The sequence below is a fragment of the Callorhinchus milii genome, unplaced genomic scaffold, assembly GCF_018977255.1.
Source record: "Callorhinchus milii isolate IMCB2004 unplaced genomic scaffold, IMCB_Cmil_1.0 Scaffold2, whole genome shotgun sequence".
NCBI lineage: Eukaryota > Metazoa > Chordata > Chondrichthyes > Chimaeriformes > Callorhinchidae > Callorhinchus > Callorhinchus milii.
The window spans coordinates 18,712,616-18,856,794 of record NW_024704743.1 but is presented as its reverse complement, the minus strand read 5'-3'; the positions used below and the strand labels follow the sequence as shown (position 1 = coordinate 18,856,794).

Below are 144,179 nucleotides of genomic sequence, written 5' to 3'. Positions count from 1 at the left end.
CTTTGAATGACATTGCCTTTTATCACAACTTGTGTTGAATTCTTCGCAGTTTTATTCTGACTATTCCATTTGAATTAACAGCATCAGAAAGGGAATTTTTCATCCATCTGTCTGTGTTGGATTTAAATCTATAGTCTAGAATCAAAAACATTCTCTATCCCTTCTGGTTTAATGTTCAAATACTGTGTAATATTTAGTTTTCAGTAGCAAATAAAATATATCACTAATATAAATGTATAATGCGTCCTCTTCATGGAACAAACTACCATTATCGTATTCAATCTATGAACCAAATACTTACATCAGTGCATTAAACATTTATGAATGCAAATGAAATGTGCAGCAATGGAGTATAATAAATCTTGGTCCAAAATCACAAAAGCTGCATAAGAAACAGTTACACATATAAATATTTTTATAGGGGCTATTAATCTTATTGCAGCAATCACCCATCAATCTTTTTGTAGAATAAAGAATATAAGATGGTATCATCACAAACTGAGTATTTCAGGGCATTTCATGAGGTGGGGGGTATTTATTATTATTAGGGGAATTAAGGATCAGAGAGCTTGGGCTGCAAAGCCAAGATAGCAACGAATTTTCAATTCTAGTTGTGATATAGCCCCCTTTGTGGACATCAGAACTTTATGCACCTTACTAATGGCCCTTTAATGGGTTGCTCAACACATTATTGTTTCATTGGTGCATCAATGACTACAGAAATGGGGTGAAAAATGCAAAATTTCATAACAGCTTAGATGTGACAATTGTGGAACAGCTATTTTCGCGCCAATCTAACATTCTTTGGGGGAAAAAAACAATTTTTCCCCTTTCTCCAGGTTATGTTTGCAATATCTTAAGCCCCAGAAGGCAGAAGATACTCCACTTATTATTTGACCATCTTTACCAAGGGTGCTCAAAAGAGAGCACAATTTGGCTGCTAGTTTTCACTTTGTAGATTGAGGTACATTTTATGCCACATCCCTCTATTCAACCCCCACCCCCACACTCTGCATAATCCTGTCTCCCTAGCTTCAAAATAAGCAAAGTTTAATTTAGATTGACTAATTAATCCATTCCATGGATCTCCTACATTATGGCTAAAATAATTTCTCTAACCTAAAGTCTTGCTTGAGGCTTGCCAATTCTGTACTCAAGTTATCTAGTGCTGAGACCGCAATTTAAATTAAGCAGCCTGATGACACAGCGCATCTCTGGTGTCTATTTTTGTGTATGTCATCATTATATTAGGTCAAAAAAAATCCTGGCATAAAGAGCAACAAGGTTCAAATCCTAGTGCACTAGGGTTGCTGAAGCAAACTCTCTAATGGTCCAAGCTGGGCAGGAACAATACAATTTATTAGTGAAGTACTATTGAGATACAAAACTATCTTCTTTCATATCTTAATGCATTGTCATATTGTTTCATTTATGAATCCCGTAGCATAGTGGTTAGAGCGCTCGACTTGCAAGCGAGAGGATCTGGGCGGGGCGAAACTTTAGGCAAGTTTCCTTACCCGCAAATGCCTCCGTTTACCTAGCATTAAGTAGGAACTCGGTTGATAGTCGATTGGTGGATTGCTTTCCGGGGGTAATGGTTTGTGTGTCCGCAGGTACAGTGGTAGCACTCTCGCCTCTCAGTTGGAAGATTGTGAGTTCAAAGCCCACGTCAGAACATGGAATGTTCACGATGGGCCAAATGGCCTTCTTCTGTGCTATAAGTTACTATGGTTTTAGCTTTAGAAGAGGAGTGGGGAAGGAGAAAAGTGGCAGAGATCAAAAAGAACGAATCAATAACAGAGATTAAAGAACTGAATTAAATTTATGATATTTTACTTCCATATTCTCTTGAGAGTCGTGAAAGAAATTGGCAACATCTATCTGATAAAACTGATTTTAATGGGTTCACCATTTACTTTTCAAATAACTGCTGAATGGAATAAAGTGGTTACATTTACTGATCAGCAATAATTGTACTGAATTTTAACTAAATCCTAGTGCTTAGTAAAATAAAATCTGATTTATTCACTGCCATAAATTGTCGCTGACCTTGGGAAAACTTTGAAATCCTAAAAATGTTTACCTATCTTTACCTCTTTCAAGCTATGCCTTTTTGATTGTGAAGTCATCTTTCCCTTCCCCAACCCACTCAACTCCCACCCTCAGCTTTAATGGCGAACCAGTGTTGTCAAGTGCTTTGGAATGTGCCTCCCAATGTGAAAGGTGCTGTATAATAATCCTTGCATTTGATATAGCGCCTTATCACGTCGTTGATATGTTTTACAGAATATATTGTAAAGTGAATGGATTGTATTTTGTGGACTAAATGTGGCAGTCAATTGCGCACAGCAATGGATCGAGTGAACAGTCGTGGATTGAGTGACCAAATCTTTTTTTTTGAGGGTATTATTACCCCTTGAAAAGAGATCTACCAATCAGCTAATAATCGGGTTCCTCCTTACTGCTCAGTAAACAGGCATCTGGAGTAAGGAAATTTACCTAAGGATTTGCCCCACCCAGGAATTAAATCAATGAACAACAACAATGTGCACTTATATAGCACCCTCCAAGGCAGGATTTGAAAAAGATAGGGGGCAAGGCGGAGGAATTACATTAGAATACATTAGAATATATAGCACAGAAATAAGCCATTCGGCCTAACTGGTCTATGCCGGTGTTTATGCTCCACATGAGCCTCCTCCTGCCCTTCCTCAACTAAGCCTTCAAGCATAACCTTCTATTCCTTTCCCCCTCATGTAACTATTTAGCTTTCCCTTAAATACATCTATGCTATTTGCCTCAACAATTCCTTGTGGTAGCATGTTCCACATTCCCACTACTCTCTTCATGGAGAAATTTCTTCTAACTTCCCTATTTGATCTATTTGTGGCTATTTTATATATTCACGGCCTCTGGTTTTGGTCTCCCTCACAAGTGGAAACATCTTCCCTATGTCTACTCTATCAAAACCTGTCATCATTTTAAAGACCTCTATCAGGTCACCTCTTACCCTCCTCTTTTCAAGAGAAAAGAGTCCAAGTATGTTCAGCCTTTCCTGATGGGTTCTGGGATCATCCTTGTGAATCTCCTTTGCACCCTCTCCAGTACCTCTATACCCCTTCTGTAATGTGGGGACCAGAACTGCACACAGTATTCTAAGTGTGGTCTAACCACGGTTCTTTAGAAATTTACCATAACTTCCCTGCTTTTCAATTCTATCCCTCGAGAAATGATCCCCAATGCCTTGTTTGCTTTTTTATGGCCTTAGTAACCTGCGTTGCTACTTTTAGCGAATTGTGTATGTGTACCCCTAGATCTCTTTGCTCCTCTACCCCATTTAGGTTTTTATTTTCCAGGATGTATGTGACTTCCTTATTCCTTCTACCAAAATGTACCACCTCACACCTTTCTACATTGAAATGCATTTGCCATTTAAATACCCATTCAGCAAGTTTATTTGTGTCTTGCTGTAATTTGTTGCAGGCCTCCTCTAATAATAATAATAATCCTTGGATTTGATATAGCGCTTTTCACATCTTCTAGACATCTCAAAGCGCTTCACAGAATAGACTGTAAAGTGAATTGATTGTATATTTGTAGACAAAACGCCACAGCCAATTGCGCACAAACACATTGTGTCCCACAAACAGTTGTGAATTGAAAATGACCAATTTATTATTGTTTTTGTTTTGGAGGGATTATTATTATGCGTGTGGAGTAAGGAAACTTGCCCAAGGTTTCGCCCTGCCTGGAATTGAACCCAGGTGTCTCGCTTGCAAGGCGAGTGCTCTAACCACTGAATTATAGGACTTTGTATTAACTGTATTAACTATTCCCCCCAATTCGGTGTCATCTGCAAATTTTGAAATTGTACTGCTGATTCCCGAATCCAAATCATTAATGTATATTGTGAACAACAGTGGTCCCAATACCGATCCTTGTGGAACCCCACTGCCCACCCCCTGCCAGTCTGAGTAGCTACCCTGTACCCCTACTCTCTGCTTTCTGTTTTGTAGCCAGCTTGCTAGCCATTCTGCTATTTTTCCCGATTCCAAATGCTCTGACCTTGTTCATTAGTCTATTATGTGGTACCTTATCGAACGCCTTTTGGAAATCTAAATATATTAAATTTACCGCATTACCCTTGTCTACTCTTTCTGTTACCCCTTCAAAGAATTCAGTGATGTTGGTCAAGCATGACCTTCCTTTTTGAAATCTGTGCTGACTGTTCTTTATTATGTTTTCCGTTTCCAGATGTTTTTCTATTACCTCCTTCAATAAGGATTCCATTAGCTTTCCTACCACCGATGTTAAGATGACAGGTCTATAGTTCCCTGGGCTTGTTCTATGTCCCTTTTTTTAAAATATAGGTATAACATTAGCTATCCTCCAGGCCTCTGGCACTACTCCCTTTTCTAATGAGTTATTATATATGTGTAATAGTGCCTTTGCTGTCACTTCCCTCGATTCTTTTAAAATCCGCAGATGTAATCCATCTGGGCCAGGGGTTTTATCCTCTCTGAGTTTCATTAGTTTTCGATTATATCTCCCCTTTGTATCTTAAATGAATTTATATTATTTTCATTGTCTTCTGCTGTCATGACCACCTGATCCATCTCCCTGGTGAATACTGAGGCAAAGTAATTATTTCATATTTCTCTGCCATTTCGCTGTCGTGGACTGTGAGCTTATCTTGTCCATTCCTTCGTGGCCCTATTCCTATTTTGATTTTTCTTTTGTTATTTCTATGTCTGTAGAATATTTTACTATTTCTTTTTATATTCCTTGATAATTTCATAATTCCTCTTTGCCTTCCTAATTGTTTTTTTGACTAATTTCCTGACCTTTTTGTATTCTTTTTTGTTATGCTCTCCCTTGTTGGTTACATACTTAGTGAGCGCCTCTTTTCTGAGTCTCAACTTTGCCCTTATGTCTTTATTCATCCATGGCGTCTCATTATTATTTAGCTTTGTCTTACTTTTTAGCAGAATATATTTCTCCTGTACTCTATTGATCACTGTTTTAAATGTTTCCCACTGCTGCTCTATCTCTTTTTTTTGCCAATATTGTTTTCCAGTTTATTTTCCCAAGTTCCATTCCCATCCCCTCAAAATCACCTTTTTTCCAATCTATTGTCCTGCCCTTTATCATACTCATGTCCTTCTCAGTCTTTATCTTAAACCTTATTAAGTTATGATCGCTATTGCCTAGATGTTCCCCTACTCATACTTCTCTCATCTGCTCTGGTTCATTTCCCATTACTAAATCCAGCAGGGATTTCCCCTTTGTTGGGACGCTTACATACTGGGTAAGAAAGGAGTTATGTACACATTGAAGGAACTCCATTCCCTTATCCACCTTATCTACCTCTTCTAGCCAATTTATTTGGGGGGAGTTGAAATCTATGTCTTTTACTCATTTCCCTAATTTGCTTGCATATTTCTTCCTCTACCCCCCTTCCACTGTTAGGTGGTCTGTAGAGTACCCCTATTTGTGTGATTGATCCCTTCTTATCTTTTATCAATATCCACACAGATTCTGTTTCTATCTTACTGTTGGCTATGTCCCTTTTTTCGACTGCCGTGATGTTATCCTTAACAAGTACAGCTACTCCACCGCCCTGTTTCCCATCTCTATACTTTCTAAATACATCATACCCTACAATGTTTAATTTCCAGTCCTATTCTTTTTTGTAGCCATGTTTCAGTAATCCCAATTATATCTGGTTCCTCACTACGAATTATTGCCTCTGGTTATCCTTTTTTTCCCCAGAGGCTGTGCACATTGCTGTACAGACAGTTTACTTTATTATTATTAATTGTTCCTCTCATTTTATTTTTGACAGTCTTTTCACACTTCTATAATTGTATTAATTCCCTGACCATTTATATTCTCCTTATTTCTTACTTTTGTCTGGCTTGAGTCATTTCCTTCTGTTCCTTCCCACCCCCCTTTACTAGTTAAAGCCTTTGCCACAGCCCTATTTACCCTTTCCGCTAAGACATGGGTCCCCTTCCAGTTCACGTGGAATCCATCCCATTTATACAGCTGCTTCTTGTCCCAGTATTGGTGCCAGTGTCCCGTGAAGTGGAACCCTTCTTTCCAACACCAATCCTTTAACCACATGTTAACGTTCCTAATCTGTTTCTCCCTATTTCAATTTGCACGTGGTTTAGGTAACAATCCAGAGGTTATTACCCTTCAGGTCCTGTCATTTAATTTAGCTCCTGACTCCTGAAACTCCCTCTGCAGGACTTCCTCCTGTTTTTTTCCTATGTTGTTTGTCCCAACATGGACCACGACAACTGGATCTGCCTCCTCCCATTTGCAAATTTCTCTTCAGCTGCTTCGAGATGTCCTTTCCTTGGCACCAGGTAGGCAACACACCTTTCGGGACTCTTGTTCTTGGGTACAGAGGATGCCATCTATTCCCTTAAGAATTGAATCCCCTATCACAACTATATTTCTAACCTGCTCTTCCCTGCTTCGGACAGCCTTCTGCTCCACTGTGCCTTGGTTTGCATTGTGGCTCTCCTTCACACAGTCATTCTCCTTGTGCTCACAGGAATCAAATACAACAGTACCAGTGTCTGTGGGACCTCCTTCTCTTCCTCTCCAAGGTTCCACTACTCTGCTCACTGACAGTAGCACCCTCCCCTTCCTGTACCTGTGCTTTCCTATGGGGTGCGACCAAGTTCAGGATAAAACTATCCAGAAATTCCTCCCGCTTCCTTATTTCTCAGAGTGTGTCTAACTCACACTCCAGCTCAATGCTTCTGAGCCAGAGTGTGTCAAGCCAGAGACATTTCCTGCAGAAGTGAGAGTCCAGGACAGTCTCACAATCCACAAACTCCCACATATTGCATTCCCAACATACTGCCTGTGCTGGCATTTCAACTTATATTTTATTAATTAAATATGTAGTTCATTTCACACCTTCTTTCCCCTCTGCACCTAATTCCCACTCTCACCTTCTCACTCTGGTCTCGCCTCTCTGCTCAAGTGAGACTCTCACAGTTTTCCCCTTTATATACCCCTCAGACGCAACACATTCAGCCTGGTCAGCCAGCAATTAACACCTAATTAATACTCACCTAATTAATACCAGTAGACTGTTGATTGCTACTTGTTATTGTTAAGTCAAAATGCTAAATTGTAGTTAGTAAACCTGCTACATCTGCTACTTGTTCAGTTTAATCACAATTTTAATTTACAGTTAATATCAAGAGTTTAAAGTTAGTACTAACAAGTAATAAAACAGTAATTCTCACTCTCACCCAATTGAGGGATTTTTCCAGAGTTTTGGTGGGGGATGTAGTGGCTGAATGCGCGACATCCAAAGGTGGAGCGGAGGGCACAAGGGACAAGCAGGAGGCTGATGCCAGTCGAGAAGAGGCACCAGGTGGTGGATTGGGGAGTGAGGAGGTCGGAGAGGTAGGAAGGTGCTAGGGAGTGAAGGGATTTGAAAGCAAGTGTGAGGATCTTGAAGTCGATCCATTCAGTGGTGGGGAGCCAGTGGAGCCTGGCCAGAACCGGTGAGATGGGGTACGGAGTTTGGTCTGGGTAGGTATGCGTTACAGGACTATATAAGCATAACTTGTATTTAGTGCAATTGTACTGTATAATACAATCATTGCTTCTATACAATATAATTAAGCCTCTGCTCAATTCAAGGAATTTTACCACTATTGGGTCTCAATGCTATTAGGAAAGAAAGTCCAATGAAGTGTTAGTTCTGCTGGATCTGAGTCATGAAAATAGAGAAAAAAGAATAGCAGTCAAAAGTAAAGCACCAAATTCGAAAGAAAGCACATTTTATTGGAATGAAGGTAGACTTAGTCCAACAAGAACAACAACAACAAAATGACATTTGTATAGCGCCTTTCACATCGGGAGGACATCCTAAGGCACTGGAACGCATAATAATAATAATAATCCTTGCATTTGATATAGCGCTTTTCACGTCGGGAGGATGTCCCAAAGCGCTTCACAGAACACACTGTAAAGTGAATTGACTGTATATTTGTGGGCGAACGCGGCAGCCAATTGCGCACAGCAATGTCCCACAAACAGTCGTAGATTGAAAATGACCAATTTATTTATTGTTTTTGGTTTTGGAGGGATTATTATTAGGCTCTGTATGGAGTAAGGAAACTTGCCCAAGGTTTCGCCCTCTGCCTGGAATTGAACTCAGGTCTCTCGCTTGCAAAGCGAGTGCTCTAACCACTGAGCTACAGGACTCCACATCAATTTGTTTGGAGAAATTGCCAGATAAAGGAACACATTTTCAGTGGGAGATATTAAAAACATGAGATGGATAGGATACAAGTTTTACTACATATTGATTAGGAATAAAGGGATACTATCAAATAGTCCATTGTGATTCCATTTAGCTGGATATTAAATCCATTTAAGAAAAGAGATATTTACTTTAGTAAATGAATCAATATCTATGGATGTTGTGTTTTCTTTAAAGTAGAAATTTGAACCATTGGAAACTGCATTATAATGGGATCCAAAACAAGCTGCTTGCTAATGCTTGTGAAAAATTCACTTCTTGCTTGTAATAGGAGCCACATTTAGCTAACCTGAGAAAATCTGTATCCAGCACTTAATCAATAATTTAAAATATGTGGTGGTGTTTAATATGTAACAGGATTTATTTCAAACAGTAATAACAAGTTTGTCAAACTTGTCAATGACACTCAAATTAGCATCAGGCTTTGTTCAAATATATTTTTTATTGATGTGTATTCATATTGGCTTTAGGAACAGAACTAATTTGAACATATTCAGATTGGTTTGAGCACTTGGATCCACACCTACCCCGGCCCTTATTCAAAACTCTGCTTATGTCATAAACATTGACATCTGGCACTGAGAGTTATCAGCACATAGGGTCCACAAAGTTCTGAATGTTCCTGGAAGCTACCCAGACCAAGCTCTTCTGACTGAATAAAAGAATGATGAAGTGAAAATCAGAAGTCATTCAACATTTTATAGACAGAAATATGATCTTGGAATTCTACAAGTTCACTAATGCTACCCCTTCGTTCATGCTAATGAGTCCTCAGCTCTCCGAGACATTATCCTGCTATATAAATACAAGTTGTTGTTGTTGCCATATTCCAAGTTTGTAGGACTTTTTGTAATTAATCGTCTGATTTGAAAAGCACGTGTTGGAATGAGCCCAACAAATACTGTTGAAGCCTGAAAAATGTAAGTGAGTTAGCACGTGAGGGTTATTATTCAAGGAAAAGTGTTGAGGTGTGCGGGGAAAAATTTGGAATTTCACATAATTTCTGCCACTTTAAACATTCATCCCTTGGTAAACTGGGTGGATTCTACACAGTCTTGAAATCTGTCAATTTAGCTAGTTATTGGAGGTCGATTCAATCAAATTACAAGTCTGTAAGATCATCTTCTACAATATGACCAAATCCTTCCTTAAGTAATACGTACAATCACTCTCCAACTTGAGGAGCTGAACCCATGCCCAGTAATCCTATTACTGTGTTCCTAAGAGTTCCATAACAGGCTTCAAATTGGATGAGAATGCCTACAATGCAACTATCCAGCTTTTATGAATCTCCAAGATAAAATGTCTGTTGAAACAACAGCAAAATGTAAACGAGACACACATTCACTTTCAGAATATAATGCCCAGGGCTTGAGTAAACCCCTGACTATATTATATTCTGGAAATGAATATTGATCTAGCTTGTATCCTGCCTTTGCTTCAAAAAAAAATTTTCAGAACATGTTATATTATTAAAGCATCTAAGGCCCTTCCGCATGCATTTGGATTCTGTGACACCTCTCGCCTCATCAGCAGGACTTATAAGAGCAGCCCAGTCACTGGGGGCAAGGAATCATCCCACTCAGCTCCTCCCAAACCAGCAAGCCAAAGCTCTAATGGGTAGTTCTAGCTGGACGGGAAAGTGGAAAACTTGATCCAAATGGCGAGTTATGCGGTTTAGCCGGTTAGGCTCCAGCAGTACCCCAACACACACTCTGATGTCCCCAAGCCTTGGCATTTGCCAAACTGCAAATTGAATATCACTAATCATTTTCTTAGCCTGGCAAGAATGTAACAAACAATGTGGACAGACGTGTGTTGTTTTTGCTGCAGGATAGCTACCGGTTTTAATGAGGACCTTAATTCTGAATTGGGTATGATAGCTGATGGATGAGTAACCTTAGCTGAAGGTTAGTTGACACTTCTATAACGGTATATTTTTCAACCTATTTCACATTAACTTGCAACTCGGCAAGTATAATCACTTTATGTTGTCGGGGAACTGTAATTGCTTGTGGCAAAGTATTGCAAATAATCAAACAATGATATTATGTAGATATGGTATTATGTAAGTTTAGTAATGGGTTTCCACCCATAAATGAAAAAATACCGTTCAATGGGTTAGACGTGATGTTTTTTATGTGCAATTGTGTTTATTACAGCTATGCATCCTGTGTGAGGTCAAACAAATACATGACAGCAAAAACAGTGGCATCTCTCTGGGGTCAAGTAGGCTCTGCCTCTGCCAACCAACACCAATCCTGGGAGCTTAGACAAGCAGGGATGTGTATCTCTGGGGAGAGCTAGTGTACTCCACAAGTAGAAATCAGAAACTGTCATCTGTCACTTGTCAAAACAAAAGTACTAAGCTCAAGTCAACAACTTAATGTACATGAATCATCTAGAGCAGAATGGTCTGCTAAGTGAGAAGTTAATAATAATCATTGCATTTGATATAGTGCCTTATCACATCGTTGAGACTGAAAGTGCTTCATGGGATTTTAAAGTGGAGTATACTGACTGTATTTGTTGGCAGCAGCTAATTTGCACACAGCAATGTTCCACAAACAGCAATAACATGAATGACCAATTTTATTTTGAGGGAATGTTTGCCAGGACGCCAAGAGGAACTCTCTCACTTTTCAAATAATGCCGTAGGATCTCTAACATCTGTCTGAACAGGCAGCCAGGGACCTTGGTTTAATGTCCTCATCCAAAGAACAACACCTCCAACAATAAAAACACACCCACAGCATTGCACTGGAATCTTAGCCTAGTTGAGTTCAAGTGAGAGACCTGAGTTCAATTCCAGGCAGAGGGCCAAACCTTGGGCAAGTTTCCTTACTCCACACAGAGCCTAATAATAATCCCTCCAAAACCAAAAACAATAATAAATTGGTCATTTTCAATCTACGACTGTTTGTGGGACATTGCTGTGCGCAATTGGCTGCCGCGTTCACCCACAAATATACAGTCAATTCACTTTACAGTGTGTTCTGTGAAGCGCTTTGGGACGTCCTCCCGACGTGAAAAGCGCTATATCAAATGCAAGGATTATTATTATTATTATTATAAGTTCTTGACATAGGTCTTGAACTAACAACGTTTTGACTCAAAGGCAAGAGTGCTACCAACTGAGCGAAGCTGCCACACAAAAAATATTTCTTATTGCTAAATTTATGTTTCTATTTGCCAATGATTCCATGCAGTTCATATGGGAAAGGTATTGTTTACACCTTGCTATAATTTATTCTTTTTCCAGTCAAACACAATTAATAATAATAATAAATAATGCTTGCATTTGATATAGTGCCTTATTACATCATTGAGAGATCTCAAAGCGCTTCATAGAATTTAGATGTGTGTGTGTGCGTGTGGGAATGGAGGGTGGGCAGTGAAGCAGTCTGTGTTTCTCTACTTAGTTTGATTAGCCCTTGAATGATTGGAAAAAAACTGGAAGCCTGAAATTCCACTTCGTCCTAGCCTTTACATCAACAACTACAACTTGTATTTATATGTAGCTACTTACATAGGATATGCCTCAAAGCGCTGCTCAGTGGACACTGAGCAAGACAGACAAGGGAAGAGGAGCTGATCATCAGTGTGGGCAAAGAAGTAAGCTTTAAAATGAGACATAAAGAGGGGGAGAAGGGAGAGAGGCAGAACGTTTCAGTTGTTAGGAGTGTTATGACCCAAGGCTTGCCCAGCGATGGGAGCACAGAATGGGGCAGGGAACCCAGCAGGTCTGTATTAGCTGAGCCATTTTGTCTTAGAATTCAATATTGCTCAGAATTTTGGAAAACTTTTCATTTCTATCTTAATTTGGAAGACTTTTTATTAAAGAACTGCGTAAGAATGGAAAACGGCTTCCAAATCAAGACTGAAGTTAAGACCATTCCACAGTACTGCCAATGTTAAATTCCAATAAAAAATGGTTTTACAGGCAAAGACTAAATGGAAATAGGGGATACAGTTATTTACATCTAATGCTTTTGGAACATAGAACATATTTTGTACATATTGTACTGTTCCTGGGAAACACTGCTGCTTTCGATTAATTTTGTGTCCAGTGCCCTCACCGTTTCACACTAATTGGTTTGAAATATCAACATATTACTCTGATTTGTCCCTTGTGTTCCATAGACTTGTATGGAATAATGTTTCAAGAATCTGATGAATTGTTTGATAAAGGCTTCCCAGGCACAAGCAAGTGGGAAACTATTTTTTTGTTCCTTCTCCCAAGGAATTTTACTTTCTTATCCTAAATATTAAACTTCAACAGCTGCTTTTCATTTCTTCCTTGGACTGATTTGTCACTTTGTCATGTGATATCTGTCTGCTTTTGAATTGAAACAAGATATTGAATTAAAGGGAAATAAACTCTTAACCATACGCACAGAAAGCAGAGTGTTATGTAAGGTTTATCCTTTACTGGAGTCGTAATTCACTGGGAAGGGGAGACGAGCTATTCTTCCCCATTCAACAGCAACTTGCATTTATATAGCACCCTTCAGGCAGGATAGTATCTCAGAAAGCTGTACAGAGGTGGCAGAGCAAAGGAGGATGAAAGGATTACCATAAACATAATCAAAGAGATAGACTTCAGTTGGGAGATGAAGATAGATAAAATTAGACATAGTAAAGTTGCCCCTCTATTCCTAAGATCCACCTATTCTGGGAAAACTGTGTATCCTGCCATTCCCTGACATCTTTCATCTCTTAACTGCCCAACTCTGACCCTGATAACTATTTTACTACTATTGTGTCGATAATAATTATAATAATCCTTACATTTGACATAGTGCTTTATCCTGTTGTCAAAATGTCTCCAAGTGCTTGACATGATTTTACTGTGGAGTGAAGTGACTGCGTATTTGTAGGTGAAAGCAGCAGCCAATTTACACACCAAGTCCCATAAAAGATCAATGAGGAGAATAATCCTCAGGATCTTCCTCACTTAAATATTTAACAGGATTATTATTTATTCTCTTTAGATGTGATGTGAAAAAATTAGACAACTAAATAACTTGTATTTCACTGTTTTTTCAGTGCATTTGCATTTTACTGCATAGTAAAATCTGTGAAGGCTATAAGGCATCTCAACAACATGATAAGGCACAAAGTCATGTGCAAGGATTGTTATGAAGAGGTACTGAATGCAGTTATAGGATGGCTAGCAAACCCTCAGATAAATTCATAATTCACTTCATGTCTGTTTTGTGGGATGTTGTGCGCAAATTGGCTTCTTTGTTTGCCCACACATACACAGGCACTTCACCTTATAGCAATTACTTGTGTAGCGCTTTGAGATGTAGGCGCTATATTAAATCCAAGCATTATTATGATTAACATTACAGGATGAATGTTGGATTCTGAAAATTTCAGATGTATTCTGCCAACATATCGGAGACCTTTCACAACCTATTCCTATTACTGTAAAATAAATATTCTACTGAGGCAGTTCCTTCCCTTTGTTAATTACTAAAAAGCTGAAGCTGACAGCAGAGAAATTGTAAGTCCATCAATGAGCTTTGCTGCATAGGACTGATTGCATAAAAGAAGAGGCCAGAAACTCCAACTAGTCTTAGCCTGTAAAGCCACTTTGTCTTAACCTTTAAGATAACGTAAAACAGTTTTAAAATTCTTAATAACAGCCTCCAAATTAAGCCTGAATCTAAGAAGGTTGCACAATGCTGCACAATCCTAAAATATTTTTGCCCACAAAATATGTAGTCAATTCATGAGCGCTTTGAGACATCTCAAAGATCTTATAAGGCGCCATATCAAATCAAGGATTATTATTATTGTAAACCGCAGCTCTATCTATCTTCTATACAAATTGAAGCTGCAGCCTCTCACCCTCCAATATTACATTTCAAGAAGAAAAATGGTCTTATAGCCTAAGACCAGGTGGAATTTCAGGCCTTCAGTATTTTTATTGAGCTCTGCAAAGGTATTTTGAAAAAAATTATGATTAGAAAAATAAATAAACAATTTAAATTTGCCATTGAGCAGTAGAATACAATGAGGTAAGAATAAGTGGGAGGGTTAATTATGTTTGCACATATTTTAGAGAAGCTGCCTGATGTTGTATAATCCTTTACTAAATGAATATGGAACCATTAGGTTCCAGTCACTTATTAGAAGAGCATCTCAACTGGTTTGGAACCATATTAAGCAGAGTGTGTAGGAGTTATACATTTGCTTACAAAACACACACTTTACAGTAAATCCTATGAAGTGTTTTGAGACATCCTCCTCACGTAAAAATTTCTAATATAAAATCAAGGATTGTTATTATTTATATGATACACAACATAATAACTGACTTGTTCCGGATTGTGGTAGTCTTTTCAGTGTTATCTCATAGAAGGTTGCTATGGCTGAAATGTGGAACGTGTTTTTACTTTGCATCCATTTTATAATAATAATACGAAGAAAACTGTTGACCATTCATGGCCTACAAAAAGCTGATGTCCAATATATTTATATATTAAGAAAAGAAAGAAGAGACTTCATTGAAATTGAAGCATCTTATAAACCAACAATTGTAGGTTTAGGTGAATATGGTTGTGGAGTCCTGGAGTGTACTGTTTAGAGTACTTGCCTTGCAGGTGAGGGGACCCAGGTTTGATTCGTGCGCTGGGCGAAATCTTAGTCAAGTTTCCTTCTACCACATTCATTTGTTTACCTAGCAATAATTTGGAACCCGGTTCTTAGTTGATTGGCGGGTTGCTTTCCGGGAATAATAATCCCTTTTTAAAAACACAAATGTGGTCATTCAATCCATGACTGTTTGAGGGACACTGCTTTGTGCAATTGGCTGCCGCATTTCACCCAGAAATGTAGGGTCAATTCACTTTACAGTATATTCTGTGAAGCACTTTGAGATGTCTCAATGATGTGATAAAGCACTACATTGAATGCAAGGATTATTATTATATCTCTGAACAAACCCATTGACAGTATTAAAATGATAGAAAAGCATGAAAACCAGACAAAGAAATTTTCCATCATTAAAGAAGCAATCAAGATCAAACAAGAATATAATGTCATCAAAAAAAAATAGAAAGTAGCTTATTTGAACTAACAAAAATGGCACATGGAATGAAAATTTCCCTAAAAAAGAAAATGAATGGGAGAAGAAAATCATGCACGGTCAATTTCCAAGAGAAATGAAAGAATAAGGCTGAGTCGTGGAGTTCTGTAGCTCAGTGGTTAGAGCACTCTCCTTGCAAGCGAGACACCTGGGTTCAATTCCAGGCAGGGCGAAACCTTGGACAAGTTTTCTTACTCCACCCGCATAATAATAATCCCTCCAAAAACAAAACAGTAATAAATTGGTTATTTTCTATCCATGATTGTTTGTGGGACACTGTTGTGCGCTGGCTGCTGTGTTTCGCCCACAAATATGCGGTCAATTCATTTTACAGCATATTCTGTGAAGCGCTTTGATATGTCTAGAAGATGTCCAACAAGGATTATTATTATTAGATATGAATCAAAGCTGTAACTGGTTGACCTGAGAGCCCAAACTGAAGTTTTCATAATACCAGTGCAAGACTAAGGTATTACTGCCCTTTATTATGAAAATGGATCTTAAAGAGAAAAATTGATCCAAAATGTCAAATATGTCAACTAAATCAGAAACAGTAGACCACATTTTGTCATCATGTCCAGCCCTAGTACAATCAGAGTATCTGATTAGACATAATAATGTAGCTAAGTATATGTAATACAAATAAACATAATATTATATAAATATAATTTGCAAATCCTTTGATATTGATGTAAAAAACAACTGATGTGAATATCAACCAACAAAAGCGACATTGAAAAATAATGTTGCAATAACCTGGGACTCACAAGTACATACAGATGGAACAGTAATCTGTAACAGACCAGATATTTTTATAAAGAGCCTATGTGGCAGTATAAAACAAACATAGTTTGTATAGTCATTGGTGCAACTCGGACTGTTAATAAGACTATTCAAAAATAGCTTGACAAAATACCTGGGGAACAAAATATCAACCTCATGCAAAAAGTAGCTATTTTAGGAAGTGTATGTAAAGTGACAGTGTTATTGGTCTGACTGACCCATCACTGAAAACCATTAAGAAATTACCTCCACAGTGATTTTAAATTGTAATAACATAATAATAATATTTGCATTTGATATACCTTTCATGCCAGCACATAATGTTTTAAAGCACTTCACAGATTTGCTGTAAAGTGCAGTGACTACGTATCTTGCAGGTGAGAATAGGAGCTAATTTGCGTACAGCAATGTCCCACAAAAGGCTTGAGGTGAATGCGCAATTTTACCTAGGGGATTGCTGACCAGGAAATCGGGAGAAATTCTATTCTCTTTTCAAGTAGCATCATTGGATCTCTAATGAACCGTCAGACAAGTTTAACATCCCATCCGAAGGATGGCACGTCTAACAATGCTGAGCACTCCCAGCATTGCATTAGAGTCTCAACCTAGAAAATGTGAGTTCAATATCCTGACAATGTAATATCAAAAGGATATTTTTTTTAAACTTAAACATAGTAATCCTTGCATTTGTTATAGTGCCTATAATATAACAATGTCTCAACTTACTTCAAGATTATTACTGCCAAGTATAGTAACTGTGTATTTGAGGGTGAACACAACAATGACAACAAATTACAGTTGTATAGCACCTTTCACGTTGGGAGGACACGGCAGCTAATGTTCCAGTTGGAGGAGAATGAACAGTGTATTTAGTGTGGACATTGGGTGAAATTTCTTCTCTTTTTGAATAATTTCATGGGTTCTTTAACATCCATCTGAACAGACAGATGAAACTTTTGGTTAATGTCTCATCCAGAGTCTGGTACCTCTGACATGCAATGCTCCCCAACACTGCACTGGAGAATTGGCCTGGAGTCGAGAGGCTATGCCTAGACCGTGAGCACAACACTGCTTGTTGGCATGTTTACTGGTCTTTGTAGATGATATCGGTATTATTTGCTGGTTGGTAAAATTAGCAACATTGATGCTTACTACACTGATGCATATCAGTGTAGTAAACATCAATAATAAACCTTGGTTATTTTACCAGCAGAGGGTTACACTTTCTCCCCCCAACATCTCCAGGTCATGCATGGTTCAGAGGAAAACAAAACTGCTCAGTTTCTGAGGATCAAAATCAGAAGAAAAGCCCTAAAAACAAAAACAGAAGTCGTTGGGAACAATCAGCAGGTCAGGCATCACGTCAAAGAGAAGAACAAAACTTCTTCAAGGTAGGCATTCCTAGAAGAGAAGTGGCAGTGAATTAAATATAAACAAAACACAAAATACTGCAGATGCTGTAAATCTGAAAACAAAAACAGAAGTCGCTGGGAACACTCAGCAGGTCAGGCAAGCCCTAATATTGGTACCATGATAATTTACATTTTCTTTATTGTGGCTTTGTAAGTGCAGTGAACGAAGCTAATGGAAACAATGCCAGTTAGTGGTGAATATGAACGGCTTGTTTCTGTTCTGGATTTATTCCTTTGAGAAATGCGCTGAAATTGCCAGAACTCATTTTACTTTTACTCTTAATGGTCACTGAAGGAAAGGAAAGGGATATAGAAGAGATAATTGTTTGATGGCCTGTACTTTTAAGGATTTTCTCTTGTACTTTGTTCCCAACAGCCAGAGAAAATAGATCCAAGATTGTTAGCCATGTTGGCATGTATAGGAAATTAATGCAAATTAATGCAATGTAAATGAAAGTAGGAAATATATGGAAAATATCTCTGTATTTAGATTGGTTTAATTATAATTGGTGGTAATTAGATATGGTCAAAATAGCTGATAACACTTAGGCAGAATGNTTTTTTTACAGTGCCTTATCACGTTGAAACATCTCAAAGCACTTTACAGTAATTATTGCCAAATATAGTCATGGTTTCTGTAAGCAAACACGGCAGCCACTTTGCAGTCAGCAAGGTCTCACAAACCGCTGTAAGGTGAATGAACAATTGATTTGAAGGATTGTTAGCGAGGACCAAACAAAAACTCTTTTGAATTGTTATGGATTCCTAAATGTCCACCTGAAGAACAGATAGACGGCACCTCAGTTTACCATCTTATTCAAAGGACGACAACCCTGATAAATACAATACAAATTTCATGGTGTCTTTCATCTTGGTGGGGGAGAGGGGTAAAGAGCTGAGGAAGGCAGGGAAGGGAGAAGATGATCCAAAGCGCAGTGAAGCAAAATTTCATGTAAACAGGCATTTTTTGATTTGAAAGCCAGAAATTCATGACAACACTGTTCCTTCCAAGTAAATAATTTGTAATCCTTTAGGTTGGTTCTGTTAATAGTAGTCACTCAATGAAGTACAGTCCAGCTGCTTAATGTAACACGCAAGTATTATCGACTGTCAGGTTAAATTAATTTTGAATTCTGTAGTGCCATATCATGTTTATGAGATTGAATTGGGGATTCTAAAATAACTGCAGGCAACATTTCAAAAATGTCCTGCTCTTTGATTTCAAGTAAGAAGACTTGCAAGAAATATTATTTTTGGCAGAGCTGTACTGTGGCAAAATTGGTTCTTTAATATTATGCCATTGAGTTTAGATCTAATATAGGAGAACTTCAATTCCAATAGGAATAGGTTTTACAATTGTATTGCATTTCATGGAATCATAGAATCATATAATTTTACAGCACAGAGGGAAACCATTAGGCTTATTGTGCCTGTGCTGGCTCTTTGAAAGAGCCACCAAGTAGTCTCATTCCCCCGCTCTTACCCCATAGCCCTGCAAATGTTTCCTTTTTAAGTACCTATATTTAATTCCTATTTGAAAGATATTATTGAATCTGCCTCCACCACCCTTTCAAGGCAGTGCATTCCAGACCTTTGCAGACTGCTGCATAGGTTTGTCAAACAATTTGCTCTTTAAGTTGTTAGTTCTCTGCTCATTTTTATAAAATGTAAATTGTGATTAGAATTTAATGTAAACCCAAAGATTACTGAATGGTATGTGTTTATTTTTAGTGTTAAAATGTAGTACTCTTATGTGCGCATTCCAAAACACAGGAATTTCCACGTGTAGATGGGATGCACGGATCTTTGTTTGATTTGCATACTTTAAGCACGGTGATGGGTTTCTGCATGTGTCAGACATCCGGCTGAGCAAAAACATTATATGCAAATTATGTGTAGTTGTTTCAGTGCCTTAATGGGATTAAACCCAGAACAATACTTTCAGAAGCATTGAGGCAACAGAGCAAGACGACACAGGTTACCGGTTGCAAAGGACAATTTCAGGACATATACTGCAAAGTATTTATTTATCCTGAGGCTAATTAAAAAGTGAAATGTGGTTGAGACTCGATGCTGGACTCTTTTTAAGTGCTTGCTGCTGTGATGGGAGGACGCAGAGTGATTACTCTGGAAAGATGAGATCGGATGAGCTAAAGGTCCTGAACTGATCTTGTGTAATCTTTTGAGGTGTCTGTCAAAATGTGTTTCAAGAAACTGGACTAATTAGCATTTTTCTGGTTACCATTATGTTCAGTTCCCTTTGTGGTTGGTAGCACTGTACCATTAACAGTAGAGCCTACAAACAGGCCAGCCAGGTCACTCTGAAGTGAGGATGGGAGTAGTTTATCACAGGCACTTTTGCCAGAATTTTCATTGGTGTTAGGTGTTTGCTATAATGGACAATTCTTGCCCACAGTGACCTGTTTTCTGAAGAATTATATTTAACTGCACTTTTTTTAAAAAACAAGACACTGTTATGTATGCCAGCAGAAGCTTTGTATATCTGAACAGTGGAGTGGGGGGAGGGTGCGGAATGTAACATAATCTTTATATTACCCAGGATGTAACTTTATCCAACGTGCAGAGGGACACTATTAATAGCTTTCACATCTGCTCTTGGAGTGTGGCATTAACTTACTATTTAAACAATAACAATAATCTTGCTTGGAGTCCCTTGCAATGATAAAGCAAACTGTACTTCAGTCCAGTTTTAGTCTCCAGATGTCTAATCAGAATAGATATTTCCATATTTCTAATGGATAATGTCTAGCCACTACTCCCCTGGGCCGAGGGGGTAACCGAGGCCTCTTTGGACCAGAGTTGCCTCCAAGGTACAATTTCTGGCAATGGAATATCAAAATCAGATTAGTCAGCAATTCCTGATCCAGGAAAGTCTGTAGTACTCCAAGGAAATGTTGACAACATGCCAGCCAGCCTGGCTCACTAGCACGACAGAGAGGATCAGAGCAGGCACTTGGGACAGGGATTCTTCCAAATCAACTCCTATTAACCTTGCAAGCCAAAGTCCCAATAAATAAGGAAGTCCTAGTTATACAAGAAGCAGGCAATTGCAATGACAAATTCTATGCTGTTAGCTGGTTAAACTCCAGCAGGATCCCCAATGCTCCTTTTGCGATCTCCAAGCTTGGATTTTAGTGAAACTGTATCTAACATTTAGAGATTAGGTGAGCAGCTTGCTTTTCTGCAGGGAGAAAGTGTGCACTCCCATAGCAGACAAATGGAAACCATACAGATATGGAATGTTCCATAGATTGGTTTGGATGCTTTTAAGCATGGTGATTGGTTTACATGTGTGTCAAACACTTAGTTGACCAAATCTATCTCTGGTCCCTACAGTACAGCTAGAAAGGTGAATGATGGTGGGGAGATTTAGACTGAGAATTGGCTGGTCTATAAAGTAGGTTTAGTGATCACCTGCTATATCCTGCCTTTTCCTCAAGAATTTTATTTCTATTGAGCCTTATCTTACTGTCTACAATTTTTTAAAACCCAAGCTTGGCATTACTGCACCCCCCTTTTGTCCTCTCTCCAACCCTTCTCAGCGTCAATAGTGTCTGTCACTATAAATAAGGCCTTTGACACAGGTTACACAGGTTTTAAATCATACAATTATCATTATTTTATGATGTGGTAATTTATAATTATCTGTCGTCATACAATTGCCCATTTGAAACAGCTGCAGTTACACACAGTTTGGGTAAAGGGGCAGCAGGTCTTCATAAAATTTGGGGTTGCATTCCGGAAGGCCAGTGTAAGAGAAACACTGGAGTTTGGAAATCTGAAAAAGTAACAAGATCGTAAGATTATTCTGAATTAAAAAGGCTTTTCAACCCATCCAATCTCATCCTTCCAGAACACCCACCTACTATACTCACAGTACACCATCAACCTGTATTTGAAATGCGTGCAGTGTCCTGGCCTCTACCACCCTTCCTGGCAACCTATTTCAGTTGTTGTTTACGCTTTGGGTAAAAAAAAACTTCCCGGTTGTCTGTCCTGAAATTGCTCTTTGCAACTCTAAACCTATATACTCAGAGTCTATCACATTTGCAATTCACCGTTAACTGATAGCTTCTTATTCATTGATCCCCTGTTGTACTTCACTGACGTAATCCCTTTACAAAGTTACTTTACTGTTAAATTGTCTCAAATGATCATTTCCTGATTCAAAGCTGATTTTCCATTAATGGTCATCGAGTAACTGAACTGCTGAATGACTGGGTTGCTGAAGAAACGTAACACCTGAACTGATGACTTGTCATCTTATTTCACCCAATTGCAAACTGATCACTTTATTTCCCGAATGAATGAGTTGCTGACTGAAATATAACCTGCTGAAGTGTTACGTAAATGTACTTCTTGACAGATCAATTGCTAAATTAATCAAACACAGAACAAATTAATAATCAAAGTCACCTTTGAATGCGTTGCTGAATGTTAAATTACTGTCAAACTCATCTCTGTGTTTTATGCTGTCAAATTTGTTCTGCATATATTTGGCATTAAATAAATCATGAAATAAATGATTTGCTAAATAAATTAAGAATACAAGAAAAGGATGAGAAAAGTGGTCTGAGAATCAAGCACTTCACAGATCATGCACATTTTGTATGAATAAATAAGACTATTATAATAACAATCCTTGCTGAAATGATGTCTCAAACATTCACATTATTCACGGTAAAGTGTAATGACTTTAGATTTTGCAGACCAATGCAATAGTCTAATTGCATGTGTTACGTTCTCAACAAATGTATCTCAATGTATAGAACACTTCCTGTAGCTCAGTGGTTAGAGCACTCGCTTCGCAAGCGAGACACCTGGATTCAATTCCAGGCAGGGTGAAACCTTGGGCAAGTTTCCTTACTCCACACGTCTAATAATAATCCCTCCAAAACAATAATAAATTGGTCATTTTCAATCCACGACTGTTTGTGGGACACTGCTGTGCGCAATTGGCTGCTGCGTTTTGCCCACAAATATACGGTCAATTCACTTACAGTCTATTCTGTGAAGCTCTTTGAGACGTCGAAAAGACTTGAAAAGCGCTATATCAAATGCAAGGATTATTATTATTATAATTATTATTTTAGGTCTCCAGTTAGACAATCCAACACACCAAAAACCCTCTACTTAACTGTTAAACTGTGCTTCCTGCTTTCTCTCCCTCCTGATCTCCTTCCATTGGTCCTTAGTCAATTGGTGCTTTTTTATTAATTAGTATCCAACATTTTCCCCTTTTTGATTTCCTCTTTTTTTCTTTGTATCTCAGTCTTGTTCAATTATTCTCCTTGTTGGTTTTATTACTCTCCCTGATCTGGAGGTTCTCAATGTTTCCGGCAAACTTGGATCTTCCTTCTATTCTTCTTTTTCTTCCTCTGTCCTTCTTTGGCATATTTCCCGTGAACCTCTTCTGGTGCCTCTTTTCTGTTTTTAGACCACCCCTTTTTCAGCATTGTCTGAATTGCGGTACTTATCCTATCTCTTTTGTTTGCTTTTCTAATCTCTTTCTCCTGTCTTGTTGTCTTTGCCATTTCCCATACCTAGAATTCTTTTTCTAATTGCTCCTCATCTTCGTTCACCTTTTGATTGGTGGCTCGACTTAGTACGACTGCCACATATAGTGTTTCCCAGGTTTGTACTGAAATTCAATACTATATCTCTGTGGCCGTATTCTCATTCTTTGTAGTCTTGGTGGTGTTTCATTGAGCCCTTTTCTCAGAATGGCCTCTAATGATTGATGATCATTTACCATAATCACTTTTTTCCCCAAATGTATATTGCTATCTTTCACATCCAAACACCACAGCTAAACACTCTTTTTCCATCTGGGCATATCTTTAATCCCTCCAAAACCCAAAACAATAATAAATTGGTCATTTTCAATCTACGACTATTTGTGGGACATTGCTGTGCGCAATTGGCTGCCGTGTTTGCCCACAAATATACAGTCAATTCACTTTGCAGTGTACTCTGTGAAGCGCTTTGGGACGTCCTCCCGACGTGAAAAGCGCTATATCAAATGCAAGGATTATTATTATTATTATTATTATTTTCTCCCTTTCCGAGAGAGTCCTGGATGCATATGCTATGATTTTTCCTCTTTGTATTACTACTGCTCCTATTCTGGACTGACTTGCATCCACAGATATTGTCACTGGTGCACTTATATCATAAAATTTTAATACTGAAGCTTTTGATATGGTCTCTTTCATTTTATTAAGTGCTCGTTGCTGTTCCTTTTCCGATATTAATTCTGTTTTCTTTGACAAGCTCTCTATGATTTCAGTAACTTTCAGAATGAATCTCTCCACCCAATTCACCATTCCCATTAGTCTTTTTACTGCCTTCTTATCTGTAGGTGCAGGCATTTTTGTGATTATGGTTACTTTTTGTGGATCAATTTTCAACCCATCCTGGGTAATGATGTGTCCCAAATATTTTACTTTACTCCTATCCGGCATTTCTCTTTGTTCAATTTTACATTTTCCTGCAAACATTGTTTTAGTGCCTGCTTCAAACTTTCATCGTGTTCCTTTCTTGTCCATCCATACATTAGGATGTCATCAATATAGTATATGACTCCTGGTATTCCTTCTATTAGTTGTGACAGTTTTTTCTGAAATACCTGTTGAGTTGATGCCGAATGGCATTCTGTGAAAGCAATATCTCCCGTAAGGCGTCATAAATGTTGTCAAGTATGTACTTTCCTCCGACAATTTGACTTGCCAATATCTGGATGAACAGTCTAATGTCGAGCTCCATGCAACAATGCACGAATATCCTCTAAAGTAGATATCGCAGTGTTCCCTTTTTATTGATTTGTTCAATTATTGTGGGTCGAGACATATTCTTAACGATTTATCCGTTTTTTTTCTACAGCTACCACGGCACTTCCATAATCAGTGGGTTTCTCTACTTTTTTTTATTATCTGGTCCTTTTCCATTTTATATAATGTTTTTTTTAGTCTCTTTTTCAGTTCTTCTGACACTCTCCTAAGCTTTACTGTTTTTTTAATCTTATTGTGTATTCCCTTTTCATCAGTCTCCTTTTTCCAAAAACTTTATTTTTTTCAGTATTTCTTCTGCTCCAGAAGAGCTTTCTTCTGTTTGTAGTTTTTTGTCTCCACACTCTGAATTCTTTTTAGCAATCCCATTTCAATGATATCTTGCAGGAATCCCATCACTTGGACCAGGCTCTGTCGCTGTCGAAGTGCGGGATCCAGCACTCCTGCAGGAACAGAACATCGGTATTTACCCTGGACAGGTACTGGAGTGTTGCAACACAGTGTGTTTTATCATATACACTGGGCATGTTCAGGGTACCCATCCTCGGTGACATCTTACCCTATACTTACCACCTTTTCCTTGTCCCCTTCTTTTCCCCGTCTCCTGCTTGGATCTATTCCCAACCCCTTTGGGGGACCTGACAGGTCTTCTCTTCCCTCTGCTGCCCTCGGTGCTGGGGGTTTCCGCCCTCCACTCCAAAGGTCTCTCGTTCTCCGAGACGCTGCTCTCCTCTCCACCTCCCCGACTTCACCTTCCCCGCTCTCCTTGTGGCTTTCTGCCGAGCCTTTGGGTCCTGCCCGCTCTGCCTCACGGATTCCCAATGCGGCTTCCCTCCGCGGACTCACAACTTCCCACCTTGTCTTTTTTCCCTAACTCCTCCGGTCCACTACTTCCCGTCGTGGTTTTGGGCCCTATCTTCTCTGCCCCATGGCTTCCTACCGCTGCTTTGGGCCCTATCTTCTTTGCCCCATAGCTTCCCACTGAGATCTCACAGCTTCCCACCAGGTCTTCACCACCATCCACTTTTGGCTTCACTTCCATCTCAGTTCCTGCCATCTTATTTCCACTCCTCCCTCTATCCTTCTCTATTATTTCCCCACTTTGCTTCTCACTTTTCTCTTCCTCTCTTTTCCTCACCACTTTCTCAGTCCTACTTTTCTCTCCTTTCCCCTTCTCCTCCCTTCCGCTACTTTCACTTCTCTTTCCTCCCCCACCATTTCTCCTCACACCACTACCATTACTTTTCCCTCTCTCTCTCCTGTCAGCTTCCCTGCCATTTTCACTTCTACTTCTCGGTCTATACCCACTCTATCTTTCCTGCTTTCATATACCTTATCCTCAATTATTTCTCCTTCTTCCACACTACTACCCCTCTTCTCTTTGCTCTCCTTCCCATTCCTATTTTTTTCCCAATGACTATGACTAGGCAAAAAAAAAAATTTACCTGGGTTTCCCTAAACAGGGAAAAACCCAGACTTTTGCCTGTCCTTTTAGGCTTAGCCTGATATCAGATCCCTTTTCCTCTATAATTTTTTTCCCCTTACTTCAAAATCTTTTATCTCAGGTCTCCAGTTACGCAATCCAACAGCCACACCAAATACCCTCTGCTCAGTTCTTCCTGCTTTCTCTTCCTCCTGATCTCCTTCCATTGGTCCTAGTTAATTGATCTTTATTTATTAATTAGTATCCAATAGCATGCAGCAATGTTCCACAACAGCCATGAAGTACATGACCAATTTTATTTGGCAGAATGTCGGCCAAGTCTCATTTGAGAAGGAGAAACTCCTTTCTCTTTTTCAGTAGTGCATGGGATATTTAACTTCCATTATGTCTTCCAGATACTCTCACAATTTGCATCTGATACGCTGTGTCGCTTCACTCTTTTATAAACTATCACTCACTCTGCTCATTACCATTAATCAATTCCCAGTCCCTCACCATTTGAACAATTGCTTCCTTAAACTGTGATCGGTTGCCGTCGTTACTGTTTGTATTCAGAGACCTGTTTGTGCGGGCTGCAGTCGGTTTCCTCACTCACGCTTTCCTTTTGCGTTTGGGTTCAGTCATGATCTTCAGAAACACAATACAGTATTTCTCATGAATTTAGCTTTAAGGCTTGGATTATAAGATTATGCAAAGTTTTTGGAAATTTGTGAAATGCCACTGATATATTCAGGGTGGGGGGCTCATGCAAAGTATATACACTGGCACGCACTTGTTGGGCCGAATGGCCTGATTCTGTGCCATAGTACTCTATGTAACTCTATGTACTTGCAAACAACTTGCAAATATTGAATCCTGCCAGTAATCAGATGAACATCTGCCTAACCAGATGCCCCCACAGGTGAACTTCACTCTTCTTTCATGGGAAAAGACGATAAATGAGGTGATATTTGCACTCTGTGCATAAATGTAACAAGATTGATTAATCTACGCAGTGTGACAAAATAGGCAACCATTGCCTCCATGTAAATCATGACTATACATTTACAAAGTTCTGAGTTGTTTGAATGTATTTTTTTATTCAGGAACACGAGCTACGCTTTAAATAACATACATGTGAAGATCCAAACGATAATGTTAGAATTAGATGTTGATATAAAGAGATTTGCATATTATCCTCCCAGAAATTATACCCTTTGTTACAAATATATTTCATAGTATTTTAATATCAAGAGTAGAAATGAAGATTTTGATAACATTTCTTGGCATTATCATCAAGGAACTCTATGACCCAGTCAGTGATCTTTCTGACTGAGTCCAAATCCCTGACTGTCCAGTGCCCTAGGACATCCTCCCGATATGAAAGGTGCTATACAATTGTAATTTGTTGTTGATGGAGATGTTTCTGTGTTAGTGTCACTGTGTTAGTATTACATTGCATTGTTATTGAATTGGAATACGAATTTCAATCAAATAACACTTTTTTAAAAAAATCACAGGCAGCATTTCAAAACTATTATTTTTTGCAGCAAACTTGTTCTAAACATTATTATTTTAAATGATTTGGCTCAAGCTCAGTTTTGCTTCATAACTCCAATAGGTGAAATCTTCATTGCTAACAAATGTATCAAAAATACACTTGTTTTTTGTAAAAATGATTCCGATTTGGGTTGCTGTAAAGTTCACAAAACACAATCACCAAAAAAATGGGATGTTTCATTGACCATTCTGAATGACACTTCTTTCCTAATCACACTATGTATGTAAATTTAAACCCTGTTTCTGTCTAGGAAAATAATATAGTTTTCATTTCAAAAGGACAGTGCATCAATGATATAAATTGGATATTCTGTGGAACATTCATCCTCCCCTCTGGGAGAGTATTAAAATCATTCTATATTATAAGCCTATCTTCATACAAGGCAAGAAGCAGAAGACAAGTCCATCCCAATAGCAATCCAATATTCTGAAAAATGAACATCAACCAGGGCTTTGTTGATTGAACATGGGTCATGTCGGGCAACTGTTGAAGTGAAAATAAAAAATATAGTCAGCATTTTAATATTAACATGATGATGGAGTAGGAATAAATTTTCAACTATTCTATCTTCTTGTTTGACCTCTCTCTCTCTCTCTTCTGTGTTATCTTTCTCAATTGATACAGTATCAGAAGGGTCATTGCTCTTATAGATTTTCACCTCTTTCTTCTCCAAAACACTAAATGTGTTTCTGCCTCCCTCATCTTTCTCCCTGTATTCTCACAATGTTGAACCCCAAATTCCAACTCTTTGTTTGTTCTATTTCAACTGATTCTTTGCCAGGATGTGAATGCCTTACCTTTATCCTTATCTTCTTTGTGAACCAGTTTTGTGAAGCACTTTGAGACATTCTCAACATTATAGGCAATATACAAAATACAATGATTAAATATTAATTATTGTTATTATGGGATTTTTAACCTCCATCTGAACAGACCACCTGGATCTTTGTCTCATCGGAAAGATGGTTTCTCTTGACAATGCAGCACTTCTCCATTACTACACTGGAGTATCAGCTCCAGATTGTAATTATATAAACATTGCAGGGTAATAAGTGGGTATGTTATATCAGATCAGAAATACTGCAGTCATTTTCCAACAATTATCTTCAGAAATAAAAAATAATTGAAATGTTATTATTAATTTTAATAACTGAACAATACCACTAGATGGTGCTGAAACTGTGCTTCATGAGGATCTAAAATAGCCAGCTTCAGCTAGGAATATATTTTTTTCAGTACTGATATTAACCATGGTTGACTCCTATAAATGATATTCATCTGATGTATATTTTCTAACATGCATGTAGTTCAAAGGAATGGTAAATTATGCGTAAACTGTGTACATTAGGGTTGAAAAAAGTGATTGAACGGGAAAGCTGTTGTGTAAATTGCATTACTTCTGGGGGAAAAATATCTTCGAGGTTTAAAGTACAGGTCCTATAGGGAACCAAATGTAAGTTAATCTGACCTCGAGAACTTTGTTCCAAAAGCAATTACAGGTCGGAGCAGAGTTCTTGTGAGTCAGAGTGATGTATATGGGGGTTCTCTGCTTGAGACGCACCTTACCACTCAAGATGCTGTTCCTGGAGCTCACACCATTTATACTCCAGTTTTCCTATTCGAGTCCTTTATCCACTTGAATGACAGGTAATAAGAAAGGTCCGCATACTTCTACAACCCCAAAATTCAATTTTTGGGTACTCCTACAACCCGATTCACTCAATATTTGTATTACTAAAGATTTAATTCTGAAACCTACAAATAATTTCTTGTAAACTACAAGACATGCACAAATGTGAATTTCTTTAAGACAAAAAAAAATTGGCCTGGAAGCTGATTTTTATCCTTTGAAATTAGTTTCCTGATTAGTGTTAAAACTCCAGCACAAAGCACTTACTGCACTGTATGTTGTGCAAAGGGCTTATTCATTTGTTCAGACTTAATGGGAGTTAGGTGCTGCTATTGCCAGAAAACCACATGTCATGCCTGAGTTATGTCTTCATTTTCCAGGTCACAAAATGTGAATCATTTACAGGGACTTAATTTAAATTCTATTTCCCCTCTCGTTTGATTAAAAACAATCATTGCCACTTCCCGCAAACCACTGCAAGTACAAGATTAATATTTTTGTAATCCACAAGACCCATTCAAAAGTAGTAATTAAAATAAGATTTGTTGGGGCATGGGCATCATCAAAGAGCCTTGTCATGAATTGAAAATTCTAAATGCATATAAGTAGCCCATTTCAGATTTGTAAAAAAACACTAAGAAATAATCATCTGCCCCTCATCACATCTGTTCTCAATGCAATTCAAAGGATTTTACACTAATGTGACACTATTTATAGGTGAACCGAACTAGGCTGACACCAGGCTGATACTATTAAGCATTAAAGTGTGGTCTTATTTGCAATAATCAGAAATATACTCGGAACTAGTAGCTCCTGCAGGTATTTGGATATGTTGGAGATTTTTGGCAAATATTCTAGCAAATATGCCCTCTGCCATAATACCAAACAACTATTTACATTTATCGTCCTTCAAGAGCGTAGCATCACAGAGTGCTTAAAGCAATACAAGGGTAGACTCTGAGGAAATCCCAATTCAAAAGTCTATTAACTGGAAAACACTTGATTTTAGCCTTTAAGACCCTATTGTCTTAAAATTTAAGATGGCACTGAATTATGGAAATGTCTTAAATTTAGTCTTAAGCTGAAAGTTTTTTTTTAAAAAGGAATAGCAGAAAAGCAGCTATGTACATTAAGATGGAATTTAAGGATTTTGCACAATTCTGACAATCTGAAATTTCAAGACAAAATTGGTTGTATCGGTTAAGGCTAGGTGAAATTTTGTCTTATGCTATAACAAAGTTTTTCCTATAAAAGACATTCTTCTCCCCAAAAAACTTTATTGTTTTTGTATAATAATGAGCTTTTCACTTCCTGTTACTGTAAAGCGCTCTGAGAAGTTTTTGTTTCCACCCAGAAAATATAATACCGTGTTCACCTCTGTTTTTACCTGGATTTTAAATGTAATGGTGAATTGGAATTAACATCTGTTCATAAACACTGATAACAATTTTCATTTATATAATGCCCTTCATGCAGGATACATTCCAGCGCCTTGGGTCATCCTCCCGATGTGAAACGTGCTATACAAATTCAATTTTGTATTGTATAGTATTTTGTTACATCGATGAGCTCTGTTGATCATTTAGAATGATTTTAATATGTGGCCATTGCAATAATAAGAATAAGAATTTTTGTATTTAATATAGCACCCCAATCACGCCATTGAGACATCTCAAAGCATGTCACAGAATGTATTGTAAAGTAAATTGACTGTGTATTTTGTGGACAAAGGAGGTTATACCTTTTTTCCTGTTTGACATAAGGTTAAAGATCACAAAAAAATGGCAGGAGTGGAACCATCTTTGAAAAGCTTGTTTTAAGTTAACAGATTGAAGAAAGAAGAGCAGTAAAGTAGGCAGTGGGTATTAAACTCATTTAACTCACCATTTCTACCAATGACAGGTAGAGAAACATCCCTGCTGTGACAGTAAAAATCCACTGTTGAACAGAGGGGTCGGTTGACAGAGAGAGTCCAATGTAGAGTCCAACGAAGGCCGTTAATGCACTAATAAAGTTCATCAACATCGCAACCTTTACAGTTAAGCCGGAGTTCAGCAGTACAGCAAAATCCCCTGCATAAAAAAATAAAATATTACAGTGAGAAACGGCAAGAAATGCAACACAAAATCCATGCAAATCCAATGGAACCAGGGAAGTATTACACCATATTCTATGCCAAGCTTTTTTTTAAATTAGAATTTAGGGTTTTGCAAATACTATAACATTATTACTATTGCCAGTAGAGACTCTGAATTACTTTAATGCACCTGCGCTCAATTCAATTCATTAAAAAAATTACAACATGAATTGCTTAAAGTCCCAATTCAACACTTTTCTAACTGTGAAACAGGTAAAATATTCATCTGAGCTATAAAGGTATATTCCAACCAAAATGTTATAGACATAGAACCATAATCAGTTACATCTATGGTTCTATTTTCTGTACATATACAGTTTAAATTCTTGCTGGGCAGTGATTATGGGGTTGGGAGAGCTTTCTAATAACAGGGTTGAAAATTTCAACCTGTGAGAATCATCACATTAATACTAAATGTGGCCAAAGAAGACAATCCAGAACTGTAGACTGGCAATGGACTGGTCCCCCTGACTCTGTCACAATTGTTGGATCTGGATGCCCCTAACCCTAAGTAGCAGTTGAATATTCCAACATTGGACACTGGTTGACAGGTTTCCCACTTTACTTTGAGTATTTTGATTGAGTCTAGCCAGGATCTCATGAAATGGTATTGAATGTTATGATTGTCGGGCTGGCAGGTGCAATGGTCACTATGGGCAGCTTCAGACACAAGTTACTTCATGGAGTCATAGGCGAATCACAAGATTGGTTTGGATGAAGAAGATCTTTCAGCCCATCCAATTTCATCCTTTCCAAACACCCACCCTACTGTCCCCTCATTACTGCATCAAGTTTATTTTTAAATGCGTCTTATGTTCTGGTCTCGAATATGGTTCCTGGTAAACTATTGCAGTCACTGAGGAAAGTAAATCCTCTGTGTAAAGAAAAACTTTCTGGTATCTGTCCTGAAATGACCCTTTACAACTCTAAATCTAAGTCCTCTTGTTCTACATTTCTCAACAATCAACGGCAACAACAGCAACAAAATTACATTTGTATAGCGCATTTCACATCAGAAGGATGTCCCAAGGTGCTGGGCAATCAGAATTTTGGATTCAAGCTGGGGGTTGGGATCGGGGAGGGTGGAGGGGAAGCAGGGTGATCGAAAGCACAGTTGAAGAAGAAGGTCTTGAGATGGTTCTTGAAGAGGGCAAGGTAGGGGTCGAGGCGGAGGGACTGTGGGTTGGAGTTCCAGAAGGTGGGGCAGAGTGCAGAAGGCCCGATCTCCAATGAATCAAACAAGATCTCAAGGTTCTGGACTGGCTCAGTGAGGTGGAGTGTGCATCCATGGATGGTGATGCTGTCAGTGCCTGAGGTGTGGAGGTGCTGATGGGAGCCAATCAGGAGAGCCTCAGTCTTGTTTACGTTCAACTGTAGAAAGTAGCTCTCATCCAGGACTTGATGTCTGACAGACATTCAGTCAGGGCAGCAGTGGTCCTGGAGTTGAGGGTGGAGGCAGAGAGATAGAGTTGGAAGTTGACCCCTTGTCTGCGGATGATGTCACCAAGAGGATCATATAGATATTGAAAAGGAGGGGATCAAGGACAGAGCCCTAAGGAACGCTGCACAAGATGGTGCAGGGGCTGGAGGAGAAACCGTTTGTGGAGATTGAGCTAATCATTGATAACAATTAACAAGACACATATTGCAATTTCTAAACTAATGTTTAGCATGTTCTAAAATAGTACCAGTTGCATAATGAATGGAATTGGTCCAATTTAACCTGAACTTAAAGCAGCTTTTGATAAGTATCACATTAAATCTTCACCCCAGAGTTGCTAAATGTAGCTCAAAGGAATTTTAGCACAGAATATAGTTATCCTATCATAGATTTCAACACGGCAACGGTAAATGTTAAAAATTGGACAGTTACTGTGAACCTACCCATTTCATGAGGAATCTCGTGGAACAAAATAGCAATGGTGGTAGCAATACCAGTCTCAACTGTAGATGAAAAAGCTGCACCAATAGCCAGGCCATCAGCAAAGTTGTGCAGCCCGTCTCCAACCAAGATCATGATAGCCAGCATGTTCAACCCGTTCTCTGTGGAAGAATACGTTGTTACTCTGTCAGAAGAGAAGCTTTGACTGAAAGTGCATCTGTTTTGCCTTTTTCTCAGTTACTTCAAAAATGTTGGATGTAATGTTTACTTCGGTTGGAGTTTGTTAACAGCCTTTCCTTCAAATGACAAGAAACTTTAATGTAAAATACAATACTGGAGGTCAAACTATTTGAATAATTACTTTCGCTCAGTCTGTACATCTTGCCTCGAGTCTTTGATGCAATATATAGACTGATATTGTCATAAGCAAACCCTGCAGGCCAAAGCCCTAACGGGTAGGATAGTCTTAACTGAACATGCAGCGGTAAAGCTTGCCAGACAGCGATATCAATGGCAAGCGATGCGATTTTAGCTAGTTAGACTCCAGCAGTACCCCAAATCACACTCTGGAGTCCCCAAGGCTTGGCACTTGCCAACCTGCAGTAATACTTTCTGCAATTAGGTAAACAGGAAGTGTCCCTCCAGGGCGAGAGTGCGCATTTCATTCCAACAATCTATCTCTGGGATTTTCATGTGTAGGTGGGATGCATGGAAATCTCAGCTTGGTTTGGATACTCTTAAGCATGGTGATGGGTTTCCACATGTGTCAAACACCCGGCTGACCCCAAAAAATGATGAGTCTGTTAAGTCAACATCCTATCTGACTCAGTTGGTAGCATCCTCGCTTCTGGGCAGAAGGTAGTGGTCTAAAAACCAATGTGAGGTCATCGTCTAGCCTGACACTGCAGGTGTTGCGTTATTGGAGGTGAGAGGTTAAAACAAGGTACTGTTCGTGTAAAGAATCCACGGCACTATTTGAAAAGAGACAGGGGTTTCTCACAATATGCTACCCAATAATTGGAACAATAATTAATCTGGCTCAGTTAGTAACACTCTGGCATCTGAGCCAGATGTTTGTCGGTTTAAGTTCAGATGCATGTGGAAACCACTCACCATGCTTAAGAGTATCCAAACCAAGCTGAGATTTCCATGCATCCCACCTACACATACTGGGAGAGCAATGCATTGTCAGAGATACTGTTCCACGGATTAAATGCACAGATTATTTCTTTCTTGTCATCTACTTCATAGCAATTTGTGGAACCTTGTCCTGCTACACCTGACAGTAATTATAGTGAAACACTTTGATATGTTTTGTCAGGGTTATACAAATTTTTCAGGCAGATGAGACCAATTTTTAGTTTGGAGTTGTTAAAATTAAGAACACACAGATCACAAGAGAGATCCATTATTGCTCCTTTATTCCCTTTCCCCTCGTGTGTGTATATGAAATAAACTCTGCCACAATTAGTGGATAAAATGGAATCGACAATTAGTGAATAATGCAACTATTTCACTTAACATATGTTCCCTGGACTATATCAAATACTCCTAAGAGGGTGCAAAGCCTGCTTAGACCTCCTTAATTATATTACAACTGAGATCAGGTACTCAGTGGTATAGGACAATCAAGGAGGAAACTGTAAGTGAGAGCAAGGAATAGAATGTTTTATGGTCAGTCAGGTGTCTGAAACATGTGGAAACCTATTACTGGTGTATCCAAACCACACCACAAACATGTGCCACCTACACATGGAAATTTCCTGGATCTGGAATGGAATGTGCACTCTCTCCCTGGAGGGCTGGACCCTACTTATCTACTTTCAGAGAGTATTAGGCTCAGGTTAGTGAGAGCCATGACTTGGGGATCCCAGAATTTTTGCATAAGATACTGATGGGGTTCAACCAGCTGAAAACTCATAACTGACCATTGCGAGCACTGCGTGGCAAACTTCCAGCTGCTTGTCCAGCTTGGGCCACCCTACCCATTAGGGCTTGTAACAACAACAACTTGCATTTATATATCGCCCTTCACACAGGTCAGCATCCCGGAGTGCTTGACAGTGGTGGAGTCTGACCCCGAGCCAGGGGGAGAGGGAGGGGGGAGGTGACCGTAAGCACGATCAAAAAGGAAGATCTTTAGTTGGGTTTTGATGGTGGGGAGGGAGGGAGCAAAGCAAAACAGATTGAGGGTGATAGTTCCAGAGATTTGGGGCCCAGTGGCTGAAGGCATGGGCACCGATGGTGGAGTGAAGGGCACGAGGGACAAACAGGAGGTTGGAGCCAGCCAACTGGAGGCAGCAAATGGTGGAGTAGGGGGTAAGCAACTCGGATAGGTTGGGAGGTGCGAGGGCATGAAGGGATTTGAAAACGAGTGAGAGGATCTTGAAATCGATCCGTTCGGTAATTGGGTCCCAGTGGAGCCTGGCAAGGACTGGTGTGATAGGGGTACAGAGTTTTGTGTGGGTGAGTATCCAGGCGTCGGAGTTTTGAATTAATTGAATTTTGTGTATGGGAGACCAGCGAGGAGGACATTGGAATAGACCAGCCGGTAAGTGACGAAGGCGTGGACAAGGGTTTCAGCTGTGTCGGTTGCGAGGTACCGATGGAGGCAGGCATTGTGACAGAGGTGGAAAAAAAAGCAGTCCTGGTCAGCGAACGGATGTGGGGTAAAAAGGAAAGCTGGGGATCGAACCTGATGCCTAAGTTGCGCACAGTTTCGGTGAATCTGAGGGACAGCCTGGGGGGTTGAGGAGTTCAGAACTGCAGGAGAGAAGACATTGACGGGAGCCAAAGAATATGGCTTCTGTCTTGTTGACATATTAATAATAAGAATAATTTAGTCACTCAATCCACTGCTGTGCACAATTGACTGCCGCAATTTGTCCACAAAATATACAGTCAATTCACTTTACAGTATATTCTGTGAAGCGTTTTGAGATGTCTCGAAGATGTGATAATATACCAAATGCAAGGATTATTGTTATTATTCAGCTGCAGGAAAGTTGCGCTCATCCAGACCTTGATGTCCATCAGACAAGCTGACAGGATATCAGTGGACTGGGAGTTGCAGCTGGAGGAGAAATAGGGTGTCAAACACATATATGTGGAAGTTGACCCCATGTCTGTGAATGACATCACCAAGAGGGAGCATGTAGACCAGGAAAAGAAGGGGGTCAGGGATGGAGCCTTGGGGTACCCCGCAGGTGACTGGGCAGAGATGAGAGGAAAAACCATTTGCCGAGATGTATTGTTGGCGGTTTGTTAACTAGAAGGGTTAATAGGAACTGAACGGGAAGAATCTCTGTCCCAGTGAAGCATAGAGAAGGCTGTGGGCAAAAGCAGGCACCAAATCATGAAACCAGATACCTTTAAGTTTGTTAGTGTTCCCTGTCCCTGCTAGGCAATCCTCCAACTCTACTAGCTCAGCATTCATTCTTCAGCCAACTTTGTCTTGGTGCATTCTGTTTACGTGTGATTCTAGTGGGTTATCAGTTTACAATACATTAATACAATAATCCAATAACTATCTTCTGTAACGCATTGACTTATTCAACTATCAAGAATATGCCTGTTGTTTGGTACAGTCTATGTCAAACCTATAGGATGGATTTTCTGTTTAGATTGAAATGAAATACTCAGTAAGAGTTGTTGTTTGTTGTCTTTGTGAAATCCACTTACTTTTGTCATTCTCAAACTCAATGTTTGCTGCCTCATTGGTGGCCACTTCAGTATTTTCTGAATCTTCTGGATTTCCCTGTTTATAGAAAATTTGACAAGAATATTTTAATGCTTTCCCAAAACTGAATAATGGTCACTTGAAGAAGATCTTGAAGCGTGATCAGCACCAGTGGAGCCATACCCAATTAGATGGAAAAGGAGTCAAATGTCTTTGGGAGGAGGATGGAGGAGAAAAGTTGGAGGAAAATTGGTGGAATGAATAATATGTGCAACAAAAGCATGAGATCTTAGAAAGAGTCAAAGTATATATTAGATACTATTAGAAATCATGGGACTAGTCTAGCCTGGGTATGTTGATATTTAAAGTCCACCCCATTAAATGACATTAAATACCTGTATATGAAATCAATTCATAATCATTTTTTCTTGTTCTGCTTTATCATCTTACTGGATGTATGTTTGAGGAGTAAGCAGCACAAATTTGAGTACTTACCAATTGCATGGTGGAAATAGATTTATTCCTCTCTGTTTGACTGTTCAAGTTTGATACCAATGGAAGATCATGGGAATGCCCCAAGTGTCCAGTTGCAAAGGAATGAGTCTAGTTTGGAGAAGGAGGGAAAAATATTTTGTTTTAGTGAGACAAATGGAGACGTTCTACCAATTTTTAATAAAAACATAAGATATGAACAGCATACACCATTTAGCCTAGAAGCATAGGAGACCAGGGATGGAGAGGTCAGAGTGCGAGTGGGAGGGAGAGTTGAAGTGGCAAGAAATCGGAAGCTCAGTGTTGTGCTTGTGGACAGAACAAAGCAAATCAGTCACCCAATCTGCGTTTGATCTCCCCACTGTAGAGGAGACCACATCGTGAGCAGCGAATGCAGTAAACTACATCAGCGCCTTGGGACGTCCTCCCAACACGAAAGGCACTATACAAATGTAATTTTGTTGTTGTTGTTGTAGAACACGTAAATCGCTGTCTCACTTGAAAACTGTATTTGGGGCCCTGGACAGTGGCATGGGAGGCGGTGAAAGGGCAGGTATTGTATCTCCTCTCTGTTAGTCCTTAAAAGCCTCTCATTCCCAACATGCCCCAGTTCTGATGGAGGGTTGTGGACCCAAAAAGTTGACTCACTTTCCTTTCTCCATAGATGCTGCCTGACTTGCTGAGTGTTCCCAGCGACTTCTGTTTTTGTTTCAGATTTCCAGCATCTGAAGTATTTACCCCTAGTAATTTGTCTGTTCCTCTTGGCTGTTCAAATAGGTAGCTGGAAACTGTACAAAGTAAGTTGTATAATTTGAGCTCTGTAAAGAAAACTTGGCTCTTGCAGAGGGACCCCCTGCTTCGACAATCTGAAGGAAAGATAATTCTTTGTGGCACTTCCTTTGAATTTAGAGAAGCTATTTTCATAAAATATGTCAGTAAGCTTCATGAAGGCAAATGCCTTGGCTCTATCAAACAGTAAGCTCACAAAAATCGTACCCCAGTTTCCTCATGGTTTTTAACTTGTTCCTAAACTCCACTGGTATTTTGATTCAAAAGATAAACCTGCAATCTTGAGAGTTGGTGGAAAAGCCCTTGAATTGCTTTAACATGCAAGTTGTCTGTGAATAATACATTGACATGTCATTCACCTCAACATATTTACAAACACAAATCTAGGTTTAATCTGTCAATCGGACAGACCTATTGTAAATGTATCTTGACTATATAAGAAACAAAAAGGGTAAAAGGGTAAATCTCTGACCGTGGATCCGTAACTGCCCAGCGCCTTGGGATATCCTCTTCACGTGAAAAGTGCTATACAAACATAATTTGTTGTTGTTGTAATAAAATGGCAGTGTTTCATAATGTGTTTGATGTGCTTCACAGGATTTTAACATGAAGACTAGTGACTGTGTATTTTGTAATTGACTATTTCGTTTCTTACCTGACCCCTCAACGTCACGATGAGAATGAATAGTTTCTCAATTAGAAAAAAGCCATAGATTCCTCCAATTACACCAAGCATTTTCCAGAGGTACTCTTTGCCTTCAGCAAAATGGTCAGACTCCCCTGGCCCATGCTCATGTTCATGCCCAGGTTCGTGTCCATGTAGGTCAAGAATCTTGTGCCCAAGAGAAGGAAAATGAAACTTCATTAAATTATTGATTTATGTCTTTTGGAAAATTAACTGAGAAATGTTATGCCTTCCAGCTCAATGCAAATTTTTTGTAGTACAATTTATTCCAGATATGGACTCCATCCAAACCCAGACCCCAAATTGTGTGTAAATCAGCTAAAGAATGACTAGAAAGCAAAACAAGAACTTGCATTCCTTGTCAAGTCGAAACAACTCAAAGCACATTGTATGTAATTAATATCAAGATTTTTGTGGAAGAACATAGTAGTTAATTGAGTTGGCAAGGTCTCAAATGAACCATGTGATGAATGACGAATTAATCAGGATAGTGTAACTCCCTTCTCTTTTTGAATAGCATCATGGGATCTTTAACTACATTTTAATGTCTCATCCTAGGGATGGCACCTCTGACATTACAGCACTCCCCCAACAGTGCATAGGAGTGTCTGCCTAGACCATGAGGTCAAAGTGCCGTGCTTGGTCTGGATTTTAGATTGCAGTTTAACTCAATTTAGCTTGCCTGCCCTCAATAGGTAAGATATGACCATTTACCATAATGAAAAATGCTTTTTGGAAGGAGGAAAAACTACCAGGAACAAAATGTATCCCTCTTTGTTCTTGATCTTTCCTGAAATTTTATGCAATTAAATTTTAACACTGGAATACATTTTCACTAATAAAGAATTATTTTACCACAAGTTATTGTGACCTATTCATTTCGGTGGTTTATGTACGTATGTGCATAATAAGTTTGGAGGAATCCTTAAAAGCATCTGGAACCCACGTGACATTATCATTTCCTGGCCCCTATGTTTGGAGGTTTCCTAGCGCAGACAATCTCTCTAAGGCTGTATTGTAATATATATAATTCCTCACTCACCTGTGGTAAAAGATGCAACAGTGCATCACCTGAGAGTGTACCAACAGCGGTGCCTACAAACAGCTGCAGAATGAGTTTGTATAGCTCATTGCAAGAGTTGAAAGCAATTAGTGTGATGCCGCACATTGAACCCACAGTGATGATAGCGACAGCCACTGTACTATATCCATATTCTAGAAAAACAGAGAGTCCAGTTAACCACTTTGAATAATCATGCTAATATGTACAAATACACAGCAAGAAGTTATCAGGTATGATCCCTAATCTTTCCCAAGTTTATGGTGTGTTTGTGTGTGTTTGTTTGTGTCTCTGCAATGTGTCTTCGGCTCTGATGGCTCCAGTGATTGAATCATACACTAAGAGTGGTCAGTTGATTGGGGTACTAGAATAGTTGCTACCCATGGAACTATACAGCAGTTTGAATCTCTGCCTCCAGGGAAAGAAAAGGAAAAGGAAACATGTTCTGTTCTTTTTTTCTGCAGTGTGAAGTGCGATCTGAAGATGCGTAAAGAGGGGCAAAGTGGAGCGATTGAGGCAAAGAGTTCAAGAGGTCAGGCCATAGTGGCTGAAAGCACGGCTGCTGATGGTACGAGCAGAGGATACTAAGGACAGAAGACCCGACCAGGCTGAACAATATAATAATAATCATTACCATTTGTATAGCGCCTTTCACATCAGGAGCACTCGCCAAAGGGTTTCACCAGATAGATTGCAAAGTGTAGTGGCTGTGTGTTTCATTACCAGGGCACAGATCTGTAAATTTCCCCCCAATCATCACGGCAGGGCCAATTTTTCTGCGTCACCAAAGTCCAAACACCCCTCATAACTCATTTCAGAGCACTGATCACTGTCACCTTTGCCCATGTCGTTGTCCATATCTGCCTTATCACAGTCACACGTAATGGCCAACTGCTTAAATCAGAATATTCCAGGTTACGAGGGACTCAAAGAGAACTTGAGAAATTTAGCACTCAATTGTTGGTAAGGTATTATGTAATACTGAAATAAATTCTGTATGAAAATGTATTCAAAATATTTTTAATAAATTAAAATTTTTCCATTAAAATGGCTATGCAGAATTTGTGGTGATTTGTTTTTTTGATTTCTTTTATTTTCAATCTCAATATTTATTTTATTTTAGACTTTGCCATATATTGACTTTGTAATTCCTCTTGACATGCATTGTACGTACAATATTAAACTGTGTGTTGGAGCCAACGGCCAGCGTGAAACCATGCTGAGACTTAACAGTATACATTTACCGTCTCTTTGTCTCTCTAACGACATATTGATACAGGAATTTTTCAGGCAGTTGCTGTGGTCTGAAACATTGATTGTCCAGCGCTTTGGGACTTCCTCTCAATGTGAAAAGCATTATACAAAAGTAATGCTGTGGTTGTTGGTTTGGAGCAGTAATTCACTGCCAATGAGCAGTATAAACAGGGCTCAGGGAGCATGAGGCTAGAGACTTATCCTGGCACCACCTACAGGAGTTCTGACTGTGTTATTACACAAATCCATAGCAAAAAAAATCATGTTATTCAGTACAACTTACTCTCGGCAATAGTTGGTGGAACCCTGGATTGCATATGTTCCTCTTCACTGTGTTGACAAGCTCCACTGAGCAGCTGCTGAATAATAGCTGGACTGATGTGGCTGAAGTGTTCTTTTGAAATTGCAGATTCATTGCCATTTAGGAAAATTTCCACTAGCTTCTCACCAGAAAAGCAAACCTAGCCAGGAACCACACGACAGTCAACTTAACCTAGATGGATGCTTGTTTAAAAACAACAAAGAGCCATTCCAGTGATTAATTTGATAAATATAGAGGTAGGGCAAAAATTTGTGTTCGAGTACGTAAACTTTACAAAGCCACCAACGTGCGTGACTTTAATAGAAGTACACAAATATTCACTTGAGCAGCAACATCTTTAGCATGCAGAGGACTGAAGAACTGCATGATTTTAACCTTAAGAACGTTGCCTTAAAATTTAAGTCGATGCAGAAATTTTAGAAATTTCTCAAATTCTGTTTTAATTTGGACGATAATTTTCTGGAATATTTCTTAAAAAAACGCCAATAATTATTGCAATTTCTAAAACATCGAATACACAGTACATTTCTTATGAAGACATATATTAAGAAATATTGCAAATTACATCACCTTTAATAAGTTAGTGAAGTTTTAAAAATAATTAAATACAATAGTTCAAAAACAGACTATTGGGTCAATAATAACACCAATAAGCTATCTGCCAAAGGAGAATTTCATAGAATGATATGGCACATTTAGCCCAACTAGTCCATGTCTGTTTTTATACTCCAACCTCAACCTTTCCTATTTTTATCTGCTACACCCATCTAATCCCTTGTCTTTAACGTACCCATCAAGTTTCCTGTTAAAAATGCTAAAGCTTTTTGCTTCAAACTCAACTTTGGCAGTGAGTTCCGCATTATTACCACCATATGCATAAATAAGTTTCTCCTAAACTGCCTATTAGATCTCGCTATCTTAGATTTATGCCCTCTAGTTCTGGTCTCACAAACAAGTGGAAACAGATTATCAAACAACACCTTATTGAATCCTTTCTTAATTTTAAACACTCTAACAGATCTCCTCTCAATCATCTCATCTCTAGGGAGAAAAGCTCCATCCTTTCTTGGTAGATGTATCCACTCATCCATGGTAGCATCCTTGAAAAACTGCTTTGTACTCTCCAATTCTACAACTTCAGAGCAATGAGGATGATCTTTAGAGCAATGAGGAATGACCCCCAGTGTTAGAGGAATGAACAACGATTAGACAAGCTATGGCTCTTCAGTTTTGAGATATGAATGAATCAGAAGGGACCTCATAGAGATGCACAACATTTTAATTGGGATGAAAAATTATCCAAGATCAATACTTTAGGATTCACCAAGACACTGGAACAAGATCACATAAGTTTAGAGTTGTAAACACGAGTTTCAGGAGTTTTTTTATTCAGATGATAATCAACTACTGTAACAGGCTGCTAGGAAAAGTAGCAGAGGCCAGATCACTAGACTCATTTAAAAAGCAGCTTCATGGAGGGATGAGGTATGGTAAGATTGGTGTTCTGGAGGGATGAGATCAAATGGGTTGAAGGACTTTCTTCATCGAGAACAATCACGTGATCTTGTGATTTTGTGTAATATCTAATATGAGACACTAATATCAGGTTAATTATTTTACCATTTTACCTTTGTCCACGTGAATTTACCATTAACATGTGCATGGTCATTATGGTCTTCATGTCTTAGTTTTCGGTGTAGACCGTTGGAGTTTCTGCGGTGTGTATTCATGCTTCTCAGGTCTGCCTGGTTGTGATGTGAGTGTGATTCAAGGTGCTTTCCCAAACCCAGTTGCTTCAGGAGATGATTCAAGTCTGAATATAAGGACATAAATGACAGAATCGCAATGAGTCATCATGTTCATTTTCTTTAAGACTGGTGTATAGTTTGTCCTACCATGAACTTCAAATTCTGAGAGAGGTGACAAATGCATTTAAAAATCTCTGTAAACATAACATTCTCTGTCATTTCTCCCTTGTCCCTGGTAGTAATTGAGTGACACTATCAGATATGAATATAACATTTTTAACTACATTGGTTTAAATTGTGATATTGCACAGTACAGTGATTGCAAGATCAATGAGGTGATTCATATTTGAAGAATCAAATTTGATTTGTTTCACAAATCACTAACTTGATCAACTCACAGATAATAGTAATAATAATAATAGATGAATTTAATATTGTGCTTCTCAAGTCCCAAAGCACTTCACAGGGTAAAGTGAAGTAACTGTGTGTTTTGCAGGTGAACACGGCACCCAATTTGTGCATAACAATATTCTACAAACAGCCATGAATTGATTGATCAATTTTATTTGGGGGATTGTTAGCCAGGACACCTAGAGTTGTGGTCACAGGTGGTCAACTAATGGGTCAGCTGCTTCTACTCCCTGAATAGTGTCTGGCAACAGTAACTGCAGTAGATTTTCAGTTTGGCCTCAGAAGCTTTAACATACCTGCGGTACTCATACTGTTCGTGCTGTTTAAGAAATCGAAAATAAAGTCGACGAAGAAGTCTGGACTGGGTAAGTGTGAGTTATCAATGCACAGTCCTTGCAGGATGTAGGTAATGAGAGCAGCAGCCAGAGGAGGGGTGCTGTGCTCATCAGCCTCTTGGGTATCTATGATTCCAGTCTCCTTCTCTAACCATTCTGCATCAACGCACTGCAAAAGAAAAAGTCTACAGTTTTTTCTTCACGTGAAATTCTTGCAAATACACAGCCATTGCACTTATAGGTATCCTGTGAAGTGCTTTCAGAAGTTTCGATGGCATGATAAGGCGCTATATAAAATACATGTATTATTATTATAAATGAGGTCTCATTTTGTAGATTCGTAGATGGTACAGCTTGGAAATTGGATATTCAGTCCATTATATTCCACACAAGTGCCTTTTCTCAATCCTATATCCAGGCTTTTCCTAAACTTTATTCTTCCTTGACCATGTGTACAGTCTTTTTTGAATGTGCATAATTGCCGCACCAAACAATTAATTGTGGCAGAAAATTTCACATTCCCACCCCTCTCTGTGAAAAAGTTCCTCTTAATCTCCATTCTGGATTCCCAGTTCTGATTCTAGAACTGTGCACTCTAGCCTTGATCTATTGACCCTTGGAAATAATCTTTCCCTGTCCACCCTAAGCCTGCCTTCATCTTATATATCTCCCTTCATCTCTATCATATCCCCTCTCAGCCTTCTGAGCTCCAATGAGAAAGTGTCCCAGTTTATCAAGCCTTTTCATATAGTTTACATTTCCTTTTTTCATTTTTGGTAAATCTTTCTGTGATTCCTTCACAAAGAGTCCCCATAGAATCTCATCGACTGCAGGAATTTGGCTCTGGAGGTAGATCAGTTGTGCCAGAATAGGCTTAGTGTATAGTTGGAGTTGAGATACAGATCAGCCATGATCTAATAGAATGGCAAAACAGGCTGAAGGGACTGACTGGCCTATTCCTAAGTTCCTTCCAAATTTTTTGAAGAGGTCACTAAAATGGTAGGTAAGAGAGGTTCTATGAATGTTATTTATTTATTATATGGACTTTCACAAGGCATTTGATAAGGTCTCACACAAAAGACTATTAGCAAAAATGGAAGTGCACGGAGTGGAGGTAATCTTGTGACATAGCTTTGTTAATTGGTTGGGAGGCAGGAATCAGAGAGTAGGGATAATAATAATAATAATCCTTGCATTTGATATAGTGCTTTTCACGTCTTCTAGACGTCTCAAAGCAATTCACAGAATATACTGTAAAGTGAATTGACTATTTTTGTGGGCGAAACACGGCAGCCAATTGCACACAGCAGTGTCCCACAAAACAGTCATGGGTTGAAGTGACCAATTTATTATTGTTTTCTTCTCTTGAGGGATTATTATCAGGGATTTGGAGTAAAGAAACTTGCCCAAGGTTTCACCCTGCCGGGAATCGAACCCAGGTCTTTCGCTCGCGAGGTGAGTGCTCTAACCACTGAGCGACAGGACTCCATGAAGGGAACATTCTCTGATTGGTGGGATGTGACAAGTGGTGTCCCCCCGGGGGTTTGTACTGGTACTTCAGCTATTCATCATTTATATAAATGACTTGGATAAAGGAATAGAAAGTTTTATATCCAAGTTTGCAGACGCTAAGCTAGGAGGCTCAGTAAGTTGTGTAATGGGAGTACGAAGTTTACAAAGGGACTTAGACAAAATAAGTGAGTGGGCAAAGCTGTGGCACATGGAGTTCAATGTGGGAACTGTGAGATCATCAATTATGGACTGAATAAACAGATAAAGCAGAATATTTTCTTAATGCGGAGAAATTAAGAACAGTGGAGGTGCAAAGAAATTTGTCCGTATCCACCAATCACTAGAAACTAGTTCCCAGGTTCAAAAAGTAATCAAAAAGCTGAATGGAATGTTGGCAAGGGGACTGGAATACAAAGAGGAAGAAATTATGCTTCAGCTGTATAGAGGTTAGTCAGACCCCATCAAGAGTACTGCATTCAGTTCTGAGCAACACATTTCACGAAAGATATATTGGCCCTGGAGGGGGTGCAGGGCAGGTTCACCAGAATGTTTCCTGGCCTAAAAGGGTTAAGTTATGAGGAAAGGCTGCATAAACTTGGATTGTACTGCCTTGAGTTTAGAAGATTGAGGGGTGATTTGATTGAAGTATTTAAGATGATAAAGGGATTCGATAGGGTAGATACAGAGAAGGTATTTCCTCTGGTGGGGAATCTAAAACAACAAAGGGGCATAGTCTTAAAATTAGAACCAGGCCATTTAAGAGAAAAATCAGGAAACATTTTTTCACTCAAAGGTTGGTAGAAATCTGGAAATCTCTCCCCCAAAAGATCGTGGATGTATCAACAATGAGGTTGATAGATTTTTGGTAGGTCAGGTTATTACAGGAAATGGGCAGTAGTGGGAATTGGAATTGAAATTATTAGTTGAGGTGCAGATCACCCATGATCTAATTAAATGGTGGCAAAGGCTCGAAGGGCTGAATGGCCCTTTCCTGTTCCTGTGTCTGCATGATTTAGTTCTGGTAACCAGAAAGAGTCTCCATTTACACAACTTGGATTCCATAATGGGGAATACATTTAAGAAATGCCACAAATTGACTCCATTGTTTAGGTTTAAAAGAACAACAACTTAGATTGATATAGCGCTCTTCACGGGATAAAGTTTCGGAGGGCTTCAGAGTGAAGGGATCGTACACAGAGTAGGGGAAGGGGGAGAGGGCAAGGTCAAAGAAGTAGTTTTCATAGTGGAGGGGTAGAGGAAGGGAGGACCTTAGATGCATAAAATCTGCAAACTTGGCCACCATGTTGGTACCAAAAGGGTNGGGGGCATGAGGCAATGGCAAATTAGCCAAGCGGAGGGATTGAGCAGAGGAGTGGGTAGAAGGAGGTAAGAGAGATAGAGGTACTACGGCATGAAGGGATTTGTAAGTGACAAAGCTCACTGTCAAGTATCAGATGTAAATAATGGGCAGCTTGACCATTACGACAAGGTGGAAGGTACCAAGCAGACAGAGGAACAGACCCAGGAAAAATGAGCACAGAAGATTGTCTTGAAGAGGGGTACAGAATTTTTTGTGGGGGCGGGAGGGAATAATCTACAGTTTAAAATATTAAAATATCAAGGTGTTCCACCGTCTAGAGACACAATCAACTTTACCTGACTCCATGAGGAAACTGTATAATGCTCCTGAATGATTTCCAAAAGTTTGCTAACTTCATTGTGGGAAAGATATTGTGAATTTTCTTCCGGTATTAAACTTAAAATGCCTTTGAGGTAGAATTTGTAATTCTTGGTGGTCGGAAGAGTTTTTGAAGAGCAGACGTCTTTCATGTTAATTATATAATAAAGAAGGATAACAGATATTCTGTGAAAGGCATCTTCATTAAGTTCGTCCTCTGCCGTTCCTTCCACAAATGACAAGAGATACTCCGGTGAAAGACACTGCAATTAAAATGCAATGAAATGTGAATACTTTGAAATAGTAGTGCAGTGAATCTAACATAACTCAATACATAATAATACAATATACAATAATAATTCTTGCATTTGAATTAGTGTATTTTACTTCAGGAGGACATCTCAAGCCAGAGGCAAATGCACATAGCAACGTCGCACAAACAACAATGCAATGAATGACCAATTTTTTCAGGGTGATTGTTGCCCAGGACACCGGGAGAAATTCCTTCTCTTTTTGAACAGTGTCATGGAATCTTTAATGTCTATGTGAATAGGCACCAAGGTGGCATGCCTGACAACGGAATGTCAGACTCTATTCAGCTCTCTGTGGCGGTGGCGGTAGTCTGGTCCTGAGCCAAGTAGGTCCTCAGTATTCCAGGGCACTGTTCATGACAGCACATGGATCATCGGCAGGACCTGGAAGGGCAGACCAGTCACAGGGGGCAACGAGCCAACCCACTCAGCTCCTGCTAACCTTGCAAGCCAAAGCACTATGGATAGGGTGGTCCTAGCTGGGCAAGCAGTGGGAAAGCTTTCCAGACAACAATATCCATGGCAAGCTATGCATTTTTAGCTGTTTAGACTCCAGCACACGCACTTTTGGTGTCCCCAAGCCTTGGCTCTTGCAACCTGCACTTAATACTTTCCGAAGCAGGAAGCATCCCGACAGGGAGAGAGTGCACATTCCATTCCAACAATCTATCTATGGGATTTCCATGTGTAATAATAATAATGTAAGTGTGATGCATGGAAATCTCAGCTTAGTTTGGATACTCTTACACCTGGTGGTCGGTTTCTGCACGTATCAGACACCTGGCTGACCAAAAAAAAAAAAAAAATTTGAACAGACAGACAGAACCTTAGTTTATCATCTCATCTGAAGGACAGCATCTCCAATAATTCAGCGCATCCTAATAATGTGTTAGCCTTGGTTGTGAGTTCACATTATCAATGTGGGGCTCACAACCACAAATTTTTGGCTCGCAGATGAGAGGGCAACCAATTGAGCCGGCTGACATCTAAATATATATATATATATGCAGGGTGCTATATCAATATAAACTGTATTGTACATATATACACAATACAAAAGCTTCCAAATAATTAGCTAAAGGAGCTTTTGGGAATGGAAAAGAAAACTAATCAGTAGCTAGAAAAATTGAATAGCATGAATAGCTGATGACAAACCAGCCAGGCTGGCTGATCGGCAAGGAGTTGAAAAGCATACCATTCACTGGGAACAGTAATTCTTCCCACTCAGCGCTTGTTACCCCTGCAAGCCAAAGCCCCACCTTAGCAGAATGCTTCTACTTGGAGAAGCAGATGGAAATTTACTCTCAGTAGCAAGTTTATGAGGTTTTAGCTGGTTAAACTCTGGTAGTACCTAAGTATTACAATACAATACAAATTTGTATTTCACATTTTGAGGACTTCCCAAAATGCTGAACAGTCCAGCATTTGTTGGTGGGGGTGGGGTCAAGGGGATGCAGAAGTAAGGATGATGAAAGGGGAAAGATAGTCAAAAGCATGGTCAAAAAGGAAGGTCTTGATGAGGACCTTGAAGTAGGCGAGGGAAGGGGCAAGTTGAAGGGATTTGGAGGGTCTTCCAGAGAATGGAGGCAGACGTGATGGAAGCCCAACCACTGACGGTGCGGCAGGTGGAGCAGGAGATGCGATGGAGGCCAGTCCCTGCTGCGTAGAGGGAGTGGCTTGGTTGATAGGGTTTGAGGAGGTTGCAGAAGGAGGATGGGCCAAGACCACATAAGGCTTTAAAGGTTAGGATGAGCATCTTGATCTCTGGGGGTTGTGGAGCCAGTGGAGCTGGGCGAGGATGGGAATGATAAGTTTGCGGAGCCTAGTGCAGAAAAGAACACAGGTTGTAGAGTTTGAATAGTCTACAACTTGTGGAGAAAAGAAGCAAGTATTCTGACGAGCAAAGAATTGGCATAATCAAGCCTAGACATGATGAATGCACGGCTTAGGATCTTGGTGGCCCAAGAAAAGAGCAAGTGGCAGAGGCGGGCAATATTACAAAGGTGGGGGAAAGCTAAACATGAATGTGTGGTCTTTTTAAGGACAGTTGAGAATTGAACAAGACACCTTGGCTCCATGAGGTGGAGTGAGCCACCATGTGGATTGATGCTACAGCGAAAGGTGAGAAAGCCCTGACGACTGCCAAACAGGAGGGCCTCCATCTTGTCAACATTCAACTGGAAAAAGTTAGCTCTCATCCAGGACTTGATGTCCAACAGGCAAATGGTCAGAACAGAGTGGTCCTGGAATCGAAGGTGGAGGCAGTTAGGTGTTTCCCACATGCATGTGGAAATTAACCCCCATGTATGCGGATGACATCGCTAAATGGAAGCTTTTTTAAGAAGGGAGGGGGTGATGACACCTTTTGAAAGAAGTGGGACCTATGTCAGTGGACAAGAAGAGGTTTATATTGGGGCAAGGAGGTGGAGCTGGGAGGTCGGTAGAGGGGTGGGAATTTGGTCAAGGGAGCACATGGTGGGTTTCATGTATACAGGAGATGAGGGAGAAGAGGGATAAATGAGACACTGGGTCGAAAGTGTAGAGTGAAGGTTGAGAGGAAGGCAGAGGAAGAGGGGATAGTAGAAGTAATGGCAGAGACAGCAGAGTGAATCCTTTCAATTTTGGACCCAAGAATAACCATCATCTCCTCGCATTTTGAATTGGATCAGAGGATGGGCAAGGCAAGTGATAGTGGATTCCAGGATCATCCTCTTCTTGAAGGACGATTTGGGTGCGGTGAAGGTGAAGGTGGAAGCAATAGGTTTTGGTGCAGCTTAAATTCCAAATCTTCTATTGCCACTTGACAAATATTTTACACTTAAATCCAACAAATGTTTGAGGTGTTCAACAAGGCACTATATAAGATACAAAGATCAATATTATCATTTAATAAAATGTAATAATTAGAGTAAATTATGAATAATAACAGTAATTGTTAGTTCATTAATAATTATTCATGATCATTTAATAATAATTAAATTTTAACCGTTGACCAAGATCTTTTGTTTAATATTCAACTCAGAGGGGGATGTAGTGGGGAAGCTGCTTTAAACTTAATTTGGGTTATGAGCTTTAAAGAATGCCTGGCAGTTTTTTTTTAGTTCTGCATTAAGTATGTACATAATCACACTTAATTACTTAAGGATGCTTCAAGTATTGCAAGGCTCAAAGACTGCAGTAAACCTCTTTGAGCTGACTAGTGATTATTTACTATGGAGAATATTTTCATTCAGTCATTTTATATATCTCATTTATAAGTCTAGCTGAAGGCTGTGTATGCCCATGGAATTTATTAAGGCATCAATTCTTAATGAGATTTCTGAATACCAAATGCAAATGAGGCAAATTGGTCTCTTTCCAAGTAACTGAAAGTGCGTCACCTCCAATGTGTGGGAACAGCTCTGGTTGGACGTCTTCCCGATGTGAAAGGTGCTACACAAATGTAATTTTGTTGTTGTTGTTGTTGCAATTCACATTCGGGGTGGAGTTTCTGCTGGTTGATGGAAATTCTATAGGATTCCTTATTCCTCGTAGGTTATTTAACCAGAAATACACAAAAAAAGTCACTATCTGATTTAATAAGTGGGATTCTGGGATGCTAATCCTGAATGAGGGGCGCTGTATAAATGCAAGTTATAAAAAGAATAATTATAATAATAATCCTTGCATTTGATACAGCGCATTTCACATCTTCTAGACGTCTCAAAGCGCTTCACAGAATATACTGTAAAGTGAATTGACTGTATATTTGTGGGCGAAATGTGGCAGCCAATTGCGCACAGCAGTATCCCACAAACAGTCATGGATTGAAGTGACCAATTTTGTTATTATTGTTTTTTCTTGAGGGATTATTAGTAGGCGTGTGGAGTAAGGAAACTTGCCCAAGGTTTCACTCTGCTGGGAATTGAACCTGGGTCTCTCACTTTCAAGGTGAGTACTCTAACCATGGAGCTGCAGGACTTCACACAAGTTGTTATTCTAATAAATCTCCTTCACTGGCCTTTTGACTGGAATTGTCAACATAGTTTCACATTTCAGAGCTGTACCTACATATATCAGCCTGGCTCTCATCTCTGGGTTCATGACTTTGAGTTCATGATCTTTGTGACAGTCCAACAGAGTGCTGGGAGAGCACTGTCTTGTCGGAGCTACCGTCCTTTAGATGAGATAATAAACTAACTTTGCCAGTCCTGGTGGAAGTCAAAGATTCAACAACACTATTCAAGAAGAGAAGGAAGATTCTACCGGTGTTTTGGTCTACAATTCCCCTAACAACATTGGTCATTCACTTCATGGCTGTGGGTGAGACATTGCTGTTTACACATTGGAATGCTATGTTTGCCTTCAAATACACAGTCATTACACTTTACAGAATGTTCTCTGTAGTGTGTGAGTCATTTCACCTTGAAAAAGGATAATATCAAATGTAAGGATTATTATTATTACAGTTCTCTTATGTCACCATAACACTGGCACACAGAAACTACATTAAAACGAACAAATTGCACTAAATCTAAGGAATTTTGCAATATTTAACATACAATAATGAACATGGTGATACCCAGCACATAATAGCAACTTGCGTGTTTTCGAAGGAAAACTATTGCAATCTTGGTAATGAAAGCTAACTCTTGTTTTTTGAATATAACAATTTTGATCCATCATTTCAATAAATCTCAATTACTAAAGGAAGTTGTTTCCTTATTACTCCCTTATAATTCTGGTTATAATAATTTTATATTTTTTATACTCTAAACCAAAGTACAGTATATTGCTTGTTGATATTGTAAAATATTTTTCTAGATAAGCATAGTTTAGTGAAGAATCAATTTTTGGTCTCGTACCTTGTACTTTGCATTCATAACTAAAACAATGCAGCATGTTTGATCAATAGACTCCTAGTGTGGAAACCACAAGCCCCACTTGCAATCAACAAAGAATTTAGTCTATCCATTCTCTTGCTGTTCTATGGCAAACCTTTTCTTTCGTGTGAAGTGCTCGTAAACCTGACAAATGTTTACTGTTTACGGTTGCTCTGTGTTTTTCTCTGATATTTGGAAAGGTATAAGTAAACCCACCTGGTCACACTGCCTGACTGTGTTCCCCGTTCTTTCTGTGCATTGTACTCGATCCCAGAGCATGTGAATCAACAAGCCAGTGGCATTCCTGGGAAATGCAACATGGTCACCGAGAGTCAAGTTGTGTAGAACTTCTTTCAGATAGCCATAGTTGTGCCAATCTGCCTCTCTGTTCTCGTTGGCCTCTACTTTGATAAGAGTACCCACTGTACTGACGCATATCACCAAACGAACCCAAGGCAGCAGCATGTTTCTCTTTTGCCCAACAAATGTCCTACTTCACTTAGCTTATTCTCTTCCTCCTTGTGCAGCTTTGAAACCTGTGGTAAGAGGGGAAAATGTTCACATGAGCTGCCTTCTTGTGAACTAAAATGAAGTGGAGTAAAGCCAGTACTCAACTTGCTGTGAATCACATAGCCATTAAATATTAACAGGAAGAATCCTGAAGTCTACCACACATTAGCCCCACCTCATCCTTTTGTTAATCTGAAGTTTAAAAGCAATCTGTTGCTCAACAATCAATGATTCACAATAATGGAAGTTTTAGCTGTATTGAATATTGAAATAATATAAGAGCATAAGGACATAAGAAATAGAAGTAGGAGTAGGCCATTCGGTCTCTCGAGACTGCCCCACTATTTAATAAGATCATGGCTGATCTTGTAACCTAATTTCATTTACCCGCCCTATCCCCATATCCCCATATCGCTTAATCCCTTTAGTTTTTAAAAATCTATTTAACGTGATTTTTCAAGAAAATATCTTGTGTTCCAAGAAAGTAATACTTCAGAATCGGACATTAGATCTGTCCCCACTCTCTGGAACTCCATCCTGGAGTCCCTCTGACCTGTCTGGAGTCCTGTAGCTCAGTGGTTAGAGAACTCGCCTTGCAAGCGAGACATCTGGGTTCAATTCCAGGCAGGGCGAAACCTTGGGCAAGTTTCCTTACTCCACACGCCTAATAATAATCCCTCCAAAACAAAACAATAATAAATTGGTCATTTTCAATCCATGACTGTTTGTGGGACACTGCAGTGCGCATTTGGCTGCCGCGTTTCGCCCACAAATATACGGTCAATTCACTTTACAGCATAATCTGTGAAGCACTTTGAGACGTCTAGAAGACATGAAAAGCGCTATATCAAAATGCAAGGATTATTATTACTATTCCCTCCCTCGCCTTCTTCAAGGCATGTCTGAAAACAAACCTCTTTGACCGTCATCTTTCCCCTTCCCCGCTCCCCTTAGCTCCCACCCCCGAGCTCGAGTGACCATCCAGTCGTGTCTGATGGTCGAGGGGTCTCCAAACTCACCTGAATGGAGACTTACTGTCCATTGTTTCCGCACCCACAAGTGGTAAAAACTTTCTCTGACTTAATTTAAGGCTTTGGGGTGTTGCCAAATTGTATGCTTGTGACCAGTGAATATTTTAAATGTATTTTGAGCAGGGCGTTAGTAACTGACTGATAGCAAAGCCCTAATATTAGGAAAACAACCCAGCAAACTGACATTCTGAACACTTCTGCATTCTGTTCAGAGCCAAATTCCCAGATTATTGTAGAAAAACTTAAGTGTAGTGCCTGTTTTTGCAGGCAAACACAAAGCCATTTGTGTTAGTGAGGTCCTACAACTACAGCAGTCATAAAGTTAATTGCCAATTAGTTTGAAGGACTAAAAGACTGGGAGAAACTCCCTTCTCTTTTCAAACAGTTCCATAGGATCTTCAATATCTGCTTGAAAACAGGCAGAACAGACTGTAATTTTACGTCTTCAAAGATTTACAAAGAATGTACAGCATAGAAACAGGCCATTCAGCCCAACCAGTACATACCAGTGTTTTTACTCCACATGGGTCAAGGTGACTTTGTTTTCCGCATGTCATTACCCCCCACATTCCTCTTCCATATTACATTGTGTTTCTTTTTACTCCCCTGTCATATTAGCCTAAATCTTCCACTGCAGCCCTAATTATTTTCCCAGTGAGGAGATTAGTGCAAACCTTGTTCAGGTAAAGCCGATGCCTTCCATTCAGCTCCTTCCTGCCCCCAAACTGCTCCCAATGCCCTAAGAATGTAATCCCTTCCTTCCTATATTATCTCTCCAGTCATATGTTTGCTTGTCATATCTCCCTATTAATATATTGACTGGCATATGCAACGTGAAGTAATCCTGGGATTACAATGCTAAAGGTCCTATGCCTTAATCCATCTCCTCATTCCTGGAACTCACTCTGCAGGATCTGAAATCTACTGTTGCTTACGTTATTGGTTCCTACATGAACCATGAATGCTCACTGGTCTCTCTCCCTCCCTCTCTAAAATCTTATCCACCCACTTTGTTACTTTCCTTACCATTGGAATTTCAGCTACTGAATGACTTGTCTATTTCCCTGATTATGGAGCCTTCTGTCTCCACTGCATTCCTGACCTTCACTTTCATCTCCTGGGCAGCCACTTGCTCCATGGTGATATTACTCATGGTTGCCTTCTGTTGAGGCATTGTCTTTATAAACGGTACTCATTGCCTGATATATGTTTGCCAGAATAGTATCCCCACTGGATTTCTGCACTCCTGTCTCCTGTCTGTTCTTCTGAACCCTGAGGACAGTCATCCTTGTCCCTTCCTTGTTCTCCATACCTGCTGGTGTGGTGGTCACTTCCAGGAGCACATGATTCAGAAATTCAAGTTCACCAGCTTTGAGCTTGAGCGCACACACTTGGACACATTTCATATATGTATAGTTGTCCTCGGCACTAAAAGAGGTCAGAATCTCCAATAATCATGCATTTTCCATACAAAACAGGGATAAGCTCTCTTTCCATTACTCTAATAAATTGTTGTCTTGCATCTCCTCTGACTTAACTCTCAGCAGACACAACTCATCAATTTGCCTCAAGTCTACTCCACTTCAGTCTCGCTTTGCTCAAATCTCTCTGCTTTTATTTTGCTAAAAGATAGCACACAATTTACACTCAGCTAAATTGATTTGGATATTTGAATATTCAAAATTCAAATCTGTCTTACTGCCAAAATAGGCTTAACCCAACTGCCAAATTTAGCTCACACCTTTTGCAATTTAACTTATCTTACTTAACTTTCTTATTTACCTACAAACTTCTCTTATCAATAGATTTACAATCTCAGGCGACCCACCTCTCCACTCTCTGCTTCACGTTCACTCCACTTCTCATCTGAAAACAAGCACAGAACCTCCAACAATACATTGCCCTTCCCACCTTCTGGAATGGGTGTGGCAACTTAACCTAGGAGCTCAAGTTCCATGGCCTTTTTGGCCCAGAGATGAGAGTGTTTCTAACTGAGCCAAGCTGGCAGTTAAATATGTCAAGGCAAACTACTGACAATAGTCAAGAGAGCTGTGTTACCAACCAAAGCAACAGCAAATGGCACAGAATCGAAGCCTGAAAATGTAATGGGTAGTGAGGAGACCAAGTTGTATGGAGTTTGCAGCAGATGACATTGAAAATTATACCTGAGAGCTGAAATAAACTCAGCTCCACACAGTTAAAAATCGCAATTAGCAAATTTCCAGCTCCCTCAAAGCCTAGAAGCAGAAAAGTATTTGAAAGTCACGTTTCACCAGTCCAGTTGCAATTGGATATTGAGCAGTTCTGAACTCCAGACATACAGCAACGGTTGTTACAAGTTAAGAGTCAGATACCAACCCTCAGGTTGTAAGGATAAAATATCATTGGAACAATAAACAGTGGTGTATAATCTGTTTTAGGACAAACACATAAATTATTACTTGCTGCAGGACTGGAAGAGAGGAGAGAGAGAGAGAGAGAACGAGAGAGAAGGAAAGCAAAACAGAATCAAAGATTGAAAGGAATAAATATCAAGAGACGTCCAACAGAATAAACAAGTAGCAGCCTGAATGAGGGATAGAGACATCAATGCGTAGAAAGTAAAAAGGAAAAGAAAAAAGACTGGAGGAACAGATGGAAAGAAACTGATTTGCTGCCCCTTCGAGTCTTGACCTTAGTACACCATTTCTAACTTTGTTATAAGTGCATCAACGGCTCATTGCTCATGCATCAGAAAATCTCTTTACCTTTCAGCTTAATGTATGGGTTTCCTCTTCCAACCTAAAAAAAACTTCTAATGTCTTCTTTAACCTTCGTTCGTATTAGTGGGAATTGTAATACACTGAGAGATTAGCAAGCACTACTCGGTGTTCTTGTTGCTATGGAGATCCTTGGATTTATTTCTGTAATGAGAGCACTTCAGTGTGTGCGTGTATGTATGTGTGGGAGAGGAGGGAGTGTGGTAAGGATGGGGTTTAGTTGGCCAGGTCGGCTCACCACACCAATATGTTCTGAGATCGCATTGAGAATGTTTTGTGTGAGGTATATGGAAAGCAAGGACGACTTTATCGTTTCGTTCAATTCTTCATCCTGACTGCGTTTTTTTCAGAGCACAATGCTACTCAGGCGAAAGTAGAAGTCTCCTCTCTCTACTCATTGAGTATTAGCATTGAAGCCTATGAAGAGGTTCAAACCTGTTATTTTAAGTTGTTCTTCCATGCTATTCGGAGTATAGGGAGAGTGGGTATTTTCAAGAGAGACATAAGTAAGGGACAATAATCCTCTGATAACCCCTTGAGAATCAGGTACGAGAGCAAGGAGCCTTGGTGGATTTAATCTGCATGGCAGGAGTCCTGAAAATATGCAATGTTTGTTTCACCCACGCTTGATATTGAAAGTCTGTGAGGAATTGTGCCCAAACTGTCACGATCTTTGCAGCTGAAACAAAATCATTTCTTTGGATGTTCCGATCTTCGCTCAACAGATTTGACGAAGTAGGATGAAGCCGTCAGTGATATTCTGTGATCTTCAGATGAATTTTTAAACAAAATATTTGGATGGCATGTTTTTGGTGTCAGTTATAATACTGAATTCATGAATACTACAATTATTTCTTTTTTTTTTGAAATTGTCCTTTTTTAATGCTCTCCCATTGGCATGCACCTCTCAGGGACATATATACCTCTCTGCTCCTGGTCTGGTCTTCTTTTGCAGGGACACAGTTCCTCAAGCACTGGATGCCTTCTGGTGCCCTGCACAAAAGCTTTAACTACCGGTAAGTAGGAACCCAGATGGGCATGGATTGGTGGATCACTTTCCAGGGGTAATAATTGCTCCAAAAAAAGATGATTCAGTTAATCGATTCACAACTGTTTGTAGGACACTGCTATATGCTATTGGCTTCTCCCTCTGAACCCCCTTGTTTTCACATCCATGCTCCAGGACATGATTACTCAAATCTCAGATGGGCGGGTGACTAGGACCCAGGCACCAAACAAGGGAATGTTATCAGAACCCTGACCTCAGCCAGGATGAAGCCAATATATCTTTACCTTTGCTAACGCAAATTGGCACATGTTACCTCTCAGGGGCCCTAAGCTAGTCATTAAAACAAATATCCTTATCCATGCCTTCGTAACTAAGCAATACTGTACTAAAAAGATTATAAATGTTTGGTTACATTCTAAAAGTATATGAAGACTAATTAAAAACCTTAAAAAGGTTCACAAATATAATCTTACAGCGGCAGAGTTTTGAGTTAGTTGAATTTTGTGTAGGGTGGAGCTGGAGAGACCAACGAGAAAGGCATTGGAATAGTCCAACAGGGAAGTGACGAAGGCATGGACAACAGTTGGGTTGCTTTGGTTGTGAGTTACAGATGGAGGCAGGTAAGGTATGAAGCCAGATTAATCCACAACAATTTGTGGGACACTGCTGTGTGCAATTGGCTGCCACGTTTCGGCCTCAAGATACACAGTCAATTCACGTTGCAGTATATTCTGTGAAGCACTTTGAAACTTCTCGAAAACATGATAAGGCACTGTATCAAATGCAAGGATTATTATTATTATCGTATTATTATTATTAAGCTTCTGCAGCTGTTTGTATGACCTTGTTCCACATCAGTGTATCCGATCTAAGAATAATATTTATCAACAAAATTTAGTAAATAGTTATGCAAGCTCAGAAAACTCATGTTTTATACCATTATAACACATGCCATAAAAACACTGGTGTATAAGACCTCTGAAGAGGCTATATAAGAACTACCAGCTTGATAATGCATATCTTTCATGCAGAAATTAAATGCAGGTTGGCTTTAGCCTGTATTACTATCAGCAGTGAATTCTTCCCCAAACCCTGCTTCAAACAGTATCACTGAGATACAACGTTTTTTAAAAAACACAAAAGCTACATGTTTGCTGTCCCTCAATCAGTCATTTGAAAATCTGTGTGGAAAATCTGGAAGACATTATAAAGCTTGTAAGTGAAGGGAAAAGTATCATGTTGTTAGTTACATCCCACTTTAATAATTGGCAGCAGCACAGATTTCCACACCACAGTGATCAGACAGGCAAGTCCCCAAATCATACAGCGTGGCAAACAGTGCTATTTGACATTTCCTTTTAAGCAACATTGGCCAAAACCTATTGATAAGGCTCTTGGATCTGACAATTCCCATTTCAGTGTTAGCTAAGCAACAACAACAAGTTACATTTAGAGAGCACCTTTCACGTCGGGAGGACGTCCCAAAGTGCTGAACAGTCAGGGGTCGGGACCCGAGCATGGGGAAGGGGTAGGGTAGGGGTGAGGGAAGGCGGAGAGGAGGGAGGGCGACCAAAGACACGATTGAAGAGAAGGGTCTTGAGACCGGCCTTCAACGAGGCAAGGGAGGAAGCGAGGTGAAGGCACTGTGAGATGGATTTCCAGAGTGTGGGGGCAGAAAGGCTGAAAGGGCGGGATGGGCGGGAGACATGGAGCAGGCCGGAGCCCGCTGAACAGAGGGAGTGGGCAGGTTGGTAGGGAGTCAGCAGGTCAGAGAGGTAGGAGGAGGCAAGGCCATGGATGGCCTTGAAAGTGAGGATGAGGATCTTGAATTCAATCCTCTGAGGGATGGGGAGCCAGTGGAGTTGGGCGAGGGTGGGAGTGATGGGGTCACAGAGCCTGGTGCACAGGAGTACACAAGCTGCAGAGTTTTGGATGATCTGCAACTTGTGAAGGGAAGAGTTGGGAAGGCCGATGAGGAGGGAATTCCCGTAGTCGAGCCTTGATGTGACAAATGCGTGTGTTAGGGCTTCGATAACCTGAGGGGTGAGACAGTGGCGGAGTCTGGCAATGTTGCGGAGATGTTGGTAGGCAGTGCCGGTCATGGCGCGGAATTGGGGGAGAAAGAACAGATCAGGGTCAAACAAGGCACCCAGGTTCCTGCCTGGCTTAGTGAGGTTGAGTGTGCAGCCGTGGAGGCTGATGCTGCCAGCGCCCGAGGTGCGGAGGCGCTGGCACAAGCCAATCAGGAGGGGCTTAGTCTTGCTGACATTGAGTTGGAGAAAATTGCCCTCGTCCAGGACTTGATGTCGGACAGACAGTAGTCCTGGAGTTCAGGGTGTGGAGGCAGAGAGATAGAGTTGGGTGTCATCCGCATACATGTGGAAATTTACCCCACATCTGTGGATGATGTCACTAAGGGGGAGCATGTAGAGGGTGAAGAGGAGGGGACCGAGGACAGAGCCCTGAGGAACACCGGAGGAGACAGTGTGAGGGCTGGAGAAGAAGCCGTTTTCTGTGACAACGTGGAGGCTGTGTGAAAGGTATAACCTGAACCAGTCAAGGACAGAACCTTGAAGGTTGAGGTGGGAGGAGAGGCAGTGGAGGAGGATTGATTGGTCCACAGTGTCAAAGGCAGCGGAGAGGTCGAGGAGGATGAGGAAGCAGAGGGAGCCCTGGTCACACATGATCAGGATGTTGTTTGTGACCTTGACCAGAACAGTTTTCATGCTGTGGGCAGCACGGAAACCCGATTGAAGGGGTTCATGGAGGGAGTGGGAGGAGAGGAAAGAGCGAAGCTGGGAGGCAATGGCTATCTCAAGGACCTTGGATAGGAAAGGGAGGTTTGAGATGGGCCAGTAGCTGGATAGCTGTGATGGGTCAAGGGAAGGTTTCTTCAAGGTGGGGGTGATAGTGACTCTTTTGAGGGGGGAAGGAACAGTGCCAGATGACAGGGAGAGGTTGATGATGTCAGCGAGTAGTGGGGCAAGGAGGTGGAGCTGGGATTTAAGGAGAGCGGTGGGGATGGGGTCCAGGGAGCAGGTGGTGGTCTTCATGGAGGATATGGTGGTGAAGACAGAGGAGGGGGTGACAGGTTCAAAGGTGTGGAAGGAGGGATGGGTGATAGTCGGAATGTGGGCAGGGTTTAGGGAAGAGGTGGAAGTTGGGAGGGCAGTGGCAGCTGAGCGGATTCCCTCGATTTTGGACTTGAGGCATTTCCTCGCCATAGGAGTCGGAGGAAAGAATCTGCGAGATGTGGCGGGGAGGGTGGTGGAGAACAGAAACCTGTGGTTGCTCTTTGCCTCCAGGATTAACCTGGAGTACAGGATTAACCTGGAGTAGAAAGATGATTTAGCCAAGGCCAAGCAGCATTGCCGGTGGACCGTTAGGCCAGATTTGAGCCAAGTGCATTCGGAAACCCGCACCTGGTCCTTAAGCGAGCGGAGGTGAGGATCAGGAATAGGAGGCAGTTCGTGAGGTGAGGGGGGCAAGGGCATCGAGTGTGGTGGAGAGGGTGCTGTGGAGAAGAATAAGTGCAGCTAGTTGGTTGGTGCGAGAGGTGGGTCAGAGGACTCCAGGGCAGTGGAGAGGGATTGCAGGGAGATCTTTTTCCATGGGCAGTAGAAGATGGTGGTAGGTTTGGAGGCAGTGGGGAGAGGGATATGGGAGTTGAGGGAGATGAAAAGGTGGTCAGAGATGACCTTGTCAGTGATGGTGACATCCAAGATGCTGAGGCCCCAGGTGATCACCAGGTCGAGCAGGTGGTCGTGGTTGTGGGTAGCAGAGTGGATGTGGAAGGAGAGGTTGAGCGAGGAGAGAGGAGAAGTCTGAAGAGGTAAAACAGGAGGGGGTGAAGTGGAGGTTGAAGTCGCCTAGGATGATGAGGCGGTCGGAGCAAAGGCAGAGGAATAGTCTTAAGCAAAGCAAACAGGAATAGCCTCTCAGCTCCTATCCCATACCAGGCAGGAATTCAAACACCTATGACAGTGCATTTCTTGCAGTAAAATTGACACATCTCTATAGCATTGGGAGGAAAATTGGAATTTAAGTAGTACAAACATTTTTCTCATTAAAATAAGAAGCTGTACCTGTCATTTTGAGAGCCACAAGGTGGCAAATAGTGGTTAACGCAAATATGATTGAAAATGGCAATGAACACACTTGCTAGATGTTAGAAGTAAATTAAGATGGAAAAAAGCCTCAATTCTTTCTGAAACTTTCCAAGTATATAGATAGTGAATCTGTGGAGCCTGTAGCGTAGTGATTGGCAAGCTCGCCTCGTATGTGAGAGGACCGGGGTTTGATTCCGGGAGAGGTAAAGGCAAGTTTCCTTACTCCTTTGTTTACCGAGCAGCAAGTAGGAACCCGGCTGTTAATCGAGAGGCAAATCGCCTTGCAGTGGTAGTCATCACTCCACCTAAAACATGTGGTTACTCAATCCACAACTGTTTGTGGGACATTGCTGTGTGCAATTGGGTTCCACGTTTTGCCCACAGAATACCCAATCAGTCCATTTTACAATATATTCTGTGAAGCGCTTTGAGGTGTCTCAACAATGTGATAAGATGTTATATCAAATGCAAGGATTATTATTATTATTATTGTTATTATTATTATAAATTAAGATCTATTTGTAGATTGCTGCAGTTCTCCCAATCTGTATTACCCAAAGAGAAGGTTGATAGGGCTGTAAGAGATAACAGATGTAAGACAATGCATTAGACTAGTCATCCATAAGGCATGATGTATATGTTTAGACTTCTCTTAACCTTACTAAGTGAGAAGTTACAGACCGTAAAATAAAGGTCCTGGGGCATGACAGGACATGACTGGTGCATTACATGATGCAATCTTTTACCTTGTGAAACAACTCAAAACAATGAGAGAAATGCCAGTCTTTCTCAATCATTTGACTAAATTACCAGTATAGATGTTAGGAAGGCATTCCTAGGCATTGTCAACTCACATTGACTCGAGAATTTCCTCAGTGGATTAGTTAACTCTTTCTATGGCTGCAAAGGACAAGAGTTCCCTACGTGAAGGGCGCTATATAAATTCAAGTTGCTGTTATTGCAGTTATATGTTCATTCTAAAAAAAATTTGGTTCGGACGGTTAAATTATGTCAGGTTTTGAACAATGCTGATGAATAATAATGTTCTATTAATCAGGATTGATAGGAAATACCATTCTGTGTGCAGCTGTGTTAGGTTGAACACAACGTGTGTTTAGAACCAAGGCAAGAGCAATGCTAATTAAACTGGGATCTAATTCCTCCAGTTATTGTTTGAGTTTAGCCAAATTGTGCTTTTCAATCTGTGGTGTGCAGCATTGCATGTCTAATTGTACTTACTGTACGTACTTTAACTGATCTATCCAGCACAATGAGAAGTTATTTTGTCAGTTGATAGTGTAATCTGAATTATTAACCCCTAATGCGTGTTTAGTGCCATAGAATGTTGTTTTAACAAAGGACCAACTGTTTTCAGTCTCAGAAAGCTGCCCCAGATTTCATTGCACAGTGTAAAAAAAACTTTGCTGCCTAGGAGTGCCCTCCTGACATCTATACTGCATTTAGTCAAATGATTGAGAAAGACTGGCATTTCTCTTATTACTTTGAGTTGTTTCACACGGTAAAGGATTGCAATCATGTAATGCACCTGTCATGTGCTGTCATACCCCAGCACCTCCGTACCTGCCTGACCTGCTCGTACCCAACTCCTCTGCCCGGCCTCTTTGTTCAGCTAACACAGGTCTGCTGACCACTTCCATGCCACCATCAGTCACTGGGCCACAACACAATTAATTTCTGGAACTCCCTGCCTCAATCACTCAACCTTGATCCCTCTTTTTCTACCTTTAAATCCCATTTTAAGACCTACCTCTTTGCCCGTCCCTTCACCCTTGCTTAACATCCAAACTGGGCAGTTTTCCATCTACGACACTATTCTGCCTGAAGGGCAATAACAGCAGCAACTCACATTTGTATAGTGCCTTAACTCCCACCAGCGTCCTGGAGCACTTAACAGTGGGGGAGTCTGACCCGGAGCCAGGGGGAGAGGGAGGGTGGAGGTGACCGTACGCACTATATTTATGCAAGTTGTTATTGGGAAGTAGTGGCTTCTGATAGGGGGAGGGGGCTAAAAGACACTGTACAATATCCAAAACCCATCTGGGATTCCTGCACAATGGCCAGTAGAAACAAAATCAAACATAAACAGACACTGTTTGTATTGGCTATGGTGATGGATTCCCAAGTTCTTTAGAAACTAGCGTCTGATGCATTCTTTCTCTGTGCCTCTGAATCTCTCTAACATTCTCTCTCTTTCTTTCTATAATAATACTAAGATTCCTTACATTTGGCTTTGCGCTTTTAACTTCAGGAGGACATACCAAAGTGTTTCATAGGATATACTTAAAGTGTAGCAACTGTGAGTTTTGTCTTGGTAAATGTGGCAGTCAGTTTTGCACACAGCACTGTCCCACAAATAACCATGGGTGAATGAACAATTTGTTGGCCATGATAATAGAAGCAACAAAGATATCTTTAACATCCACTTAGACTTTGTCTATTTCTGTTTATTCTGTCTCTAACTAACCCTGCACTTCATATACTGCATGCTAAAAATGATGTGGGTGCATTTGTGTGAAATTGCATACAAGGATATTGATCTTACTAAATATGTGATGTACTTGCACATTTGCAAAATTACTAGGTTTGTTCTTGTCCCTGGAAAACTAGAGACTTCACACGTAAAAAGACATGCAATTCGCTATTGTAAGGGGATTGGGATCCATCATGACATCCAATAAATACAGAGGCTTAATCTCCCTAGCTTCTAACAACAGGCCAACAATTACGCTGATTCTATTTGTGGGAAATAACCGGTTAAAGGTAGGGGTAGACTTCCTTCACTAAAAAGAAAAGACTTAATGGCATTTATTCAAGGAATGATTTTTAAGTTTAGAACTGTTCTTTGGTTCTATATATCGCACTTGAACACAAGACGATTCACTAATAGTGACTCAAGATAAAACTAATAATCTATTATTAACACAAAATATACACTCAATTCACTTTATAGTATATTCTGTGAAGCATTTTGAGACGTCTCAAAAACATGATAAGACACTATATCAAAAGCAAGGATTATTATTATTACTAGATCCTCATCCTCCTATTATTATTACTAGATCCTCATCCTCACCTACAAGGCTATCCACGGCCTTGCTCCCTCTTACCTCTCCGACCTACTATCCTCCTACTTACCTGCCCGTACCCTCCGTTCCTCTGGCTCCGGTCTGCTCCACATCCCCCGCCCCAACTGCCCTACCATCGGTGGCCGGGCCTTCAGCATCTCAGCCCCTAGGCTTTGGAATCCATCCCCCAGTGCCTTCGCCGACTCCTCCCTTTCCTCCATCAAGGCCGGTCCAAGAGCTTTCTCTTCTACCGTGCCTTCAGCTCCCCTCTCGACTCTCTACCCCCTCCTCACTCCCTCCTTTCCCTCCCCTTACCCTGACCATTTCCCCCTGCTCGGGTCCCAACCCAACTGTCCAGCGCCTTGAGATGTCTTCCCGATGTGAAAGGCGCTCTATAAATGAAATCTTGTTGTTGTTGTACTATTGTATAGTGCCTTGCGGGAAAAGATCTCAAAGTGCTTCACAGGCTTTACTGCAATGTGTAGTGACTGTGTATTTGGTAGGGTTCTAATGGGCAAACTTGATGGTAATCCTGATGGTATAAATAAATCACACCTTATTTATAGAATTCCTGCATTGAAGCTTCAATCAATCTCAGGATTATCACAAGAAAGTTGTGAAGTGCTGCTGGTTATCAGTCCGGATTATCCATCCAGTTCATGAATCCTGTTAGTGAACTAGCACTTTTTGTTCCCATTGTTATAATTCTGCTTTGTAGGATTTTTTATTGTAAGGAAGGTTTAGTTTGAAAACTAAAATCATCGTGATTACTCAGGACACTGCAGGATTTCAGTTGTAAAAACGTGCTGCCGATATTTCAGCAATTACAAGTCAGAGTCCAGGAATGTTTAGTTCTGTCGGCCACACTTACAGTAATTTGCATCTCTGCATATGTACTGAGTGGAATAGTTTTTAATAATAAGTCCCGCGGTCCCTCCACTTCGCCACCTCCCTTGCCTCCTTCAAGATCCGTCTCAAGACCTTCCTCTTCGACCATGCCTTCGGTCACCCTCCTTCACCTCCTGCCCTCCACCCTCCCCGATCCTGGCCCCCAGCTCAAGTCCGAAACACTGATTGTCCAGCACCTTGGGACATCCTCCTGACGTGAAAGGTGCTACACAAATGTAATTTTGTACCTGTTGTTCTTGTTATAATCAAGTGTTGTGTGTTAAGGAGCATAAAGATGGCAAACAAACATTGGCCAGGAACCTGGAAGAAACTTCCTTTGCTTTTTGAATAGTAACCGAGGTTCTCCTGATTGGCTCCTGTCAGCGCCTCCACAACTCTGGCGCTGACAGTATCACCATCTATGGCTGCACATTTCACCCCACTAAGCTAGTCCAGAATCTTGGGGTCCTGTTTGACCCTCAACTATCCTTTCTACCCTACATCTGCGCCATGACACGCTCTGTCTTCCCCCACCTCCGCAACGTCGCCCGGCTTCACCACTGTCTCACATTGCAGGCCGCCAAAACCCTCATATTTGCTTTCATTACATCGAGGCTCGACTATGCAAACTCACTGCTTATCGGCCTCCCCAACTCCTCCCTCCACAGGCTGCAGATCATCCAGAACTCTGCAGCCTGTGTCCTCTCCCACACCAGGCTCCATGACTCTGTCACCCCCATTCTCACCCGACTCCACTGGCTTCCCATCACGTAGAGGATACAGTTCAAGATCCTGGTCCTCACCTTCAAAGCCTTCTGCGGACTTGCTCCCTCCTATTTCTGCAACCTCCTAACCTCCTACGATCCTGTTCGCTCCCTCCTCTCAGCAGGCTCCGGCCTGCTTAACGTCCTCCGCCTCGCTCGCCCCACTATTGGTGGGCGGGCTTTCCACCACTCTGCCCCCACCAGCTGGAACTCCACCCCTCAGTCCCTCCTCCTTGCCCCCTCGCTTACCTCCTTCAAGAACTATCTCAAGACGCTCCTCTTCGACTGTGCTTTTGATCTCCCTGCCTTCCCCTGCCCTCCACTCTTCCCCACCCCGACCCCCAGCTCGTAACTCTGTATGTCCAGTGCCTTAGGATGTCCTCCCGACATGAAACAACAACAAGATTCCATTTATAAAGCGCCTTTCACGTCAGGAGGACGTCCCAAGGCGCTGTACAGTTGGGTCATGACCCGAGCAGGGGGGAAATGGTCAGGGTGAGGGGAGGGAAGGGAGGGAGCGAGGAGTGGGTAGAGAGTCGAGAGGGGAGCTGAAGGCTCGGTCAAAGAGAAAGGTCTTGAGACCGGCCTTGAAGGAGGAAAGGGAGGAGGCGGCGAAGGCACTGGGGGATAGAGTTCCAAAGCCTAGGGGCTAAGAGGCTGAAGGCCCGGCCACCGATGGTAGGGCGGTTGGGGCGGGGGATGTGGAGCAGACCGGAGGCACTTTACAAATATAATTTTGTTATTGTTGTTGTAATACCATATAATTATTATTATTATCATTATTATCATTATCATCATGGGATCTTTATTTCCACCTAAACAGGAAAACAGGACCTCGATTTAACCTCAACTGAGGAATAGCATCTTTAACAATTCAGTGCTCCCCAGCAATGCATTGGAGTGTCGGTCTAAAATTTGAGTTCAAAATCCAATGTGGGGCTTGAACCTACAATCTTGTATGCCCATAGATAGGCTCATCTGGAGGAAACTAGAGGACAAAGTAAAAACAACATTGTTCAATTTGTTTCAATAGAATATTTAGCATTCAACAAGCAATAAAAATTGTTGGGAAATAATAATAATAATCCTTTCATTTGATATAGCTCCTTATCATGTTGGTGAGAAGTCTCAAAGTGCTTCACAGAATATATTGTGAAACGCGACAGCAAACAGTGCACAGCAGTGTCCCACAAACAGTCATGAAATGAGTGTCCAAATTATTTATAGTTAAACACTTTTAAAAATTGAGAATGAATACCCCGCAAAGCAATTCGCCAATCAACTAACAACCGGGTTCCTACTCACTGCTAGGTAAACAAAGCTGTGAGCAATAAAGAAACTAACATATGAGGTAAGTATACATAAATCTCATTTGTTGGAACAAGCTTGTTGTTTGTATGGAACACTAATACTCCCCCATCAGAGTTGACAACTGAATAAGTATGCAAATATCACTCTAAATAATGGCATTGAGGTTGTGTTTGTTTGCATTGTGAACAACTCCCATCTAAAACAATGGCAGGTAAATATTTCCCAACTTAGGTGCAAAGAGAGACAGAGTTAAAGCCATTATTGTAAAACCAGTCTAATACAATAGATTTTTTTTAGTCTCACTGTAGTCTCCTTGGAAAATAATATGTCAGGCTCTTTACTCAAATGAGAATGAAGTTCATCCGGGTGTCCTGGCCAACAACTACGACCAGCAGTGCATGTAAGGTTTCCTCCAGTATCATTTGTTAACATGTTTACCACCTGCAACACTTTATTAGCCAGTTTTCATGCATAGTTGGGCATTGACACCAAAACAGCTTTAACACAGCTATACACTCCATCAAATAAAAGTTACAAAGCTCCATTATGCAGATGTCACTTCATTATTTAAGAAGAAAGGGACAGAGAAACCAGGTCAGCTTAACTTCAGTTGTGGGGAAGTTACTCGATTCTCTCTTGGAAAAAGTATGAGCTAATCAAAGAGAGTCGGCATGGGTTTGTGAAGGACAAAGGTGATAGGTCATGTCTGACGAATCTAATCACATTTTTTGAGAGGTTGCTAACAACAACAACTTGGATTTATTTAGCGCCCTCCATACAGTGTAGCATCTCAGAGCGCTTAACAGTGGTGGAGCTTGACTCCGAGCATGGGGGAGGGGTTTGGCAGAGGTGGCTGTAAGCACGGTTGAAGAGGAAGGTTTCCAGGTGGGAGAGAGCGGGCAAGGTGGAGGGATTGAGGGAGAGTGTTCCAGAGCTTCGGGGTGTTCTGGCTGAAAGCACGACTTCCGATGGTGGGGAATCCAAGTGGCAGATGACAAACGCATGCATGAGGGTTTCGGCTGCATTTGGTGTAAGGTACGGTCAGAGCCGGATAATGTGGCCAAGGTGGAAGAAGGCGGTCCTGGTCAGGGGATGTTGGGGAGGAAGGACAGCTGGGTTGAACCGGATGCCTATATTGCACACTGGTTTGGTGAGTCTGAAGGAGAGCCCAGGGAGGTTGAGGAGTTCAGATCCACAGGAGTGAAGACGTTGACTGGAGCCAAAGAGCATGGCTTCCGTCTTGTCCACATTCAGCTGCAGGAAGTTTGTGTGTCATCCACAAACATGTGGAAGTTAGAACAAATTATTGTCTTTAGATGGATTATTATTAGGTGTGTGGAGCAAGGAGCAAGGAAAATTGCCCAAGGTTACACCCTGCTGGGTATCGAACCCAGGTCTCTCACTTGCGAGGCGAATGCTCTAACCACAGAGCTACAGAAGTCCAATGTGCTCATCCAGGATGAGGTCATGGAATAATATGGGCTTTATTGAAGAGCGAGCGGACATTTTGGAAGGAAATGCAGATAGGTTTGCTGGTGGGAGGCGGTGATGGGGAGCATGGTATAGAAAGGATTTGAGGTTCTGGGGGAGAAATGACTATGGAGTTTGAGGAGCAGGGAGAGGTGGTTAGAGTATGGATGAGGAAGGGGTGAGGGGTGTTTGCCTTTTGGAGCCAGTTGGTGCAGAGAGAGTGAGCGATGGGACAGTTGGGGTGGTTGCTCTGGGACAAACAACCCTGGGAGCCACGATGGGCCTGGCGGAGAATGCCCAGGTTGGAGCAGAGGAAGGTAATGGTAATGGTGGGGTCCAGGTGAGAGAGAAGGACAGAGTGGGAATAGCGGAGTGTGGGGGGTGGGAGCCGGAACATTTTCAGGGGGAACAGATTGGGTAGGTGTGGCAGCCAAAAATCGCACGCTGAGACCAAGAGCGAGAGATCAGCGGGGCAGCATCAGCCCACGGGCTACGGGAGACAGCACAGGGGGTGGGGGTGGGGAGGGGGGGCATGGCGGTCATGGCTTAGGTGCCAGAGATCGGGAGGGAAGAGAGGACAAGGTAGCAGAAGGATAGTAAAATATACACTATACTTACCCTACCCTGGCGGATTTGAAAAGGCGCCAGGAAGTGATGTCACACTATACTTACCCGGACGGATTTGAAGATGGCACCCAGAAGTAACATCCCGCAGTGAGATTCGGACATTTTTCAGGCAGGGTATTTTGAAATGGCATCTACGCGCCTGTAGCAGCCGAACCTTTGCCTCGCCGGTCTCTCACCACCTCTCGTTCGTCCACCTCTGGCCTCGGTGGACTCTCGCACCCATTGTACAGGTGGGAGATTTGCAATTTCTTGCCCCGCCGGTGCCTGCCCACAGCCTACCTCACCCAGCTTTTGTTGACCGAACCTTCGACCCTCGCTGCTCACATCTCCCGTTCAGTTTACCGTGGTTTCCCGAGGACCCGCCACTCGCTGAATCGCAACTCCACCATCCACTAACATGCCGTGTCCATGGATGTCATCTATATGGACTTTCAGAAGGCTTTCGATAAGATTCCGCACAAGAGGTCATTAGCAACAATGAAAGAGCATGGAATCTGAGATAACTTTGCGACATGGCTTAGTAATTGTTTGCGAGGCAGGAAACAGAGTGGGGATAAAAGGAATGTTCTTTGATTGGTTGGATGTGACAAGTGATGTTCCCCAGGAGTCTTGTCCTGGGGCCTCAGCTTTTTAGCGTATGTATATAAATGAGTTGGATGAAGGAAGAGAGAGTTTTATATTCAAATTTCCAGACGACACACAGTTAGGAGGCATAGTAAATTGTGTAAGATGGGAACAGGAAGTTACAAAGGGATTTAGATAGATTAAGTGAGTGGGCAAAACTGTGGCAGATGGAGTTCAATGTGAGGAAGTGTGAGGTCATCCACTATGGATACNAAAAACACCAATATTTTCTTGGTGTTGAGAAACTAAAAACTTTGGAGGAATAAAGGTATTTGGATGTCCATGTACACAAATCACTAAAAATTAGTTCACAAGTACAAAAAGTAGTCATGCTTTCATTACATCGAGGTTTGACTATGCAAACTCATTGCTTGTCGGCCTCCCCAACTCCTCCCTCCATATGCTACCGATCATCCAGAACCCTGCAGCCTGCATCCTCTCCTGCCCCAGGCTCCGTGACTTATCAACCCCATCCTCGCCTGAATCCACTGGCTTCCCATCACACAGAGGATCCAGTTCAAGATCCTGATCCTCACTTTTAAAGCCTTCCATGATCTTGCTCCCCCCTACCTCTGTGACCTCGTAACCCTCCACCATCCTGCTTGTTCCCTCCGCTCAGCGGGCTCCGGTCTGCTTCACGTCCCCTGCCTCGCTTGCCCCACTATTGACAGGCAGGCCTTCTGCCACTCTGCCCCCACCCTCTGGAACGCCATTCCTCAGTCCCTCCAACTCACCGTCTCTCTTGCCAACTTCAAGACCCATCTCAAGACCCTCTTCTTCGACCGTGCTTTCGACCTCCCTGCTTCCCCTCCCGCCCTCCACCCTCCCCGACCCCCAGCTTGGGTACGAAACTCTGTCTGTCCAGCACCTTGGGACATCCTCCTGATATGAAAGGCACTTTACAAATGTAATTCTGTATTCCGTTGTCGTCCAAAAGGCTAACAGAATGTTGGCCTTTATCTCAAGGGGACTGGAATACAAAGGTGAAGAAATCATGCTCCTGCTGTATGCCTTGGTCAGACCCTATCTAGAGTACTGCATTCAGTTTTGGGCATCGCACCTCAGGAAGGATAATAATAATAATAATCCTTGCAGTTGATATAGCGTCTTCTAGATGTCTCAAAGCGCTTCACAGAATATACTGTAAAGTGAATTGATTGTATATTTACGGGTGAAATGTGGCAGCCAATTGCCCACAGCAGTGTCTCACAAACAGTCGTGGTTTGAAGTGACCAATTTATTATTGTTTTTTTTTCTTGAGGAATTATTATCAGGCGTGTGGAGTAAGGAAACTTGCCCAAGGTTTCACCCTGTTGGGAATCAAACCCAGGTCTCTCGTTTGCGAGGTGAATACTGTAACCACTGAGCTACAGGACTCCACAGCTCGGGTATTGGCTCTGGAGGGGGTGCAGCGCAGATTCACCAGAGTGATGCCGGGGTTAATAATAACAATAATAATAATACTTTTACTCATCTTTCTCCTTCCCACCAGCTTCAGCTAACAGCCCCAGCCTGGATGCCCAGTGTCAATGCTTCAAACGTTCTCTTGACGTGAAAAGTGCTAAATAACTATAAAGTGTGTGTGTGCGTCTGTCTGTGTCTGTGATGTGTGGTATGTGTGTTTGTGTTTTTTTAGGAAGATAGACTAGATAACTAGATATTTGGTACGGTCTCATTTCTGAAATGTTAGTTTGTTCCAAGACCTTTGCTAACTAATAAATTGACCATGTAATGTTTATTCATTTGCAGTAATGGCTTACAGTTGTCAAGGTCACAAGAGGCAAAAAATTTCAGTGGATTTGAAATTGGATTGGATAAAGAGATTGCTTATAATTATGTCTTTTTATCCCACTGATTCCTTCATTTCAGGAAGGTCAGAAAAGAAATGGCCGAGATAATCCTAATAACTCTTCAATGGCTTTGAAATTGGCTGCTGTTACTTACTGCTGTAGCTTGTTGGCAGAAAGTTATGTTTATCTGGAGAAAAACATCTAGATAATTGGTTGCCCAAGTGCCACACAATAGCAGAGAGGTTTGCACTGCTGCCAAAACTAAGTGGAAAATCCCTTTGTTTATAACATCCAAAGGCCCTGTCGTACAATTAAAATTTAGCGAATTAACTAAAACATAGATCAGTCAGAGTTCATTCAGCAGTTTTCTAGGTTTTAAATTCTCCAGAAGGCAGCACCTCAGCAGTTGCACTCTGTATATTCAGCGCCTTGGGACGTCCTCCCGACATGAAAGGCGCTCAATAAATGGAATCTTGTTGTTGTATATGGCATATTTGGCATCAGCACCAAAAAGCCTAAATAATATTACTAGTGTGGTTCAACATCAATGCAAACAATATAATTTCATTGTGGTGGTCTTATGTTTTGCAATCCATCATATCCTTTCCTTGTCTATTTTGTCAGTCTTACTGTGGTCATTAATAATAATAATCCTTGCATTTGATATAGCGCCTGATCACCTATTTGAGGTGTCTGAAAGTGCTTCACAGAATATACTTGTAGTGAATTGACTGTATATTTTGTGAGCAAAATGCAGCAGCCAATTGCGCATGGCAGTGTCCCACAAACAGTCGTGGATGAATTGACGCAATTTTTTTTAAAAAAAGGGGTTATTACCCCTGGAAAAGTGATCGGGCAATCGACTAAAAAACAGATTCCTACTTACTGCTAGGTAAACAGAGGCTTGTGGAGTAAGACCATTTGTCTAACATTTTGCCATGCCCAGGAATCAAACCCAGGTCCTCTCGTTCGCGAGGCAGGTGCTCTAACCAATATGTGACAGGACTCTTATTGCTCTGAACTTTGTACCCTTATTCACCCTATCTCTAAATATGTCATCTTACACTCTCCAATTTCTCCAATCTGCCATTTCTATCCAAAGACTTGGATGCATTGCCACCACTTTTTTCTCCATTCCTTGCTCAAGCCCCTCCAACTTGGATTCATCCACCCATTGCACTGGATGAATGAATCCAGACAGCCCTTGTCAAATACACCTTGCTTTTGATAAAGTGCATTTCACGTTGTAGGATATCTCAAAGTGCCTCCCATGTTTTACTATAAAGTGTCTTGACTATCATATGTAGGTGAACACACCAGCCAAACGGAACACAGCAATGGCCCACAAGCAGCCGTAACGTGAATGACCATTTTTTTTCCAGGGGAATTGTTGACCAGGACAATAAGAGACACCAACTTCTCTTTTTGAATAATGCCATGAGATCTTTAACATTCACCTGGACAGGCACAGAGGGGACCTCAGTTGGAATGTCATCTTAATCTGAGTTCACAGTCCCATTGTGGGACTTAATCCCAGAACCTTCTCATGCTGAGGTAAGAGTGCTATCAGGAGCCAGGATAAATCAGAAATCTATACTTCAGAGTTGGATCTTATCTAGTGGATTCCAAACATCATAAGCCGTTCATCAGCATTCAATTTGTACAGATATTGTAGAGGTTGTAAAATAACCACAATGTGCAAACACGGAAAAGGTAATGAATAATAACGAATGAATTTCATTAGATACTATCTTCATAGAATATTACAGCACAGAAGGAGGCCATTCAGCTCATTGTGCCTGTTCCAGTTCATTGGAAGAGCTACCCAATCTTATAACTGATACGTTAAGTATTCCAGATACAAATCAATTCAGTATTTTGATATACAGGACACAGAGAAAGTGAAATAATTAGATTGGTATTTATTTAATTCATGGCTGTCAAAATACTGTATGTATATTTTAATGGCAGAATTTCTATACATCTGTGCACATTGAAACAAAATATTACTTCAATCCATTCAGTAATGTAAAAAGCGTAGTATTTCATATATATTGTAGAATACACCTTATCTCCATTTAATTGATTAATTATTTTCACAAGATCAGATACAGGGCAAATGGTCATAGTGCAGGGTTGTAAAGAGCAATTGTAAGGCAACCGTGGAAAGTATTTCTTCACGTATGTAATAAGTGGAACAGTTTTATCAGGAAGGTTGACGAGAGCCAGATACTTGAATAATTTAGAAAACAACTGGATATTATAATGGGAAGATAATATGGTTGGTATTCTAGATGGATGACATCAAATGAGGTGAAAGGTTTTCTCCATCTGAACCTCTCTTGTGGTATAGTTTTAGGTAACGAAAGCCCTTTAGTCCATTTGATCTCATCTTGAAAGCATTAAGCGATTGGCCTCTTATGGAGTCCTGTAGCTCAGTGGTTAGAGCACTCGTTTTGCAAGTGAGAAACCTGAGTTCAATTCCAGGCAGGGCGAAACCTTGGGCAAGTTTCCTTACTCCACACGCCTAATAATCCCTCCCAAACCAAAAAAAAATAATAAATTGGTCATTTTCAATCTACGACTGTTTGTGGAACATTGCTGTGCGCAATTGGCTGCCACATTCGCCCACAAATATACAGTCAATTCACTTTACAGTGTGTTCTGTGAAGCGCTTTGGGACGTCCTCCCGACGTGAAAAGCGCTATATCAAATGCAAGGATTATTATTATTATTATTGTAGAAATTCATTGTCCTAGCTCAAACCCCCCTTCCTTTAAGTGCTCTGGGATACTATACAAATACAAGTTGTTGTTGGTAATATAATCTATTCTGTAGCTGTGACCCCCACCTAATCTGTCTGGTATCACAGTCTGCCATAGGTATATTGTTAGAGGATTATATACAAACTAAATGTATGTTTGCTGTTGTTGATTTAAAAAAAGGACCATATTTGCTTCTAAAACTAAAATAACAGACTATTGAAGAATTGAATAGATCTTTGTTTCAATTTCATTCTCTTTACTCATGGGTTGGGCTTTTAATAGCACTATATTGCATATCATAGGACTTTGATCAATCATTCAGCAGTTAATGAAAGTAAAGCCCACTCCTCTTATTTCGTAAATATGATCCTATCTGGTATCATATGTTTCCTATTTACAACTTTTTGAATATATTGATTGCAATAGTAGTAATACTGAAGAATCGGTGATATTGATACTAAAACCTTGAATTGGCATAATAGTAGTCATAACATTTAGTTATTTGTGGGCTCCAGTGCAAAATCTTGCAGGGAAATAGTGCTTTAGCTGAATACACCTGCAGCTAAAAATTAATTCCAGTCCAACTGCATATAAATTTTATAACTTTACTCCAGTATATTTTTAAAACATTTTTGCAAACTACATAGAACCTTGCTCATTTTGTTCTATATTTGTCACGAGAGATTTCATATCACCGGGTCCAACAGCGCTCTCCGTGTTGAAGTAAAGAGTATTGTCAAAGTTTGTGTCCGCTTGTGGAGCCTTCTGCTTCTGTTTCCGGATAAAGTAGACAGTGAGTAGAAAACCGATGATGCAGACAATAGTCAGCACCACCACAATCCCTGCAACACTGTGCTTCGGCAGCTGCTTCTGCTCTAGAACTGAAAAAGGAGCATATTGAAATTCAAAAATAATATCGCCTTAAATCCAACACTCCCTAAATATTTAAAACAAATCAAGGGTGCTGGGGTAACGCTTGAGATATTTCATAAGATGGTCCCTGTGTTAATTAGCACAATAAATGCTTTAAGGAACACCACAAACATGATCCTAAATAACTTGTTGCTGGAAGTAACAAGTTCATCTGTCAGGTGTTTCTCATTGTGCTTCTCCTGATGCTGTGACTTCCTTGAGTCGCCATCATTGGATGTTGACATCTGCCAGTATTGAGGTAGATCATCGGGAAACTCTCAAACTCAACCACTGAGCGAGACACTGGATTCCCTATTTTAAACTCTATTTCGGAGACCGAGAACAGCATTTCAATGTTACACATCAGGAAAATGATGAAAAATGTCAGTGCTCTATAACTCTTGCAGTAGTGTTACAGGCAAAAGATGACTGAACTTCATTTGGAGAATTGCCAGCAAGACCATTGGGGGAAAGAAATCCTTCCTCTTTTAGAGTAAGATCATAGAATTTTTAAAAATCCACCTGACACTAGGCAGACAGGCCCTTTAATATTTCATCCGACAAGAAACATGTCCTTGGGACTGGGGGAGAAGGCAAAATACTTTCCCATACTTGCCCTGTTGTAATAGCAACCTTCCAATTGTCAAAATCAGCATATTATTCATGTGTCAGCCTGTGTCAGATGGTAGCACTCGCACCTCAGAGTCATAAAGTTGTGGGTTCAAGTTCCACATCAGGATTTTGAACTCATATAGCCTAAGTTGACACTTCAGTGTAGTACTGAGGGGTGTGCTGAATTGTTAGAGGTGGTATCCTTTAGATGAGATGTTAAACTGAGGACCCATCTTCCCGTTTAGGTAGGTATTAAAGATCCCATGGCACTTTCAATAAAGAGAAGGGAGTTTCACCCATGTCCTCACCAATTCATTTTAAGGTTGTTTGTGCGACATTGCTATGTCCAAATTGGCTGCTGTGTTCATCTACAAGGACACAGTCATACTTTGCAGATTTCTTGTGATGCGCTTGGAGACATCCTCCTGATGTGAACAGCGCTATATCAAAAGTTATGGTCAAACTGAAGTGATTCTTTCCTGGGGTAATGTTATCAGTTTATAGTCTTAAATATAGTCGTTTTGCCAACAAAATATCCAGACAATTCACTTTACAGTATATTCTGTGAAGCGCTTTGAGACGTCTAAAGATGTGATAAGGCCCTATATCAAATGCAAGGATTATTATGTAATAGGTAAATAAAAGTCAGTAAATCAGGATAAAAATAAAATTTCTCTTAATGCAGTGAGCTCTTACCTTCTGTCTGTGAAGGTGCTTCTGTTAGTTCAATTACTGCAAAAATATATACAGATTATTATTAAGTAAACAGACATACATAGAACATCACAGTATAGAAATAACAACAATAAATTACATTTGTATACCATCTTTCATGTCAGGAGGACGTCCCAAGTCTTTGGACAGGGATCCACACACAAGCTGGTGGTTGAGATCAGGATGTTTGGAGGGCGGGGAGGGTAGGGGTATGAGGGTGACCAAAGGCACAGTCAAAAACAGGTCTTGAAGGAGTTAAGAGAGGGGGCGAGGCGGAAGGACTGTGGGATGAAGTTCCAGAGAGTGGGGGCAGAGGCTGAAGGCCCGCCCACCAATGGTGGGGTGGGCAAGGCGGGGGATGTGAAGCAGGCCAGAGCCCACTCAACTAGTAGGCCATTCAGCTCAACTAGTCCGTGCCAGTGTTTATGCTTCACAGAAGCCTTCCCCTCCTTATACCTTCTCCCTCACGTATGTGACATTTCAATATAAATTCACTTTATATTGTGGACATACCAACATGTGGAATAAGTCAATTAACATCCACTTTATTGTTTCAAACATTACCAAAAGCAAACATTTTTTTTGGAAACAAACTAAAAAGCCAAATTACTTACTTTTTGGCCTTTTGCAAATGTAGCCTTTGAACATAGTGCAAGGGATATTGTTCCAATAACCTGTGTTTGAGTATATTTCAACACAGACCTCATTTTTATGGTTTGAAGGTTCTCCACGGTTCCAGTTCACAAAATCCACCACACTGTTGTCCAACCACAACCATTCGCCTAAATTGACAAATGTAGATGGATTTTTTTTCATGTAGATGCATAAAAACATTTGTTTCATAAAATTCTTACTTTGCAAATCCAGTGCTCTACATGTAACCAATAGTTATCAGACTGTTATATTTTATGTTCAGAACACAGAGCGAGCACAATACAATAAGCAATCTCTTGATAATCTTTTGGTGGGGTTTTGCTAGCCAGTACTCATTTGGCTTCTGAACACAAACAACTGCTTCTGATAAGTGTGTAACTATGTAGTTTTGCTAAGTTTTTTTAGGGGATAATAATAATAATCCTTGCATTTTATTTTATATAGCACCTTATCAGATTGTTGAAAAGTCTCAAAGCACTTCATAGAATATACTGTAAAGTGGATTGATATTTTTGGGGGAGTGAAACATAGCAGCCAATTATTCAAAACAGTCATGGATTGTTACCCCGGGAAAGCGATCTGCCAATTGACTAACAATTGGGTTTCCGCTTACTGCTAGATAAACAGAGGTGTGTGGAATAAGGAAACTTGCCTAAGGTTTCTCCCCACACGGGAATCGAACCCAGATCCTCTCACTTGTGAGGCGAGCGCACTAGCCACTGTGCTAAATAAGATGATGATTTGAAACAGGAAATGTATTCAATTTCACATTAAATCATATAATGTTACTGTACTAGCTCATTAAAATTTAACACAGTGAAAAACATTCATTACATTTATTGGTTTTATCTCAACCTGTTATTTTTTTTCATTAATATTCTATGTAATTATTTTTCATTCATGGAACTAAGTTCTAATTAAAAAAGTATGAAGCCCATTTACCTTTAATATTCAAATACATTCCTATCCAGAGCTGGCTCGTCCTGTCAGACATGATTTCTAGTGTATGTTCTATAAAGGTATTTTCCACAGGATCCGTAATACTGATTAATGAAGAACCTGCATGTACGTAATATTAAAATACTGGATATAAACAACAACAACTTGCATTTATACAGTGCCCTTCTTGCTTTGCCATCTTGAAATGCTTAAAAGCATTTTTAATATTTTTGATACAAAAAATAACAAATCATAAATCAAAGATGTTTAGTATATATATCGTATTCCATATACAAAATCAAAATACTGTAGATGCTGGAAATCTGAAATAAAAACAGAAGTCACTGGAAACACACAGCAGGTCAGGCAACATCTATGGAGAGAGGAAAATGAGTTAATGACCTTCCATCAGAACTCTGACAGTTTTAATGAAAGGTCATTGACCTGAAACGTTAACTCATTTTCCTCTCTTCATAGATGCTCGCTGACCTGCTGCGTGTTCCCAGCGACTTCTGTTTTTATTCCAAGGAGATATGTTTGGCAATGGAGTAATGGAATTGAGTCAACCTTCTGTGGTAGTCTCAGTAGTCCAGTTCCTGGCCAAGTGGGTCTATAGGATTCCAGGGCACCACTGATGATAGACAAATCAGTCTCACTCATCGCCAAGACTTGGAAAGGTAGAACCTGCAAGCCAAAGCCCTAGGTGGTAGGGTAGTACTCGATGTCCAAGAGTTAAATCAAACACCCTGGCTAAACTCCTCCCCTCCCTCCCACCCAAGGAAAATATCATCAATGACAGGTTCTATTTACTAAATCAAGTGACTTGAATTGAGGTGACATGCATTCAACTGCTCATTGATAATGTGTCCAATTAGAAATGGTGGCTAGGACAATGTTGTAAATGATAAGTGTATTCAGTCCCTTGACTTAAAGTCTAACTTCACACCATGGGATACATACTGTTAGAATGCTCAGCACATTGGGGCAGGGAAGGTAAGATGTTGGACTTCACGTGGTACGAACCCAATCTTTGATGAAGCCATATGGAGGGATGCAAACTGTATCAATGTTATATAGAGGACATTGCTGATACCATAACAAGCTTCAATCAAGTCTTGTTCAAACCTTTTACCTTGACGGATGCATTCGAGGCTGGCAGATGCCCAGTTTTTTGAAAACATTGTTTCGAACAAATAGCAGTGGCCACGGAATGGAATCCACATTTTAGTATTCGTTGATTCAGGGCACTTTCCTGGGAGTTGAGGGGCATCAGTTGGTGGCAGCTCTGTGAAATGTACAAATTCCAACCATTAAGATATTGATGCTCTATGTCCCCCGACCCACCCGCCCCACCATTGGCGGGAGAGCCTGCAGCCACTCTGCCCCCAACCTCTGGAATTCTATTCCCCATTCACTCCGCCTCAAGTCCCGCCTCAAGACCCTCCTCTTCGACCATGCCATCGGCCACCCCCCCTTCCCCTCTCCTCCCTTCTCCCCCCCTGACTCCAGCTCGGGTCTGAAATGCTGTACACTGTCCAGCGCCTTGGGACACCCTCCCGACGTGAAAGGCGCTAAACAAATGTAATCTTGTTGTTGTGTTGGTGCCACCTTGACTTAACGTCAACATTCCCTAGGGGCAAGGACTGCAGTTATAACACAGAGATTCAAACAAATTCCTGTTTCCAAATAATCCATTGCTGTGCTTATCCTTAAAAGAGAGGAATAGAAGAATTTTTTTTATTATTATTGTCACATGTCACTCCCCTGAGGAAAAGGGGCACATGCTACCAAGGCTTCAGCCTTTGTCATTGTTCAAATGCATGAGGGAATGATTCATGCACCTCCTAGCATTTGAACAGTGACAAAGTCATGACACACATGACTCGAACTCCAATTCTTCCACCATTTGAACATGTACCTCTTGCTAAAACTCTGAGATTGGTAATGACAGGCCCAATGGTACAGTTTAACACTCACTATATATTAAATATATTATTGTCTAAAAATTGTGCCCAATACTATTAACGAGGCCGAGTGGGTTGCTTTAGGAAGAGAGTGTGCATTCCGTTCCAGAAAGGGAAATTTCCGCATGTAAGTGGCATATGAATGCGGGACTCCATCCAGTTTGGATACTCTTAAGCACAATGATGGGCATATGTCAGACACCCATCTGACTAAAATATCTCTCCTTCACACCTTATCATTTTCTGTCTGCTTGCTTACAGAAAGATTGCAAGGCTCTGTACCAGTTGTGTGGTGGAAAGTCAATCCAATGAATCCAATGAAATGGCCAGGCATTCATCTTATCCTTTCCCACTCAGAGTTTTCAGAAATTTCCACTATTTTCCAAAGCAATTTGCATTATTTTTAGGATTCAACTGGCACAGGTGGAACTTTTATATGGTCCCTTAACAAAAGAGCCAAATATATCAACAATTCTCCTAAGTTTTAAGTTCAAATGCTAGTTTGAATTGTAGCCCATTGACTATCATCTCTGTTAGCATATTTAGAGCACTCAACTCACAAGCAAGAAGACTTGGGTTGGATTCCTGAGTAGGGCGAAACCTTAGGCAAGTTTGCTTACTCCACAAGCCTCGGTTTACCTAGCAGTAAGTAGACATTCAGGTGCTAGTTGATTGGTGGATCGCTTTCTGGAGGGTAATAAGCCCTTCAAAAATTTTTTAAAAATAATAATTCGGTCATTCAATCCACGACTGTTTGTGGGACACTGCTCTGCTCAATTGGCTACCACATTTCACCCACAAAATACACAGTCAATTCACTTTACAATATATTCTGTGAAGCGTTTCAACGACATGATAAGGCGCTCTATCAAATGCAAATATTATTATTATGTTATGTGCATCTGTGACCACAAGGGGGCATCACAACCAAACTCAATCTTGCCCTTCAAGATGTAAAATCTCTTACAATCTTAACCTTAAAATGTAACATTTGGCAGTATTTTGGATGGCACCTTGGAAGATGTAGTGCTCTCAAAGATGTGTTTCGCCCACAAAATATAGTCAATTCACTTTACAATATATCCTTGTGAAGCGTTTTGAGATGGCTCCACTACATCAAATGCAAGGGTTATATTATTATTATGTTAAGTCTGCACTAACTTGTCAGCCAAAACAATGAGCTTCAAGTCCTCGATACAGGACTTGAACCCACAACCTCCTGCCCCAGAAGCAAGTGTGCTAACAAATGAGTCAGGTTGTCCCATAGATTCTATGACTGAGATTGGGAGGATTTTGATCATTCTATGGCCACGGGTACATATATACCTTTAGACAGAGTCTTTGGCAGTAATTAGGGGAACTGGTTTTCCCTGCAACAGCTGATTAGATTTCTTCCACTACCTCACCTTTGGTACAATGATAGTGCATGAAGCTGCTGATGGTTACCAATGACCTTCTGGTCAATGGGCAGAGAATTTAATTGCAGCTCACTGGAACTGCTGTAAGTTTTTTTTTGTAAATTTCAATGATGTGATCATACCTCACAATGTTATCTCTCTGGTTTCCTATTTACAAACTAAAATATTCTCAATTGAATATTCAATAAAATATTCTCAAGTTCATCGCAAACAAAAAAAAACTTGAATTTATATAGTGCCCTTCATGTGGGGCCACGGCTCAGAGTACTTAAATGGTTTAAACAAACAGTTCTTACCTGAAGATCTTTTGCAAATAGCCCAATATTCATCATCACACTCTGCAGTTTCCCAGAATCCGTTCTGATTGATGATGATACAATCGTAATTATTTTTGGGTTCTCCAACAGCCCACTTTGAAAAGCGCAGTTTCCACCCATCAATCCACCTGAACTCTCTTGCCGTCTAAAGAAGATTTCATGATTCAGAAACGTTGCTTTGATATTCAGAAACATTCAAATTTATGAGATTATACACAAACTTATTTAAGTGGTTACATTTGGGTAAAGATTTTCAGTAATGCAGTGCATTTAATACTCTTTTTTTGCTCAGGCAGTATATAACACTTGGGGAAACTCATCAGTATGCTTAAGACTATCCAAACCAGACAGAGTTCCAAATATTTATGCCATTTACACATGAAATTTCCCTGCATCTAGAATGCATACTCTCACCCAAGAGAGACCACTTTGCTTATCTAATTCTGGAGAGCATTAGATATAAGAGGCATGACTTGAGGACCCCAGAAGATGTGTTGGGGTACTGCTGGAATTCAAACAGCTATACCATATAACTTGCCATTGAGAGTACTGCCCGGCAAGCTTCTTGCTGTTTGTCCAGGTCGGAGCAGCCTATCCATTAGGGCTTTGGCATGCAGGATTCATAAATGGACGAATCCCTGTCTGCTCTCCAAATCCTGCCAACAACCCAGGCTGCCTGCTGTGTCATCAGCAGTGTCTTGGGGTACCTCACCTGCCTGGCTCAGCAATTGGATTACTGTGACCTCCACAGAGGATTGACTCAATTCCAATATTCTGTTGCCAAGCACATCACCTTCGAGCCAACTCAGCTCCAAGGAGACCCTGCGCACCTCCTCCCAAACCCCCACCACACACACACTCCAAAGGAGGATAATTATAATAATAATAATAATAATAATAATCCTTGCATTTGATATAGCGCTTTTCACGTCAGGAGGACGTCCCAAAGCGCTTCACAGAACACACTGTAAAGTGAATTGACTGTATATTTGTGGGCGAACGCGGCAGCCAATTGCGCACAGCAATGTCCCACAAACAGTCGTAGATTGAAAATGACCAATTTATTATTGTTTTTGGTTTTGGAGGGATTATTATTAGGCGTGTGGAGTAAGGAAACTTGCCCAAGGTTTCGCCCTCTGCCTGGAATTGAACTCAGGTCTCTCACTTGCAAAGCGAGTGCTCTAACCACTGAGCTACAGGACTCCACTGTCCAAAATTAGCACTTTTCTTCAGTTTTCAATTCATTGTATCAGTCCACTTTTACTCTTTGCTCCTTACCTCATTACCATTTAATCCGATCCACAATTTTGTGTCGAGTTTTCTGGCTTGCAACATTAGGAAGGCATTTGCGAAACCATTCCTGATACTAACAAGCTGGGCTTGCTCTGCCTCACAAACCTTCCGGGCATCTTGCCATTTAAGCTTCACTTGGATTATTTTGTAGGTACTATTGTCATACTCAATATATGTTGGCTCTGGCACAGTTGTTGGCCCCAAAGTCAACGCACGATCTGTGGAGAATATTGCATTTGGTTATTATTTGGATATGTCAATTAACATTTTTATTATATAAAAGAATGTCTGTCAATAACTCCAACCAGAAAAGATTTTATTATATTTGGTAAAAGATTTTGATCCACCAATTTATCGCTCCACCATCCATCAATTCATTCAAAACTCCATCGTCCATATCCTCACCTGCACCAATCTCCACAAGTCCATCATTCTCGTCCTTGCCAGGCTCAACTGGCTCCCTGTCTCTAAGTACATCAGTTTCAAGGTTCCCATCCTCACCTATAAATCCTTTTGTGCTCTAGAACCTGCCTATCTCTCTGATCACCTACTCCACTTCTGCTCGCCCCTCCAGTCAGCTAATTCTTGCTTGCTGTGAAACCCAGGCCCTACTTATGCAAAGACCGGGGAATGAAATATCTAATTCTATGCCTCTAACCTTTGGAATTTCTTTCCCCCGACCCCTCCGACTTAACCCCTTTCTATCTACCTTCAAGTCTCGCTTTAAAATTTATCTCTTCAACCCTGCCTATGGTCACCTCCCCATCGCATCGTCCCTTGCTCCCTTGTAAAGCACTCCAAGACTTTATTCCATATGAAAAGCACTGTATGAATACAAGTTGCTGTTGCTGAGTTAGTTGGCTGAGATAATACATCCTTCAACAACTGTGGAGTGAAAATTGTAACCTGTAATAGATTCATTAACACATGATTTGATCAGAAGACAGACACTGGGACTGAAATGCAGAAGGTTTAGTTGAATCCAATGGCTTTTTCTGTTCCTTATGAATTCTCCTGTGACATAAAGGTCTAATATTTACCTTTGTCCTTCTGGCATACAAAGCCCCGTTTTAAACTACAGTCGTTATCTACCCAGCATCCTTCTTCATTTTTTTTGTTTATACTCAGCCAGACACAGTCAGCATTCTATATATACGAAAAAAAAGTTATCATAAGTTAAGAGTTACCACCAAAGGCAGCCAACACCAGCAGAAAGTTACCAGCAGTATTCAACAAATCGATAGAAAGCAATATCTAATTGTTAAAGCGCTCTACAGATACTACACATGGACTGTTTGGTAAAATGTCAAAGAACTGTTAAAGATAACAATTACCAACATTATTTGCTGGTGTAACCATTTTTATCAACAGCCACTATCACAGTAAATAATTAGACTGGCCACAGGCAATTTCGCCCCCCCCCCCCGACATACTAAGCAATGAATCACCTAAGATCCATAGATTTCTTTTAATTTCCCCTTTGGCAAATTCAATCCCATACATGGAATACATGTGTTTCCTATTCTTATTTCCTTTATGCAGCATCTTGCATTTATCTGTATTAAACTTCATGTGCCAGTTATTAACTCATGTGGATATCTTATCAAGCACTCTTTGTAAGACTAATGTTTGGTATTTAAAGAATATGAATCTAAAGATATGAAACAGAATAAATTGGAATTGCTGTGTGTTTTGAAAAAAACAGTGTTAGTAACTGTTGATTATCTCTGTGGGGCATCAGATTTATTGAACAGCAATAAATCTGCCCTCTGGAGGCTACAATATTCATGCACAAGTAAAGCAGAATTTATTGGGGGAACGAGACAACCCCAGAACCGAGAACTGCTGTGGTGAGGTTGGTACTCACCTGGCTGCGAAATGTGAAACTGCTTCCTGACGGAAAACCCTTGGCCCAATTGGTGTAGATCATCGGTTTTCCATTGGTCCAAGTAAATTTGTTCTCACTGTTAATATCATTTAATCCAATCCACACATTTGTAGGAAAGCCATTCAGGGACATGGTAGCAAATGCTGCAAAGGAAAAAGAAAGGTAAAACAACAAGATAGATTACGGTTATATTCAGCACAGACAGATATGTATATGGAATGGAGTAATTCAAGTGTTGGGAATAAAGTGGTCTAGTCTTAGCTTCTGAGACCATTATGTCTTAAAGGTTATGCAGAACTGGAAAATTCTTAAATTCAATCTTAATTTGGAAGCCAGTTATTTTTACAAACTGCCGAAACCTAACTTCCAAACTAAGACTAAATTTAAGAATGTTCTATAATTCTGCATGGTACACAGTGTTAACACAAAATGGGCTAAAGGATAAGATTAGGTGGAATTTGGGGCCTGAAGTGTCTGGAGGTATGACAAGCCTGGGATTCACTACATTTCATACCATATACTGGCATTGCTGGAAACTTTCTGATATTACTGGAAAGGGTTAGGGAGATAAAAAGACCTGTGATCTGACATTCCTCCAAGTTACTGGTGCCAAAATGTTGGAAAATGCTTTGTGGCCTAAGCACTGCTTTGAACAGCAACAAGCTCTCAAGTTACAAGTTAGAATGACGTTCAAGAGGTACCCTGTGCAAATGGAGTTCATAACAGGAAGCAGTTTTTCCAGGCATCAATAATGTTACGACGTTTGTCAGCAGATCTTTTTCAACCCAAACATGCTAAACGTGGTCAATTACAGAGTCAAGCTCAGATGAGTGATGATAAATAGATAATTTGGATTGCTTGCTTTGCACAGAGAATGGGGAATATATGAAATAGTCCACCCAGAGGGCAGTGTAGCCAGATTGTATCAACAAATTCAAAAGGAATTAGTTTTTCGCAAATAAACTGGTTTTAGGGATAGGAGAGAAATAGTCAAGAATTATATTTGGTTTGCTTTTGGACCAGCAAAATGGACTGCAAACAACAAAATTACATTTATAGAGCGCCTTTCACATCGGAAGGACCTCCCAAAGCGCTGAACAGTCAGATATCGGGGCCCGAGCATGGGGGAGGGGTGGAGTAGGGTTGAGGGAGGGCACATAGGTGGGAGGGAGACCAAAGGCAGGAACAACAACAAATTACATTTGTTGGTCTTTTCATTCTGTATATTCCTATGCTTTTATCTGTGTCTTTATCTGTAGCCTCAATGCTTTTCAGAGGTAAAATCCCACCTGCTTTCTGGGACAGAAGATCTCACCTTATACCTAAGGACATGAAAATGAATCTCCCTTTGATGTGCATCATCTGAATACACATCTACAGGTGATCGTCACATTGTAGCCTACTCTATGTCACTGTATAAACTACATACCTTGTTCATAATCACTTTCAATTGTTGCCAGATTCCCTCCTTTAAGTATACAAATATCTCTCGCACCATGCCAAGGCAATTTGTGTACTTTATCTTCACCGTAAAATATGAAACACTGAGAGATTATAAAGAAAATAGTAAATTATTGGATTATACCACATAAAGCCATGTTTTTATAAGTCTTCAGACATTAGAAAATCACAAGATCGATCAAAATTTATTCAAGGGAGTTTCTCCGAGTGTCCTGGCCAACAATTCCCTGAATAAAATTGGTCATTTACCTCATCGTTGTCTGTGGAACACTGTGGATGTCCTCCCAATGTGAAAAATGCTACACTAAATGCAAGGATTATTACTTATTATTATTACACTGCCACCAGTGGTTATAAAGGGTATTACAGAAGCTTTTAATATGAAACTAGGAATGCTAAGTTCACACTAAAAACATTTTAACTACAGCAGGAATTAACACCAGTGCAATTTTAAGGAATATTTAAGAAATATCGCAAATGTTATTCTGTAGTTTCATTCAAGAAACCTTAATTCTAGAATGAGCATGTACGTTCAAGGTGAATGTACTTGTAAGGTGAATGTACTTTCAGAAGGAGTTTAATAAGGTTCCATACAATAGGTTATTAGCAAAAATAAAATACCTTCTTTCCAAAAGGAACCCAGCCAATAGGACATCCCCCTGGTCCAGGCGGTAATGTGGAAACATATGTTGGTCTTGTTGAACTGTTACTTCTTTCACATATAAAAGGGAATTGATTACCACAATTCATATCATTCCAGAATCCTTACAAAGTGAAACAAAACAAAGGTAGAAATTATTCTTAGAACTAAAGTAATTCTTTCATTAACCAGATCAAACATTAACTCTCCACATCCAATCTCCATTTTCTCTGCTAAAATTTAATGGTAGTCTCTTCCCAATGGAGGATAAATATCATTAATTAAGCTTCACTGTATAAAGACACAGAAAAGGATCACGGTCTATCAGAATAAGATCAATAGGTTACCAGCCTGTCTCAGTCGGTAGCATTCTCATCTCTGATTCAGGAGTTGGGGGTTCAAGCCCAATGTTGGGACTTTAAGCTTGTATAGTCTATGTTGATAGTACAATGCTACTGTTGGGGTATCCTACATTGCTGGAGGTGTCAGTCTTTTGATGAAATGTTAAACTGGGATATATCTGTCCGTTCAAATGATGTAAAAGATCCCATAGTACAAATATATAAAGTAAATACAAATTTACATAGCATGTTTCATGTTGGGAGTATGTCCCAAGGTTCTTCACAATAATGGTTTCGCACCTCAAAGGTGAAAGGTGTGGTAGGGAGGGGAAAATGACCAAAAATACAGTCAAAGAGGTAGGTTTTGAGACTTCTTATTTATCTGGATTGAACTTCATTTGCCAATATTCAGCTCAGATGCACACCCTGTCGAGCTCTTTCTGTAAGTTCTTAGCTTGTCTTCAGATTCCTAACTTGCAGTGATCTACAATTAAAACTGTTTTGCATTAAGTCTGCAAATCCAGATGATTTCTGTATACCTGTAACCGGGTGACTGTATCTTAAGGTGCTTTAACAATTCAGGAAAATTTCAATTAAAATCACACACTGCAAAGTCCTATAATTCCTGAACTCCTTGTGTTTTAAAGGTCCAAAAAATAATAATAATCCTTGAATTTAATAGAAGTCCTTATCGTGTCATTGAAACATCTCAAAGCTCTTCAAAGGATTTGATTATAAGGTGTATTGACTACCTGTATGCAAATGCAGACATTAGTAAGAACTAATTAGTAGAAATTTATAGCACAGAAGGCCATTTGGCCCATCGTGTCTATACTGGTCCTTTTAAGAACAATCCTTTCAGTCCATAGTCCTATGTAACTGTCCTTTCCTCATACTCCTGTAGCTTACTCCTTTGGTTCATATCTTCTTACCAAGATTTGTGTACATGGTTACACAGTTTTCATCATTATTTGCAAAATTAGGTTCGTGGTGCGCCCAGGCTACATAATCCATTGGAGAGCCATCAATCCACCTGCAAAAATTACAAAAACAATTCTGTTCAACACCAAGAAGCCACTGAGTGACAGCAGCCCCTTCCCTCACCTGAAGTGGCTTCTCCTATCTCCTCTCAGCTCTGGATCAGCGGCATCTTGCATTTGAAGACAGAACCTTGCTTTAATGTCTCATCAAGGGATGGCACTTCTGACAATGCAGCTCTACTGCCCCCCAGCACTCCCCCCAACTTTCTGACTCAGAAGCAAAACTGAGCCAGATAACTTGCATTTTTATAGGGTCATTGAAATGTCTGCATAATAAATTACTGTCAAGTGTAGTGACTGTGAACACAGCAGCTATTGATGGAGGATTGTTGGCCAAGACACTGAGAGAAAGTCTGCTCTTTTCATTCTCTACAGATCAGACCTTAAGCTTCAGACTAGCCCCAAAACAAGGGGAAATGATTCCTGGATTAGAGAGAGTGCGGAATTTTGTGCTCCTCAGCAGATCCATCGGGAAAACAGATATGCAAAAAAAACAAAATAGGTTAGATGCCTCTTCTCCCCTGTGCACTAAAATTTACAATTATACCTCACCTCAAAGACTAATAAAACTTGCGGTGATCCATTTCTGAAAGGAAGAAAGGACTTCCCAAGAGGGATGCATTGCAATCTAGTGGCCTTTTTGCTGGAGTAATTTTGCACAACATGGGACAACAAAATTTCTCGGATGTGGCACCTTACCCATTGCAAATGCTTCAAGTAATGCTCCAAAACTTTACCGTGTAATTTCAGCCTTAATAGCCACTTGAGACAAAGTATCCCGTGTTCTAATTCATGAATGGTCGTTATACTAGTCAGTGATTACCCTTAAAGGTTTTTTGATCTGTTTGTGCGTCACTTCTTCCCCTATTATACTATTTGAAGGGTGCAATATAAATGCAAGCTGTTGCTGCTGTAAAGTGCTTTGAAACATCTGACCATTAAATACACATTATCAAATGTAAAGATTATCATTATAATCTTTTCATGAAAAGGTTCAAGGACCACCTAACTCTTCCTTGATGCAATATCTTAAATGGAAAATCCACCCTCAGAGGATTAAAACTGATCCTTTGTAACAAAAAGATACAAAGAAAGTAATAAGAGGTGCAACAAGGGAATATGAGAAAAAAATTGATATCAAGGACAACAGTACAAGTTTTATAAATATATTAAGAGAAAGAGATTGGTAAAGGGGAATGTGGGACTATTAAAGACAGATGTAGGTGAGACTATAAATGGTAATAAGGGTAATAAGGAAATGGCAGGCTTGTTGAATGAATACTTTGCTTCCATTTTCAAGTAGAGGAAGAGGACAAAATACCAGTGGTACAAGGGAACCTAAAAACAAGCCAAAGAGAAGTACTAAATTGATATAATAGCAATAAAAATTGTAATGGAGAAACTAATGGGACTAAAGATAGACAAATCTCCAGGACCTGATGGATTCCACCCCAGGTATTAAAAGAAGTAGGAGAGGAAATTGAAGATGCATTAGTCATAATTTTCCAAAGATCACTATGTTTGGGAATTGTGCCCTTGGATTGGAGAATTGCAAATGTCACTCCATTATTTAAGAAGGGAGAGAGGGAGGAATCAGGTAACTGCAGACCTGTCAGCTTAACTTCAGTTGTGGGGCAATTACTGGAATCTCTCATCAAGGATAGAGTGACTGAGCATTTCGATAAATATGAGCTAATCAAACAAAGTTAGCATGAATTTGTGAGGGGTAGGTTATGTCTGGCGAATCTAATTGGAATCTTTTTAGGAGGTCATTGACCTGGTAGATAAGAGAGTGTCTATGGATTTTGTCTATATGGACGTCGCAAGGTTACCTCCGATTCCATGCACTTTTATTTTTGCTTATAACCTCTTGTGTGAAAGCTTATCACACAAAAGGATTTAAGCAAAAATAAAAATGCATGGAATCAGAGGTAACCTTGCAACGTGGCTTTGTAATTGGATAGGAGGCTAAAAAAAGAGTAAGGATAAAAGGAACAGTCTCTAATTGGCAAGATGTGATAAGTGGTGTTCCCCAGGGGTCTGTACTGGGGTTTCAGCTTTTCACCATACATATAAATGACTTGGATGAAGGAATAGAGAGTTTTATATCCAAATTTCCAGGTGACACAAAATAGGAGGCACAGTAAATAGTGTAGATGGGATCAGGAAGTTACAAAGGGACTTAGATTGATTAAGTGAGTGGGCAAAACTGTGGCAGATGGAATTCAATGCGGGAACGTGTGAGGTCCTCCACTATGAGTCCGAAAACAGCAAAACAGAATACTTTCTAAATGGTGAGAAACTAAGAACTGTGGAAGAACAAAGGGATCTGGGAGGCCACATACACAAATCACTAAAAACAATGATACCAGAGCTAAAAGAGTTAAGTTAAGAGGACAGGTTGCATAAACATGGACTCTGTTCCATTGAGTTTAGAAGACTGAGGGGTAATCTGATTGGAGGTTTTTATAATAAAGGGATTTAATAGAGTAGATATAGAGAAACAATTTCTAGAACAAGGGGGATTCCAGAACAAGGGGGTATAATCTTAAAATTAAAGCTTGGCCAATTCGGAGTGAAATTAGGAAGCAGTTTTTCACCCAAAGGGTAGTGGAAATCTGGAACTCTCTCCCCCAAAAGGCTGTGGATTCTGGATCCCTCACATCTTTAAGACTGAGGTGGGTAGATATTTCAGCAGCCTCCGTTGTCTCCCACCCGACCCGTCCTACCATCGGTGGCCGGGCTTTCAGCCTCTCTGCCCACATACCCTGGAACTCCATCCCACGGTCCCTTCACCTCGCTTCCTCCCTTGCCTCCTTCAAGGCCGGTCTCAAGACCCTTCTCTTCAACCGTGCCTTTTGGTCTCCCTCCCACCTCTCTGCCTTCCCTCATCCCTACACCACCCCTCCCCCATGCTCAGGCCCCGACACCTGACTGTTCAGCACTTCGGGACATCCTCCCGACGTGAAAGGCACTCTATAAATGTAATTTATTTGTTGTTGTTGTTGTTAGGTAAGGGTATTAAGGAATATGGGGCAAGGGGCGGGTAATTGGACTTGAGGTACAGATCAGCCATGATCTTATACAATGGCAGAACAGGCTCGAGTGACTGAAAGGCCTAATCCTGTTATGTTTCAAAGATGCTTTTTTTTTTAACATTACACCCACAAATAGTGTCGATCTTTCAACGGAACAAGAGAGAGAGGTAGCGTTAGATTCTGTTGTGGTATCAATTGCCAAGTATTTGCTATCAATTATGAAAGAATGCTCGGAGACAGACTATAAAATCAAGAGTACAAAAGGCATCAGCAATATAATAATGATAATCCTTGCATTTGATACAGTGCCTTATCTTGTTGAGACATCTCAAAGCACTTCACAGAATATATTGTAAAGTGAATTGACTGTATATTTTGTGGACGAAACGTGGCAGTCAATTGCACACAGCAATGTCCCACAAACAGTCATAGATTGAGTGACTAACGCTGGAAAATCCACCAATCAACTAATACTGGGTTCCTATTTATTCCTAGGTAAACAGAGGCATGTGGAGTAAGGTAAAACTTGCCTAACTTACCCTGACGGGAATCGAACCTGGGTCTTCTCGGTTACAAGGCAAGTGCTCTAACCAATACTCTACAGGACTCGATAATATTTACTTACTGAAAACTTTTATCAAGATCCACAACCAAGCCAATGAAATATTGATTGTTGGCATTCTTGGCAATCTGCAAAGACATTCCTGGTTAAGTTCACAACATCTTCAGAGAGACTAAAAAAAAGTTTCATTAACCCAAAGAAACCAATAATTTCAAAGATGATTTTGTTTTTTTTAAATTACAGAACCTCCCTTACCTGTTTCCACAAAAAATTTCTTTCGGAAGCACTACTGATGATCACAAGATCTCCTTGTTGCTTCTTGCAGTATGTCCTGGCTTCATCCCACGACATTGAATAGTGGTTAATGTAATACTGAGAATCATGAAACACAATCCAGCCATCTTCTGTTGTTTCAATCTCTGTTCATTATCCAAAGAAAGTATTGTATTAAATGTCAAGAAAAGATTGAGGGTGATATGATTACGGTCTTTAAGATTCTGAAGGGAATAGATAATGTCGACCATAATAAGTTGTTTTATCTTGTACTGAAAACCAGAGGACACGGCCTGCAATTGAAGGAGTGTTAATTTAGAATAAATCTGTGGAAACACTACTTCAGTGACCGAGTAGTAAACTTATGGAACAGGCTTCCTAAGGAGACTGTGAAAGCAGAATATGTTGTTTGTTTCAAGAACAAAGTAGAGAGAATTCTGCTAGAAAATAATATCTCGGGATACAGTATATAGTTTGGGACACAACATGTCAAGCGACTGCCAGGATGGTAAAAGGCCAACTTAATGGACCTTGGACTTCTTTTGTCTAGCAAGCATTCTTATAACAGTAGTCTACCTAGAACCAACACCACAGGATCAGGTAACGAACGATTTACAGCGAATAAAGGGTGTTAGAATTTACACTTTTTGTATAATGTTAGAATCACAATAGATGTTGCGAACGGGTTAACTTTTAAGTTAAGTCTGGGGGCAACTGGACTGACAGTCATGGGATAGGACACATCTGGTTTTCTCTGTTTTTGAAACAATAACGGACAGGGGCAGGGGGTCACCTCTTATCAGTAAATGACAACAAGCCCACAGAGGTAACGGTCCAAGGTACCAGTCGACACAGGATCTCGACTGAGCAATACGTCGCTAGATTCTGACAAGGCCTGCCAACCGACAGAAGGCAACCCTCAAGAATAACAATTAATGAGCAAGTTGCTTAAACTGGAGGACCTTGGTACCATCCCGGGATATTGATAAGGAATAACCAGTCACTTAAAAGGAATGTACTAACGAACCCACACCACAAAATAATGAGCACCAGATACAGTCCTAAACTGATCAATTCTCTACCTTAGACAATTAGATCAGATAACAGGAGTCTTAAGGACAATGTGTCGTGTGCTGAGGCACGTACACCCCATGAGGTGCTCACGTGAACCCAGCATGATTTCGACAGGTGATCTAATGTCCGCAAAATGATTGGATGAACATTGGTTTAAGAATTCTGTTAACTTTGTGTACGGTGCCGTCCCGGATCGTGGAGACAAGGATACGGGAGATGGGGCCGTCCCGGGTCGCGGAGACAAGGATACGGGACCATCCCGGGCTGCGGAGACAAGGGTACGGAGATGGAAGACTGAGAGCTGGAAACACTAAGACTGAGGATATCAGATGGAAGATTGAAAGCTGTAAGCAAGAAGACTGAAAGCATGAAGAATCAAGCTTGTGTGCTGGAAAGACACAGTGTTGAACTCTTGAACTCGAGATATCTATAGTGGTGTTATTCTGTTATAAGATCTGTTGATTGTACCGGCCTTTGGTCTGACCCATTGGGATATTGGGGAATAACGAACGAATAACAATAAAACAGTTTGATATCTGGTTAGAGGAATTAGCGTTATTTCCTTACAGATTTGGCTGATTTTATTTTCTAACAAGGGGAAGAAAAATAGTACTCACTCTCTGAAGCTGCAATTGTAGGATCTGGCTTCACAGGATTTCCTGTGAAGACAAAGAGATCTTTAAATATCTTCAACATCTCAAAGAAGGTTAAACTTTGCCAAATATTTATCGAGAATTATACAATATCAAGGATTGCAATAATGGTCATAATTCCCTACATTTGCACTTCCCTTCAACTTTATCGACCAGTCCACTCCCATTACTCAGGAAATACCAGACTGCTTCATGGCCCCTGCCTATCTGCCCTACTGTCGGAAAGGTGGGGTTTCAGCTTTACTGCTCCCACTCTCTGGAACTCCATCACAGATTCCCTCCAACGTGCTCCTTCCTGCGCTCTTTCAAGGCACATCTCAAAATGTACCTCTTTGACTTGAAGTTATCCCTCATCTTTTCCCTGCCTGCCCTCCTAGGCTCCCACTCCCAGCTTGTGTGCTCAACCAACATTGTCAAGCACTTCTAACGTGAAAGGCGCTATGTAAATGTGACTTGCATTGCATCCTATTCAAATAGCAAGCTTGTATAATTCTTGATGTTTGCATGCCATGTGACCTCTTACTTATAATATAAACAACTTCCTGTGTGGTATTTGTTCACAATATTGACCTGCTGGAAGTATTTTTTTTAATAGAAATGTGACAAAGGTCTCATTTCCATCTTTTAAGCTTGCCTTTTCTAATTTTGCAAATCCAGCTCTGATAGGTTTCACAATGGTTGTCGTTCCATTGCAAGATTCCACTGAGACGTGCCTCAACACAGTTCTCAAGTCCACGGTAATTGTTGGGCTCTCCTTGGTTCCATTTCTCATAAATTACCTACGGCAGAAACATAAACAGGGTAGATGTGGAATATCTATCACTGTTGAAAATACAAGGGTAAAGAAGAAAACACAGAAAAATGTATCAAAATAAAATCGATTTAAAAAATGATACTATTGTTCCATTTTACAAGAAAATACATTTGAACCACACAGAGGGAAATACTTAAAACCATAAAAAAATCAACTTTAATCGCTTAAGAATGAAACACTTACTGGGCTGCCATCACTCCATACAAATCCACCATTCGGGTCAGGTTTATTCAGCCCAATCCAAAATGACTGATGGCTCCTTCTTGACCTATAGTTCAAAAGAGGGAAGAACTTAAAAGGGAAATATTTCTGTCATGAAGAAATATAATTGCCTGATAGCAATGTTAATTTGCTGCCCTCTACCAGTGATACTTTGCAATCGCGAATAATCCTTTCATTTGATACAGTTTACATTTAGAGTTCACCTTTCATGTTGGGAAGACGTGTCAAAGTACTCAAGACTGCTGGTTGAATCCTGCTTGGCTCCCGTCATGGCCTTCAAACCTCGGGCGCTGACAGCATCACCCTTCCTGGATGCGCCCTACACCTCACAGAGTCGATACGGAATCTCAGGATCCTGCTTGACACTCAACTATCCTTCATTTCCCACATCCATGCCATGACCCGCTCCGCCTTTCCCCACATCCACAACATTGTCCGGCTCCGCCACTGTCTCTCACCCCAGGCCACCGAGACTCTCATCCAAGCATTCATCACATCCAGGATCGTCTATGCAAACTCGTTGCTTGTTGGCCTCCCTCCATAGGTCTGCAGATCATCCAGAAATCTGTAGCCCGTGTCCTTTCATGCACCAGGTTCCACAACCCTATCACCCGCATCCTCGCCCGACTCCACTGCCTTCCCATCACTCAGAGGATACAGTTCCATATCCTGGTCCTCACCTTCAAAGCCTTCCACAGCTTCGCTCCTCCCAACTATGTAATCTCCGAGCCCCCTGCTAACCTGCCCGCTCCCTCTGTTCAGCCAGCTCTGGCCTGCTTTACGTCCCCAACCCTGCTCGCCGCACCATTGGCGTGCAGGCCTTCAGCCTTTCTGCTCCGACCTGCTGGAACACCATCCTCTTTGACCGTGCCTTCAGTCATCCTCCTACCCCTACCCTCCACCACTCCTGACCAACCACCAGCTCGGGTGCAGATCCCTGACTGTACAGTGCTTTGGGACATCCTCCTGATGTGAAAGGCGCTATACAAATGTAGTTTGTTGTTGTTGCTGGCTGGAAACCTGAAGTGGGGTGGAAGCCAAAGTGGCTGGGGCAAGAGGACCAATAGTGCAGTCAAAGAGACAGACCTTGAATAAAGTGAGGGAGGGAGCAAGTTGGAGAGACACCAGGATGGTTTTCCAGAGTTAGGGCAGAATGGCTGATATCCTGAATGTTGATGGTGGGGCGGATAAGGAAGGTAACATGAAGTAGGCCAGTGTTTAACGTGTGAAGGGAGCAGTCAAGTTAGTACGGTTGCAAGAGATAGAGTGGGATTCAAAGGTGAGAATGAGGTTCTTGATTTTGATCCAATTGGGAATGGGGAGTCAATGGAGCCAAGCAAGAATGGTGGGTGATAGGCTTGTGTTGAGCCTGGTGTGGGAGAGGGAAGATCTGGATGGTCTACTGTGCATTTATAGGTAAACACAGCAGCCTCTCTGTGCAAACCAATAGCCCACAAACAGCCATGACGTGCTATCTAAGTGAAAGAGAAATTGCTTCTGAAGTCAAAAGGGTGAAACAGTTTGAATCCGTGCTTTTAAGATCATGCGATCAAGTTTAATTAAAACAGGATTTTTGTTTAATGAATTTGTATATTTTTTCCAGAGGAATTTCACAATGAAAGGAGAAAATGCCCACATTCTAATGCCTACAGTCCAAACAGTAATCTAATATAATAAGTGTTTTTTTTCTGCTTCAGGTGTTAAGATAAGGAAGAGATTAACAAAATAAAGAGAGGTTAAGATAAAGAAAGCCCTTCAACTCATTTCATCTCATTCTTCCAAAATACCCACCCTGTCACTCCAGATAAATTGATCATTCACTTCATGGCTGTTTGTGAGGTGTTGCTGTGTGGAAATTGATTGCTTCAAATACAAACTCACTGCAATTCACATCAGTTCACTTAAAAAAAAGTACGGTTTGTTGAAAGGTCCCTTCTGATAATCTATTCTAGTTGTTGATTTCTCTAGGTGCAAAATACTTACTGGTTTATATTTTAAAATTGCACTTAACTGTGCCCTCTTTCTTGCCTCTGCAATCCTGAAATTCTTGGGAGTAAATTTCTTACTTAATTCTGCTACAAAATAACTCTAGTGACCACCAAGTCATCCACCTCTAAGTAAGTGGTTTCTTCCTTTTCAGGTCCCAGAGTCCACCGTTGTTTTCTTAATCTAAGGTAGGCAATTTTGACTACAAATTTTAGGACCTTTGTCTAAATTTTTTTTGCTATATATTCCTTTTGCCAGAGGCCAGATGGTTGGAACATGGAGCCCTAGGATCTGAACTCAACCGATTTGGCAGTGTAAGATGGAATCCTGTTTACTCTGTTTTATTGCTGTCTCATATTTAATTTGAATTGATGAGTCAACTAACACTGTGGTTTCAACTTCCCCTTTGGCAAATCCTGATCCACTATTATTTTAAACTGCATTGTTCTCATTTTTTTTTGCTTGTTTAGAAGTTTTTTTTTGTGTGGGGCAAAGATACACTACTTACTCTATTTTATTCTGGAGAAACTCATCCTCCGAGACATCACTGATGCTGGCAAGATTCCCTCCAATGGCTTGGCAGTAATCCCGAGCATCAAACCAAGACTTCTTTTCAATTTGAGATTTTTCAAATATCTGTGTGGAAAAATACGTTGTATTAAGAAGTCACTTAACATCACGCAAAATGTTAAACCAAGGTCCTTCTGAATCCGGTTGTTGTGGCTTCAAGCCCATGTTGTGACTTTGATCTTATTATCCAGGTTGATATTCCAATGCAAAACTAGGGGAGCACTGCATTGTTAGAATCAGATGTTAAACCAAGCTCCACTTTTCAAACAGATATTACAACAACTTGCATTGATAAAGAGCCCTGCACGCAGGATAGCATCCCAGAGCGCATAAATATTAAAGGCCCCATGACACTATTTGAAAGGAGAATGATGTCCTGACCAACAATCCCCCAGATTCACTTCACGGCTGTTTGTGAGATACTGCAAATTGGCCGCCGCATTCACCTACAAATACAGCTACTACACTTCACATAAAAATTGTGGAGCGCTTTGAGACGTTTGACGAAATGGTAAGGAACTATATCCTGGATATGGAGCCCTGTAGCTCAGTAGTGAAAGCACTCTCCTCACAAGCGAGAGACTTGGGTTTGATTCCTGGCAGGGTGAAACCTTGGGCAAGTTTCCTTACTCCACGCCTGATAATAATCGCTCAAGAAAATAAATAAATAATGATTTTGTTATTCAATCCACGACTGTTTGTGACTGCTGTGCACAATTAGCTGCCACGTTTTGCCCACAAATATACAGTCAATTCACTTTACAGTATAGTCTGTGAAGCGCTTTGAGACATGTAGAAGATGTGAAAAGGGCTATATCAAATGCAAAGATTATTATTATTGTTATATCAAATGCCAGGATTATTAATTTGTTGTTGGAGCAGGAGTGGTCAGTATAATTGGAGGAGATGTTTGTTATTCCAATTTGTCAGCACCTGGAAGTCCAATACCCTACAGTTATCATGATGGAGTCACGTGGAGGGGGTGTGGGAACTTATTACATACCCCAGCAGACAATCTTTAGTTACTGACCAACCTTGACAACTGCATTCATCAATGATGCGACAATGAACACCTCACACGTGGACAGTTTTATTTGATTCCTACAAAGTGGTTAAACTGTGTTCTCTGACTGCCAATCTGAACAACAATAGTGGCTGAAAATCGCAACAACAACAAAACAAATTTCATTTATATAGCACCCTTCACGCAGAGTAGCTTCTCAGAATACTTAACAGTGGTGGAGCTTGATTCCAAGCCAGAGAGAGAGGGGAGGTAGTTGTAGACAGTTAAAGAGGAAGGTCTTTCTCATTGCTATGAGCTGGGGAAACAAAGATCTTTAAATGCCAATGAAAATATAAGTATTAAAGTGCACTGGACTAACAAGGGCCATCTAGTTTACATCTCACAAAGTGTGAGCAGAACCCGCCACAAAAGAATCACTCACCTTGTAGCAGTATCTGGAGTTTTGGTACGTTTCCCAGTTTCCTGAACATTTTGGGGCGGGGGTGGTGGATATAAATGGAGTGGGTGTTATTCCAATTTGCCATCGTTTGCAGATATACTTTGCCTTGTTCGCACAATTGTAAACATCCCATAATCCAGCAGCACTGCCAGTTGCCATGGCAACACAACCAACGCTCCTCCCTTTGAAGAAGAAATAGTAGTTCCAGCTGATGTTACTTCAGTAAATTCCAACAAATAAGACGCTATGAAGTTGTCCTCATTAATTAATTGCTGCTGTCAATTAGATCATAGGAGAGAAACTCATTTTTAAAACCTAAAGGTTATTCTCGGTTTGTAGGTAAATTTAGGTATATTTAGGCAAACTTGTGTATGACACACGTGGAAATCCATCACCGTGCTTAAGAGTATCCGAACCAAACTGAGAATTCGATGTATCCCACTTATACATGGAAATTCCAGAGCTGTTTATTGAAATAGAATGCGCACTCTCTCTCTCTGAGGCGACAAAATGTAGGTACAGTATATTTAGGTAAACATATAGTCCATCCATCCCAGAGTCCAGGACTCTATCCCCAAGTCCCTGCTCCCTGCTTTCAAGCCTACATTCCAACTTGCCTATCGACTGCATTTTATTCAACTACAAGTGTGTAAGCACTTCTTTCTCCTCTCCCCGCCCCCAGCAGCTCAGGTGCTAAATCAGCTGAGTGATATGCTTTGTGAAGTAAAAGATGCTGTATAAGTCAGTGAAATGCAGCAACTGTGTAGGCAAAAGCAGCAACCAAATAGTGCACAGTAATGCCCCATTACTGACAGGCAAACAGGCATGAAGAGCGTGACCAATTTTATCCAGGAGATTATTGGCAAGAACACCAGGAGCAACTCTCTTCTCTTTTGAGTAGTGCCATGGGATCTATAACGTTCACTTCAATAGGCAGAGGGGATTTCGGTTTAATGTCTCATCTGAAGCACGACACCTTTGACAATGCAGCACAACTGAGGTGCCAGCCTAGATTATTATCACAATGTCCTGACATGAGACATGAACCCCTCAACCTTCTGACTCAAAGGCATGAGTGATATGAACCTAGCCAGGCTGACCCCTATCTAAGTGAAGTATCAATCCCACCCACCCGGATGATAGAACCAAAACTCTACCTATTCTAAGCCTGTAAGACCATTCTGTTTTAATGTTAATTGTGGAATTGTGGAAAATTAGGGACGTCCTCCCAGTGTGAAAGATGCTATACAAATGTAAATTTGTATTGTAAAATTCTTGAATTATCAGGTGTGCAAAAACATCTTCCAAAATAAGACTGGTTTTAAATTTTAAGACAAAATGGTCATGCAGCCTAAGAGCTTCAGGTCAAGATTGTGTGAATGCAAACTGTGAAAGAGTAGGCGTGAGTGGACTGTGGAAGGATTAGGTTTGATGGGCCAAATGGCTGTTTTTTGCTGCATGCTTTCTAATGTTGTAGTGATTCAGTGAACCAATGCCATGGAATCGATCTAACAGATGCACCGTGCTCACCTGGCATCTCAGCATTCCAGTGAGTGAACATGATCGCCTCTCCATTCGTTGACTTGAAGCTGCCCCTTGTCTTTAGGTCAGATTGCACGCCGACCCAGAAATATTTCTCAGTTCGGAAACCAATTAAACTTGTCAGAAAAGCTTGCTCGTACCTGCAGTGTGAGAGGAGGCAAGAAAGTTCTCCAGTGAAATAATGATCATATGCAAATAGAAAACCGAAGAGGAGGATATTTGGCTCACTGAGCTTGTTCTGCCAATTTATTAAATTAAGACAGATCTTTTCATCCCATTACCTACCTTTTCTCCATGACACCTTTTGCTCCATGATTTACTTCACACACTTATTTCCCCCCAAATAATCTAATATCTATCTTAACATTGTATTATGTTGATTTCAGAGCAATTTGCACATAGCTTTTTTTCTCAGAAAAGACTCAAACAAAAAAACTTACCTCCCACGAAAGTGACTGATGACTATAATGTAGTGTTGATGCTGAATATATTCAGTATTGGAACATATTAATAATATATGCAGAATTTGAAGTGCACTGATTGCTAAAGTATGATAATTGAGGAGTAGTAACATTGTTGTACTCTGCAAATTTTGCAGGAAATTGCCATGATATTTGTAGTCATTCAACCCCTTATTTGCCAGATAAACTAAGTCTGAGCCATGGATATTATACTGAAGTGACAGCACTGGAGGAGGTGGTATCAGGCGGAGTTCAATCCACACCTGCTGCACTATAAAGGAAAGTCAGAACCCCAATAGGCTCACTCTCCTCATGGTTTGTTGAAAGTTTTCATGCTGTCCATTGAGCAGATTAGGGTTGTTCCGCAGAACCTTCTTAATGTTACTAGTCAACGGCACAATTGCCTTGTATTGTACATATTAACCAAGTTTAAGTCCATCGTCTTTTCTGCCAATTCAGAATCACACAAAACCAATGAACTGTCTGCTGGTGGTATGGTTTATCCATTTTTGTGAGAGATGCTAACTTATCACAGTATGTTATAGTTCTGTCGCCGGAAGATTGCCAAAAGGTAAACCCTACTCACCTGTCTTCAACATTAACAAGGAAAGAATCTTGACTCTGGCATGCTTTGTTTGCGTCATTGAAAGTCTTCTCAGACTGCCCGGTCAAATAGCAGTGAAGCCCATATTTCTTCCAGCCCTGCAACCAAATCAGTATATCGACCACTGTATGAGTTATAACATGAAGCAGATAAATGCAGCCTTTTTAATGCGCAATTGAAGTAACGTATGTTAAATGCAATAACCGGTAGCGATAATTGCACTGATGTTTTTAAACTTTGACAGTTTCATCCTTTCTCCGAGTTTACATTATTCCTGCATACATCAGACTCTTTGAGCTTTGAGATGTCTTCCCGCTGTGAAAGGCATCATATAAATGTCAATTGAACTGTATCATGATGGAGAAGGGAATAGAGAGATATGGAAGGGGAATAGGGAGAGGAGATTAGGATGGATGGTGTGTAAATACTAGAACTAACTAATTGGGCCAAATACCCGGTTTTGGTTCTTACAGACTATATTGTTCCACATAACAACAACAGGAACTCAGGAAATATTTAGTTCTACAGTATTGATATATTACATATTCCCTTTTGTTCCCTTTATTTACTTCTTCTCTAGGTGCCTCTAGCTCATAAACGGTAATACCTTCAGCACTCCTAGATGTTATCTCGCTGAAGGACGCTATATAAATGCAAATTGTTTACATAATGCTTTTCATGTCGGGAGGACACCTCAAAGTGCTTCATACTGCTGGCTCAGCATGCAAGCTGCGTGGAGGGGGAGAAACAGGGAAGAGGGGGTTTGAAGATGGTGGGGAGGGAAAAGTCTTGAAGTGAGCTTTGAATGTGGCAGGAAAGGGGTGAGTTGGCAGGACTTTGGGATGGAATTCCAAGGAGGATGGTCAAAACTTCTGAAAACTTTCCCACCAGTGGTGCCCAGCCAGCAGTGTGAAACTCTTTGAGGTGTCCTCCCAACATGAAAAATGCTACAGAAATGTGAATTTATTTATATAATAATGACTTCCTGCATTTCCATTGTTCTGTATTTGTCAAATAAAGTTGTGTTTTGTTAACCCCATTAACTTCATTATGATGATATGCAGTATAATACATCAATATAAAAGAAAATGATAGACGAGCTAACAGAATTCATTAATGATGTTATAAAGCATGTCCGCTTACCATTGGACACCCTTCCTCTGCAAGGATCTCCTGCTCATTTCCTGGAACCTTTGCAAGAGGCTTGAGTTTGCAGATATATCCATGCTCTTTTTCGCACACCTGATCTGCCCAGTATCCATCCTGCAGAACACACAAGTTTTGTTACTTTTCACTTAAAATGTACAATAAATATGGCAGCATCCAATATTATAATAACAACAGGGTGGTCGGAGATGAATTTATGCTTACCAGTTTTGGACCAAACTGGATATTATATCTATGTTGTTCCATATCTGCATCCTTTTAATTCATACTTTTCACTAGTAAATCACACAAGCTATGATCTGAAATTATTGCTCCTAAATCCAGTGCTGAATCTATGAATGTGAATGCAGGACATGTAAAATGTCGTGTTTGTCAGCCTGACTCAGTTCTTAGCACCCTAGCTTCTGAGTCAGACGTTTGTGGGTTCAAGCCTCACGTCGGGACTTGGAACTCACATCTAAGTCTAAGTTGACACTCCATTGCAGTAGTGTGCTACAATGACAGAAGTGCCATCCTTGCCATCGGCTGATATGTTAACCAAGGTCTCGTCTGTCTGTTCAGGTAGACGTTAAAAATCCCATGGCACTATTCGAAAAGAAAAGTGAGTTTTTCCCAACGTCCCAGGCAACAATATCCCGAATAAAATTGGTCACTCATGCCTTGACTGTTTGTGGGACATTATGGTGTACAAATTGGTTTTCACGTTCACCTATAAAACACATAAAGTGACACCACTTTACAGTAAATCCTGTGAAGTGCTTTCAGAAGTCCTCCTGTCTTGAAATGTGCTATACCAAATATAAGGATTTGTTTTTATATAAAACGCACAGCTATCTCATTCAGATGTGTATATTATCTAGAAAGATCACTACATTGATTGGATAAAGCACTACAAATATATTTTTGCTGTTGGCATGCTGTCCAAATTGACCACATCATACTTCATGTCACTGACCATCTCTTAGACAACAGGAATAATAGACAGTAAAGCTCACAGGGTGGACAGTAGCAAGAATGATAAGAACATCACTGTCAGAAATAATGCAACCATTCAAAATTACTTTTTACAAAGGTCAGTTTGGGACCACAATCAACAGCTCACACACATTGCAGTGCAACAGGTAAGAGAGATGTGTGCGTAGACTCCTTCTACTGTAGCAGCCAAGGGATGCTCTACATTTGGGCAGATAATAAACTGAAATACTTTAAGCTTCATATTTAAGGGAAGTCCTGCAAAGAGAACGATTCCCTTTCCAAGAATTTGTTTTTAGTCTGATATATACCGGGATTTATATCGCTATGCTCATTAGTATCCAAAGCAGACCCAGAGTCTTTTTTTCGTTCATTTCCAATAAGTATTTTTCTTTCTTAGAATTGTATTAAAATCACCTGTTGCTGGGTTATATGAAGATCTGTTACTCAAAGATAAAGTACCTTTACACAGGCCTCATTGTTTCAAGACAACAAACATCTCAAACGAACTGTTGGAATTTTTTTTAAAAAACGGATAGGAAATCACCCTGGAGTCAATTTATTAACGATTGTTAGTCTAATCTCAAGCAGTTTTCCCAGCTGTCTCTCTTGTCAAATGTACATCAGTACAAAAACAATTTTAAACATTCAGTTGCAGGATCCTGTCTAACAACCCTAGGGGCCAATATAATGGTTTCGTAATGAACCTCCTCCTGCTTCGCTTATTATTTGTTCATTTTGTTCTACATTCCAAGCGTTTCAGATTATATTAATTCCTTCCTGCACCACGTGAGGAAAATCCATGCCTCGTAAATAACCGGAATTCCTGAATCTGCTGAGTGATTCTTCCTGAGCTAAAATCAATTAGTGAACCTAGGCCTGAGACCTCTGAGATAATCGGTAAAAAGGAAACTTTCAGCCAGGCAAAGTCAACCTTAGAAAATAAATGTTAAACAAAAAAAACTTAGAAGCTGCTCTGGAGGCAAAAATTTACAGTAACACTCATCGTCACTTCAAAATAAAAATAATTGGCGAACACTAGATCTGACAAAATGGCAAAGCACATGCATTCGCCAACTAAATATGTAGTTACTATATTTCCCTCATACATCTTCTGTTTTAGCAAACGTGCAGGAAACTATCAAATTAAATTTATTGGTAAAAATATCAAGTAATACCTACTGATTCTAAAATAACAATTATGATTATAAAGTGTGAGATAAACTATCATATAATGAGTGCCTTTTAGATGTAGTTTTAAACTATTAAGAGATAGCCCTTTTCTCTAGCTGCGTATTTTCAGCTACCTGAAAATACTTTTTCCTCTGGTTCTCGGAGCATGGGATGCGATGTGTGAAAATGCATAGACGATATAAACCTCTTACCTTTGTCCTCATAAGCACACAGTCCTCATATTTGTTACTAAAATGACTTGGTTCATCATGCTCCCATATAGTATATGTTACTGGAGATCCATCTGACCATTCGAACAGCATCTGATTTTTAATATCATTCATTCCAATCCACAGCTCATCAGTAGGTACTGAAATGCATCAAAAATAAAACATCTTTACAAATGACTTTTTATTAAAGACTCAGTTTGTAAAACCATTGAGTTATTCAGACCTGGAGAGTCCCATGTTCAATTCCCAGTCTATGCTTAGTTAATTGATTCTGTGAAAATAATAAGCTCGGCACCTCCTGAACAGATAGGAAGGGTTTAAATCAATCAGGGTTGCTAATGATCCAGCGACTTTAAGTTTGAAAGTGTTTTTATGCCTTTGTGTCTGTATATGTGCGTGTATGCATGCGGATGTGTTCAGGAGTAGGGATTCTTCCCAATCAGCTCCTGTTAAGCATGCAGGCTATAACCCTAACAGGTAGGGTAGTCCTAGGTGGACAAGCAGTGGGAAAGCTTGCCATACAGTTCTTTCAATGGCAAGTTATTCAATTTTAGCTGGTTAGACTCCAGCAGCACCACAACACACACTCTGGGGTCTCCGAGCCTTGGCTCTTGCTAACCTGCACCAAATACTCTCCAGAATTAGATAAGAAGAATATTTCCCTCCAGGGAGATAGTGCGCATTCCATTCCAATAAATATCTCAGGAACTTCCATGTATAGTTGGGATGCATGGAACTCTCCATTCTGTTTGAATACGCTTGAGTATTGTGATGAAGTACCCTCATGTGTCAGACACCTGACTGACCCCCCAAAAAGTTATGTGTTGGAGTCAGTTTGTCTGTGTGTTTGAGTGGGTGACAGTACGTGTGCATGTGTCTTTGGGCTGTTGGTTGAGGACAAGGTAAGGATTGACTGTTTGACTTCATGGTACAAAGGCTTGCTGACACTCATTATACCTCACACTCGAAGAATAGTCACTAAGTTGAGGTAATGGAGAATGCCTTCGCAGCCGTATCTCAGCATGAGTTATCTCCCCAGGACAGGAAAGAAACAAATTGGAGCGGTAAAAAAAAATGGACAATATTCCCAAACTAAAGTAAGATTTCTAGAATCTTAGAAAAACAAATATTCTAAACATTTAGTGTAATGTGGCTTCCTACTTTATAAAAATATGTATGATACAATGTGGGGCAGCTTTATTATAACGCAGTCCACTGGATCCAATAGTTCAGAGGACTATGTGGCTTCCTACTTTGTAAAAAAAACTGCACATGATAATACAAGGAAGCCTCATTATAATTCCTCTGATCGTTCAGAGGCCATCTCATAAGTGAAGTGTGTAAACTTAGCCAACTTCTTAGTTAGCAGGTTGCTGCCAATATCACTTCCTGTGTGCTGGGCATGTGCACTATGGCAAGGAATGCAGTTAACTTCACGTCCTTTGCACCTTGTGTAACACAGTGGTTCCTTGTGTAGCATGCATGCAGGAAGGGGTGCTGTGCGTAGCATACACAAGTGTAATACACAGGAAGTGTTGTCAGTAGCAACCTAATGATCCAGACGTTTTCCATTTTTTTTTAAACATGGGAAGCCAGCTAGTCAGTGCCAGAAGTCGGGTATACTACACATAACATAGGTCTACAATAGACCGGTGCTATTATCAAGCAGTGCTCCATGGAGATGGAGGGCACACAACATTGGATTTGTTTCAAATTCTCTACTTTCATTGGGGGCAGGGAATCATCCCACTCAGTTATTTGGGGCGAGGTAAGCAGGGTTTCCTTGAAGCTGAACTGGCTCCAAGGTGAAATGCTTGGCAACGGAATGTCAGAATCAAGCCGGCCCTCTGTGGCGGTCTTGGTAGTCCGGTTCCTGAGCCAGGTGGGTCCACAGTATTCCATGGCACTGCTGAAGACAGCACAGCCAGCCTGGCTCATCGGCAGGACCTGGAAAGGCAGACCAGTCACTGTGGGCAAGTAGTCATCCCTCTCAGCTCCTGTTAACCCAATTACTGACATGGTTGGATGCATGGTTTTGATTGGCCACCATTCACAGTATTGTAGATCCACCACAGTTTACCGTGTAATTTGGAACTTAATTGATTCAAATAATGTTAAATAATAGCTATTTAGAAAAGAAATCAATTGAGTGCAATAGCCATATAGTACAGGATAGGCTTTCATCATTCTGTTTAAGAGTTTGAACCAGTCAAAAGTCTTTTCTGGTCCAGAAAATTCCAATATCCTTGCACATCATTGTTTATACTGTATTGGACATGGCAAAATTACTTGCCAAATAATCGCCAAGCTTAAAATCTATAGGGATAAGATACAGATCGACTCATTCTATTCCATTCAAATCTTCAATTAGTATTCATTAAATCAAATCGAAGGCACTGTTGATGATAGACTAGCCACCCTGACTCAACAGGAGGATTTGGAGGGACAGACCTGAGATCAGGTTTTCCCATTCAGCTCCTGTTAACCCCAAAGGCCTAAAGGGTAGGGTGATCCCAGCTGGAAAATCAGCAGGAAACTTGCCAGACAATGCTTTCAATAGCAGGCTAGCAGGTTTAGCTGGTTAGACTCAAACTGTACGCACACTCTAATGTCCCCAAGCTTTAACTCTTGCCAATCTACGCCTAATACTTCCCAGGAATCATTCCTCTGACGAGAGAGTAGACAATCCATTCTGGACAAAAAAAAATTGCCATATACAAATGAAACTCTCAGTTGTTTGGTTTGAATGCTTAAGTATTGTGGTGGGGTTCTGTGTATGCCAAATGCACTGATGACCAAAACATTTAATGTATTTAACACTCACGGTATCCGAGCTGGCTAATCAGAAAGCTATACTCCTCAATGTTATGGATACTTGCTAGGTCCCCTTCCTCCTTTCGGCACGCTGTTAAAGACTGCTGCCACGTCTTTTGTTCTCTCTGAAGAATATAGCAATAACCTGCAAACGGCAGCCATCCCGTTGGGCAAGAAATTGGCACTTCAGTCACTGGAAGACAACAAAATTACATTTGTAAAGCGCCTTTCACGTCGAGAGGATGTCCCAAGATGCTGAACAGTCAGGGATCAGGACCCGAGCATGGGGGCGGGGGCAGGGTTGGGATGAGGGAGGACAGAGGGGGTAGGAGAGCAGCTAAAAGGCGTGGTCAAAAAGGAGGGTCTTGAGTCGTGCCTTGAAGGAGGTAAGAGGAAGGAATTCTGGGATGGAGTTCCAAAAAGTCAGGGCAGAAAGGCTGAAAGCCCGGCCGCTGATAGCAGGGCGGGTCGGGCGGGAGACCTGCTGAGCAGAGGGAGCGGACAGGTTGATAGGGAGTCAGCAGGTGACGAATGCATGTATGAGGGTTTCAGTGGCCTGAGAGTTGAGGCAGTGGCGGAGTCGGGCAATGTTGCGGGGGTGGGGTAAGGCAGAGCGGGTCATGGCACGGATATGGGTGAGAAAGAACAGTTGAGGGTCGAACAAGACCCTCAGATTTCTGACTGGCTTGGTGAGGTGGAGTGTGCATCTGATGTGGATGCTGATGCTGCCAGTGCCTGAGGTGCGGAGGTGCTACCACGAGCCAATCAGGAGGGCCTCGGTCTTGCTGACATTCAGCTGTAGAAAGTTGGCTCTCATCCAGGACTTGATGTCAGACAGACAGTCTGTCAAGATGTTCAAGACAGGTTCAAATGTAACAATTTGTTTTAATATAATACACATTTATATAGCGCCTTTCACAGCAGGAGGAAGTCTCAGAGTGCTTTACGCAGCAGGCTGGGTACCTTATCCAGGGACTGGGAGTGGAGGGTGGGAGAAGGCAGAGCTGAAGAAGGCGAGGAAGGGGAAAGATTTTGCAAACCTTAAGTCCTTAATAAATAAGACATCAAAATTGCTTTGAAATTCAACAATAACTTGCATTTATATAGCGCCCTTGGGATTACATCCCGACCTGAGCTGCTTTCCCCCACAATGCCCCCATCCCTGTCCTCTATCGACCTCGATGCGCTTCACAACAGTAACAATTTGTATATGTACACGACCTTCCATGTAGGATAACCTTTCAAAGCGCTTCACTGTGGCAGGGTTGGAAGCCGTATTAGGAGGAAGGGGAGGGGGTAGATGACTATAAGCGCGGTTGAAGAGGTAGGTGGATGGATAGAGGCAGGGAGTTCCAGAAAGTGGAGAAATGACTGAAATAGGAAGGGGAGGTGGAAGAGGTAGGTTTAAATATTGCACTGTTAATAACCATGAACATCACTGAGCCACAATGTCTCAGCTCTCGAGACAATTTTCACTCCAGTAAGACTTCGGTTTCCCTCCACATTTTCAACACGGTGCCACTGATAATTGTGCAAATAACAGGACTAACCCGGGATAGCAGGAGAACTAGTTTTTGCATTATTCTTTTGACAAATATATGCCAGTTTCTTGGAACACAATTTGCTTTCCCACTTTGATCCTCTCGCTGAATCCATGGCTACACACTTGGAAGCGGCCTCAAAATTCGGTTGCCCTTTGATGTAGAAGTGAAAACAAAGTCAGTAATGTTTTGGGGATAAAACTAGGTCCTAAAGGTTATTCACAGCATTGCAATTTGATATTGCCAGGAAATATTTTGCTGTGTGATACATTTAATGCACTGCAACTTTACATATTGCTTAGAACACAATGAAGTCAAATAAAGCTCAATGTTAACGACTGAAGAATGTTATCAAGGATGCATAGAAATACACACTGTGTCTTCTTTCCAGACACACTGTGGGGGCAAAAGAGTAACTTTTGTGTCAGTCTGGCTCAATGGGAGCACTCTCGCCTGTGAGTCAGGAGGTTGTGGGTTCAAGCCCCATTGATGGGACTTGTAATCATATTGTCTTGTTCACATTTCACTTCAATGCAGTGCTGGGTGGGGTGTTGTATCGTCGGAAGTGCCATCCTTTGGATTAGATGTAAAGCCGAGGTCCCATCTATCTGTCTAGGTAGATGTTAAAGATCCCATGGTACTATCCGAAAAGAAAAGGGAGTTTCTCCCTGGGTTCTGCCCAACAATCCCGCAAATAAAATTGATCACTCACTCCATGGTTATTTATCAGTTGTTGCTATGCACAAACTGGCTGCTGTGTTTCACCAATAAAATACACAGACAAACCACTTTACAATATATCCTATAATATAGTGCTTTGAGACATCTTAACGCAGTGATAAGGTGCTATATCAACTGAAAGGATTACTCTTATTGATTAATACCTTTCACTTAGAAGGAATCCCTAAAAGTGCTTCAAACTTACAGACTCGTCCTCTGTGCTTCTTTAGCTCCAATCCCGAAATGTTACTTTAAACTTTAATACTAATAGTTTCACCACAAATCACTATCTCAACAATGTGGCAGCAATTCATCTTTCTGATAATACAGGAGTTGGACCATCACAAATCACACTACTACAGACTGGGAGTGGCATGTTTTAGGAGCAATGTGATTTACACCCACTGTGGTATAAACACATTTTTTGATCTGTCAGTAAGCACTTTAAAGCACTTTGACATTGACAAGTTTGCTATTGTAATGGGCAGTGCAAGTGCTTCACAGATTCATGTACTGAACTTGCAATATAAAAACAGTATAAAGATGATACTTGTAAAAGTAATGTGTTATTAGTTCTCAGAATTTTAAATCTTTAATTCCAACAATAAATTTATGATTTCGACTTTTACTAATACATACATTTGATGTAGTATCGTACAACAACATTGTTGTGATGTCTCAAAACGCTTCACACGTTTTTACTTTAAAGTGTAGCGTTGTTATTAATAGGGATACATGACCACCAATTTGCATGACCCACATGTGCCACAAACAGCCATGACGTTAATGAATTTTATCTGCAGGATTGTTGTCCAGGACCCTGAGAGAAACTCATTTCTCTTTTTGGATTGTGCCATGGGATCTGTAATGTCCACCTTATTTTTTTATTTATTTATTCTTGGTTTGACCCATACTTGTTTCCAAAAAATTAAATGAATTTAATCCCAAAGGTGGTTATTATTTGTTTGTTTTTATTTCCTTTGATAGTGAACCGAGGAAAAGGTGAGGTACTTACCAGGAGCCCAGTTCAAGTATCTGAAAGGATTGTTATTACTCCACTGCCAGCGACCATCAGTATTCAGCTTATTCAGTCCAATCCACATCGATAGAGACTTACCGCTCATAAATCCTGAGTGGAAGCAAACTCACACATGTGACATATTTTTCCCAGCTATTTCTTACAAATAAGACTGTCAGCCTTCAAACTAACTAGAATGATGCCTTGATTTAAGGTTGGGTTAATTCTATGTGTACAGTGCCAGCACAATGAGTGCCATAATGATTCTGTGCTATACTGGCAGTGCGAGAAAACATGACAAATATCATAAAGTGTGTGCCTATCTGCCCAACCAGTATGTAACAGTGTTTATACTCTACACAAGTATATAAAGCTATAAGCACATAAAGAATAAAAGATTAGTCAAAGGTAGGGTGGATCCAATTAGGGACCAAAGAGGAAATCTTCTTGTGGAGGCAGTACATGGCTGATGTACTGAACGAATACTTTGCATCTGTCTTCACAAAAGAAGAGGATGCAGCCAATGCCACAGTATCGGAGGAGAGGGTAGAGAAATTGGATAAGATAAGAATAAACCAAGAGGAGGTACTAAAAAGGTTGTCGGTGATCAAAGTGGAGAGTCACCCAGTCCAGATGGGATGCATCTTAGGTTACTAAGGGAAGTAAGGGTGGAAATAACAGAGGCTCTGGCCACAATCTTTCAATTCTTCTTAGACACTGGGGTGATGCCAGAGGACTGGAGGGTTGCAAATGTTACTCCCCTGTACAAAAAGGGGCAGAAGGATAAACCCAGGAACTACAGGCCAGTCAGCCTAATGTCAACAGTGGGGAAACTACTGGAGACTATAATCCGGGACAAAATAAATTTTCACTTGGAAAAATATGGGTTAATAAAGGACAGCCAACACAGATTTGTTAAAGGCAAATTGTGTCTAACAAACCTGATAAGTTTTTTGATGAAATAACAGAGAAGGTGGGTGAAGGTAGTGCAGTTGATGTAGTTTTATGGATTTTCAAAAGGCATTTGATAAAGAGCAACATAAGAGATTTTTAAGCAAAATAGTAGCCCACAGTATTAAAGGGACAGTGGCAGCATCGATACAGAACTGGCTGGGAGACGGAAAGCAGAGAGTGGTGATGAAGGGTTGTTTTTCTGACTGGAGGGAAGTGTGCAGTGGTGTCCCCCAGAAGTCAGTATTGGGACCACTGCTGTTTTTGATCTATATAAATGACCTTGGCTTGGGTATAGGGATTACATTTTCCAAGATGGCAGATGATACTAAATTAGGAAAAGTAGTAAACAGTGGGGAGCATAGTAGCAGACCACAAAAGGACATAAACAAACTGGTAAAATGGGCAGACAGGTGGCAGATGAAGTTTAATGTGCAAAAATGCGAAGGATGCATTTTGAGAGGAAAAATGAGGAGATGCAATATAAGCTAGATGGTAGAATCTTAAAGGGGGTGAAAGAACAGAGAGACCTGGGGTTTCATACAAGTAAGTAAGGTGGCAGGACAGTTAGATAAAGCTGTTAAAAAGCATATGGGATACAAGGCTTTATAAATAGGGGCATAAAGTACAAAAGTCAGGAAGTTATGATGAACTTTTAAAAAACACAGGTTAGGCCTCAGCTAGAGTACTGTGTTCAGTTCTGAACCCCACACTTGACAATTGAACCACTAATCTTAAAAAGGAAATGATGCTTCCGCTTTTGGATACCACTTTTGCTAATGCGGGTGAGAAGAGGCACGTCAAGATACAGAAGGAATGAAAATACACAGAATGAATCATGGTTCATTGTTACATACATTCCTAGAAGTTATGATTAAACTTTATAAAACATTGGTTAGTCCTCATCTAGCGTACTGTGTTCAATTCTGGGCACCACATTTTAGGAAGGATGTCAAGGCATTGGAGAGGGTCCAAAGGAGATTTACCAGGATGTTACCAGGAATGAGGGACTTCAGTTATCAGGAGAGGCTAGAGAAGCTAGGATTATTCTCCTTGGAGCAGAGAAGGTTAAGAAGAGACTTAATAGAATTTTCAAACTTCTGAGGGGATTTGATAGGGTGAACAAGGAGAAACTATTTCCATTGGCAGGTGGGTCAGTAACCCACGGACATTGATTTAAAAAAACCAATGGGGAGGTGAGGAGAATTTTTTTTGCACAGCGAGTTGTTCAGATCTGGAATGCATTGCCTCAAAGGGTGGTGGAAGCCAATTCGATAACAACTTTTAAGAGGGAAGTAGATAATTATTTGGGGAGGATAAGTTTGCAGGGCTATGGGGAATGAGTAGGGGAGTGAGATTGATTTGGAAGCTCTTTTCAAAGAGCCAGCACAGATATAATGTGCTGTATGATTCTATGATTCTAGTGTTTTCCCAGCAGAGATAGCTGATTCACAAGCAGAATGCAAATCTGTAGTTTTGTGGTTTGTATAGCTTTTGGCAGCACCAGGAGATGTTTAACCCACAGGGCCATTGGGAAACTTCTCTTGTTTAAAACTTTTCAGTCCATGGAAAATGAACAAGTGTCTTTTTTTCAGTGTTCAGTTTCAGTGTCAATGACACATAGGTTATTGTTGTGTCTGATATAAAGCAAATCTTCACCTTTTCTGCCTCAATAATAGGTGGGTAGAAATTCCATCTATATTTAGATTTTTTCTGTTAAAGTAGTATTTCAGAGCATCAAGAATTTGTCAAATTCTTAACTAGAATCTTTAATTTTTAAGCCAGTTTTCTGTAAGTTCTAACTTTATGAAACTGAATGTCAACAACAACAACAAATTGCATTTGTATAACGCCTTTCACATCAGGAGGATGTCCAAAGGCACTGGACAACAACAACAACTTGCATTTACATAGCACCCTCCACGCCAACGGTATCCCAGGGCACCCAGCAATAGTGGAGCCCGATGTCGAGCCAGAGGGAAGGGGAAAGTGACCATAGGCACGGTCAAAGACGAAGGTCTTCAGGTGCAACCTGAAAATAGGGAAAGAGGGGGCAAAGCAAAGGGATTGATAGAGGGAGTTCCATAGCTTTGGGGTGTAGTGGCTGAAGGTATGGCCGCTGATGGTGGAGCAGAGGATTTGAGGGACAAGTAGGAGGCCGGAGCCAGTAGAATGGAGGCAGCAGGTAGTGCTGCGAGGAAAGAGGAGGTTGGAGAGATAGCGGGGTGCCAAGGCATGGAGAGATTTAAACACTAGAGTGAGGATCTTGAAGTCCATCCGCCCTGATAGGGAACCAGTGGAGTATGGCAAAGACTGGGATAATCGGGGTACGGAGTTTAGGACAGTCAGGGATCCGCACCCAAGCTGGTGGTTGGGATCAGGAGGGTTGGAGGGCAGGAAAGGTAGATTGTAGGAGGGTGATCAAAGGCACAATTGAAGAGGAGGGTTTTGAGACAAGTCTTAAAGCGGAGGGCCTGTGGGATGGAATTCCAGTGGTTGGGGGCAAAGAGGCTGAAGGCCTCTCTGCCAATGGTGGCGTGGGCATTATGGGGGACAGAATGGAGGGAGCAGACGGGTTGGTAGGGGTTTAGGAGGTCACAGCGGTAGGGAGGAGTAAGGCCGTGAGCTTTAGCCTCTGAGTGATGGGAAGCCAGTGGAGTCGGGCGAGGATGAGCGTGATAGGGTCACGGAGCCTGGTGTGGGAGAGGACACGGCTGCAGAGTTCTGGATGATCTGCAACCTGTGGAGGGAGGAGTTGTGGAGGCCGACAAGCAGTGAGTTTGCATATTTGAGCCTGGTCGTTTGATTCCGCATCAGTACCTTCACACCTCAGGCCCTGACCTCATTGACCTGCACAGTTGTTTACCCCTTCTTATGGAGATAATACGAAAACTTGGTGTCTTGTTTGACCCACTAACTGTCCTTTGAACTCTACAGTCAGGCTCTCACTCACTTGGCTTTCCTCACCTCCTTAGTATTGTCTACCTCTGCCACTCCTTCTTCTCCACCCTCAGCTGTGAAGGCCCTCATCCATGCCTTCATCATATCCAGGCTTGACGATTCCAATATCCTGTTCACCAGACTTCCCAGCTCCTCCCTGCACAAGCTTCAGACCGCCTAACAATTTCTTTCCCACACTAAGCTCAACGAGTTCCTCAAACCTCATCCTTGCTCAGCTCCACCGACTCCCCATCTCCCAGTAGATTGAATCCAAGTTCCTTGTCTTCATTTTCAAATCAATCCACAGCCTCGCCACATCCTACTTCTGCAACCCTTACTGTTCCGGACGCTTCCTCCACTCATCAAACAACAGCCTGATTCGTGTCACCATCAGCTTTCTGCCTCTGCTCTAAGGAACTCCATCCTGGTGTCCCTCTGCCATAAAGCTCCTCCCACATCCAGCTTCCCAAGATTCTCAGTCATTTGTGTAAAGCCCTTGAATATATCGTCCTGACTTGAAAGACAAGATATGTGAACTGTTGCTTTAAAACCTACAGATAGTTAAAACTGAATTCAAGAATGTCAAATTCTGCACACTGAAATGTTATGTTAATGGAATAAATCTAGATCCAGGTGGAATGTTTACTCCACTTACTTAAAGTTACTGAATTTTTATTTCAGGGGGTGAAAAATCTGGCATTTGATGGGGTCAGTTATCACAAACCATTTTTATCACCCTAACAAGCCTTAACCCTAATCTCTGAAAACTATTTACTACAGCACCAATGTAGATTATCTCTTTCCGTCACCAACTATACTTTGGCCTCTCTGAATAAGTACCAATTTTCTTCTTTCCAATTAATGCTGTATTTTGGGGAATTAACACTGCACTGAAATTTCCTAACCTCATTTCACTTAGGAACATTTAGAACCAGCAGAAAGTGAAATACATCCTATTGGTCTTAGGTCTGGGCCTAGAGTTGGAAGGATAGTGTTCTATTTAAACACCAATTCACCAGTTAATCAATAAAGTTAATTACTTTAACTTGTTGCGTAGAGCGATAATGGACCTTTTGGGGATTTGAGAGTTATTGTTTTGTATTCACATATTTTGTTATCATGCACAGTATACAGTATTTGCTTTTCTACCTGTTAGGTATGTCTGATCATGGAGCTCCACCACACTCAGTAAATCTGAGCTTTGCTGTTGACAGCTCTTTCTTGCTTCATGCCACGTCAAAGCTGAATTGAAGTTAATCAGGTAACAGATGCCTGTTAAGGGGTCTTTATTCCACAAATTATTGCAATTTACAGCTGTAAAAATAAATAGTTTCAATTATTGCCTTCTTCTAAAGTCAATTAACATTTACTATTAAATTAATAATGTGCCTTTAGAAAGTGGACATTGAATAATAAGAAGAATGGTGCTTTCAGATATTGTCCTTAAATTGGAGGGGATAGGTGGGTGTGAAAGATCTTGTTATACACAATTGAATCCTCTGTAGAAAAAACATGTTATCTTTGCATGCAGTGGTTCAATGTAGTCTTAAAAGTATGGGTGCAATATAGACTTGCATACAAGGTATAATGTTGGCTCACACAGAGTCACTTCCTGTTGCTTTATACAAACGAATACGTTCATTGGTAACAAATAGGTTGACCCATCATGACTATTCAAGGGGTTTGCAAAATAAAATAAACAGCTGCAAAACCTTTGTAGGAACTAAGAGCACAAAAGTAATGTTTACTTTATTAAATTCACAAATTATGTCAGGTCTTAATTTACAGAAGCAATGTTCAGTACACAAATTAAGGTATCCTCTAGGACATTCCACCTGGGTCTAGACCTTTTATGTAGCATGTCAGAGTCTCCAAAATTTGGCAAAACGCTGAAATCAATCTTAACTTTGAAATCGTTTTTCTGTATTTCTTAAAAAGAAACTAACAGAAAAATAGTTTCAAAATAAAGAATTTACCCAATAATTGGATAATCTGAAAATGCTACAACAATAGAGTAAATGTGGAACCAGGTGGAATTTCTTCCCACTTGTGCCTTCATTTTAGCTGATATATTATGTTGCATTTCATAAATGGAGGATATAATCTGTGTAGTAGAAACAGAGTCGCTTCCTGTTGCTGTGTACATAGCAATGAAAAATCATTTGACCCTTAAAAAAAGGAAATCTGTGCCATAGATTAAGAAAGAAAGGAACTAAAACTTAAAAAGTCACACTCATGAGTGACAAGTTTTGTAAACAGGAAAATAAAGTGATTGCAATTTAAAATTAGCAGCAAATGCTGGTCAACAAAAAGAGCCATTTGTGCTGACAGTGTTAATGGTAATGTACTTTCGGAATACAATAGGAACAGTATGTCAAATGTGATTCTGAGTTACTGGGCAGCAAAGAAGTTTGATTGCATCACTTCTTACTTGTAAAATAAATAATTTGTATGTTTATAGCGTTTTACCATGTTCAGGCTTGTCAGAAATTACTGTTGTGTTTTTGTGAATGTGTTTTGAGTTTGCATAAGATTATAAAGACTGAAAAGCATTAAAACAAGTTATTCAGCTCAATGACCAGCATTGTGTCAGTGTTTATACTCCACATGAGCCTCCACACTCCTTATCCCTCTCCCTATTCCCCTCCCATACCCCACTACAGTAAACCTCACACAAGTCATATCTCTTGGGACCATAATATTTAATATGACTTATGCAAAGTATGATTTAATTCAAAATTGCATAGAATAGAAACTCGTCAATGGGACTTGGGCAGATGTATGACATAGGTGATTATACGATTTATACAGATCAGAGTTATGAGAGTTTTTTCTCTTCTCTCTTATGTTAGTATGAAGTTTTCTCTTAAATGCATTATTGTTTTCAGGTTCAACCACAGCTGAACCATAATGAGTTCCACATTCTCACCATTCTCTCTTTAATTAAGTTTCTTCTAACCTCTCTTTTAGATCTGCTACTGGTTATCACATTTATGCCCACTTGTTTTGAACACATCAACCAGTGAGACACAATCTATCAATGTCCACCTTATCGAATCCTTCCATACTTTTAAATACCCTTTTTGGATCCCCTCTCAATCGTCTCATTTCCATGGAAAAAAACATCCTAATCTGTCCTATTTTTATCGAGAGCTGTCTCCATTCTTCCCCGGTAACATCCTATAATTTTTAAAATCTGGGACAGTCCAGTTTAAGCAACATAAGTATTGTGTATGGTGGAGCCTTGAAAATCATTTAAAATAGTTTTGGCATTTATTGCAACTCCTGTAACATTGAAATGTCTTACAATGCTTCACAGGTCTGTCAAGCACAGTGACTGTATTTGTGAAAAAAATTGCAGCAGCCAATTTGGGCACAGCAAGGTGCCACAAACAGCCACTAAGTGAACGACCAATTTTACTGGATGACATATTAGCAATGCCCCCACTGGAGCATCAGCTAGATTGTGAGCTGAATAACCAATTAAGCTGGCGTTTTGTGAATTTGAATAGGGAGGAATATTGGTCAGGTCATCAGCAGGAGAGCTGACTGCTCTTCTTCAAACCAAAGATCTTTTACCTTCACCTGAACACTCAGAGAGAAAAGAGAAGGTTCAAGAACAGAGAACTTCAGCGTTTCAAAGCCCAGCAACTACCAGATCATAAAAGATCAAAAGAGAGATTTAAGTGAACAAGATCTTTCGACCCATTTGATCTCATGCTTTCAGGAGCATAATCCAACAACAACTTGGATTTATATAGCACCCTCCACACCGGGTGGCGTCTCAGAGCACTTCCATTAAAAATCCATTAAAATATCTTGACATGATGTTTAGTGCTACAGGCATCATTGGTTCAGGTCAAAGTTGCCATAGATTCTATCCCATGTGAAGGGCGCTATATAAATAAATGCAAGTTGCTGTTATTGTTATTTTTGCCAATGGCACCCAATTGTTCTGCTTGCATTCCAGGTGCTGAAGACGCTGTATACTGTACTGGTTTCAAATACACGGACATGTTTGGATATTTTTCCAGAAATGGAGCCCAACAAGATAAAGAGACTTATTGCTGCATGGTTTCTTCTCAAAGGAAGAGTTACACAATATGAGGGAGTGCATAGAACTGGTGGATGACCAATCTTTAGGCATTACTATTGGCAGAAGAGAAGATGATTGCTCTCCTAAAAGGTAACCAACCAGGTAAGGAGCTGTCTAGTTACAACAATGAAGGGAGTTTCTCCTGGTGTCCTGGCCAAGAATCCCCTGGATAAAAATGGTTATTCACTTCATAACTGTTTTTGGGACCTTGCTGTGAACAAATTGGCCGCCACGTTTGCACACAAAGACACAGTCACTACATTCTACAGTAAATCCTGAGAAACGCTTTAAGATTTCTTCCCAGTGTGAAAGGTGCCAATTCAAATGCAAGGACAATCATTTAGCTGGATTTTGTGGAATACACGTTATCACTTAGCTTTACAATGAAGTTCAATGGGGAAAGTCAACTTTAACCAAAGAATCTTGTCTGTGTTCTTCACATTTGTTTCTTTCCATCTCCTGCTGTTCCCGTACTTCCCAAATTGTGGCAGTAATCTTAATTCTCATCAGCAATGTTTGGTACATCATTTTGACCCTAGTCCACCATTCATGTTAAATAATCTCTAGGGTAACAACTGTTATGCAATTCAGGATTCTGGGGACATCTCAAGAGAAGGACAATTTGTGGTACACTGAAGGATTAAGTAGATAATTGAACCACTCTATTACCAGGCATTCCACTACCTGAACCTTAACAATAAACAGATGTTAGCCAGCCACTGCAGGCAAAGACACAAGTGCCTTGTTGAATCAAGTGACGGTTCGAGTATTTTTTTAAAATCACAGAACTGTTGTTTGACATGCTTGGTTATTGCATGTGATTTTATCAATGTTAATAACAATATTATTAATCTTTAATTTGGTATAATGCCTTTCATATCAGGAAGATGTCCCAAAAGCACTTTGTAAGATATACTGTAAAGTGCAGTGTCTGTGTGTTTTGTGGGTGAACATTAAAGCTAGATACCAACAATGATGTAGCCACAACAATGGGAATTGCAGCTAATGAGTTATTTGGTCACTTCGCAATTCAATAACTATGACTATAGCTGTGGAGTGTGGAATTGTGAACTGCAATTTCATTAAAATAACCCAAAGTTAGAGCAAAGCTCCTCGAATCATTGTGGGCATGGTCATACGATGATCGCAGTACATTTCAGTGAGAGCCAACAACTCCACATTTTGCAATGAAGGTGGGAAGTGTGGCAATAGCTGACAGACAGCAGCACTCAATTTTGTAATATAGCAAATGATTCAAATTGTTAACTCTTTAGTTTAACTTAATGTGCAAGGTCAAAGTTTTGTAAACAGACATATACTTACTGTTTTTTACAAGAAGAGAAAATTATATTGTACTTCAAATAGAAAGTTCAAGGAATCATTGCCAAATGCAGATTCTAACAATGGATAAAATTGCTGCATGTGTTAGATCTCAATCTGAAGTTGGAAAACTTCCAGATCTGCTTCAGGAAAATTGAAAATCTTTAATGGCTCTCCTTTGCCAGTGCACATGGTACAAAAGTGAATAGCATGCTTAGGACATGCTCTATCCATCACTTACCATCTGCTGACTGCGCTATGAAAGCCATTAACTGATTAAGGCTTATTAAGATAGCATGTTGGGTTGCGTAAACATCACATTACTGTAATTGGTTTTCATGTTATCAATGACTACTGAAGGAAAACTGCCTGAATTGATGGGGAAATTTGCCATCAGCACTTGACTTCCTCCAACAAGTCATTACAAACAGCTGATTTTGCAAGAGTAAATGCACTGTAAATACATTTAGATATAAGAAAATGGTTCAAACTACTCTAGACTGGTTCACTTGTGTCAGTAAAAAGTTTAATACTACAGTTACATCTCTGGCCATTCCACGTGGTATGGTCAATAGCAGAAGTTCAATTGAAGAATGACTTACAGAGTTCAGTCCCAGAATTTCTTTCTATTTAGAATAACAGTTGAAAGTATAGGTTACTAGCAGCCATGTCCCAATGATATTTTCATTGAGGCATTCATGAGATATTCCCTAGACATGACGTTGTCAGCTTCACCCTTGTGGCATATCTAACAAGACAATGAGTCCTGACTCCAGCAGTACTTAATCGCACGTCAGGGTCTCCTAGCCTTGACTTTTGGTTCAAATCCCTCTAGAACTGAAAGGGACCCAATAAAAGTGTTTAAAACTATGAAAGGATTTGATAAGATGTATGTCAGGCTGACTCAGTTGGGAGCACCGCACTTCTGAGCTAGAAGGCTGTTGGGTTCAAACTCCACATTGGGACTTGGAATTCATATAGTCTAAACTGACACTCCAATGCAATGCTGGGGAGTGTTGCATTGATGGAGAGGCTGCCTTTTAGACAAGACGTTAAACCATGGTCCATCTGCCTGTTCAGATGGTAATGATTCATGGCACTATTCAAAAAGAGAAGGGAGTTTCTCTTATGTTTCATGGCCAATAATCCATCAAATAAAATTGCTCATTCATTTCTTGGCTGTTTGTGGGCCAATTCTGTACACAAATTGGCTGCCATATTCACCTATGAATAATAATACTTGCAATTGATAAAAACGCCTTATCACATCGTTGAGATATCTCAAAGCGCTCTCCTGAACCAGGGTCTGTGAGCCTACCATCCCCATCCTTGCCCAGCTGCACTGGTTCCCTATCCCCCAACAGATCAAATTCATGACTCTTGTTCTGTTGTTCAAATCCCTCCATGACCTTGTCCCACAAGATCTCTGTCACCTCCTGCATCGCTACCAACTTGGCCACACCCTCCAGTCAGTGAACAGTGGCCTGCTTTATGTTCCCCACCCATTCTATCCTACCATGCATGGTGGAGCTTTCAGCCATTCTGCCACACTCTGGAAATTTATCCCAGAGTCCTTCAACCTTCTTTCTACCCATCTTTAGTGTCCTTTGGACCTTTGTTTTTTGACTGCGGTTTTAGTCATCTCTCTTCTCCCTAACCCCAACCCTTCCATGCTTAGCTCAAGCTCTCAGCCAATTCTGTAAAGTGCTTTGAAAGATCCTTCTGATATGAAAGGTGTTCTATAAATGTAAAGTTGTTGTATATACATTTTGCACTGGGCAAGTATAATGCTGAGCTCAGATTCCAGTATAAATCGGCATATAGGTAATGTATCAATTCCAGGTGCTGCTTCATGCCACTCTTCTACAGGCATTATGTCAATTTATGACACTGGAGAAGGAATTGTTGGGGTGTGCTTTCGTGAGAATACAGACCAGAGCAAGGTTGTGCTAGGTGGCAAATTATCATCTTTGGATGAACAAAAGAGAAAAGTTCAAAGGAACAATGGCAATAGAGTGTCAATAAAATAGAGGCAGAAATACTTATCCTCGGGAGAGCGTCTGCAACTCTCTCCCCCGAAATGCTGTGGATGCTGGATCCATTCACATCTTTAAGACTGAGGTGGATAGCTATTTGTTAGGTCAGGGTATTAAGAGATATAGGTCAAGGGCGGGTAATTGGACTTGAAGTACAGATCAGTCATGATCTTATAGAAGGCGGAACAAGCTCAAGGGGCTGAATGGCCTACCCCTGTTTCTCTGTAGAGGCTAGAGGGAAGCACCTTGTCTTGTATCCTGTTTACTGTGATTTGATACAAGAAGAATGTCAAAACATCTCAAACCGTTTTAACAACAACTTGTATTTACATAGAGTCCTTCGCGAAGTATAACACCTCGGAGCACGTCACAGAAAACATTTAAATTTCTACAGATGAAATTCCTTACCTGATTAAACAATAATAAGAATAATATTGATCCTTGCTTTTGATGTAATGTCTTTCATTTTGGAAGACCATCTCAAAGCGCTTCACAGGATTTACTGTAAAGTGCAATGATTGGGCATTTTGTAAGCACGTCACAGAAAACATTTAAATTTCCTCAAATTAAATTCCTTACCTGATTAAACAATAATAAGAATAATATTAATCCTTGCGTTTGATGTAATGTCTTTCATTTCGGAAGACCATCTCAAAGCGCTTCACAGGATTTACTGTAAAGTGCAATGATTGGGCATTTTGTAAGCAAAAATATAATACAATACAAATTGACATTTATATAGCACCTTTCACTTCGGAAGGACATCCCAAGATGCTTAACAAAATAGGTAAAAATAGGTAAAACTATAAAAATAAAGTCAATAAACCTATGTTGTTTTATATCTTGCAACGGATCCTCTTCCCCCCATTAACAAGGATGAACCTTTGTAAGTTCAGTATGAAAATAGCACTCATGAAAGAGAAACTACCAGTGTTATTAAGGAGTTTTTCTGACCTTATGCATTCATTTCCAGCTCAAATTAATAATTCTCAAGGAGCTTTTGTTTAACAGACAGCAAAATCAAGGACAGGCAGCCTTCAGTTTGGAAGCCACAATGTTCCCTGGCTAACAGCACTGTTCCTTATACTGCTGCCACACAGCATATAAACGGTATGTTGAGGCCCCCCCAGTAACACAGCTGATAAACCCAAAGCCCAGTATGAAACTGGACCACACAGGCCAGAAAATTCCCAGTTTCTTCTCTGGTCTGCATGGAGTTTCTTAATGTCAGCCAATGTGGCAGCAATAATAATAATAATCATTCCTGTGTTTGATATAGCCCTTATTATGTTATTGAAATATCAAAGTGTTTCACAGGATTTTGAAGGATTTCACAGGATCAGCGCCTTGGGACGTCTTCCTGACTTGAAAGGCGCTATACAAATGTAATTTTGTTGTTTTACCGTGCAGTGTAGTGACTGTAAATTTATAGGGAAACACGACAGCCAATTTACAGATAGTGGGACACTGCAGATAGCAGATAGCAGTGTCCCACTAACGGTCATGAAGTGAAAGATCAATTTTATCTGCGAGATTGTTGGTAAGGACCAAGACAACCTAACTTCTCTTTTTGAATAGTATCTTTAATGTCCACCTGGAGTTTTGAGAGTATTTTGAAGTATTTTGAATGTGATGAATATCACATTGGCAGCATGCATATGAAAATAAGACAACCAATGCAACAAAGTGCTGAGGCAATAAGAGAGTGCAATATGCTGAATGATTGGTAATGTGTAAGTTCAAAATTGTAATCATTGTGTTGCAGCCTATAAGGAGTTCTGAGGCTGATAAAAACGGAACTAAAGTTAGAAACACAATTCATATGGACAGGTTCAGATAAGTTGCCCTGTTTTTACAGTAAGCAACAGTTAATGAGTCAGTCATCAGCAACACAAGAAAACAGGAAACAGCAATGGCACTGTTTGTGTGATTAGATTAGCGTAACGAAAATCACACAGTACACAGTACTAAAGATTCTCAAAGACTAAAATATGTTGTGGTTTGTTATAACGTTACCGTCTTTTTAAATCCAATTATGTAATATATCCAGAGAATACATTAAAAACTCTTGTATAACATATGCTCCAAGAAATGCATTTTTGTTGCTGTTAATATTGTTGGGTAGAGTTGTGAAGTTTCAATGTACCTAAAAATCACCACATGAATGTATAATCCACAGGGAAATTCCTTGGAAAATTACCTTAAAATAATAAACAATTTGATGATTCCTTATGACTCCAAAAATGTCTCTTTGGCTTGTTTCAAGATCTATAAATGGTCCTTGTTGCTCAATGACAGTATGTCAACAGTTCAAAGCTCTAACAGAGCAAATTACCGATAAGAAACACTTTGTAAGTTTGTAGTTACTTGGGGACGAGACTGTAAATGCTAGAATTTGTTGATGGCTAGTTCATTTCACCATAGGCTAAGAAGGTAAATTTCCAAAGTATCAACACTAAAGAGTGCACACTTGCATTGTACAAGAATGGAGTACAAAAGTATTACAACAGTATGAATAGACTTCAGTCCCCAAAAATTCTGGACTATAGTTTAAGCATCTTATAAACAAAATATGAACATTCCTTTCAATATCAATTTTACTACAAGAAAATCACTGACAATGACATTCAAGCACATTTTTTGTGGTCAAAGACAATGTTATATGTAATTGTCAGCCCACAATTACAGGGTAGAATGGCTGTTGAGGAAATCCAGAAGATACATAAAGTCTGCAATGATTCAGTTCAGCTGTAAAAGACCAGGGAATAATTTTGTCACACTTACTATTTTCAGGACAGAATCCCCATTTGCCATCTTTGTAATCTGAGCTTGTGGCACACCAAAGCAAACCATCCTTTCTTCCATCCATCGTGCAGTCAGCATACGTTTTATTGTGGAACTTAAAAGGGAACACACATGGCTGCGCATTCGAATTGCCATGTATGGTAAATTTGTCTGAAAGGGAAACAAGCTTTCTTAGAGCCACTGAACTATGGAAATTTACAGCACAGAAGGCCATTCATCCCATCATGTCTATGCTGGCTCTTGTCTGTATGTCTGAACAATTATTTCAGTCCTACTCACCCACCCTTACATCCCTGTAGTTTACTTCTTCTTATAGAGCCGATTGAATACAACATTGATTAATTACAACATGAGCTCGTGAATTATGGAACAAGATTGCTCCATTTTATTCTACCAATGACTGACACAGAGTTATTTCCACCACTTGTGATACTAACATTTGTTTGTTGTATCCTCACTCTCAGGACTCAAATAAAGCCTTAAATAAGAAGTGTACCAAGAGATATCCGCCCCACCTCAAATCTATTTTCTTCAACCTCTCCTACTCGCCTTCTCTTTTTCTGAGAAATTTGGTTGTTTTCAGCTTATCCCAAGAAAAATGATACCTTTTAACTCTAAAATTACTGCCCACTTGCTCTTAGGTCTGTAATTTCTAATGGTATGGAAGCTGTTAGCAATTGGTAAATTATCCATCAACTTAGAAGTCCTGGCCTAACCCAGTATGGTTTTCAACATGGTCATTCACATTCTCTTTGAACATGTTGCGCACTGCTGGAGCTCTTCTCTTCTGTACTCTAACAATGAATCTGTCCAAACCTTGAACATATCCAAAGTGTTTGATAGAGTCTGGAAGGGTGTATATTTCCAGAAAAGTTACTCTTCCATGCAAGTTATGCTCAAGAACAAACATCAGCGCTCTTCATGCAAGTTAGTATCTCGGATTGCTGATTACTATCTAGGGAATGCTCATTGCTATCTAGGGAGAAAGTGTTTCACATTTCAAAAAGCTGCCAATAGTAATCTCTTGTCTTGGTGGTGAACTCCCTGTCTCCCTTGAGGTCCCTAATACTGTAATTATTGACTGATTTGACAAAATATGTAATATTATCATTTGTCGGTCTGTCCAGTTACTGAAGAAGTAACTTCCTGCACACAGCAAGTGCACACAATCCAAAAGAAGTCAGGCAGGCCAGATGGATATTCAGTATACAGTGAGACAACATTATAAGCAGACTCATATTATACCACGCATGTTATAGTGGGGTCCAACTGTATTTGTCATGCTGCTGCTATTTTATTCATTGAGTCCTTTTCAAGACACTTCAATGTTCCCCAATTCTTGTTCTTTCCCACTTTGATGCTTCCCCAAAACAGTGACCTCCTTCACTTTAATCTATCCACTCTTTTGTTGCAGACTCCAGACCACGCTCATTTCCTTCAGGTAATACTCCCTCAGTTCTTTCCTCCTTGATTCCTCTCACAGAAAAAGACCTCAATCACTAACCCATGATCTGACCCAGGAGTTCTGCCTTGTGAAAGAAACTTGTGTTTATTTAGTATTACTTAGCAATGTGATAGCTTTTGATTGGCTGGGAATTTTTTTTTGGTCAGCCAGATGTCAGCTACATGCGAAACACATCATCACTATAAGAATATCCAACGAGACTGAGTGTTCCACATTTGTAAGCCACCTAGACATGGCAATTTCTCTGTGTCTAGAATAGGATATGCACTCTCTCCTTGGAGGGACGCAACCTGCTTATCAAATTCTGGGGAGTATTATGCGCAATTTGATGGGATCCAAGGCTTGGGGATCCCAGAGTTGCTTTAGAGGCACTGCTGGAGTTTGATGAGCGAAAACCACATAATTTACCATTAAGAACACTACCGGGCAAGCTTCTTGCTTTTCATTCAGGTAGGACCACTCTACCCATTAGGGCTTTCGCTCACAGGGTTAAAAGGGCCAGAGAGGGAAGAACCAATTATTCCCCAAATAAAATTGATCACTTCATACTGTGTGTGAGAAATTGCTGTACATAAATTTGCTGCCGTGTTTGCCTACAAATTCAGTCACTAGACTTCAAAGCAATTGTCTGTGAAGTACTTTGGGATGTTTCAGCTTCCTAGGCACTTGATTTCAGCTTCATAGGATTATTATTAGTAATACTATTATTAAAGTGCATGGTGTGGGCAGGTGAGTAGAATTAGATTGGCTCATGTAGAAACACCAGCTACGATACAATACAATTTACATTAATCTAGCTCCTTTCATATCAAAAGATATCACAAAGTGCTTTACATAAGTAATTGGGTTCCAGAGCTGGAAGTGCAGGGGGAGGAGAGCTGAAAGGGTGGGAGAGGGGCATCATGACCAAAAGCACGGTCAAAGAGGTGAGTCTAAAAATGCATAGTTTGTCATTGAGAGTACTGCCTAGCAAGCTTTCCTGCTGCTTATCTAGCTAGGAACATCCTACCTGTTAGGTCTTTGGCTTGCAGAGTGAGTGGGAAGAGTCCCTGCTCCCAGTGACTGGTTGTCCTTCCAAGTTCAACCGATGAGCCAGCCTGGATGTGCTGTCATCAGCAGTGCCCTAGCATACTGCAAACCCGTTGCTAAACATATTGTGTTGGAGCCAGTTTACCTCCGAGGCGAGCCCTCTTGCCTCCCTCCCAAGGAGGATAGGCACCAGTTGGTCATTTGACATCCAGCGAGCTTGGGGTGAATGGTTTATTACTGTGCTGTAACATTATATGATTCTATGACTTATACTATACTGATTCTGCACCAGTGAACTATTTTAACAAGAGAATTCATCATACCTTCATAGATTACTGAACAGATATCATTTGCATTGCCATGCACTCTCCACCTGCTCCAATGTCCTGATCCTTTGTAGAGCATTATATTTTGCTCGTTTCGATTCCCATAGTTGAAATAGAGATCAGCATCTTCGATGGAAAACAGTGTATCATTCTTGCATACCCATTTTTGAAGATCACTTTTATCACTGCAGGGGTAGAGGGTGACTGGCACCCAGTCCTTCTTTTCAGGAACTCCAAGGCAGAGTTTGAATTTCATGCTCATAAGTCTCTTACTGGAGACCCACTTAAACTGCTGTGACTCTGCATTCGGATCACAAGTACCTGTCACCACTGATTTTGCAGTTTTAGCTATCACACACCGATTATGATTTATATTGTGTATTAAAAAGACATTGGGATCTGAAACATAAAGAACAAAACACAGTTATATTTCTTTTTCCAGCTATTAGTTCAGATACCTTTCATATTCAGATCTATTCTGAAAACTGAGATTTTTTTTGAGGTCACAAGGTCCTGAGATCATAGCTCTGACCAGGGCATCTAATACATTAATGATAATAATCCTTGCATTTGATATAGCGCCTGATCATGTCTTTGAGACGTCTCAAAGCGCTTCACAGAATATAATGTAAAGTGAATTGACTTACATTTTGTGGGCGAAACGCGGCAGCCAATTGCGCACAACAACGTCCCACAAACAGTCGTGGACTGTTTGACCAATTTAATAATTTTTAATTGTGATATTCCTAAGGTTGCCCCATTCCTCTACCTCAGCCTCACCTCCCTCTTGTAAACAGTGTCACCTACAGATGGGGTGAAAAGCAGTTTCCAGGTGATAAAGTATTCCTTAATTCCATACCAATAATTCCTGGACAACTTTAGGAATATCACAATTGTGACCCCTTAAATTTTAAATGTCTACAACAACAACAACAACAAGATTCCATTTATTGAGCGCCTTTCACGTCGGGAGGACGTCCCAAGGCGCTGTACAGTTGGGTCAGGACCCGAGCAGGGGGGAAATGTTCAGGGTGAGGGGAGGGAAGGGAGGGAGCGAGGAAGGGATAGAGAGTCGAGAGGGGAGCTGAAGGCACGGTCAAAGAGAAAGGTCTTGAGACCCCTTGAAGGAGGAAAGGGAGGAGGCGGCGAAGGCACTGGGGGATGGAGTTCCAGAGCCTGGGGGCTGAGAGGCTGAAGGCCCGTCCACCGATGGTAGGGCGGTTGGGGCGGGGGATGTGCAGCAGACCGGAGCCAGAGGAACGGAGGGTACGCGCAGGTAGGTAGGGGGATAGTAGGTCGGAGAGGTAGGAGGGAGCAAGACCGTGAATGGCCTTGTAGGTGAGGATGAGGATCTTGAATTCGATCCTCTGGGGGATGGGGAGCCAGTGGAGGCGAGCGAGGGTGGGAGTGATGTGATCCCGAAGCCTGGTCTACAGTCTACACTGTTTTGACAGCCTAAAGAGAAGAAACGCATATTATTTATTTAGTAAATAATTTATTTAATAAATAATTCAAAATAATTTATTTATGGACTGTGTATTTTAAAATAAAATATTGCATTTGATACAGTGCATTATCATGTTGTCAAAATATCTGAGGGTGCTTTCCAAAATATTTTACTGTAAAATATACAGTTGTAACTGTGTACTTGTAGTGGATTGCCTGAAAGAGTTAGTAAAGAGTGCCAGAAATGTTTTTACGATGGAAGTGGATATAACTTCCAGATGGATTCACATGTGTGCTCCCTCCCCAAGTAAAACCTTCTTTCAAAATAAAATTGTCTTTAAAAATCTGACTTGCTGAAATACATTAAAAACCTGGCTACTCAGACCAATGGCGGGAGTAGGGGGTTGGTGGGGAAAGAAAAATGATCTAGCGAGCTGGAATTTCTGGCTAACTGTAATTACAATGCCAGCATTTACCAGCTTTCTTCAGTGTTGAAAAATACCAGTAAATGCTGGTCCCAGCATTGTAATTGTTTGAATCCACCAAGCAGAGGGTAGTGAATAAGCTACCTTCTTCTCACAGATTTCGAACTGAGTCAAAGTCAATATCCCTGGCCACCGGAGTCCAGCCAGCATAGTGACACAGGAGCACATGCCAGGAGAGTAGGCTGGGGGTGTCTACATGTGTGTGGGCCAGCAGACATTTCAGGCCCAGACTGGCAAGCTCTGAATTCTGTACACCAAGAGTCTAGTAAGATAATAATAATAATAATCCTTGCATTTGGATTAGCGCCTTATCACATCAGAAGGACATCTCAAAACGCTTCACAGGAAGTCCCCCTTTATATCAAGTTTTCTCTTTTTTCATTGGAAATGCAACTAAGTGTGTAAGCACGAGTTTAAAAGCTTTTGTTAATAATGATCAGTGTGCTTTTGTTTCTTGTGGATTACAGACAAAACCATGTACAAAACCACATCTAACATAACCGTGTTTTGTCTTTTCCATTTAAGCATGCAGCTCTGCATGGAGAGCATTTAGTTTTGAAAAATAGAGATATTATTCTGTTCCCTAAATAATAACAAAGACAATTAATTTAAGCTTATCGTGTTGCAACGTGTGCTTAATTGCATCTGTCTACTATATTCTAGCCAGTATACGTATTCTGAATTTTAGTTTCCTTCTGAAGTTAGCATCAAAACAGAGCCAATTTCCATTGAATACGCATAATCTGCCTTCAACAGATAATATTCCTTGAAAACCAGGGAAGACTTGCTAATGTTCACTTAAACTCCTACATTGAGCAAACACAATTAAACATATTAAAATTTGTAGTCTTTTAATTAACAAAAGGAAAATCAATGAATTTTAAGACTAATAATGACAACTTAGGCATTTACTTGGAGTGTTGTTGTATATGCAAATGATGCCTCAAGAGAGTGCAGTTCTGTTCCATTGAGTAAACAGTTTTTATGATCTTTCCCACGTCTCTATAAGATACGACAAGGCACTATGAAAAAGTTACAACAACTTACCTCCATAAGCGAACATTTGGATGAAATGAAGGAAAGCAACAATCAGAATTCCAGACATCATAAGCATTTCATTATTTTCCTCCAAACTTGGCAATGTTTCAAATGCTCCCTTTCTTTCCAAGGGAAAAGGTTATTTTGCGGTAAAGGAAAGGCTTCAATTAGAAGTGCTCCTCCTAGGCTGAGCTGAGCTGATAAGTGCAGATGCCTGAGCATGTATCGGCAGTAATAAAGGAACATCCTGTCACATGGCCGAGACTCAGTAACAGCAATCCAGTGGAGAAAATTTGCTTTGGTCAGCTTTGTTTCATATTTATGTGTTTCTTCCTTTGCTGTGTCACAAAGGAAGCGATATGTATCATTTGGACAACAAACCTCTTCTCCCTCTGATTGATCTACAGCAAGGAAATCACGCTGAGAAGGGCAACACTTTGCTGATTCTTCTGTTTTGTTGCTTCCTCCGACTTAGGAATTCCTGAACAATCCAAAAGAGTATTGCGCTGAGGTGAAATGAAATCATACTTTTTGTAAATCTTGCAAATTGTGGTTATTCAGACTGTTTAGCGTAAGAACTCTGTAAGCCTATCAACACCATCCTCACCCAAGTGTACTGGCTGGTTCCCTATCCCCAAAATTCATAGTGACAGCGTGGCAGAGAGGTAGCACTCTTACCTCTGTTTCAGAAGATTGCGGGTTCAAGCTCCATGTCAGGACTTGGAATCAAATAGTCTAAGTTGACACTCCATTGCAGTGCTGGTGGGTGGGGGGATCCAAAAGAATATTGCACTGAGGTGATACTAAATCAGATTTTCATAGATCTCGCAACATGTAAGGATTCAGACTATTCAGATTAAAAACAATTTACACTTATATAGGGCCTTTCATGTAACAAGAATGACTGAAAATTCTCCACAAAATTTGAGCAGGAGCCTGAACTGGAAATGAGACAGGAGTTTGATGCTGGGAGGTTGAAAGTACAATCAAAGAGGTAGGTCCTTAGATGGATTTTGAAAGCCGAGAGGGAGAAACCAAAGTGGAGGGATTTGGGAAGTATTCCAGAGGACGGTGGCAAAGTGCTGATGATGGCACGGAGCAAACAGGGGGAAATGAAGCAGACCAGAATTAGCAAAGCAAAAGGGGAGTAGAGTCATAGGATTGGGTGGAGCAAGGCCATGGAAGCATTTAAAGGTAAAGACGAGGATCTCCCAGCACTTTGGGACATCCTCTCGATGTGAAAGTTGCTATACAAATGTAATTTTTTATTGTATTGTATCTTGGGTGAGGATCAACAGTGAAGTTGATTCACTGGGGAAAGGGAGCCAGTGGAGCCAGGTGAGGATTACGTTGATAGGCTCAGGAACCTAGGAACACGAGCAGGTCAATCAGCCCCTTGAGCCTGTTCATTCATTCTATTAGATCATGGCTGATCTTACCTCAGCTCTATTTACCCACCTTTTCTCCATATCCCTTGATACCCTTACATAATAAATATTTATCAATCTCAGGCTTGAAATTCCCAATTGATTGAGCATCCTTTTGGGGGGGGAGAGAATTCCAGATTTCCACAACCATTTGTGTGAAAGGGTTGTATGTGTTTGGATGGCAGAGGACATGGGCTATAGAGATCTGTATGATCTGGAAAGTGTGGTGAGTGGAACTGGGAAGGCTGGAGAGCATAGAGGTGACAAAGGCATGGATGAAGGTTTCAACTGCACTTGGGGTGAGGAAGGGTGGAGTCAGGGGGTGTTGCAGAGTTGAAGGAAGGTGGATACCTACTCAGAGCCTTGATGAAAAGTTTAAAGGAGAGTTGAGGGTTGAACAAAATGCCAAGGTTGTACACAGGCTCCAAGTGTTGGAGTGAGCAACCAGGGAGATTGATAACAGTCAACACGTGAGCTGAGGAGACGCTGATAAGAGCAAGAAGCTTTGTTGCTGTTAAATTACAGAATGTTAAGTCTCGCCCATGATATGATGTCTGACAATAAAGATACTTTACAGTTTTTCTGCATTAATACTCGGTTAAGGTAAGCAGCTGCTGCTTAAACTCCGCACTTCCAATTGATGGAACCATTGCTCAATGGGAAGGGATGTGTACCCAAGCTGTGGACAGGAAGTCGCGGCAATGTTTCATGTGGAGATGTGTTGCCCACCAGGTGGCTCGCAAGGAGTTCCTTGTACCATCCACCTAGTGAGGGCTCAAACTCACGTTTGTGGAATGTCGAATGACCAACTATTGACTATCCTCCATTGGGGGAGGTAACCAAGGTCTCCTTGGAACTGAACTGGCTCTAAGGTAACATGCCTGGTAATGGAATGTCAGAATCGAACCAGCCCTCTCTGGTGGTCTCAGTCGTCTGGTTCCTGATGCCGGGTCTCCAGTATTCCAGAACACTGCTGATGACAGCACAGCCAGCCTAGCTGGTTGGAAGAATCTGGAAGGGCAGACGAGTGTAGTGGGATGTGTAGATTGGTTTGGATACCCTTAAGCATGGTGATGGGTTTCTGCACATGTCAGACCAGAAAAAAAAATCAGTTTACATGATGCTAACAGTAGCAAGATAAGAGGCTGCCCCAGAGCCTAGAAGCAGTGCAGAGGAGAGCAATAGTGATTCCCAGCTTTAGAGGGTTGTTCTACGAGGAACATCTATATAAATTAGGTCTTTTCGGCCATACAAACAGACTTCTCAGCAGGATTTTGTCATAGTACAAGTTGTTAAATGAGATAGAGAAAGTACACCTAAAACAACAGTTTTCCGCATCATTCACCACATCCAGGCTTGACTATGCCAACTTTCTGCTTGCCGGACTTACCAACTCTTCCCGACAAGCTGCAAACGATCCAGAACTCTGCAACTCATGTCTTCTCCCATACTAGTTGAGCCTATCATCTCCATCCTCATCTGGCTCCGCTGACACCCCATCCCCCAGAGGATTGAGTTCAATATCCTCGTCCTTACTCTTAAATCTCTCCAGGGTCTTGTCTCACCCTAACTCTGTAACCTTTTAAAACCTTACCAACTGGACTTAGCTTGGCTAGTATTTCTTCACGTCCCCCACCCTGCCTACCTCACCATTGGCGTTTGGGCTTTCAGCCTCTCTGTAACTCCATCACAAAGTCGCTTCTCTTGCATCCTTCAAGGTCCATCTCAAAACCTTCCTCTTTAACTGTGCCATTGGTCATCTTGCCCCCACCACCCTTGATCCCACCCCTCTGGAATCCAGCCACCCTCTCAGGTGCAAACCCTCACCTGTCTAGCAAATTGGGATGTCCTCCCAATGTGAAAAGCTGTATATCAATCCAATTTGTTGTTGTTGTTGTTGTTTATTTTCAAATATTCTCACGCAGCAGGACACAGGAGCATAGGGTCAGCGTTGTGAAGGACAATTTTAAGACAGATATTTAATTTGAATTTAAATTTAAAATAAACAATGGATAATTAACACCAGGAAAGTACTAGGTTGAGGCTAGTAAAACAGCCTGATGCTACGATAGGAAGACTGTAGGGTTGATATTCCGGGAGCATGAGATCAGACGGACAAAGGGTTTTTGTCATCTGAATCTTTTTGCTGGGTACAATTCTCCAACTATGTACACAGTCTACATTACTATCTTACCCACTAAGCCATACAAACCTAATAGAAAATCTGAAGTAATTTTGCCCATGACTTGTCTCTATTAGCAATGCAGACTTTTACCACATATGAATGGCCAACCAGTCTGGCTTCTATTTTACTTGCTGCATCATTCTGAATGAGTCAGTGAAGATCCCAGTCTGATTCAAAGTGATCGTTAAAAGCTACTATTTTTTATTGATAATGTTCAGGACAGATAAGCGCACAAATTTGGGAGGTACCAAATAAATGATGAGTGGTCGATTTTTTGGTATTTCATAAGTAATTACTTAATTAAGAAATTTGGTAAGAAATAGACCCAATACTTTTATAATATTTCTATTTCTGAGAAATATTTCAGATCGCCTCATTTAAAATTAAAGAGAAATATTCTTTTGCCATGCTGTGTTTTCGGTCAGCACTTTGAGCCAATTATTATGACTGTATTAAATGAAAGAGACAGGAGAAAGAGCAGAAGAATTTATTTTCATTTTATTTAGTCACAATCCTCTAGACTGTTTGCACATTTTAATGGCATTATTTAATAGCGCGTGCCACTTGTAATTTAAGATTTTTAAATGTTAATAAAATGTGACATTTCAGATCTCTAAACTTTAATAAAAAATGACAGCAGCAATAATTCTGAATTAAATATTATTGAAACCAGTGAAATGAATATGTTTTACAGTGAGATGGTTCGAATTCATTGGCAAGCTGCAGTGTTGCTTGGGAAAGCCAGATTCAGCTTCAAGTCTCAACAATGGTCACATTCTCTCGCAGCAGTGCTGAGTGAAGATAAACCATTCTGCCTCTGCAGAGAACCGCCTCCCCACCCTGCCGCAAAGGTGTTAGAATATAGCGATTTAACTGCATTTTACATATATGTACATTTTGAGGGCTGGCAGGTTAAGGGAGGTAAAGAGTGGTACAAGTTGGTACGTGACGTCAGTGTGGTCTAAATCACAAGGCGTGGGCATGTAATCTGCGGGGTACCCTGACTTAATGGAATGATTTAACAGGAACTCGAGAGAGAAGATAGAGAAGTATTATAATTCAACAGGAACTCGAGAGAACAAAAACAAGTTGAGTACTGGGAAAAACAACTGTGGAATGGCTTAGTGGTACAAGAGGCATCAAAATTTTATTTCAGGGTATAAAGGAAGCTCACCAATATTGTAATATCGTTTCGATTCTGTTAATTATCGCTTATGTACTGTGTGTATGAATGATTCTACAAATGTTGCAATAAAACTTTCTTTACACCCATATTGGAATTGTCAAGTCGATCATTGGTTAAGGTAATCCGGGGCTTCTCCCCAGAAACCTAATAAGGGGCCGGGTCTGTGGTCGGAGAGACTTCTAACCTGGAGTCTCTCCTATCTGCTTTCTCCCTCACCTTATTCAAGGCTCATCTCAAAATGTACCTCTTTGACCGTGCTTTGACTGACAGTTATCTTCCTCCCACCTTCTCAGCTGCCACCCCTAGTTCGGGTGCCCAACCAGTAGTGTCAAGTGCTTTGAGACATCCACCCGGTGTGAAAGGCACTATTTAAATCTAAATTATAAATTAACCAGTAGTGGTAACATTAGATAACCAAGTTGAATATCCTCAGCAACATTTGACTCTGTATAATTGTGTAATTGACAATTGAACCACCAATCTTAAAAAGGAAATGATGCTTCCGCTTTTGGATGGCACTTTTGCTAATGCGGGTGAGAAGAGGCATGTCAAGATACAGAGGGAATGAAAATACACAGAATGAATCATGGTTCACTGTTACATAGTTTCCTAGAAGTTATGATGAACCTTCATAAAACATTGGTTAGTCCTCATCTGGCGTACTGTGTTCAATTCTGGGCACCACATTTTAGGAAGGATATCAAGGCATTGGAGAGGGTCCAAAGGAGATTTACCAGGATGTTACCAGGAATGAGGGACTTCAGTTACCAGGAGGGACTAGAGAAGCTAGGATTATTCTCCTTGGAGCAGAGAAGGTTAAGAGGAGACTTAATAGAAGTTTCCAAAATTATGAGGGGATTCGATAGGGTGAACAAGGAGAAATGATTTCCACTGGTCAGGTGGGTCGGTAAACTACGGGCACTGATTTAAAACAGTTGTTAAAAGAACCAGAGGGGAGGTGAGGAGAAATGTTTCCACACAGCGAGTTGTTTGGATCTGGAATGCATTGCTTGAAAGGGTAGTGGAAGCCGATTCAATAACAACTTTTAAGAGAGAAGTAGATAATTATTTAGGAAGGACAAGTTTGCCGGAGCTATGGGGAGAGAGCGGGGGAGTGGGACTAAATTGGATAGCTCTGTTCAAAGAACCAGCACAGACACAATGGGCCGAATGGCCTCCTTCTGTGCTGTATAATTCTATGATAACAAAAGTCCTTCCAAACACTTGATATCTTAAACTAGTAAACCTGGTGACTGGTTTCCTCAGATTTGAAATTCACAGGATCTAAAGCCTAAGTTAGGGCTCTTCAACCTTGAATAGTAAAACCAGTACAAAACTTTCAGATATGCCAAAGACAACGGCACAAGAAGGTACAGGTTTAAGTTTATGAAGGTATTTTGAGGACAGAGCCAAGAAGTATTTCTGTACCTAGAGGGTAAATTATGACAGGATTGGATTATTGTGGAGGGTGGTTGTGGCCAGAACGCTGTAATGAGAGGATCAGTATTTAGGAACAATGAGTACAATGGACCAAGGGCTATCTTCACCCTCTGTTGGAAGACAAACATTTCTAAAGTCACCTTCAATGCCCTCCATAGCCTTGCTCCTCCTTATCTCTGCGACCTCCTAAACCCCTACCAACCTGCCCGCTCCCTCCGCTCAGCAGGCTCCAGCCTACTTCATGTCCCCCGCTCACCCGCCCCACCTTTGGCGGCCGGGCCTTCAGCTACTCTACTCCCATCTTCTGGAACTCCATCCCACAGTCCCTCCGCCTTGCCCCCTCCCTTGCTTCCTTCAAGATCCATATCAAGACCCTCCCCTATGACTGTGCCTTCAGTCATCCTCCTTCCTCCCCTGCCCTCCACCCTCCCCGATCCTGACCCCCAGCTCGGATCCGAAACATTGATTGTCCCCCGCCTTGAGACATCCTCCTGATGTGAACGGCGCTATACAAATGTAATTTTGTTGTTGTTGTTTTGCGTCTTTTTGTGATATGCTTAAATATGTGCTATCACACAAATAAAATCTATAGAAGAATAAAATTAAAAGATCTAATTTCTCATTAAGCAGATATTAACATATTAATTGTTATCAGTTACCCGGGATAAGAATATCTTAAAATATACAAATGCTTTTGAGCACCGAGTTAACGGAATGTTGCGTTCAGCAGAGCCATCTTGTGGCAGTCCTGTTCTCCACACTGAACGCTGTATGAAATAAAAACAAAGGACAAGATCACAAGAGGACTTCGGATGAAGAAGGTCCTTTGGCCCATTTGATCTCATCCTCCCAGAATACCCCACCTTGTCACCTCAGAGTTACAATGTAAAGTTGGCTAAATTTGTGCTCGAAAAGAGTGCAATAGGAAAGACAGAGCTTTTGATACCTGCTTTTCTTTTACTTACTATTGGTGTCCTCCTAAATAAGGAGACCAAAACTGCATACAATATTCTAGGTGCGGTCTCACCAAGGCCCTATACAGTTGCAGCAAGACTTCCCTAATCTTGTATTCTAACCCTTTTGCAATTAATGCCAACATGTCATTAGCCTTCCTAGTTGTTTGCTGTACCTGCATACTAATGTTTTGTGACTGGTGTACAAGGACACCCAGATCCCTCTGAACACTAACACTATCTAGTCTCTGCCCTTCTAGAAAATAATCTGTTTTTACTACCCAGGTGAATAACTTCACAATTCCCCACATTATATTCCATCTGCCATCTTCTTGCCCCACTTACCTAGCCTATCTATATCCCTTTGCAATCATGTTGTGTCATCCTCAGAACTTACTCTCCCACCTAGCTTAGTATCATTCGCGAATTTAGATATTTTAAGTTCTATGTCCTCGTCCAGATTATTGATATAGATTGTAAATGGTTGAGGCCCAAGAACTGATCCATGTCACATCTTGCCAATCTGAGAAGGACCCGTTTATCCCTACTCTCTCTTTTCTTCCCGTTATCCACTCTTCGATCCATGCTAATATATTGCCTTTAATTCCATGTGCCCTAATCTTGTGTAGCAATCGTTTATGTGGCACCTTGTCGAGCGACTTCTGAAAATCTAAATATACTACATCTACTGGTTCCCCCCTATCTAACCTGCTTGTTACATCCTCAAAAAACCCTAAAAGATTTGTTAAACATGACTTCCCTTTTGTAAAACCATGTTGACTCTGCCGAGTCATGTTATGGTCCTCTAAGTATCCCACTACGACGTCCCTAATTAAGGACTCTAGAATCTTCCCTACCACTGAGGTCAGACTGACTGGTCCATAGTTTCCCATCTTCTCTCTCCCACCCTTCTTAAATAGTGATGTTACGTTTGTGATCTTCCAATCAATGGGAACCGTTCCAGAATCCAGAGAATTTTGGAAGATCAAAAACAAGGCATCCACTATCTCAGCAGCCACCTCTTTTAAAACCCTAGGATGCAGGCCATCAGGTCCAGGGGATTTGTCATTTTTCAATCCCAACAGTTTCCCTAGTGCTAATTCTTTACTGATGTTAACTTCCCTAAGTTGCTCACTAATATTAGCTTCTTGATTCCCCTCTATTATTGGTAAGTTTTCCGTGTCTTCTAACATGAAGACAGAAGCAAAATATTTGTTTAAGGATTCTGCCATATCTTGATCCTCCATTATAATTCCTCCTGTCTTTGCCTGTAATGGACTTTTCACTTTTGCTAGTCTCTTCCTCTTAATGTATTTGCAAAAACTCTTGTAGTCTGTCTTTATGTTCCTAGCTAGTTTGCCCTCATAATCCATTTTCTCCCTCTTAATCAGTTTCTTAGTCTTTCTTTGTTGGTTTCTGAAGCCCTCAGAATTCTCAGGTCTACTGTTCTTTTTGGCGATATTATAGACTTCTTCTTTTAATTTTATACTTTCCCTAAACTGCTCTAGTTAGCCATGGTTGAACCACTTTTCCCGTGGTATTTTTATTCCTCAAGAGAATATGTGATCACTGGGAGTTATGTACTAAATCGTTAAAGGTTTGCCATTGCTGGTCTACTCATATCCTTTAATTTATTTCCCCAGGCTATTTTAGCTAAATCCTCTCATATCTGCAAAGTTGGTTCTATTTAAATTTAAGACCCTTGCTTCGGACTTAACTACATCACTCTCTAACTTAATGCTAAATTCCATCATGCTACAATCACTCTCCTCTAGAGGAGCCTTAACTTCCAGATTGCATATTAGCCCTATTTCATTACATTAAACAAGATCTAGGATCGCCTGTTCCCTGGTTGGTTCCTCAGCATACTGATCTAGAAAACTATCTCTAATGCATTCTATAAACTCCTACTCTAACTTACCTTTGCCAATTTGGTTTTCCCAATCTATATGAAGATTAAAATCACCCACTATTAGTGTATTTCCTTTGCTACATGCTTCTATAATTTCCTGGTTAATACTCTGCGCAATACTGTGACTGCTGTTTGGGGGTTTATAAACTACTCCCACTCGTGTTTTCTGGCCCTTGTTATTTCGTAATTCCACCCATACTGACTCTGCATCCTGATTTTATGATTTAAAATTCTTCCTCTCCACTGTTTTTATCCCATCCTTTATTAACACAGCTACCCCCCCAACCCCACCCACCCCCACCTCATTTTCCACATTGAATACCCCAGAATATTTAGCCCCATCCTTGATTCCCTTATAACCACATCTCAGTAATGGCTATTAGATCATATCCGTTTGTTTCTATTTGTGCTGTTAATTAACTATCTTATTACGAATGCTTCGTGCATTCAGATATAGCGCCTTTAATTTCGACTTCTTGTCGTAAAATCTTTTTACGAGTGTTGCAGATTATACACTCATAATAGGATTATGTTATATATTGTCTTATATTTCACCTACAATTACAGTCACTACGCTACACAGTATAATCCTGTGGAGTGCTTTGAGAAGCTTCAATGATGTGATAAGGAGCTAAATCAAATACAAGGATTATTATTTAATCTCAATGAGTTTCATTATCAATTATTATTGCCATTATTTATAATTTTGTTAGATTCGCAAACAAAGTCCCAAGGTTGATGTTTGAGAAAGCAAAGAAAATTATCCTTTCTACTTCTGAGGTCCAAAATTTCTCATATTCATTAGCTTCAGACCAGTGTTATAATAGTTAAGGATGTGCAGAATTTGTGCAGATAGTTTTAAAGAATCTAAATTTGGAAGTTGGTTTTGCAAAGTATCCAAATCAAACTCTGGAAAATCAGCTTTCAAATTAAGACAATTTTTGAAAATTTCACATGTTTTTAAATTTGAAGGCAATATGATTCTAACAAGAATATTTGGGACCACACTTGTTAAACAGCAAGAACAGGGAGTGGAGTCCTGGAGAGTTTGGAAAAACAGCTTCTCATTTTAATTCCCGAATGTTTTGAGGTAAGAACTGTTGATGTTTTTTCTGCATATTAGATGTTATGGTTTGAGCATTTGAGCTGGTTCTTTGATCAGACAGGACACCGGACTAATTCAAGAAACAGCTTGATGCCGTAGTGGGAAAACAGAAAGGTGAGAATTCTGGATGAATAAGATCAAACAGGCTAAACGATCTCCTTGAACCGAACTTCTCGTGATCGTGTGTAATGTCATTTTTTTGTACTTGTTCTGAAGGAGTTATGAGTGGTACATGATTGGCAGTGCATGTCAGCTTGTGGAGGGTGATGTATGATTGCTGCAGGCGGCAGGAAAAGGAGGTGGCAAGATGGCAGGAGGAGAAGGAAGGAAGGAAGGAAGGAAGGAAGGCAATGGCAGGAGAAAGGTATGACAATAGAAGGTAAGATAGCAAGAGAAGGAGGCAAGACGGATGCCATCTCTGGGCTCTGACACCTACATTCAGTGCACTGCTTAATGTAACTCCAGGAATGGAAATGGCCCATGTGGCTTACTCTCAGGCCATAGATTCATCCTCCTGCCCAGCTTGGAGTACAGGAGCAGGCTGGATTCCTTCACTACCTGCACTATTTACTTTTCAACATGAAATAGAAAGCACATGATGTGATTGTTTTAAAGTTTGTTTTATTTGCATTCAAAAAAATTTTATGTGTAAGTTAGCAAATTTGTTTAGTAAAGAATCAAGATCCTTCATACATGTGCATATAGAAAACAAAGTGTTTCTAATCAACATATGGTACGTCATGCCTTGCATTACGATATTATACTGCAAAGATTGCCTCTGAGCAATGAATAAATCAAGCCTGATCATGGGATACAACTGTGCAACCAGAGGAATATAAACTGTTTTAATTCTAATAAATTATACATTCTCTAGCCTGAATGTGAGAAGTATTGCAATGTTTAAATGGTCTGTGAACATGGGTGACACTTCTGTATAATTTATTACTTTGTTACAGTAGTTCAGTTTTACTGGAATGCTTTGATAACCATGTTTGTAGAAGATTCAACTTATCATTTTCATGTTCTGTAAAACAGTTTGCAGTTTGTGAAAGAAAACATTATTTTAATTCATATTTAATGCATCCTGAGACTGAGAAGCAAGAACAACTCCATAAAATCTAACACAACGAACTTTAAGTGGAGTCCTGTAGCTCAGTGGTTAGAGCACTCGCCTTGCAAGCGAGACACCTGGGTTCAATTCCAGGTAGCATGAAACCTTGAGCAACTTTCCTTACTCCACACGCCCAATAATAATCCCTCCAAAACAAAAAAAATTAGTCATTTTCAATCCACGACTGTTTGTGGGACACTGCTGTGCACAATTGGCTGCCACGTTTCGCCTACAAATATACAGTCAATTCACTTTACAGCATATTCTGTGAAGCGCTTTGAGACGTCTAGAAGACGTGAAAAGCACTATATCAAATGCAAGAATTATTATTATTTAAGCTTCACATCCTCAGAACCTATAGTGCTCGACAAAACAAAGATCACAAATATTTACAATCAATAGATTGTGTAACTAATAAAATGCTAAGAATTTAAATTATTGTTGCTCACTGATTAGAGCGTTCGTATCTTCAGAATATTGTTCTTTACCTTTGGACAGGAATGTCCAAGTGTAGATGGGCTGCATGGAACTTTCAATTTGGTTTGGTTACCCTTTAGCATGGTGATGAGTTTCCACACATCAGGCAACATCAACAACAACAACAACAAATAGTATTTGTATAGCGCCTTTCACATCAGGAGGACGTCTTAAAAGGCCTTTCTGTTAAGGTAGTTCAGTTTTACTGGAATGATTTGATAATTATGTTTGCAGAAGCTCCAATTTATAATTTTCATAGTCTGCAAACCACAACCAGCTAATCAAAAAAACTTTTCGACCCAAATCTGACTCACATGAGTGAAAGAACAAATGGTATCGCTTTGCAATTGAACTTCCTCTCTATATACTATTACAACACAGAATCCCCGCATTATACATTGTGCCGCTGTATTCAATAGTTGGTTTGCAGGTGGGGGGTG

At 40.6% G+C, this 144,179-nt stretch overlaps 2 protein-coding genes across 5 annotated transcripts; both read right to left on the bottom strand.

Moving 5' to 3' along the window:
- Positions 1 to 27,365: 27,365 nt before the first annotated feature.
- LOC103176298 (zinc transporter ZIP12) lies at positions 27,366 to 63,487 on the bottom strand. 4 transcript variants are annotated; one of them, XM_007889756.1, is made up of 13 exons: positions 63,459 to 63,487; positions 52,390 to 52,709; positions 46,979 to 47,263; positions 43,772 to 43,979; positions 42,945 to 43,129; positions 41,278 to 41,455; positions 39,723 to 39,895; positions 38,651 to 38,827; positions 37,210 to 37,317; positions 36,717 to 36,792; positions 33,038 to 33,196; positions 30,901 to 31,088; positions 27,366 to 27,869 (listed from the first exon to the last, which is right to left on the bottom strand). In XM_007889756.1, the coding sequence occupies exons 2-13, from the start codon at positions 52,636 to 52,638 to the stop codon at positions 27,741 to 27,743; spliced, it is 2,115 nt and encodes a 704-aa protein (XP_007887947.1). In that variant the 5' UTR covers positions 52,639 to 52,709; positions 63,459 to 63,487; the 3' UTR covers positions 27,366 to 27,740. The 4 variants fall into 4 exon arrangements, with proteins under 4 accessions (XP_007887947.1, XP_007887945.1, XP_007887948.1 ...); XM_007889754.1 differs by having other exon boundaries at positions 63,360 to 63,483; XM_007889757.2 differs by lacking the exon at positions 63,459 to 63,487 and adding an exon at positions 56,462 to 56,596.
- A 10,566-nt stretch (positions 63,488 to 74,053) lies between these two features.
- On the bottom strand, positions 74,054 to 132,010 carry mrc1a (mannose receptor, C type 1a). The gene is made up of 30 exons (XM_007889799.2): positions 131,953 to 132,010; positions 128,972 to 129,373; positions 126,134 to 126,304; positions 117,047 to 117,211; positions 112,004 to 112,117; positions 110,278 to 110,421; positions 108,738 to 108,920; positions 105,896 to 106,053; positions 103,515 to 103,634; positions 102,354 to 102,469; positions 101,295 to 101,446; positions 99,747 to 99,946; positions 98,240 to 98,367; positions 95,707 to 95,791; positions 95,344 to 95,488; positions 94,674 to 94,715; positions 92,965 to 93,128; positions 92,773 to 92,837; positions 89,002 to 89,102; positions 87,710 to 87,852; positions 87,057 to 87,171; positions 85,607 to 85,770; positions 84,780 to 84,885; positions 83,725 to 83,957; positions 82,426 to 82,591; positions 79,880 to 80,032; positions 78,751 to 78,867; positions 77,769 to 77,936; positions 77,137 to 77,172; positions 74,054 to 75,797 (listed from the first exon to the last, which is right to left on the bottom strand). Exons 1-30 carry the CDS (start codon positions 132,008 to 132,010, stop codon positions 75,556 to 75,558), a joined length of 4,356 nt encoding a protein of 1,451 aa, XP_007887990.1. The 3' UTR covers positions 74,054 to 75,555.
- Between the last annotated feature and the right edge of the window lie 12,169 nt (positions 132,011 to 144,179).

Bases quoted from the DNA above. Each gene is read 5' to 3' on its own strand.
- LOC103176298 (XM_007889756.1), bottom strand. From the start codon at position 52,638: ATGCTGCTGCCTTGGGTTCGTTTGGTGATATGCGTCAGTACAGTGGGT. The intron at 33,197-36,716 runs GTAAGTGGATTT...ATTCTTCCACAG, and splicing joins TGAGTTTGAGAATGACAAAA to AGAACGGGTTGAACATGCTG. The intron at 31,089-33,037 runs GTAGGTTCACAG...TTTTTTATGCAG, and splicing joins CGAGATTCCTCATGAAATGG to GGGATTTTGCTGTACTGCTG.
- mrc1a (XM_007889799.2), bottom strand. From the start codon at position 132,010: ATGTCTGGAATTCTGATTGTTGCTTTCCTTCATTTCATCCAAATGTTC. The intron at 89,103-92,772 runs GTAAGTAAATAT...TAATTTTTGCAG, and splicing joins GATCTTGATAAAAGTTTTCA to GTGGATTGATGGCTCTCCAA. The intron at 87,853-89,001 runs GTAAGAAGATAT...TCACTTTGTAAG, and splicing joins AACCATGTACACAAATCTTG to GATTCTGGAATGATATGAAT.